The sequence below is a fragment of the Gavia stellata genome, chromosome 13 (assembly GCF_030936135.1).
Source record: "Gavia stellata isolate bGavSte3 chromosome 13, bGavSte3.hap2, whole genome shotgun sequence".
Classification (NCBI taxonomy): domain Eukaryota; kingdom Metazoa; phylum Chordata; class Aves; order Gaviiformes; family Gaviidae; genus Gavia; species Gavia stellata.
Window position 1 is genome coordinate 14,758,679 of NC_082606.1, and position 144,179 is coordinate 14,902,857.

Below are 144,179 nucleotides of genomic sequence, written 5' to 3' on the forward strand. Positions count from 1 at the left end.
GGCATGTTCTTCCACCAAAATTTCAAAGGTAATGCAACATTTTCTTCTTTAAGATGATGTGGGGCAGGGAAAAGTCTATAGTATATATGGCCCCTATTCTGCCCCATATTCATCATTTGCAGCAAGGGAGGTGACTTTTGTGTTGGCAGTTGACATTAAGCAACAAGTAGTGCTCTGGATAGCAGTGAGCCTCTCTCTCCAAGAAACATCTGCTGCATGGGGAAGGCATGCAGCAGAGAGTGTGTCATATGTGTGCTGCTTATATCCTGTGGGCTTAGTTAAAATAAATAGCGAGATAAGATTTCTTGCTTTGATTTCCAAGTCTGCTGTTACTTTGTTCCATCACCTTGGTCAATTCAGTTCAGTTTACCTAGTTGTAAAGTGTGTTCCATAATATTTACTTGATTTACTGTGATTAAATCTTCTGTTATTAGTTTAGGTCCCCTTTGTTCTAGTTATTGTATACATTTATAAGAAATCAAAGTCTCTGCTTCAGGGAAGGTATTACCTTCATAAATAATGTAGGTAGAGATAACAAGAAATTCTAGCATGAATTAGGGGAAGCTGAGCAGTTGGGAACACAGCTAAATAACATGGCCATTTTTGCAAAGAAAGTTGGGAGGTGTTGGGTGTTGAACCAACGTCTACTAATTCATGAATAAGTATGTTATCTGCTCTTTCTTCGAAAGGGGCTAACTTAAATTTTTTGACAATTTGTTAAAGGATTTTCTAAAATCTTTGAAAGCTTCCAAAAATAATTATATAAACCATGTATGTGGTTTATGTGAACTGTACAAAGCAAGCCATATAAAAACAATATCTGGCAGGAGTGGGCTTTTTTAAACGTGTATTTTATCAAATTGACAATTGGAGAACTTCGTATTTTTTAAATTAACAACGGCCAATTTGTCATGAATTTTGAGATAAACTAACTTTTGCACTTTCCTCCTTGCATGTCCTCACATAAATTCTGGAATTGGTTTTAGCAGCTACGTAGATTTATTTAAATGCTGTATCTGGAGTCAAATACTCCTTCTGATTTAGGTTTTAAGTTCATGTCATGTTCCTGACTCATACTCAAGCCAGCCTATAACAAAGCTTAGCTTTGTTGTTCAGTTCTTACAAGACAGCAGTGTAACAACGTTAGACATGGGTTGCTTGAAACTAACTACAAAAAGGTATGCTCTATAGAGCACTCTCCTGGATTTTTAAAAACTCGCTTAGTGTCCTGACACAGTGTCTCTTTGGTATAAACTGCTGCCAACAATAAATACAAATTAAGTGTGTCCCCAGCCTGTTTGTGAAATTATGGCACTATGTTTTGGAATTATGCCAGTTTAAGATACAAGCAAAAGTGCTGCTGGCTCTGGCTTGCTACTGTAAATGTAAAACGTTAAGATTAGGATTAATGAGAAATGGATGGAATTCAATCCTGCCCAGGAAATTCAAAGACCTAACAGGGGAAGGAGGCAGAAATACGTATCATGGCCCTGAGGACTGATTTGTTTTCTTGAAACTTGATTCTCCTCTGCCTGAAACCTGCTAGAAATTATGGAAGATCAATAGCATCTGATTGTGTGCTCTAGGAAGGAAGGGATTGCTCTAGGTGGTGCTAACAAGTGGTAATTTGTTTTTGGCGCTGTTTTTTCCTCCCTCTCTTTTCCAAATTCACATTACTTTGGCACTGTTTGGTCTGTGACCTTTTTATCTAACTTGCTTCTGGGGTTTGTTAGTTATTTTCCTTCATTACCCTCATCATCTAACCTGAGTGCTTGCCACTGCTTACACATCCTTCTCCAAAGGTAGGGATCATCATCCAAATCCAGGAGAAAATGCTTGGCCAGCATTAAAAGCTAAACATCAGCTAGTGGGTTAAAAGTTAGTAGACTGAAGAGTTGGTCAACACCAGCTTTTTTCCTGGTTTTGAACATGGTTAAGTGGCAGCTTGAAAAGCCCTCATATCACAGGGAGACATGAGAGAAAAGAAGGAAGAGAAGCCTGTTGAGAGTTCCACTTTACTGTCTGAAAAACGGTGCTTACTCTTACTCTTTCCTTGTATCATTCATGCTTCTTCCAAATGTTTCTGTTGTCGCCTCTCACCTTCCTCAGTTGTGGAACAGCACGTCCGCCTAGCTCACTCAGGTGAGTGATTCATATTTTCAAATTCCATTCAACACATAAAGTACAAGATATTATTACTTATCTGTTGTTACTTACCTATTATTATCCCAGCAAGATTCCACTCTAGGCATTCATTTTAATTGCTCAATATATTTATTCTTCAGAAATTCTCTCTCCCTTGTAGTTTGGAAATGCAGATAGATCTGAATGACATACAAGCAAAACTGGATATACTGATATTGACTTGGGATATACTGATATGGATAGAAGATATATTGGTATGTTCCTTTAATGTTATATTTATATGACAGGTGAAGTCAAGAGAAGAGAACAGTTACGTCACTTATGCAGAAGACTTAAAAAAAAAAAAAAAGTCTTCACCGACACTGCTAGAAATACCCACCACTTCATTCTGATTACTTTTAGGTAATTTAATAGTTCTGTAGCTGGTACTTTTTGTTTTGTGATTGTGTTATAGTTGTGCAACAAATTTAAAAAGAAAGAAGTAATATGCTTGGGGTGAATTTCACGTCATTAAGTTGAAGTGTATCATTTCCTTAAAAAAGTTACCATGGCAAGAGATTTAAAATGTCTGTTAATTAATAGATACAAATTACTGTAATCACATTGAGATATAAATTACTGTAATCATGTCCGCTTAAATCTTTCAGTGTTGATAACGCCATTGTTTCAGTGTCATGTTTCTAACGATATTAATTTCTTGTTGCAAGTATTTTTTGAATTGGTATAACTGCGTATCTTAAAGCCCGTTGCTCTTGGCGAAGACAAATATCACTTTCAGTGGCAAAAAAGATTCGTAAAGGCAAGAGAAGTTACTTTAGGTGGATGTGCAAATCAGATAACTGGGAGCCCATATTGACCTAACTACTGTAGTGCCATGCCATCGCTACCCCTTTTTTGAAAACAGTTGTGGTGATTGCACAGGGAAACTAGAATCCAAGGAGGCATCCAACGCTAACATTGGCTTCTTCCAACTTAAATGAAAAGGGGTAGGGGGAAGCGAACTTTTCAGAAGAGGAGATCTGACATGTATAATACATAGAGAGTCCTGAGGCAGTGTGATTCTAAGGGTTTTAAATCACCATTTTCTCCGCTGCGGTATGAGAGTCCTGGAATTTACCAGGGCACTGCACACACCCAACACAGAAGCCCTCTGCAGAGAAACACATGCCCATACTGTTGTGGATATCTAGAGTGACTTGAGAAAACTTCTATGACAGTGAAAAGGGCTGATATTTTCTACAAATTTAAGGGTGAACTGTTACACTATTTAGCTCCTACTTTCATCAAAATTAATGTGGACTTTTGTAAGCCAAAACAAGGGAGAGGAGGCTGGTTTGTAACATTTTTCTGAGTGTCACTTTTCCCAGTGTGGGTAAGGGAGAAGGAATTGTTTTGCACTGGAGGCTCCTGCACTGTAGTCAAAGGAGGGCGTTCACAAGTTACAGATGTTTATTGTGTCAGGGATTTTTTTTTCCCTCTCTCTTTTGGGGAGTTGTTTGTTTTTTTTTTTTTTTAAGTGCTTCCTAAGTCTAAACTGATCTCCAAACTTCTGATTTGCTTTTAGTCAACTCCATGCTTGATAGCATCTTTGACCATCTATAATTTAAATAATTGTACTTTTGAGAAATGTATTGTCCAGTGAAATCTTCTCCTTAGTTCCTCTAAATGACTGGCCCTGTTCATTGAGAAGAAATATGTAAATAATGTTATTACCAGGGACAAAAGCTAATAGCCTTTAATGGCTTAAATTCTGTGAACAACCATGCCCACAAGGAACTCATTGCACGAATAGTCTTGGTAAACTCAACAGGACTCTTCATGTCGCAAAACTACTCATATAAGTGAGAGCAAAATGTCAGTGATCCTCTCCCACATTCCTCCTGTTCCTCCATGAAAGAAAGCCAGCACATGAACATCAGAACGCATTTTTAGTCTACTATGCCCCAAATAAGGATTTATTCTAGACTATACAACTGTTTTAAATGTTTGCTGTAACTATTAATTATTGAAAATATTTTGAATTTTTCTATTAATTTCCTAGCTTTTAGTTCTTGATTTAAATCATCAGTAGTGTTCCTATTTAGTCTGTTCGTTTGGTATTTAACATTTATAATATCTGTTTATTACAATTTAATAATCTCTACAGTTATCTGCATTTTACTTAAAGTGAATTTATTACTCTAAAAAGGTTCTGGAATGAGTGATTTATCAAAGAGCCAAAAATAGCTCAAATTTGTGTCCTGCTAACAAGGCACTGCATATTTGTTTAATTGTAAATACATATTCAAAGCATATACAATAAGCTGTAGTATACTTATCAAAGGCATACTGTCTGTAAAAAGCTGTCTTTTTTGTCTGACGTGAGGTTACTTCAAAAGCCGCAACTTCCCCTGAAGGTACTGAAGTTATCCAATTACACTTCTTATTTATTTATTACAGTTTGTGCATTCTCGGTACAGCTGTTTCATGGATACATGTTTTAATTAATTGATGAAACAGCTATTTTTCTGAACCAGTTAGTAGAACTGATCACAATAGACCTGTGAGTTTTTGGAAGCAAGTATGCCAAATTTCCCATAGTATTTTTTGGGGGTTGGGTGGTTTAGTTTTTTTGGTCTACTGTGTTATCCTTGATCCTAATGGCAAAATAAAAACTAACAGCATTTAATTTAGGTTGTTTGTCAGTCAACTCTGTATCTGATCTACAGCGGCTGAGAAAGTTAGGTCTCTGCAGCACCTCCCTCCCATAAATGGGCAGACGGATTCCTGGTTGTTTTCCTGTGGTCACCAATGCAACCGAGGGACTCATCTGAGTGACAGGTACTTACATTCATTTGGAATTTTTAATCATGGCTTAACACTTGTCAGCTTCAAAGTATGCACCGTTGGGAAATTAGTGTCACATCATGTGATACAGCGGTTGTAAGTCTGCAAAGAAAACAGATTGTCTGATTTCTTTTTTTTTTTTCCCCTTCCATAGCTAAGGTTAACTGTCTGGACAGCTGTGAGTCAAGCCTTCAAGACACGCTGCTTTATCTGATTGGTCTCAGCCTTGATCTGGCACATGAAAGGAAATGTGAGGAAGTTTCAAGCAAAGATCATTTTCCAAGTCCAAAGATGAGGGTAAGGTCAAGTTCGCTTGCATTTTCACAGTATCTCATTACAAACATAAAACGAAGTGCCATGCAGACAATATGAGGTTTAAAGTAGCAATGGTTTCCACCTTCAGGAGATTTACATTGCTGGAGTATTTTTCATGTTCTGTTTACCAGCATCAAAGAAAAATACCACAGTAAAGAAAGAGCAGTTAATTTTTTTTAAAGGTGACTCTTCTGTTTAGGGAACAAGCATATGGTGACTTTATCTAAGTTTTGATGTTTAACTTGCACAGGTGTTGCCAACATCTCATGGGGCTGCAGGGTAATGTTAGCATTTAGTTGAGGAGTAGGTTGGCATTATTCATGTTACATTAATTTAGCCCATAATGTTACTGTAACTGCTTTCCTCCTGTAGGAAACTGCCACTTCTTCCATGCATTCAGAAATGTGGAGGTTACTGCAGGACTCTATGGGGTGGGAGAAGACAGCTTTTTTTTTTTTTTGCCCTTTTTTTTTTTAACAGTGTCTTTTTTGGTTATTGTAAGCTGCATGTAAAACTTAAGAATTTTAGCCCACAGGGTGGAAGGAGCTGTCTCTACCACATGAGGCTCACCAAAAACATTTCCTGAGCTATGGATGAGCATTGCCTTACAAAGCCAATCCTACCTACCGCCTTCCCTCTGGAGAAACTCTTCCAAACTCAGGGCTGGCTCCTCAGTTTGTAAAAATTATCTTAATTCCACCAAGGTCTTGGTGAGATTCCTAATTACTTATTTTTCTGAAATTTTTTAGATCTTAAATGTAAGCATTGTTATGCTGCCATGTTTTATGGCTTTATGTAATCAGTTTTTCTTATGGGAGAATTGTTGGTTAGCTGTACATTTCAGTAAACCCACAATTTACAATTTTGTTTGCTGTTGTAACATGCAGTAAATTCTGTGGTTAAAGGAAGAAGCATATTGAGCAAGACTGTGCATTCTTCAGTTCAATCGTGTAAAATGCTATTTTGTGTATGCTGTGCATGAGGAACAGGTCTGCGCACTTGCGACTGTTGCAGTGTAAATGTTATGTTTCTCAACATCTACCACAGAGAAGCAGAAGTTGGGAGGGTTTTTCTCTCCCAAAATACAAAAGCAGACGAGATAAGAACAGATGCTGTCACATCTGAGCAACTCCCATAGGGTCGCTGGGTATCAGCATTTTCGTACTTTGCACGTTCAGCTACGCATGGAGGTCTTATGCATGCAGCCATGGTAGATGCTTAATGTGACACACACACCCAGGGAAAGCACTTTGTTTCGTTAACCATTTTCACATTTCAAGCTTTTATGTACAGCTCCATTAAATGTTGGAATATAGATGATGCAGCTGTATGATGAAGAATCTTTTTTGAGGTCTTCAGGTGTCTTCATCTGAGGTTTTAAAAAGTAATGTCATCACTCCCCAAACTAAAAATCCATGTAATGAAATCAGTCAGCCTTCTTTCATGAAGATGTTCATTATAAATGCTATGAAAAGATAAGATTATAAACTGGCTGTAGAGTATCTTAATAGCTGGCATGCAAATTATTCTACCACTCTAATCACGTAAATAGCCACAATAACGGACAACTTTCTGAATTTTTTTGGGATCTCTGTTCAGAGAGGTAATTACAGTGGTGCAAACTATAATGTAATAGTAAAATTAAAGTGAAGTGAATGATGTGTTGCTAGGCAAAACTTGAAAAGACAGAGCACTGATCTGTTAGAAATTAGCTATGGTTTTATTTTATTGTAAACTTGTACATTCTCCAAGGTTTTAGTCTGTTTTGTATTTGGGGATGGGTGGGTGGTGGTGGTTCTTTTGTCTTCAGAAAAACATCTTTTATAATCAAAAGGGCACAGTCCTGGGATGCTCTGGTCACTTGCATGGTCATTAGGGAGAGCTGTGCACAAGCTGGAACTAAACTGAACCCTCAGTGCAAATCCCCACTGTGCTCTGAGAGGAGGATAATACAAAAATGAGCATGACATGTCCTCATGTCTCCTTTGCTTGCCTTAGTAAGAGCTGGGAGGATTTCACAGGGAATAAGAATATGTGCATGCTCAGCTACCCCACAGCAATCAGTATAGAAGTGCCCTCCCATTAGATGGCAGAGTATGCTTGAAAGGCTCAATGTTAGGTGTTAAGGCAATTCCCGCATACATTTTAGCATTTCCTTTAAAAGTCCCTTTGCTTACAAATTCTGAGTGTCTCAAAGTATTTTTCTGCTTTTCTGTGCTGTTTTCATCATTATTTCATAATACCATGAAACCACGTTTAGCTTCATGTAGCGCTTTCTTCCAAGGAGAGTTGATCTCCATACAAATTTATCCTGATCAATCTGTGTCCAATTTGTTACTGGTTTGATCAGATAGAAATGGATGATATCAGTGAAGCCGATGTATTGCTCCTAACACTTACTGATGGTATATTCAATACTTGAAAATACTAAAGGTCTAAATTTAAAGGAAGATCTGTAAAATCATTGTTCCCTTTCCAAGAGAAAGGGGCAATTCTTATAATATATATCTCATCTCTCTAAAAGTCCTAGTTTGAAGCACTTTTTGCTGTTGTTTGGTCTTTATTCCCATTTAACTTCTAGGGTGTGCTATATTCCCCCCAAATACACCCCTAGCTTTCAACTTTCCCTCATTATTTTTCAGGTTTTTATAAATAAAAGTAATGAGTGTTTGCCTTTAAGGGGACCTGGTTTTCCTTTTCAAGGCAGTGTCTTTCATTATTAACTTTCAAAGAGCAAATCAATCCCACTAAGCTGCCACGCTTTTTATCCTAATTATTTTTCCATTTGCTGTGAGTGTTTCTTTTTCCACAACTGCATTAATATAACTTTGGTCTTCTTCCTTTTTAAAATAATATTAATACTCATTTATGTCCCTTTACTTTCCAGCTTTATTAAGGCTTTATTGACTCTCACCTTCGTGCATGTTTGCCCTTGAAGTTTTTAAAGTTTGTGATAAACATATTCTTTTTCTGCTATTGTTAGCTGGCATTAGCCATAAATTAACTACTTCAGCTCAAATTCAGCTCCCAGTTGTCCTAAGGTACCATGAAGAATCTTTCTCTCCTAGCCAGCCTTACACCAGAGGAGCAGGGAGACCAATTTCAACATTTTAGGAGCTGCACTTTAGTATAATCTTGTTTATAGTCAAGAATATCTCCTCCTTAAGTATTTTCTTACTCTTTCTTGGCTAATGGAAATCCTTTGGATATTTCTGATAGTGTATGCCCCCTGCACCATCTGTGCTAAAACATCCAGACAGTCCAAGACAAAGGTGGCATGATCCTGAATCGTAACTGCAGTAAATTTTTGTGGGTGTTGCTGTCTTTTTAGTTCTTTGTGGCAGATCCATGCAATCAGACTCTCCTCTGTTGTCATGTCTGTGACTGTGCATGAAAAGAGTAGCTGCCCAGTAACATAATACATTTCAGTGGTGTATACTTGTGACTTTGCTAATTTTGAGGTGTGATTACTGACTACAAGAAGAGTCTGGCAAGATACAGGTTCTTATTTTGGTCCTTAGATAAAAATGGCATGCCTTCCACAAGCATGTGATGGTCTATATGAAAGATAATATTGTTTGTGTTTGTCTGATAATCTGCATTTTTAGCTTATTCAGTCAACTATTTGAGTTTGAAAAGCAAAGACAAACCCAAAAGGAGAGAGTTTTGGAGAGCAATGATAGCTAATCTGTGATATTAGTCAAGAAAACTTCAGCAGTGTCATGAGCCAATTGTATGGAGTTAAAAAAATTTTGACAAGGTCTTTCCTGTTAACAAAGTTTCTATTTTAGGAATTCTGTATATTCTGTTGTTGATTTGTAATTGATATTATACACACACACATTTTTACCAGGTGAACAACGTAGGTTGGTTAGGTCTCCTGGCAAAGGCCATTTGTACGGCAGATACAAGAGCTTTACCTCACTGTAATTGAGCCTTTTCATTCCTTTCCTCTCAAGTTCACATGGATTCCTTGTGTGCTGATATTTGTGCTAATGATGTGTATCTTTTTCTAAGGTTTTAGAAGACTAGTATTAACATCTTCTCACTGGAACAGAGGAGATATCTGTCTGGGTAACAACAAGTTGGGAACATGATCTAAAAGCTGCAGAATAAGATTTAAAAGTCTTGGTCCAAGGGAGAGGCTAGAGTAGTATCAAGTCATCCCAGAAGATTTGAATTCTGCTACAAAAAGACATGCTAGACGCAAATACATTGGAAAACTGCTTATTAATAAGCTTTTATAGGATCAGTCTGTGGGGAGGTGCTGTATTGTATAGCGTGGTAGAGTCTCTCTCTGAACACAGGCTGCCTCAGAAACCCACACGTTTTGTTCCCTGATTTTTAATTATTTTTTTTTTTTGCATTCTATCCAATGTATTAATTCCTTTGCTAAAGTTACTCCCCAATTTACACAAAAATGCGCCTGTCCCCTTCTGTTCCTGTCTATCTTGAAGCAGCATGAGAAATTCAGTTTTTCCCTGCTTTCTTTTCAGTAGAACACAATAATAATTACTTTTTAAGTAGAAAATAAACTCATGCTAGCGATCTTGTGTTTTGACAGGCAACATTTGAAAAACTAAAGACTGATGGCCTCTGGTACCACAAATTCCTTGTTATAAAATGCAATTTGAATTACTCTCAGTTGGTTTGGAACATCTTTTTTCTAGGCATAAGCCAAATTTTTTCCCCTCTAGCTTACAGAGAAATATACACTAGATAATATAATACTTGATGTGCAATTTTTTGCTCTCTGTGAAATGCCTCTTAAATATACACATTATATACATGTACACATACAATCTATACTGGACAGTCATGTAGATTATTCAGGTTATTTTAGTGTATAGAATCAAACAACAATTTTACAATTAAAAATTGACAGAAAAAGTTCTTAGGAGGCAACTTTCCTAGCAAATGCATCCTCCAGTATTTCAATATATGCTACAGTTAATGCCATTAGGAAGGGTACAACGTAGTACACGCATTATCCTACACTGATTGTAGGATAGCTGATGTCTGTGGTGTGAAAGCTGCTACACATACATATCTATACTGCTGGTTTTACAAATAGTGTTTCCCAACATTAGTGCTGTACCTGACTTTTCCATTTTAATAAGATGCAAATGTATTTTTAAACCGTGATTGCATCTGAGATGCTTCTTTAAAGGGTTTTCTCTTCTCTTAAAGGGCTTTCTGGCCTCTGATTTCTCCAAGTTCTGGAAATTTAAAGCTAAATGCTTCCATTAGGCTGGTTTAGGTGAATGTGGACTTTCAGGAGGGATATTCACATGTGTTTCATAGTCAGCAGTACGGAATGGACATAATGAGTAGAGAGGTGTTATCGACAAAATGCTTAGCCTATACCTCTAAGCCAGTTGTAGCCAGTAGGTACTTCTTTAGCAGCCTTGCATAGGACTGACTTCTATGTGGGGTAAGGATGAATCTTGGGGCTGGTCTTCGGTGACAACATGAATGAATGTCAGGAAAATTAATTTACTGCATGGTCTTCTAGGTCTTTGTTTCATCTCTGGAGGAAGATGGAGGAAATCCATGCAGGAAGAATCCACTAAGGTATATTTAACAAAAAGACAACATCTGACTTGAAGTCTCTAAGCCAGAAATTGCTGGAAGCTGAGAGAGGACACCTGGGAAAGTATCGCTTACTCTCCTATTACAGTCTTCTGCATTTACCTTCTATCACACAAGATAATTTGACTTAACCTAGTACAGCTGTTCTTATGTCTTGCACTCGGGTTTATGTGGATTCATTGATACACAGTGGATATTTACATGTCCATTTTAGCTAGTATGTGGTATAGTTCTTCCTAAATCCCCTGTAGAGCCCATGGGGAGCAAAATATTCCTGCGGAAGGTGTTTCAGAGAAAAAGCCTAGCTTGGGTTCTCTTTCTGCAGGTAATCCTCTACCCATGGATAGCAGAGGGAGATAAAACAGCTGAGCTGGCTGATACAAGCTGCATAGTGTTGAGCAGTTTCTCCTGACCGCAGCCTGTCCATCACTACTGAATGTACCCCCTAAACACAGAACATGCACCATCTGTGGCAAGTCCTGTGTAACAAAAATTTGTGTTGTGCTGTATCAAAATACCACAACGGATTTAACAGAGAATAACAATCATAATGCAATTACTCTATTTCATAGCTACAAGGAGAACAAGACACAATGGGGCTTTTTGTTGGGTGCATGTGGCTTTTTATCACTATTAAGCTGCAGCGTAAAATTCAGTGTATCTCTCAAGGCCCCAAGGGACATCTCTTGACCCTTCTGACTGCTTCTCAGCATGGTGGATTGGGCAGCCCAGCGTCTCTCTGAACAGCTGTCATTCTTGTGGCGTACTTGTTTGCTGCCAGCACGGTCACAAGCAGAGAGCCCAACAGAGAAACAACGTGCAAAGATTTGCCCATGCAGGGTGGGACAGAGGGGGGAGGACTGTGGTGGGTGGGGTGAGGTTACCGCAGTTTGGGGGCACTGGTGTAAATGTTGGTGACTGAACATGCCCCTTGAGCTGTGCTGGGGCCACCACAGCACCTGGTCCCAGGGGCCTCCAGCCCTGCCTGTGTTTTCTCACTTTATATGAGAGAACCAGCAGAATAACAAAAGACTATTTCTAATATATTTCACTGGGGTTTTTTTCCCCCTCTTTGTCTGGGATTATTCTGAACATAGCTTAAACCCTAGTGCCCTCTTCTGATCTTGAAATAGGTGTCAGCTCTGGGCACGCCTGTCCCTGCAGCCCCAGCCCAGCAGACAGTGGCAGCCAATTGTTTGAAGGTAGGCAAGCATCTGGGGACACAGATATTTTAATTTGTAATCAGCTTTAAAGCCCTCAGCATTTACTCTGATCAGAAGCAGGAGCTTAGGCAGAAATTAGTCTTTCCTATTTATAAAAAACATTTATTTTTTTCCCCTGGCAGGAGCTGTAGGCTTGATCTGACGTCCACAGAAGTAAAGGGATAAACGCTTATCAGCTCTGGCCCAGCCCTTAACACAGCAAGTTCTTCTGCCAGTAGAGTCACTTAGGCTGAAAAAGGCATACTATTACAAGATCTTCAAGGGACAAATACTAATTAAGGATAATCTTGTAGAAAATGTTACTTTTTTGGACATGTTTAACATGGGAATACTTGGGAAGTGATAACTCTACAATTCCTTACTTTTGGGAGGCTTTTCAATGCTACTAAACCAAATTTAGTTTATGTGTACATCTATCTAGACAGATGTATGTAATGCATGTTAGGTATATCTCTTACACTCCGATAGCTACAGACTGTATGAATAAGTTCATTCATCATTTATAGGCTGCCACCTCTGGGATGGAAGGCAGCAGCTCTCAAGGAGCACACAGCAGTGCTGCACAGCAGTCTCAAGGCATATTCAGAAACTGCATCCAGTTTGCATCGTAGGGTCATTCCACACAAGGGGTAGTAGAAACCTCTTCTTTAAAAAGAATGTATGTTTGTTTTCTAAAATCATCTTAAAATCATATTTTTTACCGATCACCATTTAAAAAAATTCTAATAAAATGTTTGCCCTTAAGGCACTTGATATGTCCAAAGTATGCTAAATGTTGCTAAATCTTCTAACACTAAATTTAGTGCAAAACAAGGTTATGAATTAATTTTCACAGTACTGGCTTTTCTAGACTGTGGCTGTTTGCTTATGTTTTAAGCAGCTAATATTCTGCAAACTGAGGGTTGTGCAACTGCAAATAAACATTCTCTACTGACAAAACTATTTGTTGATAATTTTAGATGGGAATTGCTGAGAGACTGATGGGCAGATTAACACTAGAGGCCTCTCTAGCAAGAGGTTTATCAACACATTAAGCAACAAAAGGGATATTTATAGTACTTTCCTGGAATATGCTTTTTTCCAGCTCTCTATTGCCATCTTGAGTCTCTTGCCACCTTCAACAGAAAATCCAAGTTGGGGTGTAACACATAAAGAGACAAAGGGAAAACAGATTTCCAGTCCTGATGACTGGAGCCCTCTCCAGTCATCAGTTGTAAGTCATCAAGTATAAGAGAAACAATATTATTTAGTCTAATTAAAATTATATACATTGTGACAAACTATAGCGAGAGTTGAAGTGGAATGCTGGGGCAGTGTGATGTTAGTGGAAATTTGCTGTAAGGGATGGCAGAAGAAGGTTTTTGGAAAGCAGCTGAGCTCAGGCCTAGTGTGGAATTCTTGGATACGTGCATCACGCAGACACCGCTGGCAGTGGCTGTCAGAGGGGCTAATAAGAGTTTAGACTATATTTGCAGGGGGATAGAGAAACACTGAAAGCACTATCCTGCCTGTTATGCAGATGTTTCGATACCATTCTTTGTCCTATAATTGCCCTTCACAAATTTTTCACCATCCTCTGAAAATCATTAAGATAGGACAGATCAGGCATTGTGGGTTCCTATGATCCTAACTACATACTAAAGAAAATCTAAGGATTTCAAAGTCCCTTGGGATAGAAGGCATAAAAAGTAGAAGCCTGGGGCCTTCCTATGTGGGCATTTCTCCAACACCTCTTGCTTTCTACTTTGTAATGTTCAGACTTCTAAAAGTTATAAACCTATAAAAAGAAGTCTTTTTCTTATTATTCCCCATTCTCTCCCATTGTCTTATTTCACACTTGGTGACAGCATTTTCAGCCAGTATTCAGAACTCAGTATTTTATGAGTAATCAGTGTCCTAGGCAGCAGGAATATGACTGTGAGATCATTGTTACTAATTGAATACTTGGTGGGGGACCTCTTCCCCTCCACTGAGTGCTTGACATGTACTAAAAATAAGTTGCTAAAATTTGATTCTTATAAAATCTGCTGTCCATAGCCCGTTTTAGAGTCTTGAGTGTATTTGGGCATAATATTAGCAATCCCAAGTACTTTCCTTTTCTAACAGAGGATACTGTTTTAAGGCACCATTTACAGTCCTTTCTAATAAATCTCATAGTAGTAGCTGACACTAACGCAGTTTAAACTGTGCTAGCACAGGGTTAAATTAAACCCTGATGAAAACAGCCTGAGTTGGATTTTCCACCCTGCTTTCCGCTGCTGCTGTACTGCAGCAAATATTGGTCCTCTCTCTTAGCTTGTTGACTTGGGAGTTTCTGCAGTGTGTGCCAAGCTGGTACAACCAGCTTCTAGACCCTCCTGACTGGTGCAGAGGATACGCTGCGGTGAGATACAGAGGTGTCATTCATTAACGCCCAAATGCACGTAAAACTTTGAAGGTGTTAGGCCTCAAGACCATTACTCTATAGAACAAGTGGCACAAAGGAAAAATGTATGTTTTGTGTCTGCTGCAGCTGAATAAATAGGTGTCTCCCCAGTCCTCTGGAAACATAAATTCACTACTTTTTCATGGTTGTGTACTCATTTCAGCACTTGTGTTGCCTTCCTAGGATCTGGGTGGTTCTTCAGATACTGGTTATGTATCAACCTTAGCATTTCTTCAAAAGAATGGCCTATTTTATTGGATTCTGCCTTCTGTAATCTGACTGCTGGCAATGGTCTTCCAGAGAGGTACTCGGGTACATGTTAGGCATGCCTATCTTAGGCTCTCAGAATTCATAGAGCTGATTATTTTTAATAACGTTCTTGGGAATAATCTTTGGATGATGTGTATTTGCATTTGTACTGATGTCACCGCACTGCTGTAGCGCTGCCTTCAATGCTCCCTTTTTATGTACTTCCTGCAAGTGCCACATTAAATGATCATGGGATTCTTGGAAAAACAACAGGAAATTATATAATGGTGCCCACAAGTTCTGTGTATTGACTTTTCCACAGACTTGCTAGTCTCTGAGCCTAAAAATTGTTGGTAGCACAAAGATATTTCATCTTATTCTCAGTTCTTGATTCTTGATTGTGTGCTAGAAGCCCTGACCTTTTGCTGTTTTATTATGGGGAGGGGGAAAAAAAGGAAAAAGAGAAAAAGAGCTAATTATAGAGATTATCGTGGTTTTGATTACAGGGATAGTTGTTTAATTTAGTTGCTTTACATTCCTAAGTAACTATTAGCAGGAATTCATATGGATGCACTCTGTTATCTGCAAGTAAGTTACAGCTTGCATTGAGATGCAGCAGAAATGTCTGTATGATAGAATCGTAGCTCTGGTATAAAATTTGTAGGACATGAAATAAGTAACTGCCTTTTAAATCTACCTCAGTACATTCAAGCCATAAAGGATAACCTATAAAAATGGAGGAAAGCTACAGGGAAAACTGTTGTCTGTGGCATTGTTTTTCAGTAGCCATACAGGGGTGATGAGCTGTGGAGGACAAGACAAAGATTTCAGTGGAAAATTATAGAAAATCATGCGATGACAACGTCACAGAAACAGGAATAGCTGGAAGGTCTGTGCCTTTGGCCATATCTAAGGGGATCTCAAAGTGCTTCTTGGAAGATTTTGAATATTTATAGCTGAGAATTCAAAATCCTTCTCTCTTCGTTGGCCTGAAAATAGCTTTGCTTTTGAAGATATGATGACTCTTCCCAGTTTATTGTGGTGAATTTACCAAATAACTTTCTCCTCTTATGGGTTTATTTTCCGTCTGAGGGATAATTTGTCCCCTAGATGCTAGCAATAAACAAGACCTATTACATTGTTTAGAGCCTTCCAGCATCATTTGGACAATTCCTTCAGTAAATTCCCTCCTCATCTGGGATGATTCCTCAACAAATTCCCCAGGCCAATTTGGGTTTTCACCACATTGCTTTAAAGTCTCATCACTGGATGAGTCCCAGTAGATGTCTTAGTCTAGCAAAATGTTGAGGTGGTGAAACTGTGTATCCTTGCCTGCCAGGCAAAGTGCTGTCTCTTCACTTGTGCCGTGCTGTTGACAGTGGCTTGCTGGGAGCCTTCGGTGATGCTCCTACCTTGTGCATTCCCCATATATGTTACTCTAGAAGGTATGAATACAGTTTTAAACTGATAGTCACAAACCCAAGGAAATGAAAAGACCGGTCTGCCTTCTCTGAAACCTGCAATGAAGTCCTTCACTGTGTTAAAATAACTCTGGTACCAGGAACAGTCTAATCTTACCAGGATGAGGTCAAAAGGTGCTATTATACCCTAAAGCAGGATATTTTACTCAAGCAGTAGATGAAATGAATCTGTCCTGACCTCTCCATTGCGACTGCTGGATGGTTTCCAAGACTCAAGCAGGCCTGTGGAGCGTTAGCTCGAGTACTTCAGGATTCCTGTGGTCTGAAAAAAAATATATCCTGTAAATGCTGCTTTAGTTCTTCATTCATGGTGCTGGCAGCTCTGTAATGAGGCAGAGGACAGAACGCGGCGGCAGACCTCAGCAGTTGCATTTTCTGAGCCTTTCAGAAGGACTCAAACCAAGTGCAGTTGCCCTGGTTATAGCTCATTGGTCACAGACTTTACCCTCTCTGGAGCAGAGGCACTGACAGTTGTCCTAAATCATTAAGCACTTTCATGATGATCTAAAAAAAACCAACCAACCAACACCAAAAAATCCAACAACAAAAAGTGACCAAAAAAACCCGCAAAAAAAACACTTGGGATGTGACTACTGTGCTTTGCTTTCACTTTCCTATAAAGGATGCAAGCCCTGGCCTACAAATATTAACAATTTTTTTCCCTTTGAAAAATCTGAGCTTGCTCCCCCCCCCCCCCACCCCTTGAGAATTGTCCTATTGATGTGACTAACTGATTATGTAAAGGTCATCCTGGATTACTGGTGTTTTGCACATAACATAGTAACAGTAACAGTGGGGTCACAATTCACTGCAGAATTTATCCCCACTTTTTTTTATATTTTCAGTTGTAGGGGGTTGTTTTGTTCATGTATTTTATTTTGAGGGGACACTGATGTCAATCAGATAGTTTAGCTACTTAATTACCATCACTGGTATGTTATATCATTTCCTTCTTAGGCTGATTTTTGTCATGTTGAAATGATAAAAATTAAAAGCATCTTGGGTTTTTTGAGAACATTTTAACTCTGCAGGCATGAGATTCTCAGACCCACTGCGATTCCTGAGTTTCCTACTTCACAATTAATTGAAATGGGATATGGATTTGTATTTTCTTAATGAGAAAAGCCCCTCTTCAGCATTTATTTTGTTAAGATAGACAACATTCAACATAAATTCTGAATAAAACTGCCATCAGCTCAATGTAGTAATATATTGAACCGAAAGCTTACTGAAAAATCTTTAATTTTTCCCCCTCCAGCACAAAACCACTGTATTACTGTGCTACATAAGTTACTTGCTTTCTACTGCTTAGGAGTTCAGACTGTTTGGAAAGTCTCCAAATGAAAACAAAAACTATTGGAAACTTTGGTTTCACTCTTGTTTAGTTGGTCACTTAAATCTTTTTGCCACAGGAAATCTGCGTAGCCATGTTACATTACTATCAAAAAGATTTGATTCAACGGCGGAGGTAAATGAGACGAGTGTGTTTTGTCATGGTTGAGAATGAAGAAAAAAATAAGCCTCCTTCCATTGTAATTACTTACCCATTGGGTAGTGCAAAAATTTGCTTTGGGTAAGTGTTTACAGTGGAAACACTGTCCATTCTTTAAGTAGTCATAATGTTTTGAATGTTGTTGCTAAAACTTAGTTACTCTTTCTTCTCTGTTTTCTGATAGACTGTACAAAATGTCAGGTAATACACTTTCAGAGCACGAACCATCATGCCACTTTATTGTTTTAATCTGTGTGAAAGGAATTATTTCATTCACTACCCAATCACATTTCTGAGTATGCTGATTTTAATAGGCTGAGTATTTTCCTACTGTATCTGCTAATCATTAGGAACACATTTGGCCTTGGTTCAGAGACTCTTGTGTCCTAAGTTTCAAGCTGGGATTAACACAGTACTAAGAAATCCAAAACGAGTCTATGTAATGGAATTAGAGCATTTTGCACACAGTCAGGTGAGAACAAGTAGGGCTGATTGTTTGTATGCTCGGGGTTGTGGGTACACATCTACACCTGCACCCATAAGGGTCAGGATTTTCACTGGTTAAGGCTACTTCCTCAGCAGGGTTTGACTACCAGAAAAAAAAGTGCATGCAATGACAGAAAAGCCAGTTTATATTGTAATTAAATTCATCTTGCACTGTTTTAAAGAGATGGTTTTGGGCTAGGTGAATAATTGTATGTACATTCATAGTAGTGACTGTACATGGTTTTCTGAAAACTTACCACCTGGCAAGAGTCAGGAAAGGTGAGATTAACTTCTAGAACTATCAAAAATTTGTTCAGCAAAAATCTGCAATTTTTATCTATAAATCAAGGATTAGTTTTGTTAGGATCCCTTCCCCGCACCAAATTAAATCCCTGAAAAACATTGCTTATATTTGTTATATAACAGAAAATAATCCTTATTATTTATTTATGCAAATTATTGATATTATTGATTTCTATAGCATTATCTGTATAACTAAAAGTTTATTAGAAATAAGCCTGAGCAATTAAATCAAGTGGTTTATTTTTAGATGTCTAAAATTTGGTCATGTTTTAATTTGGACCTGCCATGAAGACAGTACCAAGAAAGAGGTTTCTAATAAGTCTCAGAGCACACTGCTAAATAAGAACTAGTCTCAAAACTAATCTGTTTTAAAATATGATTAGGTGCTTTCATAAAACCTTGAGTCTTAGTTTCACTACAAATGGCAGTGCTTGGACAAGATATAACGTTCTGTTTCCTGTTGGGCTATTCTTAGACCTAGAAAACCAAGCTTCCCAGACCTCCCCAGAAATAGGCTTATTCCCAAAAAGAAAAGCTGACAACAAGAATTATTAATGTCCCCAAAAGCTAACTCCTACTCTGCAAGATAAATAGAAATAGTTCAACCATCTGCAATAGCGTCAGTAGAGTTAGCTAACTTATATAATATCTGGAGTCAAGAAGAAAAGATAAGGAAATAATTAAAAGTCATCCTATAGGCAATATGATACTTTCTGACAGTTACAATGTTTAAGAAAGTACATATAGACTAAACATAGTTTTGATATCACTCCAGGACACCTACAAGAGAAATTATATAATTTTAACAGAACTCCTTTAACTGTGATGAAATGTCTGGTTTGATCCCCTCTTGGAGAACCACGTCTTTATGTTCCAGGATGATGTACTTGTTGCTTAGCTCTTTTTTGTTTATGTAGTGAGAGTTGACTGACAAACAGCAAATGTCATATGCCTCCTCCTCAACCTGTAACCAGAAGGTTGGGGTTAAAAGTGGGAGGGAAGAACAGGAGAGGAATAAATGAGAGCACAAGAAATTTGGCAGCATCAGAAAACTGTATGTACAGTGAAGTGCTGAATGACGCATTAAGGCGAACCACCTTAATTACAAATTACATGTGGTAAATTACAAGATAAAAGTATTTTAGAAACTAAATCCATCCCATATTGGTATGTTGCATTATCCTGAAGTGACCCTGGGCAGCCAAATGTTCTTGCAGTCTGTCCTTGGCTCCTTTTGCATTATACAGGTTCCTAAGCCAAATTTGCTAAGTTAAACATCTGAGCTGTAAATGAAGATCCCCAAATCCTACTGTGCTTTCCTTGTTCTAAGAGTCCCTTCACAGTATGGCCCCAATTCAACAAAGTACTTAATATGTACTTAAATCCCACTTAAATCAATGGGATTTAAACATTTGTTTAAATGCTTTGCTAAATCATGGCCTATTAAACTGTCTATGTTGGAGATCAAATTGTAATTTATATTGCTGTGATTTCTTTTTCTGGTGTTATACATGAGACCCCAAACTACATTTCACTGTAGTCGTGCTCGAACCAAAGCTGGAACTGTTTAGAGGGAATGTGTGCAAGACCTGCATTCACCATGGGCAAGAAACAGGTTTTAGTTATTTTGAGCATCAGCTATTGTAAACTTGTGCTCCTGATAAAGTGAAGTCAAATAAGCTCTATTAAGAGACTGAATGTTTTTCAAGCACCAGCATTTTGAAGGTTAGTAACATGAAGTTTTCCTTTTTCAGTAATGATTGCAACCCCTGGTAAATGTGGGAACATACAGTGTTTATAGAATGTAGATACATGAAAATATTTGAGGAGGAAAAGAGTTAGAAGTTTTTTCTTCTTTGGCTGATTTGTTGGCAATCTTGTCTTGGCTATTTTTTTCACAAATGCAGCTAGGATTGACAAGGAAAACAGCCTTTTGTAGCAGAGGAGGCGGCAAGATAAGAAGTTGCCAAAGGGGCCATCAAGAATCCCCAAGTAATTTGATGTGTAGGGAAAAATATGAAAAAATATTGCAACTGTATATACCATAAATTTTTTTAGAAGTCATAAGTCCTGCAATGCCTGGGATGCCCAAAGAGATTATTCTGGCTTTATCACTGTTTTTTGGAAAAGAATGAGGATGGATGGTGGGAAAGTGAGGACTCTTCTTGATTTCTCCTATAATGCAAGCTGTCTGCTTGTAGTGGAAATCAGCCAAAAGACAGCTCATATGCCAAGAAAGCCCAAGTTTAAGAGATGAGTGGAAAATACCAGATGCTTAAATTGGTCTTGGATATTCTCAAAGCTGCTAATACTGGTTTTCTGCTTAATTAGCCAAATAAGGGATGGACTGTGCTTCTCTTTCATGTACAGGTATTTCTTGAACCATGTAAGAATGAGTTAGCCACCTCTAGGGCACTGATGTCTATGTAAGAGGAAGAGCTGGGTGTTGGTTTCTTAAACAACATTAACAGGAGATAATCCCATACTCCTCACCCATAACACAGCTACCCTACCAGAATTGCCCCAAGATTGGGATTCCTGAGACAGCTTGTTGCCTGGAAGTTAGTTTAGGTTTCTATTAGTTTAGGTTACTCTCCATGGGTACATTTTCATGACTAAACAAGATTTATTTCCAGTCAAAGTGTTGTGCCTTTTGTTCACCACTTCGTTTTCTTTTAAGCAGCTAGGCTTTTCCCAAGAGATCTCAGTATTTTCTCTATAACCTCAGGGGTATAGATGGACAAATACATCTATCTTTTGGACGTGAAGCGACCTTTCTGTAAGGGATGTTTTTCATGGGCATCTGTAAGCATTCTTCAGCATTTTTGTGGCTCCTGAAAGGTGAGAAAAAATCAAAACATGCATTGAGGTTGTTTAAACGTGCAGAATCATACGACCATACAGAAGGGCATTTGAAATAAAGAAAAGGTGAGCCCCTCAACTGAGAAAAACTGTATGGTATTGATCAACTGTAGGATCAGCAGAGTAAAAAAGCAAACAGGTTCTGGAGAGGAGTAGGTGGGATCAACAAAACCATCAATATTTTATATCATAAAACAATTTAAAGTATACTTGTTCTTTGTGTCACTTGTTTTGCTACATAATTACAAAGCCTACAGCACTTGATTAGTCTACAGAATATATCTGATATGGTCTTTTCAGACAGCAGATGTAAGTGGTCTGAATACATATAATTTCATAGTATTTTTAATATTCCATAATTTTGTAAGATATACATATATATTCATCTGTATGTATCACTTACAGAAAAATGAAATAAATGCAGGATAGGTTGTAATTTAAAACAAATGGATATAAAGGTAATGTTTATATTCAGAATATAGTTTAGTAATAATTTAATACTAACATTTTTTCCAAATGATAATGCATGAATTTTAATCCTACTTTAGAATGCAAAACATTCAAAAAATTTGAGTTCATCTCTGACTGACAATGCTTGTTGTGTATTAATTGATATATATCATAAAAGTTTTTCTTACCAGGATTTTTCACTTACCAAGATTTTTTTAACATCTCGAAAGAGCCATTACAGGACTCTGTGAAAGGGGGAAAACAGTAATTTGTTGAGCAGGGAAAGTAACTCTCTTCTCATACTTCACCTGGTGATACATTTTCTTCACCTTTGCGTGTTCATTGAGGAATCTCTTTTGCAACTTCCTTTGTTCCCAAGCCTGGATAAAAATTATCACTTCTTTTAAAAATCTTCGAATATTGCAGTGCACTTTGTTTCACATCAAAGGCTGATTTATTAATTGTACATGAAAGCATTCCATGTTTTCATGTTGTTTTTTGAAGATTTAAAGTTTCCCCAAATATTTACTACCAGCCACTCTTTTCTCACAACTATGAAGTTTAGATATAAAAATACCATTTTCACATTCTTTACCACATATTGAATTCAATTAGAAGGGAAAATGGAAAAGAAATTAAATTTCAATTATATTACTTTCTTCAAATAATCATCATTTGATTTCATTTCAAATAAAATATTAATAAAGTATTAATTTTTCTTGGTGGGAAATGCCATTAATGGAACATTTTCCCAGGGAAACAGAAACAAAGTGATTAACTGTCCTTTCTGCTTTAGTAATGAGATATCTCTAAAATGAATAGTTTTGCCTGGTTTAGCATTTGTCTCCTACATATTTATGCACAGGTCTAAGACCTCAACCTATACATGGTATGTTCTGGACCTTCGTTTGGGGTGTCTTAACTCTCTCTTAATTCTCACACTTTTTAGAGGTTGTAAATTGCAAGCAGGCTACAAGAGGATCTCCTTCAGATTCTCTAATAAGAAATAGGGAAAAAGTTATACACATCTAATTTCAGTGACACAATGACTGAAAGTATTTTTAAAACACAAATGAGAAATATGTCCAAATGCAAATTCTCATGAAAAAGGTTTAGGGTTTTAAAATTAGATAATTTTAATGTACATTTATGGGGGTTTTTTCAGTTAGAAAATTAAACTCCAGAAATGTCCCCCTAGCTAAATGAGGTTTCTGCAATGTTGAAATTAATCAATCAACTCTTCCATAAGAGCCAAGCCTCAAATCCACAAGCATGAAACAACAGCTAGTAACGGCTATATAAATTGATTTCAGAAGGTTAAATGTGCACATTCAGGGCTTAGAGAACAAAGTCTTTATGGCCTTATCCAAATGGATATCTGTGTGACTCACATTACTTTGCATACACTGTAATCATGAAAATTAAGGGACTGGGTTTAGATGAGGCCATGAAGTTTGATTCATGTTGGAAAGTTGGATCAGGGGTTTTTATTCTGATGAACGAGGTCCACAAAGTCTGACACTGAATCATTTTGTTCACTCCTGGGACAGGAAGAGGGATATAAAAAAACCAAAGGTACTAAGTATGTGTGCGAGGGTAGATTTTTTTTTGGCTGATGGTTGGGCACATTTAAAGGATAAAAATAGGGTTTCTCATTAGACCTAGATGAAAATCAAAGTCGGCAACAGTAGCTGGCTTCCATGCTAAGGTTGTGGCTGAGGTTGGTATCAATACTTCAACTAAATTTTAAAAGAATCAATCTGAAAAATGGGTTCATGGTAAGAAGGGGATGTAAATCTGTAAGTAATCATGCCTAAAGCCTGACTGGGTAGAAATAGGTAGGCTTTGGTTTACTGTTTAGCCAAAAGTTTGCTCCAATATAGGCGTATCAAAGGTATTTGAGTAAGTGTGAGAGTTCTGAATGGCAGAGAAACCTGTTGAGAGCTAGATTTCAACCAAGAGAGGGATAAAGATGTATTTTGGAGAAGTCTTCTGTAGGTTTTCTCTGTGGGACTTTCCAAACTAGGGCTGTAATTAGATACAGGCTAAAAAAGGGATCCTGGGCTGTGTTGACATTTAATATCTGTTACAGTAGAGGCTTCCAAGCTAAAATCAATGTTTTGTCCTTCAGACCTCATAAAATTACAATTAGGGTAAGGGCATGTAGATCTCCCTGGACTAAAGTTTTTTACGTTACCCATGTTAAAACTGTTTCAGGCAGGATGAGGTAGAATTTGGATTGCAGCTGTTCACAGTAAGACAGAGTGAGTAGGAGTCCTTGGCTTAGATTTCTGTTTAGGTGGTGTTGATCATCTTTGTCAGGGCAAGGTTTCCAGGGCTAGGTGACTGGCCAAGCTTTTCATACTCAAGCTTATGTTTGGATTTATGCATATGTTCCTTGGCTAAATTAGAGCTTAAGACCCACAGCCAGTATCAAGCTAGGGCATGGAATGGCCAATTAGCAAAATGAAAGGGGGTAGGTGGTATAGTGACCAGGCACCATGAACAGTAATAAAAACAGCTGAATGACAGTCAAACGCAGGAAAGATGAAAAGTTTGACAATCAGTGTAATCAAAACAAAAAGCCTCGTTGTAGAAGACAGAAATGTAGTGGCTTCAAAAGATCTTCCAAAAAACGTTTCTTTCAAAAAAGCTGAAAGAAAAAATAATCTGATGCTGATGATTTGAATCATGTGCAGCATATAACCAAAAACTGAATGAGAAGAACAAAATGAAAAGCAGGAAGGAAAAAAACACCTCAAAAAAAGAGAATTTTTTAGGGTTGGGGTGTTTTTTTTCATCCCTTTTAATGAGGTTTTGACAAATCTCACAAGGATTTGCATTTTTGAGAGAAGCAACTTTTTGGAGTGCCCTTGTGCATTTGAAATACTTTGAGCCCTTTGACTGAGACCCCGCACCTTCAGCTGTAATGCCGCAGTCTCTGCAGCCATCTCGCGGGGAGTCTGTGCATGTTCACCGAGGCAGAGCCGGAGAGGGACACTCAGGTAGTAAGCAGCAGGTAGCCTTGCTGGTAAAGTCTAAACTCTAAGCTTTACTTCCTTGTGACAATGAATTCTTACAGGGTCAGAGTGAGCAGAGTCCTGCGGCATATGTCAGTGAATAGTGACTGTAGATAGTGGTAGACAATTTATCCTTTACATTTAAATCCTGGTTTTCCCCCCCTCATCACCATAGACTTACTATAAGAGTAAGCATGCAGAGTTTGGGGCACTGGCTGCAGAGCAGCTGAAGGTTGCTTTCATGCTGAAGCTAAATCTATCGTGTTAGGGCACAGCAATCATCAGAGTTGCTGTTGACTTCCCTAAGGAGCCTCGGAAGGGTTAGCTGTGTTTGACAGCAGTGTACCGATAGGCTGAACAGTCCATTTCTGTTTCCTCCTTCTGTCAACTTAGATGCCTTCTGTTTTCCCGTTCTCTCTAATTATATCCTTACTGTTCCCATCTTGCCAACTCAACCAGCCAAATTCGACTTGGGGACGGTATTTCCTTTCTTTTCATGACTGCTTTACTGTCTTCCCCTCTACGTCACCTTGGCAGTTTTTTGCTCTGCAAACAGTGAAACAAAGGATGCTCGCTTCACTAGAAATAGCAATCATTTTACTGAGGGTTTTGCAGATTCAGCTTACAGGAAGGCAGGGACCAAGCAAGCTTCCTTCAGAAACACATTTGTCCTGAAAGGATCAAGAGGCAGAGGTACAGGCCACTCAGTTCATGAATTCTTCTCTAAGGACTCTTAACGCCTTTTGACTATGCGTATCCCTGTGTCCTGCTGCCTTTCTGCTGCCAGCAGTCAGCCTTTTGCCACAGCATGTGCTGTTATGTATTCCAGTCGAAGTTTTCGTTTCTGCTTCTAGTGCTTCTTTGGCAGTTCGGGTCAGAAAGGTAGTCAGAGGCTGTTAACCCAGCCAGGTAGAAATATGTTCATAACACTGAATGTCATTTTTCTTTAAATTCCTTAGGGGAACTTCCTGAAGACCTCTAGCAAGCTGGTCTACCAGCACCATCCCCTCCCCATGTCAGCGGGCCTTGTTTAACCACCCACTTGCCAATAGGAGGATTCTAGTCCTCAGGTTTGTCTCCTAGTGACCTTGTTTCCTTGATATGGTGGGCACTGTGGAAATGGTTCTTTGGTGGTGGCTCGTGCCTTTGTTCTAAATATATACCTGGTTTATCATGGGTAAATTTCTGAACTGGAAACCAAGATTATCTGTGCACAGTTTTGGGAGGCCATGGCAAAAGGCTGCCACGAGAAGCTCATGTCCAAAGCTCTGTGAAGAGCTGAGTAGTTGGAGAGGCTGTGGCCTCTGCTTCCTCCTAAGGTTCCTCTGGCTTTGGTCCACCACTGAAGGTAGCTCTGTCAACTGTGCTTCAGAAATACGTACACAGAAAAGGATTAAAAAAAAAAAATAATTTTTCTTGCTGTTTGATCAGGGAATCGCAGTTTATTGTAGCACTCATTTAAATGCTCAGAGACTATTATCCCCAACAGATGATCTTGCAGTGACAAGGATTAAACAGCCGAACCACCTACATTTGGGTAAAAAAGCAACATAAATCCATTAAGCAGTTGTCAACCAGATCTGAGATGTGGGATGAGATGTGAGAGCTAAATCAAAGTGTAATTACCAACAGTGTAATAATTACTGACATGGCTATCCAGGTTTTGAAAGATGTTTGTTACTAAAAAAGAATCTTCAGACATCTCAACGGTTCCCCTGTAACTTCTGTTCCTACGAATTTCTCAAGTATTTGTCCTAACCTGATAATTCATATTCATCTGTCACTCATATTATTTGCTGAAACATGGACGATTCATGAACTATCAGTGAAACTCATTGCTAATTCTTTCAGATATTCTGAGATCTGAACTTGGTGGCACATTTAGAAATGACAATATGCTGTTTATCATACCAGTCTCAAAGAGGAATTCCTTTCAGACTGGTTTGGATATGGTATGAGTCACAGCATCCTGAACAACTGAGCTCCAGCATCAGGTCTGATGCAACCTGTTCCCCTCCAATTCTTCCTGTTGTTGTCTGGTAGCTGATGCATTGGTACATTTCCCACTTCTATAAAATTGTATCTTGCAGACACTTCCTCTAATCAGGAGACAAATGCTTTAGGAATTGCTTTTATGCTTTTTCTTTCCATTACAGAATTTCCTGCTAGATACTGTACTGGCCAGAGTGAGAATATTACCATCAGGAATGGGTGCACGAGAATTTTCATCTTATAAATGGAGATTTGTGATCCAGTGACTTGAACCTTTCCCTTTCAGGTATTCTTGGTTCCTGACTGATCTATAGCAAAACACATTAATGTTAAATGTTCCAGGAAATTAGTGCATGTCATCTCAAATGATAGAATCTTGTTTAGCTACATTCATCTCGGATTCCGGTTGTTTTGTCTCTGTGTATGTCTGTGGATTTATTCTGTTGGCTTTTTTTCCCCTCAGAGAAGTGCAGGTTCCTAATCTCACTGATCTGGTTACTTCCTATTAGGTCATGTTACAAATTCCAAATCCGATTACAACAAAATCATATTAGTTTCTTGTTCTTAAACAGAACAGGGTAAATGTCTGGACCCTGGTACTTAAAAAATTGTATTTTACAGAATTTATCTATTTTGGGTGTGCAGGAGGGGCAGAGCAGTCAGTATTGGATGCATCACCCCCTTGATTTTATTTCAGGGAGACTTTCTGTAGTAAGTAAACAGTGGATTAAACTAATAGCCTAAAAAAGTAGTTTTCAGAAGAATGCTCTGGCAGTTGAAATGTCGCTGCTGTTCCCACAGTAAGTTTCATTTACCTTCTTCAAAAACTCCTATGAACACAACTTATCGTGTGGTCTGCACTCCAAGCTTGTTTTATGATCTGGCACTTACAATATATTGATTTCATTATTCACCATTATGAGAAGAAATTTGTTCTATGACTGTTAGACAATGGAGTCACATTTCTAGGAAACACACTACTCATCTGAATCAGACGTGTCTCTTTGGTATCAAAAATACCTACTTACTTACGAGAGCTTCCCGTTTCAGCAGATGATGCTGTTTCTATAAATGTATGAGTTTGTTCTAGGTCAGAAGGTGTGGGACCAGACTTCGAAGAAAGCTGTATTGCATTCCCACATTTTCAGCTGCTCAATGATGGGCAATTAATTGAAGGTGGAGTCCTCATCCTCTAGAAACAATATTTTCAAGGTCTTTGTGGTTGGAATCCTCAGTCCCACTAGAGCATTTTCAAAGCCCTTAGAAAGCACTGGAAAAACTACTGAAAACCTTCAGTAGGCTTTGAATCGGAGCCTAAATATCCCTTCATTTAGGTTTCCTGTTAATAAATGTTAGTTACAGTAATACTCATTTCTCTAGTCATCTGCAGATATTAAGCATTTAATGCGGCATTGAATATTTACGCTATACTGAAGAAGTAGTGCTTAAAAAGTTCACTAAAGACTTAAGCAAAAAGGATAGAGTAAAAAATATTCTATTCTTAATGTTTCTGATATTAAAAGTAAAGAAAAAAACCAACCCTAGATGGAAAAGTGATGCAACCTTGGAGAGGAAGAAAGAAAGATAATAAAAGTATCTTACGTGTTGCATAGGTTCTCTTTTTTGTTCCTAATTAATTGCTCACTATTTTTTATTAACGAATCCGAAGAATGGTCTTTGAGTTTTAAATGCTGATCTGGATCTCAAATGGGGATTTAATTGTTTCTAGACTTTCACATCAGTTTCCTGTGACTTCAGTATTCTTGGGCTCATCTCAGCTTCCCTTCCATCTCAGCACATCTTATGCTGTGCAATTAAGCTAAATATACACAACTGTATCTGGAGTTGGTTTTCAGCTAGAAGTGTCCTGTCACAAGTGTACTGCAAGTAAGTTAGTGGAAAAGAACAAGAAGGGGGAATAATAAATTATAAAAAAAAAAAGGTATGAGTCAAGGTTATTGCTGTTTGAACGGACTGTACATCTGAAGTCCCAAATTGTAACAATTACTAGTTCAAGAACTGTAACTGCGGTAGAGTTGCTAGTCAAATGGCCAAGGAAAACATTTCAAGTCTTCCAAATGAAATTGTGATAGTTGAAAAGAAATATTCAGGTCAGAATATGTCCTAATAAACTATCCACATTTTTTTCTTGTTTAGCTGAGAATACCTTCTTTTGAATGTTTTGTTTGCTTTCCCAAGAGCTAATCTAAATTTTACTAAGGATAAAACACGTTTACCAAAGGAACCCGAGATCTCGCTAGCAAGCAGTACCCAAGGAGGCAGCCTGGCCACGCGGTGGAGCTTTCAGCTCTCTCTGCAGGAAAAAGTGGTCAAAAGAGCTGGCTGACTCTGCCAGAATACTCCAGCAAAGAGGGAGATGTGAAAGTCCTCCAAGTTCTAGAAATACCGTTCGTTATGGTGATTTATGCGTATATGTGTAATGAGAGGTGTGAATGGCTTTTCCCAGCGTCCCCCACCCCCACCCCCCCAGGTCTGGAAACTGCATCTAATGGTGAAATTAATTACCAGGGCATTTAATTCAGACCAGCAAATTCCAGTTTACTTCCAGCATTATGGTTGCACTCTTAGCCTACTGTCACATGCAGATGAAGGGGTCCTCAGCCTATTCTTATCCCTAGATGCATAAAGTTCATCATACATATGCATTTATTTTACAAATAAAAGCAGTATACTATCCTCACCCTGTTTCCTCACTGGCCTTCTGCCTACAAGAAGCTCATTATATGCTTTGACTTCCTCCAGGCTCATCTTGTACAGTACTTGACTTGGATCACACTGAAGGGAAAGGCTAAGGAACAGCAGCAGATGCAGGAACATAACATTAATAAATTGCTAATCCATCCTCATTAACTAAGAAGTCCTTCCAGAGTGGATATTAAGACAAAGAGCTTTTGGCATTTGTGCAGACTTAAGGGAACATCTGTGTTTGTGATGGCAGAAGATTCGTTGTGTGATAATAGAAATGAAGCCTCAAAGGAAAATCCTTTTGCTGATAAAAGTAAGACTTTTCTAAGAACTAACTTTCACTAATGTTCTTTTTTTTTTCCTTTCTTCCCCCCCCCCCCCCAATTTATTTATTTTCATCATGTTTTCTTACCTATTGGTAGATATGGCATCCCTTTAGAAATGAGTGCTCATCTTGAAAGAACTCATTAGATCATACACCAATACTTTCAGTGGTTCTGTTCTCTCACTCACTTTTGTGTGCTTTGAATTAGAATACAAATTTAAAGGGCTGTCTATATGTACAAATTGTACAGGCTGAACTAAATAACTTCCTAACTTGGAGCTGGTTCAGTTTAATTCTTTAGGCTTTTAAACCAGTTACCCAATTAAATGAATCAGTATTAGTTACAACTGATTTACCAGTATACAAAGAGATTGCACTCATTTAATTAAACCTGCAAAAAATTGATATAATTCCATTGATATAATTTTTGTATTCAGGTTTCACCTTGGAAACATTTTTAAATTGTGAAAAGAACTGCATGTCTTAAAACCTTGAGAAGAACATCGGCTTCTTAAAAAAAGTGTGAAAATTAAATTTTGTGACTAGAAAAGAACTTCACGATCACACTGTAAGCAGGGAAAGACAAGAAAGGGGAGCAAAACATGAGGCTGATCAGTTTAATTTTGTTGTGCAACATTAATGAAAAGCTAAATATTAATGATAGGTTGTGATCCACAATCCTATTATCAAGGCTTAAACTGCTTTGCATGAGCTGAGCCTTTAGAGGCTGTCCCTATGTATCTTCGTAGCACATATCAAATCTTAGATGAGTTAATTCAGCTAAGCCCATGCTGCCTATTATAGGGCTTTCTCAAAGCATTCCACCTACGAAGCATATAAAAATACCATGAAACCAGTGAACACAATAGACAAACTTATGAAAACCAGCATGTGTTTAATGAGTGCTGGCAGGAAGGGGACAATCATTACCACAGTATCTGAGAAAGTCTCTACACTGCTTATATAGTTTGAGGTTTTTCTTCTAACTTTTGGGGCTCAACCACCCCATCTCCATAACCTCAATAATAACTTTTAATTCTGCATCAGAGTAAGGCTTACCTCTTTGCATCATGAGGTCCTTGGAAAAAGGACTGTTTGAAATACAGAGATATTGCAATTTTGTTAGTATTTCCTTAGTGTTTGTAAACCATATTTTGCATTTTTTGCATTGTTTTTATAATCCTTTTGCACTGAGGATAGCACACACAAAAGCCCCCCGCTATCCACTGAAGTCAGGGGCAAAAATGTTATTTTATTCATCATTGTAGTGTTCTGTTCAGCTGAATGGCATCAATTTAGAATACTCAAAAGCGCTATAGCTGTATCTTCCTTTTGAGACTAAAAAGCTATTATGAGAAAATTTGTTATGTTGAAAAAGTGAGGGTGCTAATGGATTATTAAATGTCTGGATTAACCTTACTAGAGATGTTTTCATTGGGATAACTCAATTTAATACAGTATAATAGAATTTTCTAGTATACGTTAAAGTCCAAATGGTAATGTGTGAAAGCAAAAAATGAAAGTCCCTTTGAGAAATCTGCTTGAAAGCCGATTATTTGAAATTGCTGTAACTTTATAACTCCTTATTCCTGTGATAAGATAATGATATAATTTAGAAGCAGGTGGCTTAGTGATATATGTTTCATTGAGATTCTTCCTAATAGGTGACATTTATTGAAAGCTGACTCTTGAACTGTGTTCCATGCCTTGTGCTATCTATCTGCCTTGGAGCTGTTGGACACTGTAATTACATTTTGCTTCATTTCCTGTATAATTTATGTGAAAATCCTTCCATGGTAGGAAAGTACAAAGTCCAGATAATGAGAACATGACAATGTGTAAGATTTAAGATGGTTGTTTAGATTGCAGCTGGAACTGCCCGTGGCTCAAGCACTTTCAAGGTCATCCAATACGTAGTGAGCTCAGGCAGCGCAGCGCTTTTGAGACTGTATAAAATAAAAATATTTTGCTACTTTTAATAAATATCAATCTTAACATCATTATTCCTAGAAACTAAGGTGTGTCTTATGGGTAGAGTAAGAAGAAATGACAGCTCTTATTGTGTTGAGTTACTGTGGTATTTAGCCACTAGCACGCTGTCTTTGTGTGAAGAATATTAAGAATAGTTTTGTGCCAGGGCATAATGTCTTGAGGTCTCTAAAGCTTTGCTATTTTGTTTTATTATGCTTTCAAAGTTTTCCCTTTGGCAGTTTCTTGATGGTGCTAGATGTATTTTTTTAACTAATGTGTTTCTTAATGCCAATTTTTTTTATCCTTTAGAAAACTCTTGTAGCTAAATCATGCTGCTGCCAGTTCCTCTCATCACCAGCCTGGTCTACATTACATCTAGAGACAATCAGCTGAATTTGTTCTCCAGGCTAAGGATATTGTATATCTTCATTATGCACTGTTGATTCTGAGGATTTGTGGACTTTGTCTAGGTAGAATTTCTGAATCCTGTTTTAATACTGCAAACTCTGTATATGCTTGGCTGTCTTTCATTGCATTCTGACCATATATTTCATGTGCTAAGAAACAGAAACGGGCCACAAGACAATGCCGATGAGCACGTTGGCCACTGAAAGCAACGTTTGATTCGCTTTGCCTCCTTGGTCTAAAGAAAGAGAAAGTTTGCTCCAAATTCCCTGTAGTAAAACTACAGGGAGCAGCTTCCCCTCGAGAATAAAGTGATGGATTTTAGTGAAGCCTTAGAGTCTGGTCATGGGAAGACAAAGGAGTTTTGGGACCGAATAAGGAAATGAGGAGACAAGTTTAAGAGAGCAGGGGATTGTCAGAAGTATTATGCAGAGGTGCTGAATTCAAGTGATCATGTAACCACAACCTGGTACACCTGGCTTTCCCAAGGACTGTGGTGATGCGATATCCTGGAAAGCAAGTGGAACAAGCGCATCTCTTTGCAGGCAGTAATTTGAATAGCTGTGTTTGGGGGTTTTCCTTGGACAAATGATGATTGTTGTTTGCTAATGGGTTAACTGTTGTGTATCTAAACAACCTCCTTGGTGATGCAGTAACAGAATTAATAACATTCATTATGCAATGAACTAAGCTGATCTGGATTTCCTCTCCCATTTTTTGTGAACATCTAGTTTGTGAAGAGGTTAGACAATAAATGCAGGTAAATTAATCTTACTATTTCAATGCCAACGGCCTTCTAAAATTGGGGTGCAACTTTAAGCTGTAAAATTGAGTGGAAGTTACAAAAAGCAAGGAAACTAGAACATAGATTTTTATGGATGTCTGCTTCAGCAATACCCCACCTCTCCCAGGCTTTTGACTTGTAAGACTTTTCTAAGTATCATCACTCCAGAAATTCTTAGTCAATCAGAACTGTTTCTTGCATTTAATACACTTTACATTAAGTGACACTGGCACTTCTTTCTTCTCACTCTTTACCTTTAACTAGTTGATATAGCCTAAGCATTATTCTCGAAGGGGAAAAGTATGATTGTCTGAATCCCTTTAGTTGAGCCACAGACAGAATTCAGGTCTTGTACTTCCTCAGTGCGTGCTTTCAACATTAGAATACTGGACAAAATTATCATAATCTTTTTTTATATTCCTTTAAATGAAGGTGGTTGTGGTAACTCGGTGTATGGAGCTCAATCATGTTGTTCCATGCTAGGCAGGTGGGATAAAACTTTGTGGGGACTTAGGCATGGCATAAACATGTAGCACCTCAAACCTCCCAGATGGTAGAAGATCTGGGGAAAAATGAGGAGTGCCTAAAGAACTTGACCAGTGCAAAATCAAGCTCTGAGAGCTCAGGAGGAAGTTTAAAGGCTTGACTATTGGTGCTCAGAAGCTGAAAAAAACTACTGACTGTTTCAGCTGTCTTTAGCTGAAGAGCTTCATCATACGCATTTCAAAGTGACGCTAAGCTCTGACTGAAGGTGTGGTTTTGGTGAATATCAGAAATGGTGCAAAGTAACATTCTTATGTTTGGAGGACAATGGAAACCAACTTGGATGGAACCAGACCCAAACTTTCTGCGATTCAAACGTTAACAGTTCTTTGCTTCCTCACCTTGGGCCAAAATTGAGACAAACTTATGGAAGAATGTGGTCCCAAAACACCCTTAAAAGCAGTTGTGCAAATTCAAGGTTTTCATCTTGGTCAAAAATGCAAAATCAACCCCAAGCCCTGACTATTCAGTTACTTTCTGCCATTGTCAATTCCTTGAACTTTTCCTCTTTTCTTCTAAAATGTGAAATTTTTTTCTATTTATTTATTTATTTGTTTGTTTTTAAATGTTCTAAAATTATCTTCTTCTTTTTCACTGACTCCTAGGTCTGGCTTGTAACGACTCACATAAGTCTGGAAAATAATTTGGTTACAGTGCTTTCAAAAAGGTCTCTGGTGAAATGAATATGTCTGTAGGATGCACGTCATACTGCTGGATAGACAAAGCTGCACAAAATACAGATTTCCTCATAGCAGAAGTAGCTACAGCCTATGACACTTGAAAAATAAGTCTTCTTACGGTGCCTAATTACTTTCTTGCCACCCAAAAGTAGAGAGCTGTCAGTCACGAGGGCAGTGTCATGCAAACCAGGGCAGTGCTGCAAGCTGTGTGCATCAGTTGAACTGGCTGTAAAAGCTGGTGGGGCTTGCTCTGCCCCACCGTGGGTGCTTGGCTCGGTATGTGGCTGCTTCTGTTTGTCCTCAGCCGCTCTCTGCTCCCCTTCTCTTTGCCCTTAGCCACTGTAGAGCATTAGGCTTTAAAACACTCTTGACAATTTTCTGAATTCGATGTATTCCGTTGTGGATTGTACTGTCACAGAAATGTATATTTTAATAGTCGTGATACTCATCTAATGAATAAAAATAGTCATTTTATGATGATGTAAGGTCAGTTAGCTGCACAGGAGGAGCTTTTTAAATGGAATATTTTTTAATGTGGGATGTGAATTCACAAAAAAATTGGAACCACAATGGGAATATTCTCCTTGATCCAACTCTGATAAATGTCAGCAAGAGTTATGAACATGCTGAAATTGAAGAGTGAAATCTACTGTATGCAATTAAACTGTCCAAACAATCTTATGGGGAGACGATGATTTAACAGAGTTCAGTAGATCAATTTTACTCTCAGTAAGTGAAGATGATGGCTTTGGCATTGTTATCCTGGAAATCCCATAACTGCTTTTTTGTCCAGCTGCACAGCTATAATATCTTTTGGGGGCTGAACAGGTGAACTGAGATTGTAAATTGAGAATGGAGCATCCTTCTTTGAAGTCCAACTGGGCTGTCTTTTGATCTTAGTTCTTTCAGCTCTAAAAGTAAAGTTCCTCAAACTAAAAGGAGTTTCAGTATTTTCTCACAAATCTGGATGCTGTACAGCAGCATTACCTATCACTGATTTCTATGGGGTTGAATGTTTTTAAGCACTGTTGACAATTACTTCACTTAGAGATGCGCAAGTCTCCTTTTTCAGTGTTTCCAAATACATTTTTTTTTCCCCACCTGTTTTATGTAGTTAAGGATCTGGAAGGACAATATTCTCTTTTTACAGAGGTGACTGGAAAACTCAGTCCTTTCTGTATTTTCACCTTGGCGTTGGGATCAGCAGTGTTGTGAACCTCCCAAGCAGGGAGATCTTGAAAAGGTCCAAGAGTTTAACTGCAGTGCTGGAAAGATGGCTAAAATTTAAATTGAAACTCCATGGGAATGGACAAGCATGGAGAACATAGCCCACTGTTTGCCTGAATTTGCAGTATGTAGAGCTCACCAGCCTGACTTTTTCCTGGATAAGTGTTTGAAAATGCAAAATGATCCTACGGATCAAATGTGAGGCTTCCTATTACACATAGAGAGCTGTGACTGTAAGTTTTGCAGTAAAAGGTTAATGTCCTGGTTTACATCCAGTTAACAGCAATTGAAATCAAATCTATAACCCCTGTAGTATTCATTCAGAGTAAAACAAACCCCAGCAGGTTTCTGGCTTCAATAGAGCATATTGAAATGGGCAGCTGGGTGTTCTGGCTGCTAAACTGCTTGCTGAGTTGAAAAGCAAAACCAAACCCCCCTTTGTGATCTGAGTTAACGCTTGAGTTCTTTAAGGAGACCGTTGCAGGGGTCATGGGAGATGGAGGATGCCACCAACTTCAGGGATAAGCTCTTGAAGGCTGCTTTCTATTTTCTTTTAAAAAGCCCCCTGCATCCTCCTGTCAGATGGGCTCTGAATTCATGAGTCTCTTGCTGCTCATTGTGCTTTTAGTGTTTAGTAGTAACTTCAGATTACGTATGTGATTCCAGCACTGGCAGTATTAGAGCTATATAAATGTGAGGCTTAAATCGTCCCTTTGTTTTTTAGACTTTAGGCTTTCTTCTAACAAATGGAAACAAAATTAATCTTCCTTGTTGACATGTTAAGATATACTAGCTAATTAAATCTGTGTAAATCATTAATCTTAATGATTAATTTTTTGGTAATGCTTTACCACCATCATATTAAAGGATACTGCTTGATCTGTGAAATGTAGTAATCTCTGGGAACTACCAATGATGTTAAGTCTTAACCTCTCCAGTGTGGTTCCTTCAAATGAAAATTAGGGCATCCGAAAGCTCAGGGAAAAGCGGGACGTAGGAACAGTAATACAGAGGGAGAAGCAGCTGAGTTTCTCTCCTGTAGTTTTTGGAGACCTAGCTTGTGTTCTCTGAGGGATTCAGGATGTTACTGTGTCAAAACCTACTTTCTGGGTGTACAGGAATTTTCCTTAGTGAGATGTCTATCTGCAACGTGATTTTAACATTTCTGCACGTAACTGGAACAAGCAGGAAACTAACGGACTTTAGTAGATTGGCCTGGCTAGAGAGGCACATATTCTCATGAGCTAAGGCAGCAGAATCTGGCCCCCAGTGCCATACCATTGGCCAAGATGCAAAGGAATAACTACAACCAAGGAAATATATTTGAACTGACATATTATTGCTTTTAAATTATAAAATGGAAAGCATATCTTGAGGCAGGTCAAAAAAAGTGTTGATGTGGGTGTGTTTGCAGTACACTCTGAGCATGAAAGCTTTAAAGGGCGTTTCTGGCATTCAGAATAGTTCCTCTGTTTGTTTTTCCAGCTGGAAAGAGGTGATGAGCATTATAGTGGAGACGTGTTTCTGGGCTGATACCAGTTCCTTTTGGCTGTTTGCTTTCGCTTGATGAATGGTCTGACACCCAGAGAGGATAGTAGGATGCTCCTTCTGTCCTGTGATCTAGAAGCCAAACAGGAAAGCCATTCCAAGGCTGGTGGATTTAAGTATGGTACAGATAGTTTGATATGTCAAAGCTCTAACAGCCTCTATTTTACAGAATTCACTACGAAAAGTAATGCAGCACAGAAAAAGTAAAACTATTACAGTCCATCCTTCTTGGGAAGCTGGAAATTGGAGCCCACACCCTTTAGTCTCTATTGTGGCTAAAGGAGGTGCGTACAAGAGATGCTCAGAATGGAGTTGGGACTAGAGAGTCCAGTTCACAGAAAAACCCGTGTAGTAAGTAGAACATGACTAAGTGGTGTTTCCACCAATGCTTTTTACTAGGTTTAAAAGTCATGCATATGTGACAAAAGGGGGAGTGAAAGGGGTGGTGCAGAATACAGCTGCCTGATTTTACTGCACTCTGAAGAGGGGCGAGGCATTTCTTTTAATATTTTGGTGGTCTTGTACTAATGGAACTGCCAGATTTCTGGGGAAGCTTCAAGGAAGATACACCTGGGGCTCTGGGCTTTACTATTGATTACATTTTGGAAATGCAGAGTTGTCTTTCTTTAAACTGGGCCTTCCTTGTCATCTAAAAATTGTCGAGTGAATTACAGCAAATGGACTTACTCTTTCAAAACTGTAAATCCACGCAAGTAACTCTCAGAGTAAAAATAATGAGGCTTGTGACTACTTAGCCCTTTAGTTATTTAACTAAAGAAGTATAGTACAACGGACAGAACCATGATCATGGAAAAGTAAAATTTCTCAGCAAGTGGCAATATTTTAGATTAACTCTGGGAGGAGGGAAAAAGCAGCCTGTGCTATTCTCTACAGGAAATTTAGCAGAGAGAACTTAATGTTCTTTCTTGTCAGAGGCTGCAAATAAAAGTTAACTACAACAGACCATTGATTTATGTAACTGAAGCCCTTGCTGCACTATGCACAGAGCTATTAAGGAGAGAAAATACCAAGTTAGGAACAAGTGAAAACTCTCTGTAAACTCTTCCTTTCTCTCCCATGTTCTGAGCATCAAATTACGGCCATAGAAACTATTCATATCAAGTTTTCTTGGTCCGTTTTGCTTTTTTTAAAATAATGTGACCCAGAATAGCTGCAACTTCTACGACGAAGAAAGGCACTGGAAATTCACTTGACCATGTGTCAAGTTCTTCAGCTGCCATGGTCCCAGCAAAGCTTGGCGCGGTCTGTGTTGTCCTGACAACCCAACACCAGTATCACAGAGGTGCTGACTATAAGAACGGTGTCAGGGGACACTCCACCATGAAAATGCGACTGCTGGCAAGTACAGTATGTCAGTTGCCCAGTAGTTAATCTTGGATTAAATGGATGGATTATTTTTTGAGTAGATGTAAACCGAATCAAAGTTATTGCTACTGTATTTTGGTTGAGACATTCGAAATGGAAAACTGGTGTTTTGCTATCAGTTTTACCATGCACATGAATACTTTGAATGAATTAGGAAGTTCATGTCCATATGATGCTAGTTAATGATGTAATAATATGTAAGCATCATATGATAGGCACTGAATGCCTCATTCCTGTGAAATGCAGAAATGCTATCCTTATTTAAGGATGGAAAATGAGGCATAAAAGTGCAAGAATTTGCCCCAGGACATACAAACAGTGAAAGAGAGAATAGTTATTTAATACCGGCTCCTCAAGCTCACAGCACCAGTCCAACTGTTGTCTTTTAAAGTGATTCTCTGTGTTGAATATACTTTTAGTATCTATTAAATTAATTTTGGAATAAGTAGAGCTGAAGAAATGGGAAATTAGCATCAGATGGTAATGTTTTCCCATGTTTTAGCTCTAGGAACAACCATTATTATTATCAATAATTTAGTCAATGCTTATTGTAAATGGTAAAGATGATACAGTAATTAATGGAATTGAGCCTAATTAAGCTATTACAACTATCAAGAAAAAGTGAATTTCTTGTTAACCTGTCTGAATAGCAGGTATTTTGATCACGTCCAAGAAAAAAGCCATAATTTTAAGTAAAATGAATGGAGGTCAAGCAGTGAGGTTGGGGCCAGGGCCCAGGAAAGCAGCAACCACACGTTCTGTCAGGGCTATCCTCCGGGAGAGGATCTAGAACTTCTGCAGGAGAATGATGTCGCATTTTTCTCTGCTAGTCAAGGCCAAAATGCAAACTGTCTTGCTTTGCTCGAGCAATAACGTTCTCTCAAGCACGTGAAGCAAAGATGTCAACAGTATGTCCAGTGCATTCCTTGGACACAGAGCAGGCCAGCTTGATGCAGTGGGATGGCACTTTGAAGGAATACCTCATCCATGACAAGGCAAACTTGGGTCTGAATTAAGGACTGCAGCTGGCCCACCCTTGGACTCTGCTCCCTGCCTCGCTTTTGGGCATCTCGCTCAGAGGCACCCTGGCAGGGGCTGCCGTGCACTGCCGCTTTAAGGCAGGCAGGCACTGCCAGGCAGCAGGTCCTCTCCACTGCTGGAGCACCAGGCGCAGGCAGCAATCCTCTGCTCCGCAGGGCTCACAGTCGCTCGCTGCTCTCTACTTAATAACATTTGGCTGCTTATGAGACATCTGACCGGTGAGTTAAAGGCTTTCTTCTAGCACGGCAGAGTTTCACCTGGTGCGGGCAGCAGCTGCCACCATGGCAGCAGCAACGGGCTCTGCTGCAGCAAAATCTGCCAAGTCCTGCAAAAAGTATCGAACGGTGAAGCGACACGCCGGCATCTACACCTACCAGGAGCCGCCCCACAGGTAAGAGACCCCCCTCTCTCCTGAAGTGCAAACCTGCCTTATCTAGCACGAAAGCGGGATTTGTCTTTTCACTTTCGTTTAGACAGAGTGTGGTAACATGGAAAGGAGTGTGAGAAAAATCACTCTTCTCTCTTTATTTAGATGTAGTTCCAACCTCTTTGCTTCTTTATTTTTACAAAAGTGATGTTTCATACTGCAGCATAAACACCATACATAAAACAGTGTAACTCCAATGCGTTCAGGGTATAGTAGGGTAAGAAATCTCTCTATACTTTTCCTGGGTAATTATACATTTCCCTGGAATGTCCCCTGTGACTGAGGGGACAGGACTGTGGACTGATGGATCAGTGGTCTGATGAAGTATGTCCTCTGAATGTTATTACAAGGCATGGTTTAGGTTATGGTTTATTTCTAAGTGATTAAAAGGTGTTGCTTTTTCAGCAGAATTGCAGAGAACTTTCCCAGCAAGTACATAGCAATACAATTAGAAAATTTCCTAGCTGGTGGTGGTTGTAATAGTTCAGATCTCATCATTTCATTCAGGGGGAAACAGTTGCCACAGGTTTTTAGACCTAAGCCTCTGCAAGAATAAATATTGCTGCTGTTTCATATACAATACCTTGTTTCAAACAGAGAACTGAGAGAGCTGTAGCTTAGCAAATGTGGTGACAGCATCAGAAAAGGTGATTTAATAATCATCCACAGAAATCTGCATCGAAGCACGTGAATCTTTTTACAGGGACAAGTAATTCCTAGTGTGCAGGGTCCCACGCTCCCATCCCCCTCTGCAGGGAACCGGGAACGAAGGGCGACCGTGTTCTAAGCATCTCTTTCCCCCATTCTAACAAGAAAATATTTTATCGTTATTACAATCAAAATAAAAGGCCAGCACCACGTGGTGAATAAATGAATGTTAAGTGCTTTTGCTGGAAATGTTTAGACAGCACTTTGTTCCAGAAAAATATACAGAGTGTCTTGCTAGCATGATGTACAAGCTGTATGGTTGGAAATGCTTGGAGAGGAAAGACTGGGATTCATGGTGGGGAGCGGGGATAATTTATGACAGAGCAGCAAGCAGTGGGGAGGAAAAGAGGCACATCCTGGAGATGGGGAAATCATCCAAATTATTCATCAACTTTAAAACAATAAGGTTATGCAAGTTCCCTAGCTCACTGCTGTTACATTGCTCTAATAGGTTGGATCCTGCGCAAATCAACAGTTTGCTGGGGATCTGAATGGGAATAATTTGTCTTGTTTTTCCTGTCATGGGGTGTGTGCTGGGCTGCCAGCAACTCGGACGATGATATCGGTGAAGAAAAGGCTGACAGCCACGACCCAGAGCAGGTCTTTCAGAACATCCAGTACCAGAAGGAGATTATGGCCAACATCCGCTGCCGGCCGTGGCCGATGAGGCAGAAGCTGAGGGCGCTCAGGTAATGGTGTTTGCGCAAAAGCTTTCAGGCTTACTGGCTGTGACAGTGCTTCCAGCCTCAGAAGTTTTTCAGCGTAAGCTGGAAGGGATTGCGCACAGAAATGATTACGTGCTGCTAGGAAAGCACGCTGTGAGGATGCTCTGACGAGGTCTGAGAGCTGGCTGAAGGCAGCAGCCTCGGGGTGGAAAGTCTGCAGGTGAAGTTGTCTCCTGTGCACGCCTGTGGCTCCCTTTAGACAGTCGCTGTACAGAAGAGTGAGCAAGAAATCACGCTTTGGCTATCAACTACTAAAACAGTGTGTCAGCTATTCAGCGGTCTAAGGAAAGGCTCTTGGTAACGTTCAGTATTAATACATTTTAAAGCTAAATTGTTTCACTCTGTCCCAAAAAGGAAAAACAGCCTGCCATTTTCAAGGTGATTGCATGGTATGAGAACAGAAGCTGGTCATAATCTTCAGGTAATATATTGTAAATGGTAGTAAACACTGGACACTTGCAGGTTTAAAAGGTACGTTCAGCATAATAATAACATGTTTCACAGCTTAAGATTGCAATTGTTGTATTAATCATTCTAAATTTACAATGAAAGTGTGGGTACCTAACTCTTTGGGCCACCTGTCTAAATTGTGTCAGGTCTTTCACAGCGTGCTGTTTGGGGCTTGCTTACTTTTCCTTTTCACCTGGCATCTTTCTCTGAAAACCCTGTATGATGCTAGGTTGGCATTTTAGTCATGAGGAATCCCTACCAGCAGTAGAGCCCTTGTGTAATCATGGAAGCAGAGAGATTTTTCTCTCTTAGGCAGAGTCTGTGACTTGCTGCCTTCCTGCTCCTGTTGATGAGATTTTGGTGGTCCCCATTCACCTTCTGCTGAGGTCAAAGACTGCGTATGACCAGATGAATATGCGCCTCTTTGCATCTTACAAGAGCGCTACACCATATTTGCAGAAGCGGTGTTAGTATCCACATGAGATTAACTAGACTGCAATGGAGAGCTTTTTATTTTACTCGTTTGGATTGCACCATTTTAAAAGAAAGACTTTGAATCAAAAGGACAGAGAAAAAAAAATTGAGGAATAGAAACTCTCCCTGCAGTCAAAGTTTTGAATACTCAAGTTTTCTCAGACAAAATTCTCAGTGGTTTTGAATTGTCAGTAAAAACCGCAACAGGAAAAGAACAAAGCTTTGCCTGGATAAGGATTTTATGATGAGACAGTCCACAGTTTTATTTCAGAGCATTTGACAACTTTTCTAGTCACTGCTTGTGCAGAATAAGGGGCTCCGAGTAACGGGATCAATGTAGAATGAACTTCCACCTTCTCATGCAGGCAGGCGAAGGAGATCGTGCTGAAGTATGAAGGGAGACTCACGAGAACGAGAGGTTACCAAGCTGCTGGTGCAGAGGTACAGCTGCTTTTCCTTAAATTACAGCTCTTTTCTATACCAATAGTCATCTGCAGTTTTCATTCACAGAAGTGTATGTTTGCTATGCAGTCCTGATCTCCAACTCAGAACTCTGCAGAGGGAGGAAAAAGCAGTTAAAAGCTTCTTTTCTTTTTTTTTTTCTATTGTGAATTTAGTAATTACATTTTTGCAGACTAATTTGATGTGTTGAGGGATGAATGTCCTTCTATTAACGCAGTATAAGTTTCCTTCTCAAATAATCTACAAATATTGATGCGTGCTAGAGGGGGCAATTGGGAATGGGATACCAACAACACGATGTCAGTATTCTCTGAAGAGCTATTTCACCAGACTGTGGGGCCACAGTTCAATAGTTTAGAATGAAAAATGTGTCTAGCTTTTAGTTGGAAAGACAATCCTACAATAGCTTATGATAAATACATTGTTAAAGAAGGTTTTTGCTTGCATAATACTCAAAGAATTTGAATCTAATCTTAGCAAATCTATTTACACCACTGAAAATAGACCTTGGTCCTAGTTGCTGGAAATTAATAACATGTAGAAAATTGTCCCTAATATGCAACCAACGAAGAAGAGATCTTTAGTCATCTAAGCAGTTAAAAATATTTTTGGCATCATAATGAGTAGACTTTCAATGATGAAACTTATCTTAATTCAAAAAGGCAGGGTTGTAACAGTAAAATGGAACACCATGCGTTTTATTCACGTGAACAACGGAAAGGTCACATATGTATCTGTTGTTCTGTTACGTCGGTCCACAGCAAAGGTTAAAAGTACTACTTTCCATGGTAGGAAGGAGTAATTTTTCCTTATTCTGCCTTTGTGTGTGTGGCAAATGCAGTGGAAGTAGGATGCTGTTAAAATAAATACTGGGTTTTGCCCTTGACTTGAGTAGAACTAGGACGTTATCTAGAAAGAAAAGTGCTAAGGGTCTGCAATACATGTCAGTAAATCTGAGATTGGGCTCATTACTTGTTCATATCCCCCTTCCTATAAAAAATGGAGGCTGTAAGTGTGTAAGTTTTTAAATAAGTTTTTAAAACTGGCAAAATACACATTGTTCATAATTGGCCAATACAATCATGCTATTATTTATGAAAATTAAAGTTAAAATACCTTTTACTCTTTTGCCACTGAAAGCATTTTTCCTTTTCAGTTCAATTATTTTATATTTGCTTTCTATTTTTTTACATTTGCGATTAATGCCAGATACCCATACTCTGGATTCTAAGAGCATAAATTATCTGTTCACGTACGTGGCAGGCAGGAAAAGAGGTGATAGCTATCTAATTATAATTTTAACAAATACTACTCCCCCACAGTCACCTTTGTATACTTTATAAATCTGCAGTACAACTGGCACAAGCTGTTTGATTCCTTTCTCAGCCTTGTGAACTCTGTTTTCAAATGCAAGTAGCAACTCCCATGCAATTCACAGCATGTACAATTTCTTTGTTTAATTAAAATACTTCCCGATCATGCAATAAAATACTCCTACCACCATACAATGTAATTAACCTTGGCCAAAGAGACTGATGATATATTCAGTCATTAAAATGTTATTTACTTCTCTTTGGTTTTAGGAGATTAGATTTCACGATATAATATTGACACTGTTGCGGACTAAAATATAGGTGTGTTTTAACACCTAGCTGTACTAAAAATACTTTCTAATGGATGATATACAAATATTATTTTTCTGTTGATACTAAAAAGTAATAGCTCTAACTCAAAAAATCAAAAACTGCACTTAGTTTTGCACATGCAGATTTTGTGTCTCCTCCCACACGCGCATGCGCACCCCGCTGTGCGCAGGAAGATGCTTTTCTCTGACCATGCCAAAAAAAAAAATCAGTTGAATAAAGACTCTACAAAATATAACCAAAGGTTTTCTGCAGGTGTCAGCTGCAATACACAGAGCTGAGAATATAGCAGCTGAATTTGTTGCTGTTGAATACGAAAGCTTAGTTTTCCTCTAAGAAAAACTAGCATTGCTCTTCTCTTAAATTTGAAGTTAGTTGTCTGTTGATTTGTTTGCCCTAGAAATCAAAATTATTACGTGTAGCGCAGCAGGATTCGCTCATAAATTACTCAAGGCTAGGCGTCCCAGCAATACCCTACTTGGATGACTTCTGCTGCCTGGAGCCGCTGCCTGGCCCTGCTCTGCAGTTCCTCCCCTCTGCAGCCCCCAACCATGGGGAAGGCACTAGGGAACGGCGCCCGCTGCCTTCCTTCTGTTGGTTCCGCATGGTCTTTATGTGTAAAAGATGTAGATTGGTGGCTCCTGACTGTACCCTCAGAGGTGTATAAAGGGTGCTCTGTCTCATCTTTATTGGCATTTGGCTGGTAAGCAGAGTCAAGGACTCTGCCCCCCACGTTTTGCGAGTTTCTAAAACCCACCATGGTTTGCTTTACTCACCTTCCCCACAGACATGCTCGAAGATTATAGTAATTACTGTTTGTAATATTTCTTGTGATACAGGATGAAAGAGACATGAGTGCAATGGTCTACATTTCTATTTTTGGTTTTTTTACAGGCAGCAGTGTCGTATTTCTAATTTCTCTGCTTTTTTCTCAGCTTTGGAGGAAGTTTATTCGACTTGCATACAATTTTGTGGTAATCTTTATTCCTTGGGAAATGAGAATAAAGAAAATAGAGAGTAAGTATAAAGATTTAATGGTATTGAACAGTAAAGCACTTGCTAAAATGCTGGGTCTTAGGGTTTATTTTTGAATTTACTGCATTAAATAATATTTGGGAAAGAGTTAAATGCAAACTTTCAACAGTGACATTTTCATTGAAAACTTTGCTTTTTCTTCTTTTCCTGGTGCCTTAGACACTGCACAGTTCTCATTTATGGTCTTAGTGGGGGGTAACTTTTTAAAAGTCCTATTTGTGCCATTGTGGTTCTGAAAATGCAGGAAGATTTGGTTATAGTTTATCACAGTCCATGGGGCAGCATCCTTGGGCCAACATCCCCCCATCTGCCCACGGTTAAGTGTGGTTGTAACCTGCGTCACCGGCCCTTGAGCCTTTGAATTGAATTAAAGCAGCCCTTAACATTACATCAGCAGTCAGGTCATACCTCTGTGCTTCAGGGGCAAAGGAAAATGGATGCATGACATCATCCAACATAGCAGCTTCTTGTGTAAATACTGCTGGTAATCGTGAGGCTTCCCCAACAGAGTTTCTGTTGGAATTATATTTTCCTCATGGACATGTTAAAATTTTCTCTACATTGTTGTATGCCCTGTGTGAATAAGAAAGGTTTTTCTTTTGTTTTAGTATTCAAATAATATTTCATTAATAAATGATATGAGCTTTTACAGACTCTGTATCTCAGATACTATTTTCTGTGGTTTAAGGTCATTTTGGGTCCGGAGTTGCCTCTTATTTCATCTTCTTGAGGTGGCTATTTGGAATCAATATTGTACTTACGATAATGACAGGAGCATTTGTAGTCTTACCAGAGGTAAGGACATGTTAATATTTACAGAAAAATGCTTACTGTTGCACTTTCCTTTCTGAATTAAACAAATGCCACTCTTAAAGGCATACATCAATTTGAAACGTACAATTGAAAATGAATTATTTAAAATAAATTCCACTATTAAGAGTTTTTTCTGCCAAAGGATAAGAGATTTTTGCTATTAGTGTTAGAGGTGATATTTTGTAAACATGGTACTAATGCTTTTACAGGATATGTTTGTATCCGATTACTAAAATGGAGAACCAAATCCTAAAAGCTGTAGTTGGTCTTGAGTAGGCTCAGGTCCTGCTAGTGTCATTTACAGGCAGAAAAACATAACATCCCTCTCCAGACTCTGGATTATTGTCCATTAGAAATCATTTTCTAGAAGTTCTGAACAGACACAACTTTGGTTAGTTCTTGCATGCAAGTAAGGCTATTTGTTAACTTTGTTAAATTATTCATAAATACTGTTTTGCCTCACCTAACCTGTGCTTTAATAATGTTATCAGAAAACATAGGAATATCTGATTTTTCTTCTCATTGGCTAAACTAAAAAAAAAAGTACCCCCAAACAAACAAAAAAGTAAATGGAAATAAAAAAGGTATTCACTTTCTTTTTTTTTTTAAGAAAAAGATTTAATCTTGAAATACCTTTTTGAGATCAAACACAGTCATATTTAATTTAAAAATGCTTAAATTAAAACAAACATAACTTTTAAAGCTATTTTGTTAATGGTTTCAGTTGTTCTCTCTTTTCATTTCTCAGCCATTTTGAAGATGTCTACATAACACTAAATTTCCTCATAGGCAGACCACAGATAGCAAAAAAAACCCCATCTGGTTTAGTGGAAAATGAATGCAGGATTTCTCATGGAGTTTCTAGTTTAGGATGAGGAATGACCCACTACTCGCTATCCTGACGGTATCATCTGTGCAGGCAGCTCCTGGTGGGTTCTGCTGTGCAGCCCCAGGTCAGACGGGCTCACGCAGCTTCTGAGACCTTCTCTCTCTTTCCCAGCTACTGGCCGGAGCACCGTTCGGCAGCACAGTCAGCAAGACCATTCCCAAGGAGCGTATTGCATCTGCTCAAGACCTGGACACCATCTGGTCACTAGGGGCAAGACTAAAACCACTCTTTGTTGTCTCGCTATTGCTGGTCTGTTGTAATCGTTAGTTATTGCTCTTACTTACAGGCTCTGGTCTTTGCAGGGCTACCTCCAGTACTCTGTTTTGTTTTATGGCTACTACGGTCATGACAGGAAGATTGGGAAAGCTGGATACCGGCTGCCTCTTGCCTACTTCCTTGTTGGAATGGCAGTGTTTGCTTACAGCTTCATCATTCTCTTAAAAAAGTAAGACTTCCCATTTATTGCTGTTCATAGGCTTGTGTGTTCAGGCAATCGTTAATGGTATATTTATCCCATTTCCTCTGTATTTATTCTGCATAGTTCTATTAATCTGTTCAAGTCTGCTAATATCAGGGAGGCAGACTGAGTTTAGTTCTAGCTTGCTCTTTATCTTGCTATCATTTATCTTTGTTCTCTCTTCAGTTTCCCAGTCTATAAAAGAAGGGCAGCACAGAAGATGATCTGTGTACTTTGTGTTTGTATAGCGTAAGGTCCGACACTCATGGAAGTCCTTTCTGGTTTCCTCTTTTCTGGTATAAATATTGCTACGACAGAAATTTATATTTTAAGTGTAATGCTTTCAGCATTATTAGTCCCATCTGCTGAAATACAAATATAAAAATTCCACCCTAGATGTAGTATCATTTGCATTGTTTCAGCCAGCATGTGGCATCCCATTCAAATGTAAGTTTACTTTCCTTGCTGTTGAGGGGCCAGGAGCAAGAGTTACTTAGCAGAGAGAGGAAGATTGCTGGCGCTGACCATAAATCCAGGAATGTGCAATGCTTGGAGAGGGGCAAGGTCACTCTATCCTCTCCTGATTTGCTTTCCCTTCCCTTCTGGATACCTATTCATCCAGTACAGTGCAGTCCAGGGACATTTTTAGCGCTGCCTGTAATAACTCTCAGTTTTGAAGCCAAACCTTCCCTTTTCATTTATTTTTATTCTACCTGCTGGTTTGTGCCAAGGGTCACTGATATGTTTGACACTGATCTACGCATCTGCAGTTTCTGGATATGATTAGCTCTTCTCCTTCTGACTTAGCTCACTGACTGTTTAGCTGCTTACAGTTAGTTCCCCTTTTAACATTGTCCTTTTGGATGCCCTTTCTTTCGTATGCTATTAATCTTCATTTCATTTCTTACACTTTGCAATATTCTGCCATCTTGCCTATCTGAGATGAGTAGGTGGGTTTTTCTTTCTTTTTTCCAAGGTCTGTAAGATTGTACTGGGTTTCTATTTGACAATAATTTATATTTTGAGGGTAAAAACAAACAGAACTTGTGCATGATCATTAGTTTTGCCAAACTAGCTTGTAATCACAGTAATAGTGTTCTTAGTGACAGTACCTTCCACCTGGATCCTACCTGGAGATTGTAAAACTGAAATATGTTTAAGTCCACGGCTCTACTGAGATTTACTTGCTTTACCTGTCAGCTATAAAGAATGTAAATATCAAAATGCCCTTCCACAGTGAGTCACTTCTGCACTAGAACAAAAGTGAAATTCATGCTCTGAACCTCACCCTGTTTTATTTTCTTCAGAAAGCTGCCAACAACGACACTGATTGCTGCAAACTTTTGGCAGTTCTAAAGGCATAGACATCTGAAAACTATGGACCAAACCAGTGGTTTCCTTCATATTCATCTTCACACATTAACAACTGTTGAATGTTTGTTATTTTTTTTACAGAATGGCAAAGAACTCAAGAATGAGTTTAGCAAGTGCCTCTGATGAAAATTACACTTTCTGTTGGAGACTGTTCTGTGCTTGGGACTATTTAATAGGAAACCCAGAGGCTGCAGAGAGCAAAGCTGCTGCCATAGTTAATAGCATTAGGGTGAGCAACTGACCTTCAAATTATTTAGAGTTAATTAGTTTGTTAATCTGTGAGCTATATAAGTCTTTCCTCTCATTCCCTTGCATTTCCTATTGTTTTTTTGGTATTCATTTACAGATCTGTTTGCCTAGGGGAGGACTGGTATCACACCTATGTGTGGCATTGCAGTCACATTATACTTGCTGACACTGGCATTCTGTCCCAGCAAGGCCATTGTGCTCTTCTTCAGAAGAGTTTTACTTAATGCCACTGTATGTGTGACAAGAAGTTAGACATCTAGAAATAAATTTGCTTGTGATGCAATTTCATTGAGTAATAGAATCAAATTCATGTTAAAAATGTGAAAACACTCATTTATTTCATCTCTCCATAACAAATGGTCCAGGGACATCTTACAGTTTTCTCAATATTAGAAAATTGCTTTAAATACAGATGTTTTCCATTTAGAATTTAAGAACAGATGTGGTTTTCATCAAAAGTAATTTATTTCCCAAATTTGGTGTATTCTTATTAAGTCATTGAACAAAATTACTTCAAATTGTGTTAAGGATAAGTTAATAAGCTATGATATTTAGTTATTTCAGTGACTGAGGATGACTTTTGACGGTTCTGTATTAAATTACTGACACATGGATTCTATAAGCACATTCTGCAAAAAGATCTGGTAGTGTAAACCTCTGGTTGTACCCCATTGACCATGTGTGACTGAAAGTGCACAAGTATTTCATTACTGTGTGTTTGTTTCTCAGAAATCTCCCTCACTATTTAAGCACATTTACCACTCCTAAAAAGCTATGCAGGACAGAGAGGTATTTATCCACTTGTACTTCCAGGATGTGAAGTTTTTTATTAGTATACTTGATTCCTTCTGTGAAAGATATGTGCACCATTTTTGCTGAACACTATTAAAATGATAATGCTGTGTTTCTTTCAAGGAAGCTATATTGGAAGAGCAGGAAAAGAAGAAAAGCAAAAACTTGTATGTATATAAGATCAGAGATACTTTTCAAAGCACTGTTTCAGTGCAAATAGCAGTGCTAATCTGCTTGTCTTGTACTTCTAAAAGCCATGTTAGAAAAGACCCCTGGTGTCATAAGACAACCTATTGTATTGGCTGTATCTTTTTTTTCCCGCAGGGCAGTGACTATAAGCTTAAGAATTATTGCAAACATTCTTGTGCTTCTCTCGCTTGCTGGAAGTATTTACATCATATACTTCGTTGTGGATCGATCCCAAAGGTTAGAGCGCACCAAAAAGGAATTGACTCTTTGGGAAAAAAATGAGGTACACTGTCTTTACACTACCTTTGTGTTAGAAGCAGGATTATTGTCTCAGGTGTAAATCGCAAGAGATAAGCCAGGAGAAATGAGGAATGAGAGGGCAGAGTGGCGGTTACCTGAGTGGCGGTTACCTGCCTATCTCTTTGCACGTTTGCTCCCTCTGCCCTGCAGCAAGGTGTCAGCAGAGCTGAAGTGGGCAGGGGGATGCTGCAGGTCCTCATTTCACAAAAACTGCAGTTCTAGCTGGCCCCTATTTTGTAAGGACAAAGCATAAACTCTCCTGTCACTTGCAAGTCTACTTTTGCGCCCATGATTGAGCTGAGTGAAGCTGGGCTACCAGACTAGAAAGGAATCAGCTTTGACAATAGCTATTGATTTCAGCTGGGGGTTACTGAATGTTTTGAGAGTATTTCCATTCAGAGGAATGAGTGGATACTGAGAGTAGGAAGTGAGTAAGTATGGAGAAGCTACTCATCCATTTCAGAAGAAGATGCTGGCTTCATATTTCCCACACTAGGTTTTTATTTTAATTAATACAGTAGTAACTTTGAAGCTACCGTGTCTTGTGTAAAGATTCCTGAGTGGTATTCCAGATCTATAATTTTGGACCATAACTCCTGTTATTACTAAAGTCAATAACTTTTTGAAGTATCTCCTCCAAGAAAAGCAATCACCAAAGCATGTGCACCAGCAGTAGTTCGATCAGCACTCAAGGTACCACAGAAAACCTACATGAAAAGCTACAAAAATGCTGCGTCTTTCTGTTTCGTAGGTAAGCGTAGTTGTGTCACTGATTACAATGATTGCACCCTCTGCTTTTGAACTTGTGGCAGCTCTGGAAATGTATCACCCAAGGACGACTCTTCGCTTCCAGCTTGCCAGGTATGGGCATTATGCAGTGTAGAAAATACATGGGGAGAAAGGGAGGAAGAGGAGATGTGTTCTGGTTGCATGTTTTAGTCCAGCCAAACAAGAGAATGTATGAGAAGACAACAGGATAACAATGCCGATAACCCGTATCTTGTTCTCCTTGTTTTCAGGGTTCTTGTTCTATACCTGGGAAACCTCTACAGTTTAATCATTGCTCTCCTGGATAAAGTGGACAGTATGAGTGTCACTGTAAGTTTAATTTGATGTTTTCTGATATGTAAAGCTAGTAGACTTTACAGACAGAATTACGTTTATTGTGACATATATGAAGTCAGATGAAAATTTGTTTGAAATTGATTAAAACATATTACAGTTTGATAGGATTGTAAAGTTAAGTTTAGTTTGTAATGTTCATTTACAACTACTTGTAGTTTTTTATAATATATATTTTTATGATAAATATATTCCTGTGCATTGCTTAACTATTTAAAAAAAAAAAAAGCCCTTACTTTAGGCCAAATATTTCCAGCTGCCTAAAATCAGCTTTCAGTAGTCCTTACAAGTTCCAGTTGACTCTGTACATTTACAGCTACTTAACAGTCACCTAACTGCTACTTGAAAATAGATGAAGAAATGCCTCAATGTATTTACATTGTAGAAGGTACAGACATCTGCATGTATCTACAGTTGAAAAAGTAGCTTTTGGGACATATATTATTTCAGGACTCTGACATCAACAACAATGCAAGTAACTCTACCAACTTCTTAGCAACCAAAACTTTTTCTAAAGAAGACAATTTATCTACAACCATTCCTGATGTCCAAATTAAGAGAAATGGCATTGTCACATTGGAAGAGAGTCGCACTCAAGGCTTGACGGTCTCTGACTCACTGGTTAACAAAACAGTTTCCTTTAACTATAACACCCAGAACCCACAGGATCAGTGCTGGGAGACGTATGTTGGTCAAGTATGTAATTGTTTTATTATGTCATCAACTTATTCCTAATCCACATTTGACAAAAAATTAAAATCATGTTGTGCTGTGTTCAATTTTAGACCTTTCCTTTGTATAAATTCCAGAATTTAGCTATGGATTGTGTAGAAAGAGTAAAGACTACACAAAGTGCTATGGCCACAGATACAAGCTTTGTTTTTTGTTCAGTATCTACAATGTGTTTAGTGTTGTACAAATGTTGTTTTGCCAGGCTTCGGTCTCTATCTTCAGCTCTGCGCAGGCAGATCTCTACAGATGTGTGATACAGATGCGTGATACAGATTCTATTTTAATAGGATACATCCTATTAAACTCATACAGAGAAACATGGCTATAAAAATATATAAGCAGTAACACACGCCCTGTGCAGATTCAGACTGCTGCCTGGATAGATGGGGATGCAGAACTGAGCTAAGCATGAGATCATGCTCTTGGTCATTTGTACAATATCGCTGAAGTCTCTATTCATTCGGCCTTGGTAAATCACTAGAGGATGAAGTGTTCTTCACTTCTTCAGAGAGAAAGAGGACAACAACAGAAAGTTTCCAAACACTGTCAGTTCGTAAGAGCCAGCTGGGTGGCAGTGCCATGTATGCGTGCTCCTGCAGTTAAGTTGCAGAAAATCTGCAGACTTAATACGACACTTTTTGCTTCCCTACGTGTGAAGCATACATCATTTGTGGCCTTTACTTTGAGTGACTAGCAGTGGCACTAACACATACAGAGAGATATTTTAACCACAAAAAAATTCAAAATATGTCATTCGATCCCAACGTACTTTGGTCTCTGTCAGTGTTACACTTATGTCTAGGCCACCAGACTAAGAAAGATGCTAGCGTGCTTCTGACTTGCTGAGCTTCTTGTTCCAGAGTGATCAATATTAAAGGTCTTGTTTGATCATCTGGACCAAAAGACCCCTCCTAGGTTTATTAGCCTGACTTCTATTCTTGTATGCCCCTCTCCCTATTGCACAGTCATCAGGAAATTTTTAGAATCAGTGTTCATGGGGTTTTTTGGTGTTTTTTTGTTTTTTTCCCCAGAATGGGCTAGAGTTCTTTTGAATTGAATTTTTTCTATTTAATTGTACGTTTTTAAAGCTCAATTAAATATAGGATAACACCATTCATTTGTAAGCACTAAACAGGTGTCTCTTATAGCTTGATGATCCTACTGCCATTGGGTTTTGGGTTTGTATGAATAATAAGCATTTCTCATTGTGAAGCACTTAGCAAGTATGTATTACAACAGTCAGTATAATAAAGGATTGGGTACAATAGAAAAACCAACCCATTTCAGTTTATCTAGATAAATTTTCAGAACAGTCATTAAAAAGAAAGCTTGAAGCCATCATGACCAGAGTTTTATTGCTGCATGCAATAGAAGGCACACTGGAAACTTGATTATATTTGTTCTCTTTGCTAGAATGAAGACAAGTAAGGGAAAAGTCAAACAGGAAAAGCTTAAAAGGAAATAATTTATATATTCAAACCATATTTTATCAGGACACTAAGCTTGAGCCAAAATACAAGTACAAATGCAAAAGAGCCATATGCAATCCATTTGCTTCCAGAATGACTCAGTATATGTGAACAATATGTATTTCAGGAGATGCTAAAGCTTTCAATTATCGACATGATTTTCACAGTCGCAAGCATCCTGCTAATTGATTTTTTCCGTGGACTGTGTGTCCGATATTTAAGTGATTGCTGGTGCTGGGATCTCGAAAGCAAGTTTGTAAGTACAGTCTTTATTTTATGAAACTAAGAAGCTGAAGATGGGTAGGCTCCTTCCCTTAGTACTGAACACCCTTAAAGCCTTTCAACAGAAAAATAATTTCTTGGTAGACCACATCTATAAAAGCACAGCTCACACGGGGTTTAAATTGGAGGGCACAGGGTAAATGCTGAGATTGGATGTTCTTCTCAAGCCTAGTCCCATGGCCATGGTGCAAAAATCTTTGTGTTTCCCAAAATGAGATTGCGGTGCAGTCCCAGAGTCAAAGATGAGACAGAGGTCGTGGAGTTGCTCCCCACATCCTCTTTTCTGTAGCTGTAATTTCTATCTATAATGTAGATAGTGGTCCACGAAACAATAACCAAAAGCACTTCAAGAAAATTATGGTGAGTAATAATTGGTTAGCAAGAAGCTGTTGGCATGAAAGGCTGAGGACTGTTCTTTTGTCTTTAACTAGAAAAGTGAAGTAAACTAGAGAGGAATTAGTTTATTTAATCCCCTGCTGCAGAGTAGGTTTTACTGTGTTCCCACTGCCTGCCAAAAGTTGGTATTTGAACTGGATGTTTCAGGCTATGTGCTGTCTGCAAACTGTTTCAGTCAAACGCTTCTGATAAATTATCTGAAAAAAAGATTAAGACAAGGTATTCATCCTACACTGTGTTTCTTGTAGCCAGAATATGGAGAATTCAAAATTGCAGAGAATGTATTGCATTTGGTCTACAACCAAGGAATGATCTGGTATGTAGTCCATAAACGATTTTTCTTGTCCTTTGCTGGCTGATTACTGAGTCAATCTGACGATTTCCAATGAAACCTATTCAAGTAGGATATTGGCAAAGCAGTCTTTTGTACTTTATTATATAAGAGATTGTCTGTTGATAGTGAGCTGTTGTTTACCTGTTTTTTTTCATACATTCTTTTTCTGTGAACATTGCCTCTGGCAACACTGAGCACTGACGTGACATTATTTTTCCAGGATGGGAGCTTTCTTTTCACCTTGCTTACCAGCATTCAACGTTCTCAAGTTGATTGGACTCATGTACCTGAGGAGCTGGGCTGTGTTAACATGTAATGTACCACATCAGCAGGTTTTCAGAGCATCTCGGTTAGTCAAAATAAGAACAAAACATAAAGAATAAATCAAATGCAGACAATGGAAATGTCTTGTGTGCATAGGAACAAAATGACAGGAGATTTTAGCTCTGAAAGTTGACAATCAAATTTGACAGTAATGCTGATAACAAAGGTCTGTGAAAAAAACATAGTTGCTGAGAAACTGGAGGGTTTGTAAAGCGGGTGGTTAAACATTTGCAAGAACTGAAAAATATGTCAGGGAATATTCCTAGACCAGTATATGTGGCCTAACATAAATGCTTTATTTCCATACAAATCCGATTGAGCACAATAACCTACATGTGTTAACTGTTGCAAGTCCTATTTCTTGATGTTTCTTTCTTTGAAAGCTATGAAGTATCTGCTTTTGTCTGTTGCATCGCGCAACAGATTTCCCCATTTTTCTTCTATCATGATGAGTATCTTAATTGTTTACTCAATATGGAAATAATTTAGGGCATCTTAAATTCTTAAGAATCAATTATTTCTAACATGTTTTGAACATGAATCAACTTCTGCCACTGTTCTTTTTGTCCCCCAACCCAACTGGGCAGTAAGGTCAGTTTTTATAGAAGGGTGCTATAAACTGTTCTCTGGCTGCAGCAGTGGTATCTGGAAAGCAGTGCAAATAGGATTTTGATCATTAAAAGTCTGTTTAAACTGGCTCTGTTCAGACTGTTTAATCATAGCAGAATGATTTTGATCTTTCAGAAATGTAGATCTTGAACTTGTTAGGTAGATACAGACTTGCAGCTTTTATGTTGCCTCTGTTTTTCTCTCTGATTAGTATAATCTGAAACATGTTACGCCTTCTTGCAGATCCAATAATTTCTACTTGGCCATGTTGCTGTTCATGTTGTTCTTATGCATGTTACCAACAATTTTTGCTATTGCCCGATATAAGCCATCTTTAAGCTGTGGTCCCTTCAGGTAAGTTATAATGGACTAATGAAAATTGCAAAGATTTTATTTCACCCTCTCACAATAAATTCATCAGGTTTAATAATATCCAAATTAGCAAATTTAAAAAAAAGTTGATAGGACAATGTTTTTCTGCTGTCAATGCTTTCTAGATTAAGATTTAATCAGGTGAATATGGCAACATTCTGAGTGAGGCTTGACATTTTGCTTTATAAACATGGTTGTTATTTTATGTTTACATAATGTAAAGTGCCACCGAGCAATCTAGCACACCTCACCATCTTGTGTCTCAATTCAAGCACCCTCCAAACCTGGCCAATGCTTTTGTGCTTTGGAAAAATTGTTAAAAAGCAAATAATGATCAAGCTGCTTTTATCATTATTTTTTTTCTTTCACTATACTATTTCAAAGTAGTTTTGGATGAAAATCCTTGTTTATTCAGTGCAACACTGCTTAACAAATCGATGCATTGAGGATTTCTTACAGCTTAATTTTACCTTCTTTTTTTTTTCCCTCCTTGTAGTGGACAAGAAAAAATATATGATATTGTTTCTGAAACAATTCAAAATGACTTTCCCACATGGTTCAACACAGTGATTACTTACATCAGCAGTCCTGTGGTTGTCCTCCCTGCACTACTACTTTTATTGTAAGTACTTTGGTTTTCACAGGCAGGTTAAATTGATCATATTAATACAGGCCTGATCTCTGGAGAGTCAAATGTCGATACTGAGGAACAAACACTGCATTTTTGTAATTTTATTAATATCTGAAAAAACACCCGACCTTATTGAATTTATGGTATATGGATCAGACAGGAATGAGAGCACGTTAAAAAGGCTGTCATCACATTTTCAAAAGGAATTTCTTGTTCTGAGATACTGTGTTAGAGCAAGTTCGCTATATTATGTCAAAGCTTGCAGTGCTGTTGGTTCCAGGAAGTTTTAAGATCCTTCTTCACTCTCAAGAGCTCCTCAGAAATTAATTTTCCGTTTCCTCATGGTCATTAGTTCAGTTTATGACTGAACAGGGCTCAGTCTACCATTTAAAGAAGCTACCCAGTCATCCTGATTTCTGACAGGATAAATCAATTATGAAGGTCTGCTCTTAAGTGTTAATGTAATATAACTTGCTGCAGACTTTCCAGTGGAAGTCCTTTCTTACTCTAGTTTCTAAATAATTGTTCATAGCTGGGAATTAATATCTACTTTGAGCTCTTTGAAATTAGCTTTGCTTTTATGAAGTATCATTTTTCTTGTATGTACCTTAACATCATTTTTTTCCCTGTAAACTACAGACAAATGCAGAGTTTGTCCCACCAGTGGGCTTTTCAGACAAATCAAAAAGACCGAAGCAATACTTTCTATTTGTAACTTTTTCCTCTAAGGTCCCAGCCATGTAAATATGAACATATTTACAAATTTAAGTAGATCTATTGACTGCTTCAAACTGATGGCTAAGCACATATGTAAGTGTTTGTGGTATGTAGTCTAGCTATAAGACTTTACTTCCTCTGAAAGCCAGTGTAATCCATTATGTGAGGCCAGATCTGATCTCTGGTGTGCCAGTGTAAACAAGGTGTTATTCCAGTCAGTCAACAAAATTACATTGGTATGATTGTGCAAACTCAGCTGTAATTCTGGTGTCTCTGTTCTGTAACCTTGGACTGGAAAAAAAAGATGAGAAAATATTTATCGAAATTTTCACTTTGAGCATGTCCAGAATTTAAACAACAACAACAAAAAAAGCTAGAAATGTGCCCAGGGTTACATGGACAATGAAAAGACCTGCAAAAAACACAGGCACAATTAGAACTGCTGTTAAATCTGTTTTAGGTGTCACTTCTTTCCTTCTTTCATGTATGTTTGCCTGAAAGAATTCTAATGATCCATTATCATGGTATAAAGGAAATGCTACAAAGCAGTAACTGAACCTGTACATCATTTTGCTGACCTATAAACCCTCAAAGAGAAAACTGTCAAGAATGTTTGTTGTGACTCATAATCACCTCTTTCACTTCTAGCATGCTAATCTATTACCTACAAAGTATTGCAAGATCATTAAAATTCACCAACAATCAACTGAGAATGAAGATCCAAACAGTAAGTACAGTTCAAAGCACTTTTACATGCAATTTGGTGGGTCTTCAGGAAAGTACTAGCCTAATTAAATCTCTGAAGTCACTTCCAGTGTTTCACAATGTAAAACCAATCTTGTATTTATCATCCTTGCGCAGCAGGGAGTTCACTCTCTAATCCATAATAATCAACTGCTTCACATTCTTTTGAATGTTTTTTAGGAAAGAACTGAAGATAAGAAAAAGGTGGTTCAGATGGCAGTAGGTAAGTTGGTGAGCTTTAGAAATGCCACTATTAGTAAAGCATTTAGATGCAAAACCATTTTGATTTCTCATACATATAGGGAAGTTCAACGAAATTTAAAAAAACTGTATTTCCTGTAGAGTCCTCCTTTTAGATGGTTTTTGAGCTCAGCTTGACTTAATCTTGGCAGCACTGAAAGACAAGATGTGTAGTTTATACCTAAACTCTGCTGGGATCTTTGGACTGTGCATTTTCCTGCTTTTACTACCAACAGGGCAGAACCTGGGGAGGCATCTCTGGTGATTCAAATCCCATCAGACCTTGCTCAAAATTCAGGGGGTAGTAGGCAGAAGAGGGGGAAGGGAATGGCTCCTGTTCTTTGACCTGAGCGGGTTGAACCTTTCATAGGCAATGAAAAGATTTCAGACTTATCTACTGTACCTGAGAGAATTTGAACCTGCACCTTCCACTTCTCAGATTTTTAGCAATGAGAAACCACAGAAAGGATGACATCCTTGTAATACCTCCCAGTGAAATGAAGGACTAAAAATTTGCCAAGCCAAAGAGAAGACATGATTCGGTAGCATTATGGCTAGATCTTAATGCTACTGTGACCCCCTTATAGCTCTCCAGCACACACTTAAATGGTGAAATACCTGATGTATAGCAATATAGTGATCAGGAGTGACTATTAAGGGCAATGAGGTATGTGTCCTAGTTGGATTTCCTTTGTTACAGAAACCAAATGCAGCTTTTGGCTGTGACCAGTGCAGTCACTGGAGCCAGTTTGCTGAATTCGGCCACCTTCATATTGGAAGTGGTGCACATTGTGAACTAAAACAGAGCTCTTGAAGAGACGTTGGTTTGCTGCCCATTTTGGAGTCCTACAGTGCAATGTCCAACAATGTCTATGTTCCCCACTACTACATCTGCCACGTACCGTAGTATGCAAATCCACCCCTTTACCACCATGTCTCCCAGTGTGACACCAGTTTCTCTTTTTTGAACGCAGTGGGGTTCTGTTAGCATTGAATCCCCTGACTGAAGGGTGAATTTGAGCCACTGCATTTACACAGCAGCTTCTAAATTTAGAGACCTGGACAGTTCCTGTAATAATTTCTGTTTTCTAGCCAGAATCCAAAATCTGGATGGGAATGACAAGAGACCTGAGCAAGAAAGTGATATTATCAGCCAGGAGTCTTCTGTTCGGACCTCAACTCCCCGAAAGAATGGCAGTGTCTTGAACTTTGAATCTCCTGTGAGCAAAGGCACCAGAATACAAACCATCTCCCAGTCTGTGCCCCAAACTGTGCCCTCGACTGATGTTGCAAGACCTGTCAGTGCAACTCCCACAACTTCAATCTCTTTAACTCCAGCTCCCTCAGTGTCAAGTGTACAGAAAACAAGAAACAATCATATCACAAACAGGCAAGAGTGCTTTGGTTTTGAAATGGCATTTCTTCCAGCAGTTCCATGACATACCTGTGTTTATTTACAAAATAGCTGTGTATTCAGACTGTCTGGAGCAGTAAAACAGCTGAGGGTTTTTTTAAAAGCAGATTCATTCATGGGTGCTATTCAGATTGTTCCTTAACTCTCCCTTAATTGAGATGGGATTATAAAACTTTTGAAATTTTGTAGTTGATGGAGTTTACACACACCTCAAGCACAGGTAAATACTAAGCTTCCCCTCAGGTGTATAACTAAAATAGTTTGTGCAGGATACTGCTTCCATGAACAAGACAAACACAGTAAGAGTAAAGGAACTCTGTACAGAATGCCTGTGCAGGTCTAGCTGTAGGACAACCAGTTTTGGACATCAGCAGACTAATGCTTTAAGCTACCTGTTGTTTGTTTTTTTTTCAAATGATCAGATAAAGAGCATTTTTAAACAGTTCTCAGAATAATAAGAAAACAGAATGGGGAATATAACTTGAGAGGTCTGTTGTCTGCTGCCTTTTCCCAGGGAAGAACAAATCTATCTCCTTATTACTAGGGTATGTTTCTCAAACTGGTCCTAAAAAGATGGAATAATGGAGATTCTATAATCTCCAACTTTACAATCTAGTGTTTGGCTTCCAGAGCAATGAAATTTTTTGTATGTTTTAATTACATTAATAGGTAAGTATCTCAACAATTCCTTTGGTTTTTTTCCTTCCTAAAGGTACCCAAGTGTTGTGCATGGGAGTGCAAGCGAGCTCTGTAAAACAAAGCCCTACACACCAGTGACTTTCAAAAAGCACACTGAAGATGTTCATTCTGAGCCTCTTTTCAGAAAAAGCATTCGGCAGGTAAATCTGGATGCTCTTGGGGCAGAGGCTCCAGTTTTTGTGGGACGTAGACCATACGCTACCAGGTATTTTCTTGTTAATGAAAATGAGTCCCGCAAAAAATCACTTCGTTCTACCTCCCGACTTCAAAGGCACTTCAGAAAGGATGAAACAGGAGACATTATTGAGTTGTATCCACGTGATGTCAGAAGATACGTGGTTCGAACACCACACCAGATGTATTCCCCTCGTCCCAGTGAAGATGAGGAGGATGAAGAGGGACTTGGGAGAGAATTCACGAACAGATCCCATCGCCCTCGCTCACTGTCTGATCTTCGCCCAGCACCACGATTTTACATTGGGGAACGTGCTGATGGCCACATTCTTATGAGCAAGGATCTAGCCAGAGTGCATTACAAATCCTGGGATGATGGCTTTGAGCTAGACCTGGACAGGCCTCCATATGCTTACAAGAAAGTGCACCTGAACTATCTTGAGCCCCATGTGAAACCAAAATCAAAGCAAAAACTGGAGCAATCTCTAACAGAATCTGACACCATTTCCATTGAGTCCAGCAGTGATCCACAGAACAGCAGCAATGACCAGTACATCCAGGTCATACATAGCAAGGAAAAGTATCCAAAACCTGGGACAAAACTCAACAAAAAGAAATCAAAAAACAGTGTTGATCTAAATATGTCTGAGCCTAATGAACTGATATGCTCAAATGTCTGAGAAAGTGCCCCAACCTTCTGTATTTTGAACAGGTGTACATGCATTTGTTGTACTTGCTGTTTGAGGTCTATCGGAATAACTATGAAATAGTCTTTGCAACAACAGTGTATGCAGCCATTAGAGGTGGGAAACACATAGTTAGCCTTGTGTTTTACCGTTAACTGTACCTTGCTTTAGTATCACCACTGATACTTGCAAAATTTGGAAGAGAAAATTATTCCAATTTATTACTTAGTGTTATGCTGTTAAAAAACAAAAACCTCACCTACTGGAAAATCAAAAGCTATTTACTTGGGGCACTTTAATTAAACCAGTACAAAAATATGCCAGACAAGGCTCTCTCTGACCCAGTCGCAGCTAAAGATGCTCCCACTGAATAAATTCAGCAGGTAATCAGCTTCCTACAAATGGAGTTACTATTTACAGTATAATTTATGACATCTTGATGGGCTTAGTTTGAATATGGTGTAGCTCAAACAAATCAGCAATAGGTAAATTACAGAGAATAGTGAGTTTCTTTAGAGTGTACTGCATAGGCAGTGGAGTTAGTTGATCGTAGCAATGCATGCCAGCCTTCTAGATGAAATCCTAGATCTTCTATTAATTTTCTGGTGAGACTCCCCAGCCCAGCCTTATAAGCTTCGCTGTGGAAAACTTTCTATCCATGGCCTTTAAAAAACTTGCTTCATTTGCTCCTAATTCAATTCTATCCTGTTTTTCACACACCATTGCAATTTTACACCTTCTTTAGATGCTGAAGATTGTTTTGGGGTTTTTTTTCCCATGTCATTTGGATTACACCGGGATAAAAGAACTGCTGGCCTTCAGCCAGAACTGGGCTATCTCCTTCCAGTCGGTTCCACCAAGCCGTGCTGTGCCATGTCGCCAAAGGTTGGACGGAGGACGGGCGTCCCTCGCGGTGTCTCACCCGCCGCCCCGCAGCCCCAGGCCTTGCAGGGGTGTGTGTGACCGGCCGGCATGGCTGCACCGCAGTACGGGGGTGAGCGGGGTGGCCCCATCTTTAGGCAAAAGAACAGCAAAGCCTCGCCCTGGCTCCCCGCCGTCTTTGAAGGCCGGAGGCGACCCGAGTAACGTTTCCTCGCTGCTGCCTGTCGCCTGGTGGCTCCTTTCCCCTCAGGCTGCTGCCCGGAGGCTGCCGGAGGGGAGGCCCGCCATTACCAGCCGCCCGGGAGAGCCAGGCCACGGCCACCGCGACCCCGGGCTGGCCTGGGTGGCCGACCCCAGCCCCGCAGCCGCCCTCTCCCCCACCGTGAGGTGAGGTGAGGCGAGGCAGGCCACCTCCTGCGCGGTGGCAGCCCGGCCCGGCCGGCGGGAGGCCGCGGCCCCTCAGGTGAGGGGGCGGCGCCGCCATCGGCCCACAGGGGCGGTGCGGCGCAGCGCCCTCGTAGGCGGCGGCCGAGCCGCAGCTCCGCCCGGCCCGGCCATGGACTACACGGGGCTCGCCGAGGCGGCGGCCGAGAAGATGGGGCTTTACCGGCGGGACCCCGGCGGCTGGCGGGCCTGCCGGCGCACGGTGAGCGGGGGCTGCGGCGGGGGAGGGCGGCTGACGAGGGGTGGGGGGGCTGGCCCGGCGTGGCGGCTGAAAGCTTCCCCTCCCCTCAGAGCGAGGTTTCGGTTTGTTGGAGACCGTCCGCGGAGTTTGCTGGCAACGTGTGAGTACGCCCGGCGCCCCGCCTTCATTTCCCGAGATGCCGGGGTGCGGGATCGCCCCCCGCGGTGCTGCCGTGGGGTGTTCGGGGCCAGGCAGGGTAGAGCAGCGGGTTTTGGTTTCGTTTCGCCCCGCCGCAGGTACAGAGGAGAGGGGATCCTGCCCGCCAGCCCTCAGGATGTCTGGGAATGCATAAAGCCGGTGGCCGGTGGGCCCCGGACCAAGTGGGACCAAAACGTGAAGGACTTCGAGGTCGTCGAAGCCATCAGCGATGTAAGTTCCTTAAAAACTGTTCCGATGTGATTAATGCAGCGTTGTGTTCGGAAGCATCGGGCTCTGCACGGACCTTCCTGTTGTGCCTCGTGAGACAGCCTGTGTTACGTGTGGGGAGGTAAAAAAGGCTCAAGGAGTTGTACTGATCTGTCTGGATCAGTCTGACAACATGGGGATTGGGGATTTTTTTCTTTTTTTTTTATTTTTTTCTTTTCTTTTCTGTAAACTGCATATATTGTCTTAACGGTTTATCCTTCTGAAAGGAACTACTAATACATTCTTGGCTAAATACTGCATACTGAAATTACCTAAATGTATAACATCAAAGATTTCTGCACTATATTGTTGTTAATGCTGTGAATCAAGCTAAGCATGATTATTTTTAACAAGCTATTTGTGAGGGAAGAGGAGGCTTAGAGAATGCATAGACTTAGCTGAGCAGTGAAGTGTTCATGTCATCAGCTGTTAATTCAGGCCCCGTCTTTCACCATGGCAGCACAGGACACTCAGCACTGCGTGTGTCCTGCTCTGCCTTTAACTGGCTGACTGACCTTGGGACCCAGCGCGTTGCCTGTGTCTCTATCGTTACAGTAGAGATGCTGCACTTGGAGCACTGCAGATGAAAAGGGCTATGTATAAGCAGCAGGTTCTGCTGCTGTGGTTATACAGTCTACTTTTCTTTTCTTTTCTTTTCTTTTCTTTTCTTTTCTTTTCTTTTCTTTTCTTTTCTTTTCTTTTCTTTTCTTTTCTTTTCGTTTTTTGTTTTTAAGCGTGTCAGAACCTTAAAAGTGCATTAGATTTAGATCTCCAAATTTGAAGTGGATGTAGGTGCTTGGAGGCAGCCAGGGTGTGAACACAACCAGTCCCAGGAATGGTCATGGAAGTCCTGGGAAGATTATTTTTCCTGGGGGAACCTTACAGGCATTTAGTATTAATTATAAACTTAAACTTTAGGAATGCTGCAACCTGCTACTTGAAATTCATAGACTTTATCAGACTTGCCAGAACTTATCAGTGTGGTAGAAACCTCTGTTTTGGGGAGCCTGTTACCACAGAGCCTCCGTAGAAGGGGGTGATAGTGTTAAGGTTTCTGCAATGTAATAAATCTGGGTATCAAGTTGTATCTGATGTGATATGGTACTTCCTGAAAAGGAGAAGCATTTTAACTGTCCTGTGAGCATAGATGTGCTAGATATGCTTTTCAGCATCTGTTGTGGTATCTGTCCTTAAACAACCTGGAAGCAACGTCTTACCACTCTGTTTTTCTCAATTAAACTGTCCTTCATGAACACACTGTAGTGCCTTTTGACTGTGCTGATTTGCATTTTGTTCAACAAAGGGTGTAATAGAATTCCTTGATACAGTTTAGGAAGCGTGAATGAAAGAGTACCAGAAAGTACAGGGATTTTTCTGCTGTACTTTTGAAAGCATCAGCTGATATAACTCTGTTTTGTGATTTCCAGACTGTCTCTGTATGCAGAACCACAACTCCTTCAGCTTTCATGAGAATTATTTCACCAAGAGAATTTGTGGATGTGGTACTAATGAAGCGATATGAAGATGGGACAATGCTATCTGCTGGTAAGATACTTGTGTTCTCAACATCTTCACATTATGTTAGGAGATAACCAGCAGCTACCAGAAATACATATAAAATAAAACATAAGTAACATGCTGTTTAGTAGTTGTTGATCTGACCTTGATCACAAGATAAAATATTAGTGGTCCCTTTACATCGTTGTCCTCAGAAGTATGTAAGTCATGTTAACATTCATATAATGATGATATTGTTGGCCTGTGGTTTCTTCTCCTGCTATGCTTTTGAAATTGAGTAGGTATTTCATATACTGTTAAGTTATGGGGTTTTTGTGTGCATGCTTTTATTGTTGATTTTTTAAGAATTTACAGAACTTTCTGAAAGGACTCCTGTTCAGGCTAAATCCTCTTTTAATATTTTCTGCAATGCCTCTAGATTTTGGTGAAGCCATTTAATAAATGTGCCACTCCTGTATGCGGAAATAATTGTTCTTGTGAAACCAAATAGTGCTGATTTTTAAGGGGCTGCCACTGCGTGGAAGGATGTTTCTTTGTTTTTTCACTTTCATCCTGTTGTTTACCTGTTACAAGTCAGTGCTTTTATTGCCCCACTGTTTAGCTGTCCCATTTTCCCATCCTGTTCAGGAATGCCTTGCCAGGAATTTATGTACTTGCTAGTTCCATGAAACTCCCTCAAAGTGTCTTGATGCTTATTTCAGAGCTCAGTAACAACTGCTAAATTCAACACTACTTTGATTTCCTCACTCTGTGGCCAGAGTGGTTCCTTTTAATGGTCTTTTCTGACTGCTTGTACCGACCAGCCCCACACTGAAAAGGTTATACTGCTATTCTTCTTAAATATATTCTCTTTTAGTGAGTTTGCTTCTCAGCTGGTGCTCTTTGTACCAAGAACTATTTCCCATCTCCTGTGAAAATGATTTTTTTCTTGAACACTTTTTCTTACAGCCACCAATGTGGAACACCCACTATGTCCTCCTCAACCAAATTTCGTGAGAGGTTTTAATTATCCCTGTGGCTGTTTCTGTATACCTCTTCCAGGGTAAGAAGAGATCTATTTGAATGTTATGTATTCTAAAGCCCTTCTTATCCATTGTGCGGTGTGTTTATGTGGATATGGCCATATGTGATCTGTAGCCTCTTGGCAATAACATGTTTCTGGCTTCCTTTGACTGCTAATCGTTATGCCTGAGTGCCCTTTTTGTTCTCTTTTTTTGTGCCATGAATTAGTTTCTCTTTATTTCCCAGTGGGAAGTCTTTAATGTTACAGGAACCATCATCATGGTAGGATTCTCGCAGACCTCTTAAGCAGAGATTCAGCAGAACATACAAGTATGGTCTTAATTTTTGGTAAATGTGTATCCGGTTGTTTATTACATTGCCATAATTCATAAACAGAGTGACGTACCTAATTAGGGCCTAGTTTAACTGTAATTTGACTTGTGGGGATAGCCACATTCATTGAAATTTGGAATTAATGTCTGTTGTTTGTTTAAAAAAGAAAGTACTTATACGTATTGTCTGATGACAGATATTTCCAAGAGTCGTTGTAAAGTTCTTAATGCTTTTAAACCACTGCCTATAAAATCACTTGCATTGTCTTTGCAGGGAGCCAGACAGGACTCAACTCCTCAGTTTCTTTCAGACTGACCTTGGAGGCTATCTTCCCCAGACGGTGGTGGATTCCTTCTTTCCAGCTAGCATAGCTGGATTTTACAGCAACCTGACCAAAGCTGTTAAGACATTAAAAGTGTGACAAGACCAATTGCTGACATCACCAGCTGTGAGGGTAGGAGAAAACCTGGCAGCTTGAGGGTAGAAATGAGAAGTTGGCCTACAGGACTTTTCTGCCAGCAAAGATACTTAAGAAAGGTGAAAGGGGTACAATGGATTGAGTAAAGTAATTTTTTGAAACAGTGTTTTCTACTTGTCTCTATTCAAAGCAATGCATTCTTTTTTAATACGGTATCCTTCATTTTCATAATTAGACAAATACCACACCAGAGGCTGGAAGAATCTGGGAGGCAGCACTGGTGGCTGTCTGCGGGGGGAGGATGCACGTACTAGATCGGTTCTTGGCCACGTTTTGTCAGTGTCTATGAGGAGGAGCATTGCTAAAATCAACTTGGCACTACAGCATTAGCCAGGTGCAGGCCAGCCCTGTTTTGTCTCTGAAGCTTCCTGTAGACTCCTGTGGAACAATATTCCTTCCCCAAAAGAAGAGGTAGGTCTTTTACTGCCACCACTCGTAGAGCTGCCTAGATGCTTCAGTGGGTCCAGACCAGCAAATGGTAAAAGCCAGAACAAATGGGATTGTGTGGTGGATTCCACTTGTTTGTTCCAGAAGACTTCGGTACTAATGGTAAATATGCCTTAAGTGGTTTTTTTCTAAATCGAGGTCTAGCGGTGCAAATCAATTCATAGGCCTGTGAGCTGGCAAATAGACACTCTTCCTTTTTCCCCTCTGTACCAAAACCAGTGATTTCCACAATGTCGTGAAACAAACTGCACTGACATAGTGGCAATAGCTAAAGAGGATTAAGCACTTTACTTGCCATTTTTTAAACTGCACTTGAAATGATCATTTTTAACTGCACTTGAATGGGTTTTGGTCTCTTGTGGTGAGAGGTTTTAATGGGTAAATAATCTTTTCTGTAGCTTAGTCTTGACAGGTCATAAGGACATTGCTTTTTCTCTGACTGGTTTGTCTCACAGCACTATCTTGGGAAATCAGCTTCTGATCTTGTGTGCGGTGATGTGTCCAGCTTTACAAAATATTTATGGTGCTGGTTACATTAGGAATGCCAGACATGGCTATGGATTACATAAACTTACAAAAGGAAAACTAATTGCTGAATTAGGAATTTAAATGCAGGTTGTGATTTTAATGCTGTAACTCGATTATTTAACAAGGTTAATATGCTCTGCTTTCTGTCACTGTATTTGTTTTATATTTAGTATAGGGCATGGACTTGCACATAAAGTTTCCCACTGTAAACCCCCCTCTATGAAATAGACTTTTCAAGGAATCAGTTTTTAATCTAGTCTCCTGTGTGTACAAAGATGTAAAAACTTGTATGAGTGTGATGAAATAAATATTTTTCTGCTACATCTTTCTTTTTTCCCTGGATCATCCTTTACAATGCTTCCTCATGCACCTGCTTTGCTATCAAGGAAACATAAGAGCCACTTGGACGTCCAGCATCTCTCTAAATTCAAGGCAATGAGGCAGGGAAAAGCCTTCATTCCCATTTGCACTCCTCACTGAGTGGGGATAAAGGTGTTTTGGTGAGACCGCTCACCCTCCCAACTTCGTTGCCCTTCGCTGGTCCTTATTTCCAAGTCAGATTGCTGCTTTCTGTACTTAAGAAGAGTAACAAATTCACTGAGGAGACAGTTGAGCCCTGATACTACAGAGGCTTATACATATTTAGGTAAATGTGCTAAAGTTGTTAGGCGTAAAGTTCAATAGCTCGGCAAGTCTTTGCAGGATTAGGATTAATTTAATTAGCAAAAAGTTCAAGGAGCAGAGCTCAGGTCACCACTTGTGGTTCCTGCAAATAAACATTTTGTGGGGCTTTTTATTAGCTATTTATTTTTTATATATATATATATTTTTTTTTATTGCTCTGAGCAATAAAGGTGGTAGGTGAGGCTCTTTTTGGAATAAATTAAGGATCCCTTTTTTGAGTGCTCAACACATTCTATCCAGAAGGAATTAAGAGCCCTTAACATTCAGCCTTCTGCCCTGCCAAATTGGAGATGGAAATGTCTTGGCAAAGATCATCTTGTAAGACCTCGGAGAGCTCTCCAGTGAGACATGCTGCCCGTCACACAGGATGTTTTGACTTCTTTTGATCATGGCAGATGCCAGGAAATGCAGAGGCATGCAAAAACTGAAAAACTTTGGAAGTGAAGTGAGAAGAGCACCTCCAGAAAAAAACGAGATCAAACCTGTCTTGGTGGTTCTGTGTCAGTTCTTAAATTGGTGAAAATAAATACCTGTTTCAGCTGAGGACACCTTCAGCAGATGGCATTGAAGTAATTAAGGCATTCTGTGCCATGGCTGTAGCTAGTTCAGTCTCTGTTGTTAAAGTTAGGAAGCTGACCAAAAAGCGTGATCTGTCTTTTACAGGAAATAGCTTTAACAGTGCTAGAGAGTTCAGGCCTGCTTTTCTGTATGGATATCATTCAAGTTTTTCCTATATTGGTGGTATGGGCAAGTGGTTGAAAAATCTTCGAATCTTTTATATGCACCAGGCATTTACTTAGACTTTGTTAAGCCTAAGCCAATAATGCAGATTAAGTTAAGTACAAGAAATTCTACCAAAAAAAATGAAAAATTCAGAGAGTTTCAGGTTGGTACCAGTTAAAAAAATGTACAAAAAGATTCCCTCACACATTTTTCTTCTATTTTGGTTGCTACCCAATTTGTAGAAGACTTGTTGTGAGGATTGGTTGGTTGGTTTTTGGAAAAGACAACTCAATTGGGAAGGTCTTTGGAAGTGTGGGGAAGATGGCTTGTCAAGAATGTTCTTTCAAGGATTCACATAGAGTCGACTTGTGAGGACAGGCCAAAGCAATTTATGTGCCTGGATTCAATTAATACCTTCTGTTGTCTGTCTACTTCCCTTTCTCTCAACTGCTGTTTCTGTGACATTGTGTTAAGCGCATGGAGAATGGCTTCTGAACTCCTGCAGTTTATGGTTTGGTGAAATTAAGTAACCGAAGAAGGGTGTGGCAAATTCCCAACTATGGGAAGGTGAACAGCCAAGGACAATAACTAGTGCAGCCATCTGGCTTTCAACTGGCAAGTCACTACTTCCATCCTGATGTTGCATCTCTCGCTTTAGTGAAGCAGGGAAGACTAAATGGGAGCACAAGACCATCTTGCCATAGATGCACACGCTGCTGCTTGTAGAATTCCTTACAGTGCTTAGAGAGCACTGCCAAAATGCCGATAGCAGCATTTGAAGCATAGATATATCTCCAAGTTATTTAGTGTTTCCAGAATAAACATTTGGATTCAGAACTTTTAATTCGCAAATTCTCTCACTGGTACTTTCCCTTACAAAATTAACAGAAAGACATTTCAAAAAATATGTGTGGTTAGAAAGTAAGAGTGGGTTATAAATGGCCTTGTCACTCTCCTGCTGTAGTTCTCTGAGGCCTCTGGCCAGAGGAAGGTTAGAAAAACCTCCGCTGTATTACCCTCTGCTTCCTGCCTCACCTCCGCTGTATTACCCTCTGCTTCCTGCCTCACCCTTGCAATACCGTGAGACTCTCCGCGCCACCCCCCCGGCCCCATGTTTGTCTGCTGGAGTTGGGATGGCTCTGACATCTGCTAGCAGAAAGTTACCCTAGACAGGTTTTTGACTGTTCTGGCTGTTCTATGGTTTGTAAAGAAAAGCTGGAGTATTCCAGGGCACACTGTCATTTTGACACACAAAGTTGCAGCCCCCTTTCTCTGCCCTTTACACATTCTCTAAGACTTTCCCTTTGCTGCAGTGTTTAGTTGTAGGCTTGTAGACACATTCCTTCCTCCTGGGAAGGTAAGGCAGGGAGCAAGACTTGTAGAGTAGGACTGAAAACACAGAATGTGCTTCTGACGTTTCTTAAGTTAATGGCTTAAAATAGGAGAGTACTATAGCTGTCACATATTTTATTACAACCAGTATATTATTAATAAAATCATTATTTTATAATTCTACACTTTGTAACATCTGTTTCTGAATGTTGAAATAAGAATCATGCACATTTTGTGCACATCTTATTTTATCCCAGACAGCTTGCTCTGTAACTGGCAGTAAGATCATGTGTACTTTTCATATGCACTTTCTGAGTATCTTGCTGTGCTAGCCAAATGGCTGCAAGTAATAAAATCCTTTTTTGTTTGTAATATTGGCAGTAGTCTAATTCCCTCTCTTACAAAGTTTCAGATGACTTCATGGTAACAGAGCTTGGATTCTTCCTCTTGATGATAGCTGTGATGGGCCCATCAGGTAATGCCTTGATTATATTCCATGCTTCAAAACGAGTGAGTCCTTGCATGGCAGTTGTGTGCACTTGTAATAGCTCATCACCGGGCTGAACAGGGCTGCTTTGTTCTAATGCAGTCCCTGGAGAAAGAAAATGAATTTCCTTTAATTCTTTGTGTGGAGGAGTCTTTAACATATCTTTCACTTATTAAGGATCACCAGCATGTTTGGTATAAACCACCTGGTCTCAGCAGGCAACAAATTACTGGCACTGCACAAGATAATGCTGCATTTACAAAAATACCATTTTCATGGGTATAAATCAGCAATCAGTTATGACCTCCACAAGTTTGCATCAGCTAAGAACCTGCAGTGTATGCATTTAAGTGCGTTTACCTTTAAATATCCTGTTGATGGTGATGGGTTTATCTCCATGAAGAGAGCCCTTCCCTCCTTCCAGACTGAATCCTAAACCAGCAGGTGTTTTTTCTAGAGTTACACTGCAGATTGTATCTTCAGCTGCTGGAAACAAATGGAAAGTTAGCAGATGGGCACCATGTAGTCTGAAAAGCTAAAACATCTGTTACAAAAAATGAACTTCTTTTTTTGTTTGCAAAGGCACCATAAACCGCTAAAAGAAACACAAAACTATAACTTTTAATTCCTCTTTTTGTCATTGTAAGGCCCTCTGGGAAGCTAGGGAGAGAAAGTTGTGTTTGAATTCATGGCAGAATGGAAAAATAAAAATGAAAGCTGGTGACGTTTACTAGAACTAGAAAAATCTGTTCGATGTACAAAATCTAAGGTAAACATATTTGATGTTAGTTATGAAATTGTTATCAACTACAAAGCTGCTGAAGTTTATTTGCAGTATGTAAATAAAGCTACAGATCTCCAGATTATGCTTTAGGAAAAAACCCGACAAAAATATCTTAAGAATGTGAAAGTTTCTGCAAAAATCTGACCTTGCTATGTTTCAGATGTAGCCACCTGCTATATCAAACAATAACACATTGTTTGTTCAAACCAAAATTCTCCTTCACAGAGAAAAAGTCTTGTAAACTAAAATCTAATAATATTAGAATAAAGAATCACTGTCTGCTGAGTTGTCATTATACCTTCAATTACATGCGTTACTACAATAATAATCTTTATATGTCTACAGAAATTCGTACAGAGGATCACACTTGGTTTTTTTTCAGAGGGTTCCTTTATTTTACAAACCCATTAATTCTTTCCCTTTCTAACAAAGTTATTCCAAATGTCTGTTTCAGGAATGTTTTATTAACCATTCGCTCTCTAATCATGGTTCTCAGGTTTACACAGTCAGTGCTGAGCTGCTTTATGAACACCCAGGATTTCAGGTGATGAGTAAACACTTGGTGGGTGGGGCTGCAAGGTAATGCCACTGCATTTACTCACCAGACTCTTGTGAGGCATCACTTGCTACTGAAGATGTACTAGAGTTGATTGAAATGTTGAGATTTTTTTCTCCATCTTTAGGTTTTCTAGTGACAACAACAGCTTGTCTGGGTTGTCGAGCCTGTCGCATGATTGCTGAGGCATCGTTGTGAGTCGCACCTTTAAGAGACTTTCCATTAATGGATAGTACTTCATCTCCTTTCTGAATAGTTCCTTCCTGAGATGCTAGTCCGTTGGGAAACACTTTGTGAACCTATTGAAGAGCCCAGTCACCACACACACACAAGGAAACAGGGAAAAAAGGACAAATCACTAAATCACTCACTTAACACTTTTTACCATGTACATTTTCCATCTTTGCCAGCAACAAGTTGCTTCTAGCATGTTTCAGAACTGAAGGCTGAATAAATTTGTGCAGAGAAGTTCTCCTGGGCACAGCCCTCCTCAAGCAGCTAGGCAATCTGTTTAGCCCCAGTATCAGATGGCCAAAGCCTTGCTGCCCATGGTATGTACCTCACCTATGCTACTTCCTGACCCTCTCGCTGTTCTGGTAGTGGGAGGAAGAAGGCGTGAAGCTAGTCTCCAGCTTCCAGACCCCTTACATGTCTACGCACTCACCTCATTCCTCCTGACCACCCTGCATGGTCTTCCATAAGCATGTGAGTAAGGTGTTGGTTACTTCCTGCTGAGTGAGGGCTGTGTGCTCTGCCTTGGCTTTCAGAGCTGTTGGGGCGCATGGTGCCCCAGGTAACAGGACACCACTGCCAATCACCTGGAGAGGGCAGCTCTGTGCAGGAGGATGCTGTTTTTACCCGTTAAGACTATGATTCTTCTGACCCTAGTGTACAGCTGCCTACTTTGATTATGCCAAAAGCCAACCTCTGTAGTAGAAAACCAGGAAGTTTATATATTTTTAGATAGAGTAGTTGGGTTTGGAGTATTTTTTAAGAAAGATGCTACTTACGGTTATCACTTTGTTTTCTAGATCAATTCCCCCTGCCAGGCTGAATCCAAGCCCACTATCATCATCTTTATGCAAAATTGTAACATGAATATCATCAAATTCCTAGGCAGAGAAAGAAATAATGTCAAGAACTTCCCAATAGATGTATGTCAAGGTGATTGGAAAATCAGCATGTTTTCTTTTTGTCCATTGTGCGTTTTATAACGAGACTTAAGTGGCATATATGTAATACATGTTTAGTATTTGGTTTTGATCAAATTTACCTACCAATTACCTATTTTACAAAATGCTATTCTGTGTCTAAAATTGTTCTGATTTGGTAAACAGGTTATCAGTTGGATCTGGACCATAAATTGACTTCTATTAAAGAGTATAGATATGTACTGTAGAAACAGAAAATATTGCTGAATCATGTTAGAGGGCCTTTTCATTGAAAAAGTGGAAAAATAATTTGGCATACAACTTACATGGACATAAGTGTCACAGCTTACAAAATTGTTTCTCAGTCTTATTTTTATTTTTTAACAATATTCTAGTAACAGACAGAGTAAGCTGTCTCTGACTGTGTTATCCCAAAGATGAGTTTGTATAAGGTAACAACCTAGTTTCTTAAGGAAACATGGCTTTCTTGACCACAATTTCACAATCATTTTCAGTATGTGCGCAATTGTAGTTGCATCTTTTGGTATTGTGTCTTGTTTCTTTCCACAATTGAATCCACTGGCCAGCTGCAACCAGGCAGAGGGTATGTGCTGCTCAGAGATTCTCCTGAAAATTCCATGAAAACAGTTGACTTGATACGAGAGAGGCTAATGTCCCATTGAGGTCAACACTGCAACACAGCTTTTACTGCTAATCAGACTAAAAATATCAACATGGGATGTTGACAAGAAACACAAATCGATACAAAACCTGGCTTTCATAAATTCTGCTTGTCAGACCGCTTTTTGATTGCAACACACTAGCAAAGTTTGATGTAGTCAGTAAGAATTTGTCTGACATGAGATTGTGTCTATCTATCTAGTATTCTGATAGGCAGACATGAACTCTCTACCTGTGCTCCAAGCAGTGCAGTCACAAACTAGGACTAACCTGGGAGACATGCCACTGCAGTTAGCTAAGAGGCAAAAATTATATTAGCTTAGGCTCGTTGGTGCGTCATTGCAGTTACATTGCTTTTGCACAGGTTGGAGCATCTTAACACAGAGAGCATGTAGCTGCCAGCAGAAGCTGAACTGTTTTCAATGTAGAGCTCTGGATGTTATCTGCTTTTTCTTTGAGTGTGAGCAGTCTTTAAAAGTCTTTACTGTTCTGGAATGCACACATTTAACCTTGATTTTGACTTATTCTGAGTTTTATTGCAATCCTAGATGAATCCAGTAAGACTGAAGGTTGCTCAGTATCCTAAAAATGAGGCATTGGGCATCTCAGACTGGCAACCCAAATAAAAAGAAAGGCCTCCAAAATATCAGTGCCTACTTCTGCATACCTACGCCTTACCTGCTGAATAACTGTAATCCCATTGGTTAAATGGGTATTACTCTTGCTTAGTTATCTTTGAAGACTTCAAGATTTTTGATCAAAAGAGCTAAACGTTACTACTGGTACATATTCAGATGACTGTTTTATCTGTTATAATGTCAAGTTGCAAAGATTAACCAGGCGCATCCACTCCACAGCTTTCTGAAAATCATGCACAAAAAGAAAAAGCAGATTTACCTTTAAGGTTGCTTCATCTAGCGATTTGACTTCCTCTATGAGCTTTGCTAACTCTTCAGGGGAAAGCAGAGAGATGACAGACTGCCCTGACGCACCAGATGCTTGAGGTGAGCCGTGTTCCTGTTTCTCTTCCTCTTTCTCATTGTCTGTTAGGCTTACAGTATATTCTCTCAACTCGGAGAGGCTGTCCCATTGTGACCAGAGTGAAAAAGAAACACTGAGTTATGAAAGAACATACCCACAAAAGCATAGCACAGATGATTTTGGAGCAGTTGTCTTTTGATCTTTCTAGCATTTAATTGGGGTGGTAGCTCCTATAATGAGTATTATAAATACATACAAATATAAATTAATCATGTTAGCCTAACAGAAGTAGGGTCTACCACATAAAAGAATAGGAATAATCTCTTGGCCCCAGGCAAAAAACAAACTTAAATCTCCTTTATCATGGAGATGCTAGAAATAGTCCTCCTTAAGTAGGAGGAAGTTTGAAATATACATGCACTTATATAATACAAATTAAAAACAAGTGTAACAGTCATGTGAGTCATTCAACCTTTGAGTTCCAAGTTCTTAACTTCGTCTGTGCTTTACTGTTGTGTGCTACTACCTTACAATGTTAACCTGTCAGTGGATCAGCACAGATGCTCACCAATGCTATTCTGCAAATCTGATTTTTAAATATGGTATCTTACTTTAGCGAAAACCCAGCGTCCAGGTGATGATTCTCACTGGCAGGTGACAGAGAAGTCCCGTCCTCCTCCACAGAGGACTGAGACAATGTGTCCAGAGTTTCCCATGCACTGTTGCCAGAAAAGGCTGGAGACTGAGGAAGGCAAAGCAAAGATTTCATTAAAGCAGATGACACCTGGTTACTGATGGAATAGATTTTGCTATACTTCTCATCATATAGCTTCATCATCTCACAAGACTGGGTAGCAGTAAGTGGGAAGCTTCGTGATCTCAGGCTGTGTGCTTTTGCTACCGATACAAGATGGGAAGTTGCAATGGCTTCTGTAGTTATGAGGCCCGAGGAATTTTCAGTGTTGTCATTGTTGCTTTTTTCTGAGCTAGCCACAAGGACCTCCCTGGGAGAGGAAGGTCTATCCAGGCTCTTTGTACCCATGACCACTGGTGACTTTGACTGTTGTTGGCTAGTTTCACCATGTTGGGGAAAGTCTTGGTTTAAATGAGCTGGAGCTGCTTCTGACCCTGTTGAAATGGGAGAGTGTTCTTTCTGGACTGATGGTTTCAGGCTAAACCTTCGGTGTGTTTTTTCAGGTGACTGTGGAGCACTCAAGGATTCAAATGAGCTTATTCGTTGTTTTATTGATGATCCCCTAGGAGAGACACGGGATAAACTGGATTGCAGTTCTTTGCTGGAAATACTCTCAAGGTCAGGAGGACTTTGATCTGCCTGTGTTTTTAGATCTGAATTTGCTTTCCTCAGTCCTTTCAGACTTTGGCGAAACCAGGCTGGCTTAGGCGCAACAGGAGGACCCTTTTTCACACTGTCATTTTCGTCTGATTTTAGCACTTTTGAACCGACTCTTTCTGATTCTGATTTCTTCATAACTGTCTCTGAGCTGCTTCGATTTTTATTCTCTTTCTTTGTGTCAATGCCAGGTTGCAAATCTAAGTGGACATTGTCTTCACTCATGGTAGGATTAAATAAGCTTTTTATGCAGTCGGAAATTTTAACCCAAGGGTCTTCTGTTGTTGTATCAAGACTATAATCTACCCGTGCTTGTCTTCTAAGTATAGGCCTTTGTATTGATGAAAGTGAATTCCCTGTATTAGAGAAACATTGATTATAAACCAGCCTCCTTCTACTTCTCCTTCTGCATCCCTTATCTATGCATTGCTATTAATTCATTAAATTTGAATTTCATTCCAGCCTCCAACAGGTATTTTTTAAAGTTTCTAAAAAGTTTAAACTTTTTTTAAAATTCACAACTCTCGATCTACAAGTTCCGATTCCTGACACTGAAATTAACTGAAAAAAAAAAGGCTCCTCCATGCTTATATACTAGATCCCTTTTCTAAAGGGCCTGCAACTTCTAAAGGTAACCTGAAATTCTGGGGTGTTGAAGTCATGATATAGGCTATAACAGTTAAAATAGAAGGCTAAAATTGCAGTGTTTGCTGCCTGGTGAAAAAGCTGCTGTTACAGTAAATTATTTAAAAAATTCTTTTTTTCTTTCCTACCTTTATAACTATATCACGCTCGAAAGGGAATCTCCCATGAAAATCTTTGATTAATGTTTATGCTTCCTTAGATTTATGCAGACATTTCCAGTTACATTTTTCTAGTAAGAAAAAATTAAATTCTAATGTAGGAATATTTTTTATATCACAGACTGATTAAGCATTTTAATGTTAGACATGGTAGAGCTGAATGGCAGCAAATCTTTGTGCAGTTGCAGTTACTGTTATCTGCTTCAGTGTAAAGATTTATTTTTTTTTTAAGGCACCATTATTTTTTTTAATGATCTGAGCCAGAAGTTACAGAATTACATAAGGGTTTAGGTTGTAAGAGACCTTTTGAGATTGTCTAGTTCCCTTAAAACTAAGTTTCCTTAATTTTAACTAGCACAACAAGACACTAACTTCTTAGCAGTTTGTACCCTTGCAATACTTGAGCCTTGAAACTATGCATAAAAGTGTCCTTTAGAAATGCTAAAACTAACCTTTAATATCAAATTTTCAATATAAATAAGCAGTTTCATCTGAAGAAATACAGCAGTAGTATACCTATCCATTTTTTATAATTTTTATAATAATTTTTTTATAATAAATCATCTGTTATGCTTCTTTTGATATAGTTTCCACTTTTTTTCAAAGATTAATCAATAATTTGAAATTTCAGCTGTTCACCCCCAAAATTTACAAATATGGATTGAAGTCCACATTTAAAGAGAAAGCTGAAGCCAGCTTCATACCCATTTTGGAATCCAAAATAAATGCTAGGTTCAGCTGCAAAAAAAAGTTCATGGAATCAAACATACCTAAGTTTGCTTTTCTTTCTTGATCTCTGCCTACTGGAACAGCAGTTATGTGTTCAGTGTCATATGCTGCAGGAGAAGTGGTAAAGATACTGTGGGTTACATCAGTTTGATGTCCCTCTAGCATTGGTTCTCCAACTTCCTGCTGAACAAACAGGAAATAGAAATGTGTCAGAATGTAATGACACAAACCACACTATATATGAATCTCAAAAAAAAAAGTCTTTTCATTTGTTTTTAATCTGAAAAGAAATATTGAACAGAAATCAAGCTTTCACTTCTGCTTGGGATGTAACCCTCATAGGACTTAATTTATTCTATATTTCAAGAGTGCTGGCATGATATTTTATGGTTACACTTGTAAACAGGCTGTGAAAAAATGTAATTAACATCTCAAAAATTTAGTAATGAACTTTATAATAAATTAAAAGACTGCCTACTATAATTTAAAATTTTTGCAAAATGAACCATTCAGCAGACTTTTGCAAACCAGTCAAGCAATTTTCCTCTAACTTCATATTAAACTCTGTTTTCTGTTGAAGCCTGTTGCCCTTAAGCACAAGCTAGACAAGCTAAATCATTACTGCAGCTTCAGAGCTCTCCCTTTCTTGTTTTTGGCTGGAAACACTGGGTGAAAGGACTAGTCTGAGGTTGCAGTAAATGCCACCCTCAACATCATTAACACATGCTCTGGAATTCCTTGATTTCTTTGTAACCAATGATACCAAGTTACCATCCGCTCTGCTGTGACACTGGAAGCGTGCTCTGCTCCAGGATTGCTAATAGGAGCCAAAACCAAACAGGACAGAGGGTGAAGGTCTAGAAACAAACAAGATTTTCCTGAAAAAATCGGTAATTGAACAATTTCTTAGCTTTTCTGTAATGAGGTGGTGTTTGTTATGCAACTTTCTTATTCTAAGAAAACCTTTCTCCATCCCCTGTTTACTTAGGGTCCTTCTTGAAAGTTGCATTTGTGTTCTGTTGCTGTTAGATGTGGACATCAGACATTCAGTAAGTGAAGTAGCCGATTTGGAAGTTCTATGAACAGGCAGATTGATATTACTCTTTACTGATGGCAGTTATACCTACCTTTTTATTGATGCAGTTTAAAGCACAGTTGAAAATATTAATTAAGCATTCTTGGTAATGAAAAAGCAACCTCACAGTCTGCAGAACCCCCACATAAAACTGTGGTATGCAGGCCTCAAACTGACTAATACAAAATGTTTGGGGAATAAAGGTTAAAAAAAAAAAAAAAAAGGCAGTAATAAAGCCTTCTCTTAATGATCTGAAATACATTCTGACAAGAAACTCTCTCTCCTGGGGACTTAAAGGAGCTATTGCCCTGAGATACAGAGTGTCTTACTAGAGGAAGTTATCTTCATTAACAGAGCTTGACTTCTCATAGACTTTATTGATTTATTTTTTTCTCCATACCATTTAGCATAACTGAGTACTGAAGAATAATAAGTTGTATGCAGTGATAAGTTCAGCAAGTACTTACTTCCCTGGATTTTACTTCTGAAAGGTTATTTTCTAGTAGCTGTTGATGAATATGTTTCTACTGCTCCCTTCTTAGGGGATGGTAAAAGAGTGACCTTACATGACGTGCTGAATTGAAACTTTCTTGGATATTAACCTTATGCGTGGACTTCAGTCTGAGCGGTATCATTTTATTTTGATCTCTGCAGCTTGGGGACTGTGGGGGGGTTTGTTTGCATTGCATTGAGATCTGCTCATTTCTGCTGGCATATTACTAAACCCAGGGGAAAGGGGTTTCATTTTTAAACAAACCACAACTTTGTTTGAACATGCAGATCTCACAGTCCCTCACACTCATGCAAATGTGAAACTGTCTTTCTGTTCTACCTTAGATAAGAGAGGGAACTAAAATTTAAGTAACGTACAAATACATACTCAGTTTTCAAATACTGTAGCTCATCAACAAATTTAAATTGCCTCACAATTTAAATGAGTTTATTTAGTACCTCCTGGTCTCAATAAATCTATATGAGCCCAAGACTACCTGCTGTACGTAATGTTAGTGCTTTCTTCCAGTAGAAGCAAGGGAACTACTGAAACAAAGAAATTGTTTCACAACTTCTCCACTTCATAAGTGATTTGACTCTGTAATTGTCAAGGTTAGGATCAACCATACCAAGCTGACATCAGAGGCTGTGCAAATCCTTCAGTCCCAGCCCAGAGTACATCGCTGTTCCAGTCGCACTGGAACCAGAGCGTGTCCGATACCGCCAGTGGCGCATGTTCATGAGGAATGACAGTGAGGGACTCAAATTCATTATTGCTGCTGCTCTCGCTGGGATTTTAACTCTGATTCCTTGATAAGGAAGAAAATTTCCTTCAGGCACTTCTTACCTTAGTTTGAACATCACGTTTTGACCGAAAGTGGCTTCACTAAGATACATACGTTATTTTCAAAACAGAAGGAGCCTCATCCCCTTCCCCCAGTCTTCCAATATTTATGCACTCTTTCTCTTTCTTCCCTGCCTTTCTTCCTGCCACCACATAAAGTCACTTTGCCTTCCTCCTTCCCCTGCCTCACAAATATGCAAACACAAGAAAAATTTTACTTTACCTGAATGCTTGCAGAAGGTGATACAGCCACTTCCGATAGAAGCTTTTCTTTTCTGTCTGCGTTACACTGGTCACTACATGTACAGTCTTGCTTAAAATATTTCCTTGGTGGAGGTTTGGGCTTTGATGATTTAGGTTTTCTAACGAGGATCTCTGATGATTTCTTAGTGTTTTGCAAGGGTTGACCTCCCTCACTACAAGTAGGAGGGGAATTTCTCTCTGAATTATTACCAGACAACGAGTACAGCAGGCCAGGCTGTCTGGTAATTGGTACATCAATGCTATGTACTCTTGCTTTCAAGTCAATCAGTTGGTATGCAGCACCATTACTACATGAGGACCTAGGGTTGTAGCTGCTGTCACTGCTGGAGCGGGTCATTAGCTTCTGTGTCCTGCGGTTGCCATGAGCAGCATTCCTTTCAATATGTTTTTCACATGGGTGTCTTCCATGCCAGCTCGTTTCTAGTTTTTTAACACCTGTATCAGGAACATGTTCAAAATGTCTATTCAAATACATGCAAAGTGCTTACTTCTAAGATTCAGCTGATTAAATTTGCAGCTAAATACCATCATAGTTTGATGCAAAGGTATGATTTATGTATTAAAGGCTTGTAGATCAAAGAGTCAACAGTTACATTCTTGGACAGCAAAATAATGTTACGTTTTCCTTATAAATATATACACATATATATATGTCAGCAGTATCATTTACTGATGATGATTCTGTTACCTTTGATCCTTTAGAAGTAATGAAGACACTAAAAGGAGTATCATTGCAATATGTTACTGTTGGAGGATGTCATAGCTCAACTGGGCAAATAGCTCTAACCATGACTGCATATGTCTTTCCTCACAAGGGGATTAACCAGGTGTTTGTTCCCAGGACATCACCAGCATTGTGCAGTTCCTTGCTACCATAAGTCCTGTCACTTACTGACAGTTGTTTGAAAAGCTTTAAGCACAGGTTATGAATTGGAAAGGATGAGCAAGAGCGAGTGGAAGTTTGCGCAAAAATTTTTGCTGGTGATCAGACAGATGTGGTCTTTCCTCATCACTTTGGTAATGTATCTGAGGAGGCACGTTAGGAGCGCTGTCCTGTGAGGTTTCCTCCTCTTCCTTTCTGTTCTGGGTTACTTGACTGTTACCAAGCATTCAAATACAGCATGTACTCATCCTATATAACATTTAAGTCAAAATTACCACGTCTCAATGAATGCATTTATTCCCTTACCTTCAGTACTCCATTGGTGTCTCTCCTTTCCAAATCTGTTGTTTTCCACAGCTTGTGCAACAGCTTCTTTTAGCTGTTGCTCAGACACCTAGGAAATATCATGCCGTTATACTCCTATGAGATTGCTGTGGGGTGAGTAACATTTAAACGTTTATTCCTTTCACAAAGATTTCCAAGTCCTGCAAGTGTTCTAATGGAAATGAATAGACCTAGTTATATCACACATCAGTTAATTTTAAAGCTAAGTAAGTGCATACTTATTATATTTGTATATATTCCAGTATAGCCGAAGTATATCTATGGATATGCTGTTTATATTGGGTTTTTAGATAAAATGATCTAGATCTTTCAAAGATAAATGTTTGTTTGCATATTTCAGTAGAAGTGGAGTTCTGCATTTACCAGTATAAGATAATTTAATACTATGTTTTGATGATAAATTATGCAACAATTTAAACTTGATAATCATTTATATGGTATTTGGTGTTAGGAAGCATTTTGTAGAAAAATTTTGCAAGAATATTTTACTTTAATATTAATTTAATTATACATATTGGCTGGGCAAGACCTAAATTCTAATTACTGAAAGATGGGTGTATAAACATTTCTTTCTTTTTGGGGGGTATATTCCCTCTTTCAAATTATTTTCCTATTATTGGGAGTTCTTTCTCAAATAAGAAATATATTTTGGTTTATTCCTTGAATGTTATTTCTGTATTTTCCTTATTCACAGCACAGAAACGCATGCAAGACTGTCTTCAGTGATCTTCAAATCTTACATGATTATATTTAAGACATATCTCAGGTTTGTTTGTGTGCAGCGATGCTTATAAAGAGATCAGCATCTTTGTTATCAACATTTTTCCACCTGTTTTAGATTAGCACCTGCTTCCTCACCTAGTCTTAGTTCTCAATATGTGCTTTATTGAAAGTCAGAAAGAATACAGAGTGTGCTACCTGTGGTTCAGGGTGTCTGCTAATAATAATCTGAACTGCACCAGGATCACAATGGCTCAGCACAGCATAAACTTCATTAAGAGTTGTATTTTGTACTGAAGCTTCGTTAATTTCAATAATTTCATCTCCGCACCTACAGAGATATTAAAAAAAGAGAGAAGATGTAAACAAAACAGGTCGTCTTTTTCTCCCAACCTTGTCTCACCTATGTGAAAATACACAAAAAGCAAATTCATGTGGTTGACCTCTAATTTGATTACAGATTAAGTCATTATGTCTGTCTGTTTCTGTTAAAGAAAATGGAATGGGAATGAGTTGGACGTCTAAGATTTTTTGATCTAACTGCCTTGTTGCATGCAACCTTTGAGCTTTCTTCATGTTCAGCTATGCACACTTTGTGTCTGTGATCTTTCTGCTGTATGCAGCTCAGCTGCTGCTTTCACCTACATCTTCCTTCCTTCCTTTCAAGTTAACACTTCACTTTTCACGTCTTTATGGTCTGCTAGTATTATTTAAGGTCAGAAAGGATGTTGTGTTTCTGCTACATATGAATAACTTGTTAATAGAAAAATTCTAGTGACGAACTATTGTAATCCTGCTGACTGCTGGACTGAATATTTCTAGATGAAGTCCAAATTTGTCCCACGTGGAAACTGAGACTGCCCTTCTCTGCTGTACTGCAAATACCCACATACATTAAGAGGCTGACTGAAGGCACTGATTCATATAATACAAACTTTCAAAAAGTGTAAGAACACAGTTCTTTCAGCTAAAGCCTTAGGCATGTAGAGAGGAGGGATACAGAGCCCCTAAAGTTAAATCAAAAAGCCTTCACTGAAAATGCTGTGTTCTGTTCAATTCTAAGTATGTTCAACACCACTAATTGGTCATAAATCTTACAAAGTGAATTTCTACACTCCCACTAAAGCTCATTTCAGCAAATCTGTATGTCTGTGGGGCAAGAAGGGGTAGAATTTGAGGAGCTTGTGTCAGGAAAAACTGGTGCTCAAACAAGCCACAATATGCTGTATGTTTGGGTTTTTCCAGATACTTTCTCTTTTGGAAATCTCCTCCAGGAAGCACACTATATGCTTGTCTAAGACCCCCAAAGCTAGCCCAGACTGGACAAGAGACAATAATTTCACTGGGTTGCTATATATCTGGAAATCCCCCATATCCTAAATACGCATGCTCAAACCCTCAGAATAGCACATGTGCTTTACACCCAAAACTCCCAGAAAGCACTAGAATTCCTGCCCAAACAGGTCAAAAATAAACCCTAAAACAGAGCAATGAAAAACTTGTGGCATAAGACAGACACTCTTTCTCATCCTACCTGAGTCTCCCATCCATATGTGCCACTGAGCCTGGTGAGAGGGTGTGAATAAAAATCCCTGAAATACACTGGAAATAGGGAATGCTACATAATCCGATTCCAAGGCCAACACCTGGCTCTGAAAGAATTAATAATAATAAAAGAAGACATAAGAAGCAGTCAAAACAAGCCATTGGAGAGACCTTTTTTAAAACTGTCTTCAATTTAACATTTTTTTTTCTATACAAACCAGCAGAACCTAAGCCTTGTGTTTGATATTAGCTGCTGCTCCTACTGCTTTTTTTTGTTGTTGTTTTCTGGGTTTTTTTCCCCCCTCATGATTAAAGTTAGTGCACACCAATATTGCTTGTGGGGTTCCAAGATTTTGTTTTGCAATTCATTACTGGTGTGTCACAGACACAATGCAATGCAGGTTTATTTTGCAAGATATCTGTCATTACAGAAGAATTCAAATGACTTTACAAGGAAACAGAATAGAAAAAAAAAAACCCAAAAATTAAGGAAGAAAAAAAACACGAACAAAAATTAAGGATGTATGGTTATTGTTTGCTATATTGCCTCAATCCCGTTTCTGTTTTATATAATACAGCTTAAGATTTTTGTGAATTTACTGTCTTTGCTCTGGACAATCACTCTGACGTCAGATCCCATACTGTGTGTTCGGTAAGTCATACTGTTACCTCATAAAGACTTTGCTTTGTTTGTTGCTTTGATGTTCCCATATCTAAATGTTAATTTCATTCTGCCAGTGGTTGTTTATAAATAGAAGATTATGACAGTTGGAGAGGAGGTTAAAGAACTACAAGAAGATATAGATATGTATTTTATTTGTTTTTAAGCCTTTTCAAGAATTAAATTAACTGCTTGCATAATTATGGGTGCTTTGCATAATCTGCTTAATAATTGGTAGTTGTTGCCCAGAGGTTTACTTTTTCCCATGAAGGATATGAATGTGACTCTAATGCTGGAGTGAAAAAAAAAAGGATGAATGATTGGCTCTTGAGGACAGATGCTGTTCAAAATCCTGCTGTTGATAGGAAGTTGTTAGCACTGACAGGCACCAAGACTTAGTTCAGGAAAAGAATCAGGTTAGTGAGGAAAGACATTCAGAGAGCAAACAAACAGTGTTTTGTCAATCAGTGCCCTGTTTGTCAGTGCTCTGTTAATTTTATCACTTACCTTTGTTTAGGGTAACTTCCATTATGACCCTGTCATTGGGCTTTGTAGCATTTAATGAGAATGCTGCACTTTCTGAACTGAAAGAGCTGTTTTCTTTGGTTATGCATGTGCTAGAGCTCAGTGACTGACACAAGTGGGGTGACAGACAGCTGGAAGCAGAATGAGGCGTACTGAAACTTGTCCTGACTGTAAGTGTCAGAAGACCCTTTTTGGCCTGCTAGAAAGAAAAGGTAATGAATGAATGGGTTGAGTTCATATGCACATTGTGTAAAGACAGAAATTGTTCTGGAAGGAGAGTACGTAACCTTGAATTTTTGCAAAGCATCATAATGTGTTAATCCATGCATGGATTCTCCGTTCAGTTCCAGAATTTCATCACCTGTTTTTAAGGAGAAAAAATGTACTATGTTACTATTACTGTATTGTACAGTAAGTTACATGATACATATATGTACATGAAAGGAGTCTTGCAAATGCAATAATGGATGCAGGTGTAAAAGTCACTTATGGCTTATTTCAGCTTCACTTTAATCTGCCTTTAGGTATCATTCTTTGGGAATCTGGAGTGGGAAAAGGGAGAGAAGAGGGATTTCCCACCTTCTTGTAGCCTTCCATCAGCAGCAGCAGCTCCACCAGGAAAGATGGTTTTGACATAGATGCCTATTGGTCCATAAATGCTGTCTTTCCCTCCAACAATACTGAAGCCCAAACCCTAATTTATGGAAGAAAAACAGTGTGTGAGTGCCCATGTTCAGTTCTCATACTCAGTTTTTTCTGCATTACCTACATGGGCAGTACTAGTCAATGGAGTAGTATAATCCATGACAAAATAGTCAATCACATGCCAGTAGTAAAAACAAAGGAAAATTTCAGTGGAACACCATCATGATTTTCTTTTTGTTCGTTGCAATCTATTAATTCACTGTTCTAAACACACAGGAAGGTATCTAAATCCTTCTTTTTTCCCTTGAATCCCTTGAGAGACTAATTTATCTGTTCTTCTCCTTAACTTCCTCTCCCATAAATGAGATTGATAAAAACACCATATAAGATCTTGATACTACTACTAATTTCAGACACACAGATGGAGATCTTGTGGAGATATCTCTCTCTTACCCTCTACCAAACAGAGTTAATGTGTGTTGTAAGTTTAAGCAACACCAGTAGACCTTCGTAGATAGATACTGCTCATCGACTTATTCTTTGTCCTTCCTCCCCTTTTATAAAAAGTCAAACAATACCTGCTACCCTTAGAAGGATGTTGCAAGACTAATTCACACTTCTGAAGTCATTTAATGTCGCTCAAATGAAAAGTAAAAGTACTACACTGATGACATCCTCACAGGCTCCCAAAATACAGACAGCAAATTATTATTTTGTAAATTATGATGATGACCATACTTCATAGAATGATTTCTGACAGTCATCTCACAGCTTAAGTAGTTATAAATAAAATATTAAATATTTTAACTGAAAAGGTTATTAATGAACAAATTCAGAATGTTATTCAATGAGTTCAAAAGCTACGTGTTTAAATTCATAGCTTCTGTATTCTCTTTTAAAACATCTTCAGTGACATTACTTTTGTAGGCACAACTATCTTCCATCTTTCTCCAGACTTTCCTGTGGTTTTTTGCAAATGTTTATTTTTATTGAGGTTCTGTGTGCTCCTGGTAGCTCTTGTTTTCCTTAACAGAACTGTCTTTATGGCTCAACTCTGATTTGAAGGAAGCTTTAAGGTTGCTGTGATAGTGCAACCTACATATGACACAGTGTCTATGATTTCAAGCCTACCTCTAGCTGCCAACAAAGGTAGTAGTGAATGTCAGTGTTGGTGTTGGATGCGTTATTAGAACCTGAAGACTGTGTTTCAGCAGAGATACTTTAGAAGGTTAAGAAGTGAATGATAACTAATCACTCCTAACAAAGTCTGGATATGAATTGGTAACACAGAAGTAGCAACCTTAATACCTGGAGTAACTTCCCTGCACTTTGCAGCTTACATTTGTGAAATGAACTAAAACTCTATGGTAAATCAACAGAGCCAATCTTACCTTCCCTTGTCCTTTCATCAATACAATGTTTGAGATTACTGAAGCCTGTGAGCCACAAGACGTGTGCACAAGCTGTGCTGTACTTAGTGATCTAGATGGCCTCGAAATTGCCTGTGAACATAAAAAAAAAAAAATCATTTTAATGGAGAACCAGAAATTCTTGGACATACATTAGGACAACTTGTTTATTTCAAATTTTTCTCCTTATAGCTGATGGTACTAAAGACTTTTTTAAAAAGAAAATCAATTATCTTTAATTTTCAGAAGCCCTTGTTACTCAGACAATCGTTGCTCACTGAAATTTTCCCACAGTGACTAAACTAGAGTGAAACTAGAATGTTGGCCCTTGAAGTGGTACGATGGTGTAGAAAGATACATTTGTGCTCTCAGTTGATTCTCCATGCCAAAATCCCATTTGTGGCCATTAGGGGTCCTAAACAAGTATTATCGTATTTGCCTCTAAGAACTGAACTAAGAAACAAGAAATTCTAACTCCTTCCCTCCTCTTGCCATTAAATAACTTTATCCTGAGACAAATAGAACCTGTTTTCACCATTTCCCCCAAAATATGAATTAATGCTCACAAAAGTTCTTCAGACTCTATGTTGTGTCTGTTAAGCCACCACATAGGCTTCTTTCTACAGAGGTGAAGCACATCCTTTTTGCTTGATAACTGAGGTAAGCAATTTCTCAGTGCTGTTCCTCCCTTCATTTCACAGATAGCAGATTTGTCAACTCCAGCCCCTGAGTTTTGACCCATTTCAATAAACCTTTAATGAAATATTTAATGAAAACCTATTTGAACATGGAATTGGGTTTTACAAACTCATTTAAGCACTGACAAAAGTCATTACCTAAAGCTAACTATGCATGAAGTTCAGCGGGGCCAGAGTTAATTGCACTCATTACAAGTCCAAGAGAGTTCAACACTTTTTTTTAATGCAGCAAAGTGAAACTAACAGGTGTTGAAGTGTGTGGAACATCAGCCAAAATTTCAGCTTCTGCATATGTGAGAAAATAAGTCTCAATTTTGACATGAAAACAAGATTATTTATCCAACATGGGATTGGGAACACGATTAAGACGGAAATGTCTGTGCAATACCAAAAACATACTCTCCAAAAAGTATATCTCTGCCAGATCAGGGTGATTGCTTATTCCATTGTGGGTCTTCTGAATCTGAAATTGGAAGTTTTGAAATTTATTTTGCTTCTGTGTTGAGGGGGTGTATTTTGTGTTTTTGTGTGTGGTGGGTAATGATACCTGAAACCAGGACACTGCCAAAGAGCCTCTGCCAACGGGCAGCATCTGCCCACACAGGACCTTCAAGCAGGAGGAAGCCCAGCAAATCCCTGAGGGTCTGTCTGTCAGCACAGGTGTTGTCTGGTTGGGGTTTGTGCTTCAGTTTGCCACCTCCTCACCCCCCTTAAAGCCCTAGGTCAGGCTGTGGTGCCCCCAGGGTGAGGGTCTGGCCAGGAAAAGGTGGAGGAGCAGTGGCAAGTCCCCCAGCCAGTCTTCAGGCAGGGCGGGAGGTGGCAGCTGAGTGTGAGGAGCTTCACCACCACCTCCCCGCTCCAGGCTTGAGCCATACCCACACCCTTTCTACCTTGCCCAGGCTCCGCTCTCCCAGCCTGCGCTGAATCGCATGGCATCCATCTGGAGAGCAAGAGACTGTCAGCCTCTGGCCTGCGTTAACGGGGTTGTTTAAGTATGTCTGATTCGCTGTGGGGCAGAAAAAGGGACGCCTCACGCAGCCAGCACAGCTGGGAGCGGTGACTACCAGCTGCAAGGTGAGTCCGTACCTGCTTGTGGCCGTGGCTGGGCCAACGGAGGTGACTCGGGAGGCTCGCAGCGGCGGGGCCCAGAGCTCAGGCCGGGGTTTTATCAGCCCCGCGCACAGAGCACCTCCAGGGCCAGCGGCGGGGAGACGCCCAGGAAGGGCGTCTTCAGCGGTGAGCTCTGAGGCAGCCCCGGGTGGCTACCAAGGTGATGTGAGCCACAGAGGGGGATTTACACACACTGTAGCACCTGCTGGGGCAACGGGAGGGAGAAGCTGCTGAAGAAATGGGGTTTTGCTGGCACAGAGCCTTTCCCGCCCTCCTACTCCTCGCAGAGGGAGGGGTGGGGTTAAAAAGCGGAGGAAGCAGAGTGCGCCATCTTCCCTGACGGGGCCTGCGAGGGAGTTGGGTTTTGGTGGGAAAGTGACTGCCAAGGTCATTGAGAGAGTCTTACTGGAGACAGTTTTGTCTGTTTTTCAGGTGGTTTCCTGTAGCACTTACTGGGGTTCTCCCTCCGGAGCAGTCCAGCTGTTGGGAAAGAGACTTGCAGCTGGTGTGGAGAGCGTGGGGCTGCCGCTCTCTGAAGGGAACGGCTTTCCGGGGCGCGGCGCAGCCCATCTCCCCTATCCAGTACGGGTTTACACCTGTCAGATGTGGGGAGAGAGGCGGAGTTATTTCTCAAGCGTTGGACATTTCTGCACACTAATTTTATCAGGTAAATGTTACTTAGAAATGTTTTTCCTCTTGTAAATCTCTCCGTGAAGGGAGTGATCTTTCCAATCCTCACTGTGGGGATAGCCATTAATGTTCAATATAGTAAGAAGTAGCCATTCCCTACCAAAAGAGCATTAGCCTATTTAGAATACACCTTAAAAACATAAAATGGAATACTTATGCACAAAACCTCTGACTGTACAATATTGTGATTATAAAAGCTGATGCTTTTATGCATCAGCAATTCTTAGCTGAGGATCCCAGAATAAATTTGGACAATAGCTGCAGTTTCTTTCAACACTGCAGTACCATCACACAATGAAGTGCTGTGCTGTGCAATCCCTGAATGTTACAAGAGAAAAGATTATTACTTTGCAACTTACTGGTTGAGTTACTGCGAGTCCGTTGACAAGCAGGTTTACTGTGCAGAAAACCATTTTGTATTTCCAAAGGCCTTTCCTTACAGGTTGGCGTTTCCTTAAAAAAAAAAAAAAAAAAAGACTATTGCTATGTTGCTATGCAAGAAATTCTCAAAAGTGATCTAAACTTCAAAAATAAAATTTGTCCTAATTTGGCTTGCACAGATTTCTGCCTGAATCAACAAACATGGAGCAAAATTAATTGTTTAAAATAAATAGGATGATAAAGGAGAATGCAGCTCAAAACAAGTAGTGAGATAGAAACAGATGCTGGTCTTTAGTCAAAATGGACAGAAAATTAAATGGACACTCCCAGTTGGTTCAGACAGACTAATATTTTGAGGTGTGGGTAAACTGTAGCCATGCTTGTCTAATTTCTGGAGATAACTGGTGCTTTTGGGTACTCAGTTTCCGTCACCTTAGAAGGGTGTTATTTTCAAAGGGAAAATTCTTAGGCCCAGCTTTGCAATGGGTGTCTAACTTCTGCTGATTTCAGAGGGATATTTTTTAGTCAAAATACGAGCCGGGTGTTTAAAAACCTTTGAGGACTAGGCTTGAGTGTTTTCCAAAAATTCAGCCCCTTTTACTTGGAAACTCTTAGTTACTTTTGAAAATGGGGTTACTAATTCTAGCATTTAAAAACTTGTAGATAAACCATTCAGGTTTCTAGAACAGTTTGAAAATAAATAAATTATCACATCGGAATAACAGTTGATGTTAGGAATAATTTCTGGATGTGTATGATTCCTGAAAGTCCTGCTTCTGTGTGACATGGGGAATGCCATTGATCCTGAGGGAATCGTAAAGGAAGAATATCGCTAAATACAGACAACATATGGAAACTCCAAATATAAACCTCCAAATATAAAAGGGGTTTGCTCAGCGATATTCTGCAGGGGCTAAGAAGACCACAAGAGCAGCAGGATCTGTATGTTCTAATCTGTCTGGAGCCAACCAAGACAAACGCTTTCTTTCAGAAGCGTGACTTTAGTGTTGTGCTGTTTGGAGATACCTCAAGAACTAATGAATGATCATTTTCCTCTTCGACAGCAGGTGGAGGCATTGCCAAGTAGCAAAATCCTACTAGGGCTTTCCAGTCCCATTCCTCTAGGGATCTCTTCAGAATAAGAAATGCAGACAAGATCCTTAAAAAGGCATTTTGACAATTATTTTACAGTGTTTCTCTTACCAAGCTAGGTAACTTGAAAAGCCTTTGCTATTAACCCTTAATTAATTTGGTGCAGGCTTGTCTTTAAATGCACAGTTCACCTGGCTGCCTCTTGGGTGGTTCTATGCTACAAAAGTTTAATATAGTTCATCTCTGGACACTTAGGCATTTAAAGGAGAGAAAATAAACAAAAATCTTGGCAGAATCCAGAAGATGTTTGGGTGAGACAATTCACTGCTGTCCTAGAAAGAGGCACACTCAGACCTTGACAGCAGCTCCAGCCAGGGGTGTTTTCTCAGTCTAGGATTATATCCGAGTTGTCTGTGTGACCCATTTGCAGATAACAAGCAGAAAGTGCCTTTTTTTAATGAATATCAAGATCTGAAGCCTGCAACAAATCTCTGGCTGAACTCTATTGTCTTCAGAGTGGTAAATGTGTGGTAGGGGACTAACTCTGTCCAGTCATCATCCCTGAGTTTCCTCCAGAATTTGCAAGTGAAAAGCCTTTGGTGCCATCTAGTTTGGGGTGGGGATGAGAGGACAAGAAGCCTGAAATGAAATGTGTCTAATCCAATGAAATGGACTCTGTGAAAGAAAGATCAAAAGGGTTTTCAGCTGAAAGATTTGGTGATAAGCCGGGGTTGCTGACCTGTTAATGCTGCCTCCTGTTCCCCTCTCTCTGCAGCAGACTCCAGTAACAATCACCATGGAAATTTTCTAGTTATAGATCCTAGATCCACAAAACTAATTCAGTACAAGGCCTGCTCTCTGGCTTCATGGATCTTCCCCTAAATCCACCTCTGCCTTGCTCAACTTCCAAATGGAAAATTAACATCGGCAAGCTATGTATTTCTAAAAGGAGGGTTGTACAGCCCTTGCTAGAATTTCCCAGGGCCTTGGCCTCCCCATAGCCTCTGTTTATCTGGGAAAAAGCTATGCTGAAAGTCACCAGAGTCTGACCACAAGAGGTCTGGGAGTTTGTCAGGAAGAGCAAAACCATGTTCTTCAAATATCTGATGCACAAATTCCCTTTCTCTCCCAAGTAAATATCAAATCACCCCACAGTTGTGGGAGGGGACCACAACTTCCACACTTACTTTGCTAGCCATCATGATGTTCACCAGGCATGTTGTTGGGTGAATGAGAGATTCAGCCTCCTTGCCGGACAGATCTTTAAGTGATTGTCCGTTTAGTGTTAACAGTTCATCCCTTCGGCTCGGACAACCATTCCTTAAAAAAAGAAAAAAAGGAACATGCTTGCATATCGTTTTACAAAGAACAGTATGGCACTATTGTGCTACGTGTCTCACTAACTGAGGAGTCTGCTGCAATCCTCCCTTCGCCTTGAACAGAGCTACCATGAGATGTCTTCATGTGTGGTACACCCCATCCCCTGCTAGGATTTTTCCCTGTTGCTGCTCTCTTCTGCTCAGTCCTGGTGATCAGTGGCTGCCTTTCCACATATAGCTTACATCCAGGCTAAGGTGACAGCATAGAATAGCCCAAGCTAGGCAAAATACTCCTCCTCTCTCACCGTCTTGCATTTGCAAGTTGATCAGAGACTATGCACTTTACTCCCTTTCAGGAACTTTGGCTCACATTGCTTTGCAGTGGCCTTGCTGGGCTGGTGACATGCAACATTGTCCTTTAAAACACTGTTTGAAAACTTAATGTTATGTACAATCTTTCATTCTTCCAGGTTTTATTTCTTAGTATAATTGAGAAGCATTAGATCCCTGAATGGTCACAGTTTTATTTTTCTAGAATCTTGACTTGTCTCTCCAAACGGAAGCATGGTAAGAAATGATTCCCAGACTGCCTTTCTCTGAAACTGAGCTTCAAGGCATAGCTTGTCACAGAAAGCTGGTCATGCAAAATCCATGCAAATGGCTTCCTAATAAGCTTGCTGACTTCACATGTACTGTACCTGTGTGCCGTGCCTCCAGCAGGCACGTGGCTGCCTGTGAACCCTTTCCAGAGAAGTGCACAGTTCGGACTCCTAGAGAACTTGATTCCTGAGTTGCTGTTCCCTGTGGTTGTACACAGCCTGCAGATGCAGCTGTCCTGGTTCGGAAGATGAAAGGTTGTGTGAAAGAAAATGTACCAAGGATGTTAAAAGTTACTTACAGTTATCTTGAGCCTTTTTAAGAAATGCAGAAAATGTTCTTAAAACCAGACTGCCTCCAAGTAGAACAAGAACAGGCCTTTAACACTGTGCAGTTGTGAAAGAATAATTGTGTTATAGAGTCAGTGTTTAAAAGAAGTTGTCTTCCTTAGGACTTCAGTGGCTTCTGGCTACAAAAGGGAAGTATTAGAATAGAGTCCCTCTTTCCATAGAGGGCAAGAGAACAGATAATAGACTTTTCATAGAAACTGGATAAATTTTGCCTATGCTAACTATTATAAGAAAAGACAGGGAGGAAAATAAACATATGCCAGAAAAGGAAATACTCTGGAAAACAGAAGAGGTCTGAATGGAAAATAAGTGTATACAAAACACTAGAAGCTCCACCCCTGCTGCTGACTTGTTAAGTGGAGGCAGGGGAGCAGAGAGGACTGCAACAGTGGAAGGTTCTGTGTCTATTCCAGACTGGTTGAGGTTGCTGTAGTCTGTGTGTTGCATCTGGAGGACTAATTATAAGCACATTTTTAACCCAGTTATGAATCATTAACGTATGGCCATACAGAAAGAGAAATAGTGTCTTAAGTCATATGAGTCAGTAAAGCAAAGAATGGAATGACTAAGCACATGAAGATGCATTTGTCTAGGAAATATACTCCTGCAGCACAAATGCATGAACACTTAGAAATTCTAAAGAGACAAGGAAAGCTGGAAAGTTAGCACACAATTTCTTTTCCATTTGCTTAGTAAATCTCCTAATTCACATATTCACTCGTTCTTCTCCCAGCTGAACCCACCTCCTCTGCCCTCGCCAGCCTCTCCATACTCCACAAAGTGAAGAGGGCTTTCAGTGTATCCTGGATCCAGGCTTGTTCCCAAGAGATTTGTGTGACTGAGGTATAGATTTCTGAAGGGGAGGCAAATTTCATATGTTAGGACAGGCCACAAAATATGGCAGTGGTCAACTGTCTGTATTGCTCGGGGGTCCCCTGGTCAGAGTGGCATGAACTATTTCCAGTAATCTGTAGTCCTCTGACAGCACAAGGAAAGCTGTGTAACCACTTTCTTCACTATCAGTAGGACTTCATTTCTGCCCTAAGCAGAGTTCATCCAGCCCTGAGGGTTAGAATCATTATGCCCTTTCACCACAAATCAATAGGGATCACATCATACCTCACTGACAGCAAACACAAACTTCAAATTTACAGCAATGTCAATAAAGGTCATTATCTTCCAGGCTGACTGCTGAAGCCTGGCTCCCATTCTGAAACCTGCCAGAGTAAATCCAAGGCTGTGAATGAATGGAGTATTTAACTTTGAGCCCAAGGCTCACTGCAGGCTGAATTCAGTAGGTAATGGATAAGGGCTATACTTGTACTGACTGACTTGTTAACTCTGTGGCTTTGCTTGCATTCCAGATTGTCTGCCATTAATGAAGAGCGTCTGAATTTTACGAAGCCTCTTTTGTTAATGGAGAGTGCTTCTAGTGAGAAACAGGTAAATGTATAAGCATGGACAGAATCCTTTTTTAAACTAGTTTGTTTGAACTCCAGTATTAGTTTTGGACCTTCTATATTTAGTTTTCACCCAAGGTAAATAGCTTGGGAAATACATACTTGAAATCAGGACTACATTATGTTCTTTTTTATCTTATGGAAGTGTTTTGAAGTCTTTGGCATGGTAACAAAACAAAGATTAGAATTCTGACATCTTAAAATTTCAGATTTTGAGTATCAAAAAAATGTGAGCTACCTTTTCTGTTTGTTTGCATTAGTCCTTTGTTTTAGGGATCTGTAAGAAATTACAGGCCAGATTATGCACACATGAAGCATCCGTTAAACTCACAGCGTTTTCAGTAGGGTAGTGTGCTTGTTCTAAAACATGAGAAAAGTAAGATAGATATTAAAGATAGGAAATTATTCTGCCGGTTGGCTAAGTATTTTAAGACATCAGCTGATCATGGATTGGGGCTGTTGTGAGGCAATGATTGTATTACAGAGTCAGTGTTTAAAAAAAGTTGTTTTCCTTTTTTTCTGTAGTCAGAATTCAAGTTTGGACTTGCTAACTTCTCTTCTTAGGAGTCCTTACTCTTGTGTCCTGCTCCCTTGAAATATCTATATATCCTCTCACAGATACTGGTCAGACACACACAGAGAAATTTGCATAGCTGTTCTCATTTTGTTCTTGATTTGAACTTAATGGTGGGCCTTTTCAGACTGTCCCCAACTCATCTCTGTTCAGAGCACAGTCATGCTTGTGCCCTTCTAATAACTTGTTCACAGTGTACGGCTGCTGTGTTCATGGTGTTCATAAAAATCTTCATAACTAATTGTCCAAAAGTTATTTGGCTCTCATCAGTTTCACAGGACATCACAGAGCGCAGTGGGTTTGGCTGTGAGGTTTTTCATTGCAGCACCATGTAAGTCCTTTGGGGAAGACATTGTATGGGACACATGCAGGCTGGAAATTGTGGATTGTATTGGGACATACAAGTGAAATGACACCAAATAAAAACTGATATGAATATTCTTTCCAAAAGCAATAAGTTGCATGCACTTAGTCAGAAGGAAAATAGAAGTTAAATCCATTGTACACTGCAGAAAAGCCTTGGGAAGAGTTTTTATTTAAATCTGTAGTCATCTTACCAAGTTGGGCTACATTTCAAATAAGCTGTCTGTGTCAATCATTTTCACAATTCATTTATGTGAATTACTTAAAAAAAAAAAAAAAAGTTTTCATTGGCCTGTAGGGACATGTGGCAAATATCCATATGTTGTCAGCATCTGCACTTTTTTGGGTCCTGGATATAGATCACTATATTCACATCCAAGTTATTGCAACATGACAGAAAATTAATAAAAGCTGTTCTTTAGAAAAGTAAACATTTGACCAATTCATGTGCCAGCAGTCAGCTTGCTTTGGGTTTTGTTCTTTGGTATCTTTTATTTCCAGTCTCAGTTATTTTTTTATGCATATAAATACTGCTGATGGTTCCAAGAGTAAAGACAGTATTTATTTTGCATCCTTCTCCTTTTAAAGTGTCTTGCTCATTTTGAAAGGTGGTTTATAGCTCTGAATGTAGTGAAAGCTGAAAACTTGCTAAAATAAGGTTGGCACATTTGCTTTGTGGGCAGGTGGATTCTAGGTCAACATTGCCTACTCATTATTAGAACATATGTTTAAATGCATATTTGCTGCCAGTGAATAAAATTTCTCTGCTTATAAGGGGCTTTGCCAGCGAGCACTTCAAGACTCTGGGGAAACTTGTATCTGCATTATAATATCCACTCATCACTGTGAAAACAAAATTAAGAAAGTCTGTGGGAGTGCATTATAAGCAAAATTTGTCTTTAAACTGAATCTGCTTGGCTGAAAGATAAAAATCAAAGGTGGTGTTCAAGAGCCTTCTTGAATGCATTTTTGCCACAGGTGAGAGTAGATTAATTTTTCATGTGTTTAGTTCTGGAAAAGCAATTTGCACGTCCAGGCCAACTCTCTCTTCCTGCTCCCCTTTTTTTGTCATGTGAAATGCAAAGCTCTGAGGATGTTTTTCTATCTGCTATTTAAAAGATTTCTTTTTCCTTCATGCTCTCATTAGACATTTCTAGCCCAGAGTCCCATCTCAAAACATCTAATTCCAGATGTTGTTTAGAAATAAGGGTAACCATGGCATCTGTGGAAAACTGAAAAACTTTTGTGCACTCTTAAGACACAGTAGTTAGATTGTCTGAAATGAAGTAAAGTGTTATACAAGGCTAGTTCAAGTAAGGTCTTTGACTCAGTTAACCAAGCGTATGACAATGAGCTGATTGACTATTGTTTTAAAAGAAGAAAAAAAATAAAACAAAAAAAAGCCTAACAACAGTACAATAATGAATTTGAATATTTAGCTCTTCTGGCCTCCTGACTGTGAAATGGCTGGGATTTCCAAGTGGAAGATTAAGAAATTACAGTCTTTGGGGATTTTCTTCAAGAAGCATTTTTTTCTGCACCAGTTCTAACAAAAAAAGGGCCAGAGTCCCTCTGGCATGAACTGATGTGACTCCACCGATTCTTACGTACACTAGCCGATGCCTTAGTCTTTTCAAAATATTTACAGTAGATGTGATTCATTTTCCCAGCAGCATATTCCCTTTGCAATTAATAAAATGGCAGAAGCTAGAAAGCCTTTGGATGATGCAAGAAGCAGGGCATGGGATTCAGGTTCTGCCCTAGCTAGATGATTCAGCACATCAGATGTTATAGATGGACCTTTCCACCCATCATCTGGCCTTTGGTATGTTTTTCTGGGAGCCTTTGCCCTGGCCCGCATTTCGCAGCACACACAGTCTTAATATAACAACTTCTTTCCCAACACTTGCTCTGGGGATAACATGGCCCTGATGTCACAAAAGCAAGAAAGCTGGGAAGACAGAAAGAGAGAACAAGTAGGAAAAGGGAGGAGAACACACAAATGTCTAAATAAATGCAGTCTCCTCTCCTGGCTTTGTTTTTCTATCCTGCCCATAGACTCATGTTTGAGACATTACACTCTGTTGCCATAACACTTGTCCTGGTACCAAAGGGCCAGCTAACGGGTGTTTGCCTAAAGGCGAGTTAATAAAAATATGTTGTGGTGATGACAAAGGGAGAAAAATGACCTTTTGCTTTTTTCATTTGCTTTTCAAGCAGAAGGTCAGGGACCAAAGGAAGCAAGGATAGAGAAGTTTCTAGAACTGAGTGGAGCCATGCAGTCAGATCAGCTTGGATCCAATGTTTGCATAAAGAGCCAGCCCTTCCCTGTTACAGTTTATTCAAGACGGTATTTCAACCCCGCTACCAGCCCCTCTGGCTGGTGACTCTCGGTGCTTCTCAGGGTGCTGGTGGTGCAGGGAAGAGCTAATGGAATGCTTCTTGAAGCAGCTCTCAAGCCCAGCAGAGAGAGCTGATCTCTGAAGAACAGGAGTTGATATTGTCTAGTGCCGTCCGTTCTCCCCACAGCTGGCATAGTCTCAGACTTTGTAACGACATGAGCAGGGAAGGCCATCTTCAACAGTGTTTGCTGTGTCAGTGCACAAGGTATCAGACACTGCTTGCAATTTTTTGGTTTTCTTTTCCTTTCAGGTTACCTGAAAATCATTGATTTTGTGAGAAGCAAACTACAAAGGAGATCTACTTTTTTATACACTGACAAGTTGGCTTTTCAGCTCTGTCCATACCAGACTAAGCGCACCTCATCTTGGAAGATAAATGGTCTGGGAGCTGGCTGAACAGATGACATCTGGGTAATCCTGGGTGCTCTAGACACAATGAGCAAGTCAATGTGAGTGACTATTGGAACACAGAAACCAAATTAATTAAAAGACTGTTCATCTGCTCTCATCGTTGCTGACAGTATATTAGAGAAGAAAAAAAAAGTCTTTGCTATTTGGAATATATAATGAAAGGAGATACTTTGAAGAGGGCGTTTAGGTTAATGGATCAGACTGAGATATTTTTTCCCAGGTACTATCTCACAAAGCATAAGTTGTTATGTGCTATAAGATTTTGATACAGCTTTTCTTTCCCTGGGTGTGCACAGTGATGTATTATTTGCTTCTACTGCTTTCCTGTACAATCAGCCAGGCAGAAGGAAAGAGATGGCTGGGAAGTTATGAAGTGATAGTCCTTAGTAGGAACACCTCTACTTGCCTTTCTGATGAGCAACATGTAGATGAATGAAGCTGCTGTTGCAATGCACAAAATGTGCTGAGGACACAGAGAGGAAAAGAAGGAAGAATGTGGCATTTGATAGGTAATGGGGAGTAGTTAGGTGTGATGCACTTTGCTGCGGATGTGATTCCTTCCCTGTTCCTGACTGTTGCTTTCTCCACCCCTCACTTCACTGCCTTAAAGTATTCTGTGGTCAATTGTTTCCTCTTTTCCTGTTTTTGTAATTCCACACTCTCTCTTCCCTCTCCATTTCCCTTTTCCCTTGTCTCCTGTCTTCTTCCATTTTCTGTATGTCATGGCAGAAGTTTTTCTGTGACAAAAAAGAGTGGAAATAGGCCTCCAGCAGGGAAGTGAGATATCTGTGGCAGTAGAGTAGGCTGAGGTCAAAGAAAGACACTACCACTAAGGACAGTTACACAGGGCCCTGTGCGACATATAGTGGCCATGTCTTGGCAGGATGTGAATGACCATCTGGTCATCCAAATGTCTGAGGTAACTGCACAGTTCACACGGATGTAGCACTGACTTGAGGTTTTTGCCCTGAATGTAACGAACCACTGAATAGTTGTTGATGAGCTCCTATTTAAGTCTTGTATCAACCTTATTTCCTTCCACCTGTTATAACTTTATACAGATGAAAGGTCAATCCCTGCAGCTTTACCTGTTGAGTGTGCCACCATGCCCCATGCTGTTGGAAAGCAGTGGCCTAGAAGATGCAGTTATGAACCAAAACCCCTATCATCTGGTGCTGCCCACATATCATCACAGTAAAAGTGGTCGGCAGCATCGCAGTTAAATAATGCCCATGCTCCACTCTTTTTGGTGCACTAGTGGTGTAAATGCAGACTATGGATGCTTCGGTTAAAACCAAAAATACCTGCACATGTACAAGTCAGTTTTTTGCATCTGGGGCCAACCTTTGCAATACTCTTCACAAGAGCCAAATTTACCCAAGATACAAGGTCGCGGTCCCTTCACACACACGTTCTAGCACTGTGCTATGAGTCAGATGACAGAGGAGCAGTGACATCAATTTGCAGTCTCACCTTAATCAGTGTAGTACTATTGGCACCAGAACATATTTTGTTGAAAAGAAGAATGAACAAAACCTGGTATCATCACAATTTCAGCCTTCTGAAAATCTCTGGTGTATAAGATCTGAGTTCCAGCTCAAAGTCTTTTCTACAGGTAGTGCAATAAGAAAAAAGTGTTTCTGTGGGGATTCTCTGCAGTCTAATATAGGTTGTGCTCATGCTGCAGTGCTTCCCTCAATGGCTACAGCAACATTTTCTATTGAAGACTGAAGTGAAGGGAATTGATGCCATGATGCATAGATGCCCCCTCTTCAAAAATTCTCCTGTTACCTCTCACTTCCTTGTTCTAAGTAGCACCTAGTTTCTGAGACTGTTAGTAATGGGATATAGGACTATTTGCGATCCTAAAGATTTTGGAATCAGGAAAACATGCCTCTAATACATATGTGGAAGCCCTGAAACACTGTTTGATTTGCTCATGATTTATGCAATGGTGAATCCCATGCAATTGGCAGAATATGGCCCAGGGAGATACTTAAGTTTTTGAACAGAAGAGAGGAACTAGTATTTTGAATACTGATGTTCCAGGTTCCCCCTTAGCTCTGGAGAAGAAATGCACAAGTAGCATTAAATCATGCAGCACTTTTAAACATTCTTCTCTCCTTCCAACGTGGCAGCAAAAATTAAATTGTTCAGTTCTGTGGGAGTTATTAGCACCTTCAGAGTCATGCTTAGGGCTGCAGGCGCTGGAAAGCAGAAGAATGGTGGAATATTCTCAGCAACACCACAGAAAGAATGGAATCAATTTTCTTCAACAAAGACAAGGACCCTTCAGCTCTGAGTCACACATCGTGAAATTCTGAAGTGTCGCATGGAGACTGAGAGAGTGAGTGTTAGGCTGGGACTTGAAAAATTCTTATTGACTCCTTTCTTAAAGAGAGATGTTTTAAGTTTAAGCTCTCTAAGACACATGGTACAGGAAGATTGTTCTGACAGGCTTGTGCTATATGGAAGATAGAGATCACTGCTTTCATAATATAGGGCAAAGCCTCAGCAACAGTAGTACAGGATAAGGTCAGTGTAGCTGTTACCAAAGTTCATCCTATTTAGCATGCTGTGATAGGACTTTTTAGAATCACTCACTGATCCATGACTCTGAAATGTATGGAAGATTAGCAAGTAGCATCTGAAGAGGCTTATATTGCTATGAGAGTGCTGGAGATGGAATTTAATGTACTCATTGTCTACAACGGCACTAAGCAACCCAAATGCTGGTGTAAGGGACTGGGTTGCTGACTAATTTATGTCACCATCCATCCAGGCTCCTGACCCATCCTGTTCAGTGACAATAACACTCCAGCCTAAGAGTAGATTTGTACCCTCAGCGGTTATATTTTATCTGTGCAATGGCATTAGTTGTGAGACTTACTCTGTTCCCCAGATCCCAATTTGAGCTGCTTGCCAGCTATAAAAGCAAATGATCTAAACTTACAGTCTGCAATAAGATACTGAGTAGTTTCACATGGGTATGGATCACAGCAGTTATTGAAGCCCTGCATATTTTGGAGGTATGCAAGGAAGTAGACTGTGGCAGCTGACGCACACTTAAGAAAGTGCTTCAGTTTTGTTAAAAGAGAAGAGGGGGGAGTCCACAGAGACCATCTCCTTCTTCACTCGCAGAAGGAAATCAGCAGAGTGCATATGGACTGTTTCCAAAAGGGAGGAGGTGGTAAGGTTTTGCAGGTGACTGAGCGTATTGTGGGACTTGGGTCAATGTCACCTATTTATGTTTTCTGTCTGAATGTAATAGAAAGTTGTCTTGTTTTTGTCCTCATGCTGGGACTTTGCCAGGGGCTGAAACACCTCACATCCAGAACTCTGTCCTGCTGCAGCCTTTGCAATATTGAGCTGCATGCTGTGATCATTAGCAAGAAACTCAAGGAGTAAGGGGACATTCTGATTTTCAGTGCCACTGTGCCACTGTGTGTTTAGACATAGAGGTCTAGTTTTAGCCAATTTCTGTTGAAGGTATGTAAAATAAAATAAAATATATAAGAAAGAAATACTGTAGGGTGAAAGAATCAGTTCTTTCACATAAGCCACAATTTGCACAGGTAAAAGTCATGTAATAAGAAAGGAGCCAGGAGGACACAAACTGTATTAAAAGACGTGTCATACTTGCAGTGAGGTCCCTTTTACACACCACACCATCAGGTAGAAAGAAAGTAGAAAAATTACGATATGTCACTGAAAAGGAACTTTCTAAAAGCACCTAAAATATATAGCTCAGAGTGAAAAATTGTTCAGATCATTAGGGTTAACATAGTTACTTCTTGATTGAAGAATAGCGTTATAATATGAGGCTGTTAAGAGTTTTACAGCTCTAGGAAAAAATGACATCTCTGGTGGTTTTAGACCCATCACTACCTCCTTCCTGAACCAGAGAGAAAGAACATCTGCCTGCTGAATGTCCTGTGTCTTTCATAGTATTAATATAATTCATACTTGCATAGCTTGTGAGATCTCATTGTATCCCACTTTATAAATACACTTCACTATAGTGACAGTTTTATATTTCAGGCTGAATACTATATTGCAGGTAGAAAGCACCAGCTGTGCTAGTCTGAATACACTGAGAGTGGCCCAGCAGTCACTGATTTCAGCAGAACGTCAATCAGCAGAGCGCAACAGCACAGCAGGGAAGCTAATACATTTTCATGCTGTTTATACAGAGCAGGAACACTGCAGGCTCATAGGCTCTGAAAAAGCCGAGTAGAATCCTGTGTTCCTGAGAAATATGAATTAATCCATTTAGGAACTACTGCAGTGGGAAACATTACAATATACTGCACCGAGTTGCCTACCTTGGTGAGCAACTTTCTTCTCATGCTATTGCAGTTCTCATTTGCTTTGGACTGGACCATGCTGGTGATCACACGCGGAGCATCAGGTGGGCTGTCTTCTGTATCTGATGTGCATGGCAGCTGTGTTCTAGGACAGCAGTCAAAATCCTCTTGACCCCAATTGCTAGAGATCTCAAAGGGATCAGGGCATTTCTCATCAGGACTTGATCCATCGTCACTGTTTTTGGCATTGCAAAGTATAAGTGATCTTGAAATGGAGCGAAACTTTCTTGACTTCCTGTTCCCAGCATTGCTCTTTCGATCCATCTTCAGAGAGCTGGTGGTGCTGCTCTTTTTCCTATCATTCTCCCATTTATGCGGCATGATACTTTCAATAACTTTGTCCGCTTCTCTGATGCTAAATATCCTCCAGGAAAGGAAATATAAAAAGTAAGTTGTAATATACCCCACTTTCTCCCACTTAATAACCTACACTACTGAAAAGCCCTAATGAATAAATCGAATCAACAGAGCCTTTCAGTCTGCTAACAGCCACGTGATACCTCATGACTTGCTAATTCTGTTCCTGTGCAGTGCTCTACTAAATTCTCCTTCACCTTTTCATTCTCTTCCCATGCTCCCCAAGCACAATGGAGTGCTTTTAATAAATGTTTTTGATGCTTCCATTGTGCTGCTTCCTTTGGGCTTCTGCTGAACTTGCATGTTGAAATCCCAAATTGAAAAGGAAGATACTTTAAAAGCATTACTCTATCCTCCTAACATTATTTGGAAAGAGGAAGCTCCTTCTGAAGTTCAACTCGTGAAACCACTGTGATTCAAAGAAGATTAATCAAATTGTTGAGGTTAAGTTCTCCGCCTGGCACATCTGATTTGTAAGTGGTTTAGCAAAAGTAGATCTTAGCCATGAGAGAGTAAGGAATGTCAGGCTGCTATAAAACTCCTACCTTTGCAGACCAGAATTCACTTAAGACCGTGTGTTTAACAGTAAGAGAGAGATCCAGTGAAGCACTTAAGACGTGAATATCTGATTAGGAATTGAACTCTATAAAGGAATACAGCTCTAATACATCAATCAAAAAGTGTCCCATTACAGAAATGGTTTGATTCAGCATACAAATCTAAGAGAAAATGGAAGAAATGCTATACAATCAAGATGTGGCAAAAGTTGGAGCTTTTGTAAAATGAGTAAAGTAATGAGCATGTTACCATAACAAAGGGGAGCTTTGTTAAACTGTTTCCTTTTTCTCTCAGAAAAAGATTTCTAAAAATATTTTGGTAGGTATGCGTCAGTGCTGAAAATTCAACAAGAGGAAGTCTAAATTAATTACTTTGACTTTCTCACTTAATTTTTATTATCATATTCATTACACAAACTTTTCTATTCTCTTCACAGTGCCTAATTGATACTGTATGCTGCCATTCTAGGGAAAATACCTATTGAAAGGATTTGCATAAATCAAAGATGCTATAGGTGTTATACACAAAATTGAAAATCAATGTAATTTGAAAAGCATTTCTCAAGTATGCTTGAGAGCTATTGAGAGAAAAAGTTTGTACATTGTGCTCCAAACTGGCTCGTTGTGTTTGTTTTGTTGGTTCATTTCCATGCTTCTATGCAGAAATAGGTAGGTATGTATGCACTTTGTACCTGAAATGCCACTGGTGATGTAGAAATAGAAGAAGGCAGATTTTCTAAAGGCCCCTTACAGTCACAACAATAAACACAGGCCTGCAAGTCCTGACCAAGCCAGATTCATATAATAAATCCAAGCCAGCCTTATAATAAATCTGAAGCATCATTTTTCTTTTTTTTTTTTCACTCTCATACAAATAATCATGAAAAACTAAAACAGATGATAAACACTGCACCATTGAGTACCTGTCTAAAGGAACTACATGGCATTGCTGGAGAAATATACAATTCAGCATGAATCGGAATTTGTTTGGATTTGTAAAAGAAAAAAAATTTGCACATAGATTTTTCAGGAGCATCAAAGACATCCCTTCATCTCCCAAGGAGAAGGATGTTTATTTGTGCAGTCCTTTCTGGCATTTTTGATAGGTAATGCTCCTACAGCCTTCCATCATAACCTATTTTCCATCATACCAGTCCTAATATTGCTCTGCTTCCTTATGTCTCTTTTCCAAAACAAAATCTCTAACCCTACACAAACTTGTGCCCTGAGTATTGGAACTCATCAGATTTCCTAGCAGGACACTATTCCAGGGCAAAGTTTAAGTTTGAAAGTATCCAGAAAACATGTCAAGTTCCACACTGCTGGTGTGTTCTGACCCTCTCCTGTGTGTCATTGGGATCCTCTCTGCTCCTGTGGGAAAGTCTGACCCCACTGGATAGGAACATTAGAACCGAAGTCACTGGGTTCCCAGCCTCCCCCACACTGCCATGAGGGAAGCTTTCAGGGTCAAACTGAACTAGCATATTCTCCATTCCCTTCAGTACAAAGAATGATTTATTTTTTTTATTTTTTCAGAGTAGCCTCTCTTCCTACAGATAACAAGATTTGCAGCCATGGCTGAATGCAGCAACGGTATGGATGGAGGACTTCCCAACAGCACAGCCACGCTCCCTTCCTGTGACGCAGAGCACGTGCTGAATAGAAGGATATCTAATCATATGCATAAGGTTACAGAGGCCAGAGGGAATGAGGAAAGGTATGACATAGATGGAGCTCAGCTTTAACACATAGGCTTTGTGGTTGACATGGGGTCTTACTTCTCTAGGATTAATCTCTTTTCCTGCACTATTGAGAGAAGCTACTTTTCAGAACCTCTATGCGGTAATTTATTTTGAACTACGGAGATGAAAAGTGCTATGAATGTTATTAGAACAATAATTCTGAGAACTGAAATAAGTAGTTGTTGGTGGTGTAATTCAGCATCATAAGTTTGCAATTTTTGTATGCTTTTTCATTGATTACATTAGTTAAAAGCTGACTGACACTTATCCCTACTAATATGTAAAGACTTTCAAGGTTTGGAGATTTTGTTTGTTTGTTTTAAAAAAGATGCTTTTTACTGTTTTGCTAAGCCTAAAGCTTTAGTCTACCATAATACATATAATGCAATACCTAATTGCAATTTTTTAGTTAGGAAATCCCTGTTAGCGTTCCCTGGAAATTAATCTTGTAAAACTTGATGTTGCTTTTTCTGTATGCCTGAAGGTAGGTAAAAATGCAATCTGACCCATTAGACCAGAATGTGGAGTTGAAAAAGCAATAGGATGGCTAGGATGAGGGGAACTTCCCCAAGTACTTCCCCTCAGGGCAGGAAGCAACAGAGCTAACTTGCTGAAGGTGTGTGGAATGCACATCTCTTGAAAGTCTGCAACAGGGATTGTTGCTCTTCTGTGACTCTGGCAATCGCTATTAGACAGTAGCAATAAGAATGTCAGAAATGAGCCCGAGTTGCACATTCGGACCTAAACAATCTTGCCTATGGGGGAAAATTAGAAGAAATAGCACTTTTCATTCAAGGATTTCAGTGTTGTACAAAGGTTAACTGCACTCTTACTTCCCCAAAGAGAAAGAATTAAAAAAGAGCTATTAAGCACATGGGTAAGCAGAGGACCTGATAGCTTAATAGTCAAAGTACAGCTCTCTGGAGACTGGCATGCTAGAATGAAGGATGGAGAAATGCAGGAGCCCTTTCTCACTTTGCCTGAAGCTGCTGAGCTTAAGAGGGAGCACTGCCATCAGTACTAAATGCTCCAAGAGGTGCCTCTCTGACTGTGCTAAGCATCTGGGATGCAGGGAACACACAGAAGCACCTGTTGAAACAGTGAAGGAAACATTGTTTTAAGTGCATTCTGCCATCCCACCCCCCTGCAATGCTCCTGAGGAATTTTACCTTATGCAGAGAGAACATCCCTTTTGCCCTGCTGCATCAGCTATTTCCTCCTCCCCCACACCCCCACCAGAGCTCCATTGGCTCAAAGACCAAGTTTAACCCTGAGTGACTTACCTAGTATCTCAAAGCAAGCCAGTGGCCGAGGTGAAAATAAACCCAGTAGACCTGAAGACCTCCAGTTAAATACTTGCTCTTGCTCTAAGTATTAGATCACAGCCCAAGTCTTAACTAAGACAACATCTTTTCCAGAGCTGCTGATTCAGGGTTGCAGAAGTGACAGAAATATAGGAGGTACTAAAAACATAGTCTACAAGTTTTCCAATAAAAATATCCAGAAATGTTATTTTACACAGAAAACAATATCACAAGTGCCGGAGGAGCTTTATGATTCATTGCTGTCTTCCACCAAATTTAATTCAAGGTATTGGTGGCATGGACAATTACTTCAAAGTCAATTCTCCAAACCATTCATCTTTTCCTCCAGTGCACTCTACTGCTTGTCATTTTCTCTTGCCATTCTTATACCTCCAGCACGCCTGATGGAAGTTGTCTGTGGTTTGTAATGCAAACCAAATGTTCCTTCTCTGTTTCTTTTTTTTTTTTCCCCCAAGCTTTATTTTTCCAGCTTTAAGTCTAAAAAGCCCTAACTCTGTCTTCTGCAAACAAAATACACGATTTGAGCTGTGCCCATTTGGTTCAAATTTTTGGTTGGATATTAAACCAAGCATTTACAAGAAGCAAATAATTTGGTGTAGCTCCCAGATTGAATGCAAATGCTCTGCTGTTAACCAGACAGCAGGAAAGATAGAACTTTTCTGTACTAGCAAGAACAAGATGAGTTTTACATTACCAAGTGCTAGCAGCATGATATCTTGCATCCCATTTTAATCTAGATCTTCTGATCTTTGTCAGATTCATTACTGAGCAGCACTATTAGCACTGAACTATTGCAGATGTCTAGGATTTGCAGGCAGTAGGAAGAGCTAGAGATTTGGGAGTTTTCTAATAAAGAGTAAGAAACTCTTGGAGAGTTGAATTTACTGTTAAAAAATTCAAAAAATTAAAAGATCCCTAACTGTAAAATAAAAATTCAAAAGGAGGAACTTACAACAGCGAGGCAGACAAACCTGACTCCTGCAGAAGGCTGTTCCTCTTCATAGGCCTGGCAAAAAAAGACAGAGTGAATAATTGAAAACACACTCTCATGGTGTCACGTGACTCGGTTTCAGTAATTCTGCTCAGTACATTGGAACGGAGCTATTGTTTCCTAATTGAAGAAAATGTCAGCAAGGATAGATAAACAAAAGCAATGGGATGCAGTATTGGGGAAGCAGTTTCCAGCAGGCTCCCAGCTACTCGGAGAAGGCAAGACCATTTAAGGGGTTTGTGTCATTTGTTTTTACCCATCGCTCGCTGGTCCTAGGATTGATGGGGTTCAGGCATGTTAAACCTTCTTGGGGGGAGGCGAAGGGGGCCAGCCAGAATCCGTGCTAATCAAGTGCAGAATTTCCTGCTGGAGGCTGAGATGGCAAGCATGTTTCTCGTAATTTTTAGCAGATATGTTAAACGTTAAGCTGGTAAGAATTTCGTAGGCCACTTGTGCTCCAGGAGCAAAACATGATAGGAGCCACTTTTGAATGCCAAGCCCCTGTATTGTGCACCATGAAGTGGCATGGTCCCTTTAACCTTCTAATTCTTAAATACTCTCCCCTTCATAGGCTAGACTGCAACTTTGTGATCTAACCTGATCAAGGACTCGGAAAATTGTTGCTTTTTCCATAGAGCATCCGGGAAATGAGAACTATGCCATGGATTCCAAATTACCTCAGTTACACCTTTCATTTGCTGCAAAGTAAATGGTTCACAGTCTATTCTGCTATTGTGGTAACTCCCCCCAATGAAACACTGCTTGAGTTGCATCTATCATCAATTGTGGGAGCAGGCAGCCCCCTTTCTGCCATGTCCCTAGGCACACTTAGCTGTTTTTCATCAATCACACAGATCAATGTGTCAGTCCCCACTTGTCAATCCTCAGTTCTGCTCATGCTGACAAATAACAGTCTTCCTGCAGAAACCCACTTTCTCTCGATGAATTTGTATGATAAGATACATAGGGAGTTTGTAAATTAAAAAAAAAGTTCCATAACAGAAAGAATTGTCTCTGAAACAGTTGATGTTAGTTTACTGAAACAGTGAGGCCTCTTTGGAATGTTCTCACAAACTATAAATCCTATACTTTTCAGGAAAATGTAAACAGAAACCTGAATTTTACACCTGGCCCTGTCTGGTCATGGAAACGGTCAACAAGAGAGTGCTTAGACACCTGCTGCCCTCTGTGTTCTGTGGCTTGAAGGTTCTGGTTTTATCAGTCCATCACTAAACTTGCAAAAGAGAGACAGAAATTATAAAATAGGTTTAAAATATTGCACGGATATGGTCACATGTTTAGTGGTCCTGTGACTTCTAGATAAAACATGGACTGTGAAGACAAGCATCTGCCCCATGAAAATGATGTACATACTGGGAGAAAAAGTGAAGATGAAATCTCTGCTCCGTACAGTGTCTACAGGAGCCCCAAAACACTCTGTCCCTGATAATACAATTGTGGCTAATTTGTATTTTAAGTGTTAATAAAAAGAAAAGTATTTGACATTATTTTCCCAACAATTAAGTTTTCAGGATATTAGTTCCCTGAGGGAAATCTCTGGTAAAGCAAATGGTTTTAACCTAGATCATTGGATGACAATAAACATGGAACATTACCTAACTCTTTGAAATTATAATCCTGTAGAAGAACCATGATTCGATACTGAGTAGTGAACAACAGTTATCAAGTAGCTTTCCTGGAAAGGAGGAGAAATAGGGAGCTGATTTTGTGTTTTGGGAAACAGTTCCTCACTGTATTTGAATAGAGAGGACCCCGTGGCCTTGTACATAAAATGGGGTTTTATAGTGCTAGTACTGTAAAAATGAAATATCAGTGAGGAAGCAAAGCCATATACTGTTTACCACTTAACTGTCTTATACTGTAACACACAGATGTTTTTGTTTGGCAATGGAGAACTCATTCACACAAAATCTCAACAGTCCCTGAGTTTTGATCCAAACTGATTGAGCTGGAAGCTCAAAAGCATTGGAAAGCTTTTTTTATTTCTTCCCATTGTCACATGCTATTGCATTTCCTGACTATGGGCTGAATACTGTAGTCCCTAAGCCACTGGGAGTTTTGTTCTTTCAGAATCTGGACTTCTGCCAGGGCCAGCAGCAGAAACATAAATATCACAAGGAGGGGCTGTTTTTTCATGTTGTTTCACTCTAACCTTTTGCATTTTTTTCCATCTTCTCTGTACAGTAATTGTTCAGTGCCCAGTGCTGAACAGAAAAGCACATTTTTAGAAGCCATAAGGAAAAGGGGAGAGAGAGAGAGAACCTCTGCTGCGCCTGCCATGTTGCACTAATGGTATGCTTTGATATTGGATACTGTGGTCAATCTTCATTAGTTAGCTCAGAGGTATTGTACCAGGAAGGGCAATGAACACTGATCAAGGGCTGGAATTTTGTATTAAAAGATTGAAATTATGTGGAATATCCTTTACAGAAAGGAGCTGCATTGATGAAGGTTTATGAGATAATAGGTACTATAAGGAAAATCAGCTGGGTTTCTTTACTGCCTTCTCATGTGAGGGACAGGAAAAGAAGAATGCAGTAAAATGAAGAGAGTTCAAACAAATAAAAGGAAATACTTGAAACCTAAAGCATAATTAATGTGTGGAACAAGAACACAGCAGAACTCATGAGCACTTTGAAGTTAGCTGTTTTGCCTTTGATTTCCGTGGGACAGAGATTTCACCCCAAGAGGTGAGTTGATGAAAATAATATCTGCAGTTAAAGGGAATAGCATGCAGAAGGGGCAGCAACTCTTACTTCGGAATAAAAGTCAAACAGTACCATTCACAGGTAGAGTCATACTTCTGCCCTGGGATAGGGTCCTAGTTACCATAAAATGGAGGAACTGTTCTGACGTTGGGAGTTAGCGTCTATTGGAGGCGGGAAAAGGACATAGAGGAGCCATTGAATCTATTTTTTATGACAGTTCTTCTCTTTTGCCTGACAAAAATCAGGACGTGTCTGGAACCATAGCAGATACAGGAGATGATGCCTCTTTTCCCCAGATTATTTTCCATATCCAAAGCTTTGGATTCTAGAGGACAAATATGCAGACTATTCAGTACTAAATATTTTGCCTGTTGCTACTGGAGATAACCTTTTCCAAAAAGGAGCATATAAATTTAAACAGAACATTAGTGCTGGGCAAAGCAAATCTAGGTAATGATGGAACTTAGCCTCAGCCCTGATCTCTACCTAACTCCAAATACTGCTTGTGTTAATAGGAAAGAAAGCCAGCAGTTTGGAGTGTTCTAGTTTTTGTCCTGTCCTTACCTTGCTCAGCAAACTGATGAATTACTTTTGCCTTAAACAGAGGCACAATTTTCACATTTTGCCATATTCCAGACAACAGTTACATCGCACAGGACAATCCATCCCCTCATTGCTGCTAAGCCGGGACTGGATTAGTCATCTCTGTCTTGGGTTTTGCAGCTTTCACTCTGCCCTTCCATCCGTCACAACATAGCAACATGGTACGTTGAGTCACCCTGTAAGCACACTTAATCCAGTATCCTTCTCCAGCAATGGTTAATAGCAATTGCTTCAAAGGGATTACCTTGTTAAAAAAAAAAAAAAAAAAAAAAAAAAATATCAAGAGAGAGCTTGCTTTCAGGAAGAGTTTCTTCTGAGTACCTTATTGGTAAGAGTAGGCTGGCACTCTGAGGTTTTGTATGTATTCCAAAATTGTTGAAGCTTTGTACATTATGATTGGACAGTCTTGTTTTAGCAGAAGCTACAGCTGCCCCGTAATGGATAAGTATTGCATTATGTCAAATTAGGTAAATCTCTCTCTAATTCCTTTCGTCACTTAGTACCTAACTTTTGCCAGGAAGCACAAAGAATTTGTTTTTCTTCTACAGATGAAATGAAACCTGTGTAATGTAACTATAATTTATCCATTTCTGGCTCCCATTAAGCTTTTGATTTCAAGAGTATCCAGAGGCAATGAGTTTCATGTGTTACATAAAAATGTACTTCCTTATAATTGTTTTAAATTCACTGCCTCTAAGATTTGTTTAGTTCTTGTACTAGGAAAAATATCCTGATCCTCAAGTCTCCATAGAATCCTTTTCTCACTGATCTCTGTACTGATGTCATCCTCTATTTTCTACACACTTTTATCTGCTCTTCTTCTGCCCCTCCTTTCTCTCAGCTTCATGCTGCTTTCATATGTTTGGATCTCCTCCTTTTTCTTCAGATCTTTTTTTAAAAATCCACTTCCTTTTGTGACCCTTATTACCTGACTCTTTCATAATGGTATCCAGCTCTGCAGCCTCCTAGACTGTTTTCCAGTGAATTGCCTTTCTGTGAGTTAATGAAAGTTCCTAGACCTTGTCTTTCCAAATACGTTTGTGTTGCATGACAGGCACTCACACTCTGCATGATTACTAACCTTATTGTGGTGTCCTTACTTGTTGCAGTGCCTTAGAGATAAGCTGTAAAATATTGCTTGTATAGTTCCATGGAAGAGGGTCTAATACTAAGTGTACACCCATCAAAAAGTATTTTTACCTCACCTTGAGAACATATCCTGGAACTCTATAAAGAATATGTTACTGTATATATACAATGCTTTGTTTACAGAAGAAGTAGCCCATGTGATCAACATAAGTATTGTATTAAGAGCGTGTGATTGAAAATTTACAGCGCTGTCAGTGTAAAGAGCATTGACTGTAGCCATGGTGTGGTACATGAGGCATAGCAAGAATGGTACCCTTTTAACAAAGTGTTGTGGGTTGTGTTTGTTATTTTAATATTTTTGGACTGGGTATATAGACTATGTGTAAGTGATTATGTTGGGCTTAGAGAAACACTACAGAGTATTTGTGTCAGCTATGAAGTTGCTAAATATCTGGTACTGAAGAAAAGGTCCATCAATTTTTTTTAAAGCCATTGACCAATACACAGTTTATAACTTATTGCAGCACCGGAGTAGCAAAAACATTATGTGAGCTCTCCTGTATGGTGTCATTCTAATTTAAAACAAATATTTTAAAAAGTTATGACTTTACCTCTTCTTTCCACATTTCCAGTCACATAATGTTCCTTTTTCATCTGACTTTGCATTCCTTTTGATTTATATTCCCCTGAACTGTAGGCTGACATAAGGGGCCCTTTAGGTTGAATGAAAGGAGAATTATCGATTGCCAAAACTATGATTTATCAGGAAAAAAAGTAAAGGGTAAAAGAAAAATGAACTTACTCCACATACAAAAATCATATGAAAATTTTCTCTGTATCTTTCATGAGTTCAGTATAAAAGGTGTATTTAGACCTGTCTGGTTTTACATTTTATTGTGAGTCCATGTTGGATACTGTCATATTTGTTGCTACTGCCTTCTCCCTTACACCCTAAAGAGCCAGATATGAATGAATGGACGTAGTGAAAAGGTGAATATATTTAGTCCATCTGAGGACCACTGGCAGAATTTGCTCCGTATTTTACACTCTGGCACAGGCACCACTTTCTACAGCAGCCTGATGTCAGTCTCACGGAAGTCAGGGGCTGCTTATCCTTTAGCATTTCACAGATAGCGTGCGTGGTCCTGTCTTGGTTGCTGGGTTTGTTGGTTTGGGTTTTGGGTTTGTTTTTTTGAGGGGGTGTTGCAGAGTTTTTTGGTTTGGGGTTTTTTTTGGTTTTGTCTTTTTTTTTTTTTTTTAATTAGCATTTTCAGTCATTGATGAGGAATTATGCAATATCTTCTCTTGGATATCTATGCCTGAATAAGATGACTTTACCACATTTATAAATGCAGTTGTCATTTCAACTGCAAGGCTTTAAGAGTAACTGCTTCTGAGTATTTGTCATTCCCAGTGCCTGGCAGAGGCAAAGCTACTTAATACAAGCTGCTGCTTAACTCTGCGCTAAACAAGTCTTGAAGACCCTTCACATTTCTGCTGCTTTACCTTATCTCTAAGGCTGTGACAATCAGAATGAAGCTGAGCAGATGGTTTTTATTTGTCGTGTTGAAGACAACAGTATAAATCTCCAGTGGCAGCTCTCTTGCTCATAACTTCTGCAATACTGTAGCTTTTAACACTGACTTTAGTCGTAATGCACACCATGTATGTTACTCACTAGCATTATCGTTGACAGCAAGATGAGACTAGATTATTTTACAGGTTTCTCATGGGTGAAACAGTATAATCTGTCACATAAATAGCTCCCTCTAAGACACAAAACACAGTGCTACTGGTGCTTCATGAGGTCTGATGACACCCTGCTCATAGGTGTGATAGATGGTACCGGAGTCAGCTGTAGCATCATAAACAGTCTAGGATCTAGTGTCTTTGGGAGATTACTTTTCTTCCATGTTTTGAAATCAGCCTGCACCTTCAGAGTAGTATCTAACGTTAAATAGCTTGGAGCCAGCGACTGAAAGATCTCAGCTGAGGATTCCTGATCTTGGATTTTGTTTTTCCCACAGAATCCCAGGGTTTGAGACCAGAAGAAGTTGTTCTAATTAGCTAGTCTAATTGACCTGTCAAAGAGAAAAATTTAACCTGTAATTCCTGTACTGATAGCAATAACTTCTGCTCCAGGTAAAGCATATCTTTTAAAATAAGAACCAAATCTGAATGTAAAGACATTATTCCACCAACCTTGAAAACTTGCTGTATCCTCAGATAGATTGTTACACTGGTTAGTTACCATTTCTTTTACATTGCTGTGTCCTGATACTCATTTGCTTTTATTTCTGTATTTGTCTAAAAGAACTTGACTATTACTGTTATGGCACAGTAAAGGCCCAGGATCACTTCCCCAGCATTTTTTGTGAAGATCAGTAAGGGGGACTATGGGGTGGGAGGTGTCATGAAACTTTATTGCATGACCTAATATTTGATTGCTTTGGGGGTTTTGTGATAACCTCACTTTAAACACTGGAAAAATAACTGTTAGATCCACAGCGTCTGTAGTCCTGGGCTACCAGATAGTAAGCTCTATAGCATTAAGGAGTGGATGGAATACTTTAATCCATAAGAAATTGGTATAACTTAGATTACAGGTACTATATTTATTTTGCAGCTGATGGAGGGGACAAGAGCAGCTATACGATTGGATAGTGTGACAGGTTGTCTGCCTCCTGACCACATGGCTGTCTTGTGAACAGACTATCTGGAAAGGCTGTCTGGATATGTACAAAAAGCCAGTATGGCTGTGAATGTGTAGAACAGCATGTTGAAGCTCACACAATGCCATGTACCACAGAAGGCTTGGTCCTGGGGGCAGCCACTGAATGACCCTGACACTGGAGCAGAGATGTGCTCAAGGAGGTCAAATTTTCCAGTGTCCTTTCCTCATGAATGCTTATTTTTGATCTAGAGAATATCTAATCATCTCTCTAGAAGAATTAATACTATATCCTTTGTCTCAGTTTGGATTTCCCAAAAGAAACAGCCTCTTGTGGAATTTAAGTCCCAAGTAATTGTCCAAAATCAGGTTCAAAGGTAATCATACAACCACCAACATAACCCAGGATTTCCATTCTGTTTCTTTCCTTTTTCCTCAACATCTTTTAAACTGATTATAAATTTTGTCTTTTAACTCATGGAGTGAATCTTAAAAGGCTTGACTCAAATATAACATTTAAGAGGTAAGAATACCCAGACCTTGGGGGTTGCATACAAGAACAGGAGTTTTAAAGTTGGTTTTTTCCTATTTCTGGCTAAAACAAAGGACCCTAAATGCATAAAATGGGTAGGGTAAAAATGTTCAGATCTTGACAATATCAATTTAGGCTCAGCATTAATCTTGGGCAAAGGCGTAAACTACCTATAACTGAACCTTACCAACCACATCTAATACACACTGCTCACTATAAAGCAGTAACAATCTGCCCCAGCTCATTTTTTGACAGAACACTGTATTGAGTATGGAGATCTCCTTCCAGCTCTGATAGTGACCTGCTGTTTTGACTTTAGATAGGTTTACTTTCTCTCACTTCTGAATCCTTGTCCTCATCAATAAAAATGGGTTGTGGCTGTCACCTTCTTTCTTGGATGTGTGGGGTAGGGATTTCTCTGACGAAAAGTAATATAAGATAGTTAAATGGTATTTTTTTTAGTGGGACAAAGAACAAGATGTTTAACAACTACTCGTAGGAAACAATAAGAATTTGCTGGTGTCAAGTAATGATATCCTATACCAACCCATCTCATATTATGCAGAATCTATCACATACAAAGTTTATTCCATATGATAAAGCACGCAAGTTATTTTACAGCATATAGTATGTGTCATACTGTAATATAGACAGCATAAATATTATGTTTTAACTGCCCTAGGCAAATAAAAGCAGCAGATCACATCACTGGTGCTCTCTAATAGCAAAGAGCTGTAAAAGTGATAAAGAGGCCATCATCTGTTGGGTCAGTCCTTCTGCATAAATTGAAGCAATGTGACAGCCCCACAGCTTTATGTCATCCGCTCACAGCCACAGGCTGGTGCAGTGGGGGAAGAGGGGAGTGTTCTGGCCCCACCTCCACCCTGACAGCAATCTCCCTGCAGAGGAGCAGCAAGGGGTGCTCCAGAAGCCTCTGCGCGGACTGCGTCTCCCAAGGGCTGCTCGCCACGAGGTGTGCGCTCGGCTCAGAGCATACCAGCTCCATAACGAATGAGGTTACACTGGCAGTATGGATAATACATCATCAATATGTATGTGCTATACTAGCCTGCATGTTTTTTCTATAGGCTCATACTGTATGAGTCAGTTACTAATAAGGCTCATAATAAAGGGTACTATTAAGTGAACACTGCATTAATAATGCTGGCAAGGTTTCAAGTCTACAGATGTTATTTATAGTATATGACTAAACAAATACGTATCCCCTTTGAGGCTGAGACTCTGGAGCAATTTACTGATTTCCTGTATAGGCTAGTTCATACAGAGACTCAAGTAAATAGTGCATTTGGATGTCTTGCTTGGAACTATGCTCTTGAAACTGTAGTAGGTAATCATATTAAAGTTTAATTTTAAAATGGTTTGGAAATGTGGATGTGTTTTCAGAGGATTAGATACTGTGCCTATGCAGTTCTCATGGAGAAATGCATTTTTCCGCATTGCTTCTTTAAAGAAAAATAAAATATTTAAAGAACATAGTCTACAGTTACACAGCAGAGTTGACATGAGTAGAAAGGTTAGAAACAATTCTGGAAAAAAGTGGACTTATCAAAAACTTAAAAAAAAAATCCCATATCCTCTCCTTTCCATTTCATTTTGAAATTAATTAATTTCTCTTATTTTTGAAGATTAATTGCTAGTGAGAGAGATTTGGTAGATTTAAAGTGCTTTTGAGTAATGAATCATTTGTTTTGTGATTTTGTTTCTTTTCTGCCTCTTATAATATTGCAGGTTTAGAGAGGCCTTCAAAACTGAAGAAAGCTATTAACTCAGAAAAGTCTCTGGTCCACTCTGCTGGCTTTTATATGTGCCAGGAGAAATGGGAGAAATATTCTACAGCAAACTAAAAGTGTCCAAAATTAAGGTACTTCCATGTAGAGCATCTCTGTTTTAAGTCATAATTCTTATAATTGAAAACAATTATTTACTTCCGATTTCTCATATAATTTGGAAAAAAAACAGAAATGACAGTGAATAGACAGACAAAAACATAGTTTGTGAAACACCTCTGGATTTACCTTTTATCTGTTTACTCTTCTCTTTTAAATTCTCAAATTAAAACAGTGGAAAATTATACATACTGACATTTAAAAACAGCTGACTGTATGATGCCTAAATAATTTGCTATAAAAATATCACTTACCATTGCCAAGTATCTTCTTATTTAAGTCCACTATTATCATGCCTTCTTGGAAGTGAAATGTGCAGCAGAGTCAATTCCCAGTGTGTAAATACTTGACAAAATAATAAATGCAGTGTAACTCCACAGTGTTTGGATATTTGACTGTAACTCCTAAGCATTCAAAGTGACTACTCAGTATAACAACTTTTCCTCTGCAGAAAATGCCTTGCTATTTGCCAGCAAATCTTTAATGCTTTAGATTGGGTATTTCCAACTACCGCCCTACTTGCTAGGCAGATGTGTATAAAAGAGATGTTATTTCACTGAATCAACCACTGAGATCGTAACCCTTTTCCTGTACCACAAACAGAAATGTAAAACCTCAGACTTTCCTTTTGGACTTTTACTGACTTGTGTCTGTTGTAAGAAAGCAAAACACAACTAGTCCAAGGGCTAATATATGGAAAATGTGTTAAAATGTTTTAGATCATCTCATTGCTTCTCATTCCTGCAATTCATTGGTTAACTGGCTCCTTCTGTGTTTATGTAGTTGCATGGTACAAATACAACACCTAAATTTCTTGCCCAAAGTTGAAGTGATTCATTTATTACTTGTTACCCCCCCACCACCACCCAAAAAAAAGAAGAAAGAAAACACACAGTGCTCATTTAACCCAAGTGAGTGAAAACGCCTTTCATAAGGTCTGCAAGGGCTTTGGGAGGTTTTACTTCGGTGAATAAAGTCTGTGTAGTGGAGGGAAGAGTTTTGTCTGAGGATGGCAGAAATCAAGCTAAAGCAAACAGACACAAACTAGGATCCTTTTGCTGTGTAAAAGTAAGATAATAGTAAAGGAGGTGCAAATGTTATATTAGATCACTTGAGAGGGATTCATTGTTTTGGGGAATGAGTGGAGGCAGGAGGGAGGAGGTATTTTTATGAGGGTTTGTAAGACCCTGCTAGTGCTTTGCTCTCTGAAATTACATCATTGGTCAACATTTATTTATGTCTTTTTGTGAGGTAATTACTCACCCTAAATAGATAATATGTAGGCTTTCCTGGGTACTTATAAATATTAGTTAATTAAACGTTATAGCCATAGTGGAGAAAGCACAAGAGAAATCATGAGTGAGTGCCATACCAAGAAGTGGAAAACAGGAGTGAGTAAAGACGTTTCCTCTGCTCCTTTTTCTCTACTGGAGAGAACAGGGCTCCATGTTAGGTCACTGTTCCATAGGATGTACCACCCTGATTTCTGATACTGGCTGTGGATCCAGTCACTGTCGAAAGAGGGGATTACAATGGGCAACCCTTGTTCTCCTGCCTGCATCCCAGCCATAATATAAGTACCTCTAGCACAACTCTGATGGGACGGTGTTATTCTGCCTTCGTTCATCATCTTCTTCAAATGGGTATTAAACTTAATCAAATTCTAGCCCTAACAGCTTGTTTCAGGACCACAGCTGGAATCAGCATGTCTAGACTAGCACTGATTTATTCCTGGCTCTCAGACCTATGTGCATGCTACTATTCCATATGCTTCCTGTTAGAGAGGTAATAATGCCATTTCACAGCATAACTTTAATTTTTCTTTTTTCCTACCCTTTTTATCATAATTAGGATTTATTTTGCTTATGTGGGAAAGTGTCCTGCCCCTGCTCTGGACAAGACTACTGCCAGTTCTGCTGGAACAGAGCAGACTTCCAGACAAGCAAAATAAAGTTCACAAAGGAAACAGTTAAATTTTCTGACTGCCTTCACTGTCACAGAAAATGCTAAACACATTTGTAAGTTATATAAAACTGCATCAGTTCATATTTTCCCCTCCTGGTTTCACAGCCCAGAACAGCAAAAAGGACCTCGTGACATCTCCAGGTTCTCAAGAATTTAGTAATAAAAATAAAAATCCTCAGCAGAAAACAACACTCCACACCCTCCTACTGCTGGGTAAATGAGTTTGCCATTTTCCTCACTGATCCTCACACTGAACGATGTTAAATTTACAAATCTGAGCTATATTTATAGCAAGCCCTCTGCCCTAGGAACCACAGAGGTTGGTGTGTATCATTGTCTATAATCCACAGGACAGCTGTCAACCTGGCATGTCAAGTAATTAGGAGAGAAACCTCCTGCCTTAATTAATATCTAAGCAATGTATGCACTGAGGCACGGTATAGCCCTAAGCTGAGTGGTGTGCGTTTGTGGGGGGGGCGTTCCTCTGCTGTAAATTAACCTCTGATTTTAGTTTTTCTCATTTACCATTCGTAGTAATTGATAATGTCAACAGCATCCGGCACTTCTGACAGCAGTCTGCAGAATACGGGGAAGAGGCCTGCTGGGTAGGTGCTGCAGGGGAGGCGAATTAATGGATGTCCAACAGCGCTGATAATCCTGACAGCAGACGCTGAAGGAACCGAGCTGGTGAGCTGCGCCTGCTGAGAGGGGAAAGGGGCCTAAAATCCATGTGGGGATCAGTGGCGTAACTGATGTGAGACTGTGGAAGCAGCAAAGGGTCGTTCAGGTATGTAAGTGCGGGGCATGAGGGGAAGGAAGGGATTAAAGGAAGAAAGGTCTCCAATTAGGGTGCTAGGCGGGATTTGAGGAAGTGGGTAAAGATTGAATAGAAGGTGCTGGGTATAGGCATCAGCTGAGCCTAAGCTGGATAAGGTGGTGCTGGATTGGGCCCTGCAGACTGGGCTCAGGGGAGAGCAGAGAAAGAGATTCCGTGTGGAACTGACCCTTTCCCTTTTTCTCTGGAGCAGCAGGGAAAGGACATTCAGGCCTTGTGCTGGAAAGCAGCTCATCCCCAGTCTGTATACCGCTTTTCGTCCATTCGTCTCAGCAGATAGGACAAAGGTCAGCGGCTCCTGCTATCCTTGTTTACAAACTGATGAACTGAGGAGCAGGGAAGTTGTTTAGAGAAAAAAACCTTAATTTGAAGGATGTCACGATTCTGACACCCTTTAAAAATCTTTCACTTTATTGAAGTTTATCTATGCCCCTAAATCCCTTTCAATTCCCTTTTCCAGGTGATTTCTTTTCAGATAATGAAAGCAAAATAAGCTAATCTTAAAATCAAGAATACTTTATTGATGTATTTGATGGTATTGTTATCATTTCCAGTATTATCCTCCAACCCATCTTTAATACAGCCTGACATCTTGTTTGCTTTTTTGACCACTGCTGTGCACTGAGTAGCAGTTTCCATTAAGCTGTCCACAGCAACGCCTAGATCTTTTTCTCGAGTGATTTTTGTAAACCATCAGTGTATAAGAATAGTTCAAATCCTTCCTTTCAATATGCATTACCTCACACTTACCTACACTAAATTTCAGCTGCCATCTTGTCCGGTCCCTTCCTTCAGGGTTGTTTGGCATTTTTTTTAGAAGTTGAGGCTTTTCTAAACAATCACATATTATTTCCCAATTATGCTGTCTCTGCTATTGAATGCTTGCTTTTCAGATGAGTAGTAAATATATTACATTAACCCCAGTTTTCGTGTAGGTCTTGGGATCTCCCCTTGTTAATATCCTTTCCAGCTGAAAATAACCATTAACCTGTGTTTTTTATTTGGTCTTCATGACACTCTGAGTCATAATATTTTTCTTAGTCCTCAGATATTCTTTACCCTTAAACACTTTATGCTATTTAAAATATACAACTAGGTTATACCTCTAAAATTATAATTTTATGCATTATTCTAGTGTCTTTATTAAAGAATGTAATGGCAATTGGCTGTTAAAACTCTGTATGGACAAGTACAGCCAGAGTAGCTATAGGCAAAGCTAGCATTTACCTAGAGCAGCAGAATGGCAGGAGAGAGAAAATCATAATCTCAATGTGCAAGAGCCCCTTCCAGTCTCCCAAGAGCAGTGTGGAGGAATTCACTAACAGCTAAATTCAGTAAAGCAGGTCCCAGGTGTTCTCAGCGTAACTACTTGAGCCCAAGCACATTCTTTTGTGCATCCAATCTCACTTCTCCATCTTCCCCTCCCTGCTTCCTTGACTCTGGGGGAACAGCTTGTCCTGGTCTCAGATTGCTCAAGCAAAGAGGAATAAGAATAGGAGGGGGGTCGGAGGATGCAACTCTCTTCTCCAGCTAGCCCCAGGCCACCCACCCTCACTGTGGCCTTGGATGCAGCCTTGAAAATGGATGCATGTGCCAGAAAGCATCAAGGAGGAACAGCATCCTTACTACCGAATAAAGCATTAAACGAGCCACTTTATGTCCAATTCTGGCATCCACTGTTTTTAGTACAGATGTTAACAAGGTGGGAACAGTTCAGAAAACAATTACAAGAAGGCTGAGGAGCATGTTTTGCAGTAAGAGACTAAAGAATTTGTTTTATTTTCTTCCAGCAGGTTGTTGCAATGGGATTTCTTTGCTGTCTGTGTACATACCTTCATGAGATAGAATTCAGAGGACTGGGATGTAAAGGCAGATGCATTTGAATCAGAAATATTATTAAATGAAAGTTCATCATTAAGGTAAATAGAAATTCCTGGAATGTTTATTCTGCTCTGTGCAATTTACCACAGCAGCGATGTACTGTTTTGGGCATAGTGGCTAATCTCATTTCAACAGTTAATGCTCTCATAATCAATTTTGGGAGCTACATTTCTGATTAGTTTTTTTTTTCAAAAGCCTGCCCAGCCATTCATATTTTGCATTAACGTTGTTCTGGATTGGAGGATTGTAATGCAGTAATTGGCAAAATCTGGTAAAGTACATTCACCTCACTAATGGTTTGTTTTCTTTATCTAAGTGAAGCTATTAATTACAACTTCTTAGGTGTTTCCCTGATTGTACTCAACATGCAAACGTTACATAGATTAATGAATTTTGAGATGTAAACCCAATACACTTTTTGTTCTATAACCAGTGGCTTTATCATACCAGGATCTTTTTGTAGTAACACAAACTATATGAGGCAAACCATTTTTAACTGTGGCAAAGATATTTTTTGTTTATCTCTAAAACACTCTTTCAAGAGAACTTTTTTAACTTTGATCAACAATGGAGAAAAGTATTAACACAAAACTTCATAGACTGTTATTGAAGAATATAACTATGGCTATATTTGACTACTAAATTGTAAAGATGACCATTGTTTATTTCTGTGGGGAAAATAACCTATGTTCACCTGCAGAAGCTTAATATCATATTGGATTCTCCCCAGGGACAGATAGCTCTGCAAGTTTAAATATATTTTGAACAGCTTTAGTTTGTGTTCTTCTTTTTCCTCTGTAATTTTGTTTTCATGGATGTGTTTTCTGAACTCTTTAAGAACTCCTTTCATTGCCTATCACTTCATTTTCAACTTCATTGTCTCACCCTCAGGAAGCCTGTCTTAGCCAACAATGCTGTTATGTTGCAGGCACAAGAACTCTAGGTGATGAATATTCTCTTCATGACAGTTACACAGGAGGATTGTGCTCTCACTGTTCATTTGGAAAAACTGCTGCCCTACCCCAGCATGTTAATAAGTTCTCTTTCATAAAATAGCTTCAAATATGTTTGAAAAATCATTATTGTGCACTCATACCAATTCTGACAACATCTTTCTTTACAATACGAACTTTGCGTTATTGCAGAAAACCTAAAATTGCTATAGGTTACATGGGCTAACCAAAAAACCTTCACTACTTGTTGGCTTATATGTAACGCTTAACTTCTAAAACCAAACAGCTAATGGTTGTGTCATGTAACAGGCCAAATATGTGGTATAAATTGACTTTGCCTCAATTCTTTCTGTGATGAATGAATGTTCTGTTTTCAGAAATAATTGCTTAGATTAAAAGGTTGTACACATTAACCATGTAGTACAAACGGTTACTCCCCAAATCCTTGTTAAGCTAATTTCATAGGAAGCAGGAATTTGTGTTGGTGTTTCTGAATGTTGTATAAAGCCTAATGTTCAGCAGAAACCATTCACTAGTCCCAAAGTGGGATACTGTTTGAAATCAGTTAGCACTTAAGGACAAAATTCCATAACCGCCTAACATGGCACAATCAGTCGATATATAGTTAGATATTAATCAGCATGGGGCAGAGGAAAATGTTGAATTAAAAGTACTTCTGGAAGCATCAAAATTTTCAATGAGCAGTGAGAACACTAAGCTATGTTGAATCAAAGGTCATACATTGTCATTATTGAGATAGCTACATGGATCCCTTTTAAACAAATTGTCATTTGTGTCTGAAAAAGGAATGTGGGGAAAAGAGAATAGATCCAGAGAATTTTTGTCTGGATAAATTGATAACTTAATCAAAAGTGATAATTTTATTAATTCACCCTGTGAAATTTGGTGCCATTTGAGACCAAATATATGCAGACAAATTTTATGGTAAATTTTAGAATGCCAAGACCCTTAAGAACTATAATAGCATTTTCTTTGTAATATTTCTATGTTGTTCTTATGAGCACCTTATAAACATCCACAAAATACTTCTTACTATCTTCGTTTAGGAAAGAGTTATGCCCGTATAACAGGGAGGGATGCTGATGCACAGATATGTTAAATGAGGGATGAAAAGGCACATGATAGCTGTATGACAGTGCAGAATTATCATTACCATTATCTGTATTAGCCACGGAAATGAAAGGAGTTTTGTCTTTGTTTGAAACAGTGAACAGAGATACAAAGCTCAAACATAGGGGATTTTTGGCCTGGGTAGTCTCTTTGCTCTTTACCTTTATCTACTAGGATCACCAATCTACAATGGTGCCATAAAAACAGAAGACAGAGTTAGTTACTGCCCTTCACCTAAGCTGCATCAATTTACCATGTACATAAGAAATTAGTCCACCCCCCATTTTTATAATTATGATCTAGTATACATTTTATTTCACAATAGGGGTAACATGAATTTGTAATGCCATGCAGCTGTATGACCACCTAATCACTGGGTGACTGCCTCTTCCTCTGATGCTTGTCTCAGTGCTTACTATAGCTGACCACTTTCTTCAGGAATGTGCTAGGCCAGAGTTAACTGCACGAAGTCTATAAGTTTTGCAGTTTCATACTCAAACCTTCTCCTTTATCCTGGCTGGCTTCCCCTCTCTAGGCAGTAAGGCGGGAGGCACTCTTTAGTTACCTTTCAAGCTGCCCATTCTGTTAAAGGGTTTGAATGCTGATGGATTCAGCTATGCCTGGTTGGGACTCCCAAAAAACGTTTTACCAATACCACAGCAACCTGCTCAAATTACTAACATTTGTTCGATTTAAGGTCTAAAAATGTTTTATTGGTCATAAATATTTCTGGACAATATGGTGACTTCTGCCAGAATTCCTGGTTTGATCCAAAGCTGGTGTTTCAATAAAAAAGTTTTGAAGAGCAAATTTCAACTGCCCTTTTGGCAGCAAATTCAGAAAACACAGTAAAATAAATTAGGACCTTATCACAGAACTTATGCCACCAAGGTTAAAAGTTGCTTTTGTTGTAATTATGAATTATAGACCACACGGTAAAGTGATCTAGGTCCTCTACTCAATGTGTTATAGAAAGAATTATCACACTGACTGGGTTAGGAGGAACAAAGCACAGCTCGTAAATTGGCCCATCTCTAGGCACAGTTTAGTTTCTCTGTGAGACTATGAGTAGAACATTAGGTCAGCTGGATTTGAGGACACAACTGTCCAGCAAGCAGAAAGGGGAATGATAATGAATAAGAAAAAAGGGAGCATGGTGAAGCAGTAAGTGTAGCTAGAGTGTTATTCTGGATTACCATGGAATGCCTTGGAGCCATTTATAAGCAGATCTGAATATGTCCCCGACCACTTAAGATTACACTGAAAGAACTAATTAGTTCAGGTAGTTTCAAAAGAAATCAATTAATAATTTTAGGTGATGAAAGATTGTTCTCCTGCATGCACTGAACTACACTTTATTTCTGTGTCAGCATTAAAGTATCTAGTGTGTGTATGTGTATATAGTGCTAACTCATTTTTATTTCTATATATATATGTATATACATACATATATATGTATATTTATATGGCAAAATATGCCTCTTTTCATGGTCAGTTAAATTCACTGATTATTTGTGAGACTATAATACATCTTGGGTGTTCTGGCTAAACTAATGCTGCCAAAATTGTCAGCAAAAAGACCGGAAAAGCTGATGAACCTTAAACTTTTCCCCAAACAACTGCTCTGTTGTTTCTTCAGGATATAGAAGAGGCAGAAAGCCCAAGTAAGAGGAGTGGTAGGAAACCAGGGAGGAAGGATAGAAATTGGTATCTGATATGGATTTCACAAACTGCTGTGTTTAATCTTTTAGAGAACCTATAAAAATAATCTATGCTAATTAGCATTTTAGGAGCTTTAAGAGGTTTTGCCCATAAAGGAAAGATAACTCATACTTTAATTCAGTGCTTTGCTTATTCACTAGTTTCTTGCTTTCATTTTGCTTAGGGATTTAATGTTTCTGTAAGTTCTACAGGTAACACTTTCAGAAACAGCTAAATGCCATTTCTGAAAGTGATTTTCTTAGTCAGACTAAGATGTCCAAAGGTATGTGCAACCTAATTCCTAACAGTTTTAACGTGAACAAGCTGCAGAAACAGCTCTTCAATTTCTCAGGACTGGTGTCACTTTTGCAAAGGGGGCTTATGCTAACAGTTGGTTAGGTATTTTTAACTAGTATGCCATATAATTAAATAGATATACAAAAATTAATATAATAGATATACAAAAATTAATACTGCCATGTCTAATTCTTATTCCCTTCTGTGGGTTTGTCAGACCCCCAGGGACAGCACTGTGGTTTGTGGGCTCTTCTCCTAGCTACTCCTATAAATGTCAGAATTACCTGGGCAGCTGCATCTTCATACCCCACACTAAGAGTTCACTATTTGGCACTGGTTTATGTGTAGATTTCATATGCCTGTATCTCTGGTTATTTGCACCAGGTCTACCTCAATTTCTTGTCACCTTACAACCACTTTTAATAACAGCTTTATGCTATTACTTACTGAACTTCTCTGCTGTAGTTGTTTGTAGTTGGAAAAAAAGATGATATGGTCCCTGCCCCAAGGAGCCTATAATTAAAACAAGACCAGCATTATAGAAACATATATACTAGCTGGCCTGTAAACAGACTGGATGGTCTGTTTAGTTTTGTTTTGACATACTGTATGAAGCAGCACTTAACAGATGTTGGGAAATTAGCCCTCTGAGCTTCTTACATAAACATACAGCAGAGATGCCTGTGCATGGATTAATTTCATCATTGAATGTGGGTATTAATGTCATCAGGCATTTTTAATGTTTGTGCCTATTCTACTGCACTCTGTGTCCTCCTTGCCAAAAATATAGAAATTTCTCGAGAGAAAGCTAAGTGACTCTGTTGTAGCAATACTTTCTAGTGCAGTACTGATGATTCTGTTCTCTTGCATAAAAGACAGTGCCTTGTACAAGCCCACCAGTGAAAAAAATGAAAAGCGTCAATTGTTTCATTACATACTCCCTATACACAGTGTTGACAAAAAAAACCAAAACCAAACAAACCAAAATGGGCGTGTCTCCCTTGATCTTTATGGCAAGTTGTCCGTCTCTTTATAAGTAATGTTAACCTATCATGCAAATCATGTAGTCGACATTATTATGGCTGCTCATATCCCTGCTTGAAATAGCACACATCCAGCAAGGTGGCAGTTCTTTCCACTCCTTCTCTTACCCAGGGGAATGCAGTATTGAGGATCAGGTTCCCTTTTATGTCTTCCAGGATGCTGTCAAACGAGCATGAAAAGGGGAGCTAGCAAACTGTGTCTTGCCCCTCTCCATACTGTATACAGGCAGGGAAATAAGGCAGGTCAGGGAGAGAATGGAGGGATGACCTGGACAAAGCCTAAAACAGAACAGAATTAGAAGAGAGGTGCAGCTGACAAAATGACATAGAGATTTCCTAATTTCCACTTGTATTTAATGTATTTTGCATTTCACATCTGTATTTTTATTTTGTGGCCCCCTTGGTTTAATTTTCATGCATTAAAAAGTCTTAAGTGTTTCTAAAGCAACAACTATAGTTTTAAAAGAACATTCCCCCCCTCCCATTACAACAGACGTGCAATATTAATTTAGGGTGAGTGGGCACAGATGTTATCAAAATCACCCTCTTACCTGCCAACTCCACCAAATTTTCCAGTGCTTGCATATTTTCTTCCACTGCTGTGTTGAATTTCTTGTAATGTTCTCTGTGCTTTCTTTTTTCCTTTTTTTTTCCCCTCAAATGTTTTATCCAGTTACTAAACCTGCATATGGCCACCTTCTCTGATCAACTGTCTGAGCTAAAACAATATTTCATGACAATCACTGAAAAGTAACCTCTGAAGGTACTGTTGTGATTGGGGTGAGGGGCCAGGATCTGTGCTGAGTGCTAGAAGAGCACTTCATAACCATGGCAAATCAGTAAGTTTGGGCTAGATGACATGGCAGAGGAGAAGGGATGTGATGTGAAATATGAGTTGGGGAAGCATGCAAAAGAGAGGGAAAGTGAAAAGGCAGATTTAAAACTGGATTTTCATTTTCCACTGTTACCAATGTGTGAGTTTACTAGGAGGATGATGCTTTTCTTTGCTGACTCTTTGAATTCTCTGTACATCTTTACTTCAATATTGTGCTGCTAACACACCTCTGCAAAGTAAAACATGTGCAGATGTGAGTTTTCTCTGTGCCTCAGGCCAATGAAAAGCTATATTAGCACAGCACTAAATCTGAACTAATGCACCCTGTCCCTCAGCAAGGACTAATAGCTCAGGATCAGCTTCATGCTAACAGCTTTTGAGCTGCCTGGAATGGAGGCAAAGTGAGTTTTATCTTCCCACAACGTACTTTGTAGAGCTATCCATATCGGGTCTAATTTGGAAGAAGCATTAAAAGCTTTCTTAATACATGATTTTGCTTTTCATTGGTATATGTCAAAGTGCTCTGCAAACGAGGCAAGCATCACTGTCCATATTTCATGATATGCAACATTAGGACAAGCGAAATACAGTGCCTGCCCTTAGCTACACAATGGTCAGGTCTGGAACATGGTTCAGATCTCCATTACCCTATCCACTAGACCGTATTGTGTCTCTAACTGGCAGTTGCAGGATTGTTCAGATTCTGCACTAATATTTAATCCCATAATTCTTTACATTAAATCCTGTGTTTATCAATAAATGTCCACAATGGGCAAGTTAGAAACATTGCAGTGCATTCTATGCAGCCTAAGTTTTTCTAGTTTAATACCTACAAAATCAAAGCAGAATTATGTCACTCTATTGTGAAAATATGCAGAATATTTTAATCTCTATAAATTGCAGTAAGTAATAACAGTGCCTTTACAAAAACATGCATCAGTTGTCAAATACCATGTTTCATATCTTTACATAGATAGTGAAAGAAAAAGTTCCTAAAGATAATTTCCTCTAAGTATGTTTTGGTTACAAATTATTTAATATTCCAGTTAGCTTTAAGAAGTTGATTGTATGCAACACATAATGTTCTACATTCTTCTATCTACCTTTGTTGCCTAACTTTATTTTCCAAAAACATCATAAAACACTAATGACATCTTCTAGCCCAGAATTCAAGCCTGATTTAACTTGGTTAGCTTTTGTGGCATTGTATCAGGGACTCAGTTGGATTTAAATATTTCAGATTGTTTTACATATGTAGCAATTATTGTGCTGTTTAGAAAAATGTGGTGCCATCATGTGGACAATACTAAGAAGTGTAAAAAAAAGTTTTTAAAAGAAAAACTAGGTAACAGATAAATATCCGTATTCGATATCATGAATCAGCTGAATTACAAATATCTGTTATATTAGAAGCTATGCACAAATCTGTGGTTTTAAAAATGTATTAAGTAAGTAGAAAAACTGATCATGGAATCAGGAATTGTTGATTCAATCCTGTTTATTTTCTAAGAGACTGATCAAAACACAGACAAGAGTCTCCAAGCCCCTTTTAATCAGCACCTAATTCCAACATTACCTACTTCTGTACTCATTTCTGTATCTGTTTATCTCTTTGGTTTTCCTCTAAGACTTACAAAACGGTTTTGTACAGCCTGCATTGCTTCTCTCCCACACAAATGCACACACACTTACACAAACACTCCTATCCATAACATTAGCCAGCCAAGGCACTCTGCCCACACAGTTCTCATTCCTGCATGAGTTCACATGAAGCTTTGTTTCAGCAATGGTTTTGGTTTAAGTTTCTTACATTTAACCAAGTGGAAAGAGACTTTGCCAGATTCAAAATAGCTATCCTTAATACCAATAAATGTCCACAATGGTCAAATTAGAAACACTGCAGTGCACTCATGCAGCCTAAGTTTTTCTAGTTTAATACCTACAAAATCAAAGCAGAATTATGTTAATCTATTGTAAAAATGTGCAGAATTTTAATCTCTGTAAATTGGAGTAATAATAGTGCCTCTGTAAAAACCAGCATCATTTACTACATGTCAGGTTTCATATCTTTACATAGAAAGTGAAAGAAAAAGTGAAATAAAAAGTTCCTATAGATAATTTCATCTATAATAACCCGTCTATAACAGACCTGTGAAGCTTTGCACACCAGGAGTGTAATTCAAAAACTGTCCTCTGTGATACACTCCCCCAAAGCAAACCTGCATGTCACAGAACCGTAATCTGTCTGCTGCTCTGAGACCCTGTACGCCAAGTGCTAGTTAGCCTATTCTACAGACTGCTGATTTAATTTATATTGAATAACTCAAGAACTTTTAAAGCCTTGCCAGGGGGTTTGAAACAGATAGTCTATCTGCGATAGAGCTTGAAGACCTAACATGTTTGGATTGGTCCCTTCTTCTGTGAAAGTTTACTGGTTTTGTTTTGGTAAAACTTTAAAAGTTTTATTTGGCCTTTATGAACATTGAAGATATTTGGAATCCTTTTTGGTAATGGAGATTTATGTAGTATTTTACTCAGAAATTCACTTTGTGCAGAAAGAGCTCACTCTTGTGGTACAGTAAGAAATAGAATACGTATGTGTGTAGCTTTACTAAAAGGATATAATGAAATGTCATACATTAAGGAGGTTCTCTGTGGTGCAGTTTCAGCTTTCATATAAAGACAGGTAACTCTATGAAGTAATGACATCTGTTTTCCATGTCTTTGCATCTTATGCTTGGTTGATTTTGTTGTATACGGAAATGTGAGTTCCAGCTGAAATTTTTACCATTCTTGTGCCATTTTTTTCATGTGGATTCTCTGGTGTCTAATTAGGTATGAACATAGACTACAACCTTTTTCTTATTGGATAAACTTAGAGTGTCTCTTATTCTTTTTCTACTTTGGCATTTATTTTCATGAAACTTGTGGGGGCTTAATTTTCTTTGACAATTTGACCTTGCTCTCAAACTTTGTAGAAATGATTATGGATTGAAAAATTCTGAGGGTGGGAGGCAAATGGAACGTGGTGACGCATGAATAAGGCTGTCGGAAGTCTCTAGTCTGTATCACTGTGCTCAAGTTCTTGATTACTTGGTATTTAAATGTTTAGAATACATGGACAAAGGTAAAAAACTCAATTTATACCTTTTTTAATTAATTCCCATAAATCTGAAGCCAATCGCGGATAAAGAGACCTCACTTGTGATTTTTTTAATAATTGGCAACATTGTGCTAGACAGTGAGTGGAACAAGCTCAACCACCAACTTTCTTTCAGATGAACTTTAAAAGTCAAAGTATCCCATGATAGCTTGCATGAGTTTGGTTTTCAGTGTTTTGGAAACTGTACACTCATCCCTTTAAAAAGTGTGACACTGGTTTGATTTTGGAAGAATTGGTTAAATATACTCTGAAGGCCAGTAGTGAAAATATATTAGATTTCCTGGATTCTAACATTTTTTGCCATCAGTGAATGGGAAAATGGGAAAATGAACCTTTCCTAATTCATGAATTTTTGATGTTGTGCTTGGTTCATCAAATTCTATTACTTTTTGCCCACTGTATAATCTTGATGAGTTAATGAGATTATGCAATATTACTAATGGTAGACTTTAATTTCCATTTTTGAAAAAAAAATCTCTAAAACTAAAATCTGAACAGAAAAAACAAGAATCAGAATCTCATCAACCTCTGTCAGCTGTAGTCTGGGATTTTTATATTCTATGTCTCTTCATGAAACTCATTCTTCCTGATCCCGCCTGGGTGAGGGTTGGGTCTATCAATCATTGTACCATCCTCATTGCTGGGATCTCCTGTAACTATTACCCAGTAATTCTTATCTTCTTCAGCTTTATGGGAGTCCAGATAAGTGTGACAAATTACTTCATATTCTCTTCCAAAATAAGACCTGCAAAGTCAAAGAAAAGAGGATGGGCAGGGGGAATTAATATATACACAAATTCAGCAAGTCTGCATTATCTGTAAATTGTTCAAGGTTTTCTCATGTTTCTCTTGGCTTATTCAGAATTATCACCATGCACTTTCAAATATCAGACCCTTACAAGAAACACAATAGCCCACTTTGTTTCTTATGAATAATTTAGCAATTTGAAATCAAAAGGAAATGCCACCTTTCTAGCTTCAGAGCTAAAGCAGCCCCATCAGTATAAGGCACTGATACACCGACTCAGTATGTACAAGCTGGTTAGGTTCTCATCACCATTTCTCTCTGACTGAGGAAGACTCTGGCTACTTAACACCTGTTTCAGACTCAAACTTTCAGACTTTCTTTCATCCTCAAAAACCTGATACAAATCCTGATACAGATCTTGCTCAGAATTTAATGGGAAAAAATTAGTATACTCCTTAACAATGCTTAATCAATATTAATTTAATGCATGCATATTAACTTGAATTGTTGGATTAACTTCAACTTGTTGAGACATTGATTCATATGGACATAAGCAATATACAGTTTTATGCAGTGTGTTTTTATTTAGTTATCTTACTCCTTACATTTCTTAGTATACCTTATTTTTCTTTAAAAAACCCCAAACAACTGTAATTGCTCAAGATATTCAAAGCGAGACCCACCAAGAAACTACAGAAAGCTAGAAACATGAGATTATATGAATTAGAAAGAAAAAAACCCCAACAAAATACAAATAAGACTGAGCTGATTGTCTGCAGCATCACAACAGCACACATTACAGCCCAGAAATAAAATAAGGGAAAGGAGAATGGGCATTCTGCATTCTTTTCCATTTCCTCAGTGCATTCCTAAAGCAACTATCTTGTTTCTTACAGTAATTCTTGATGTTGGCACATCATTACGGACATCCCTGCCAGTTATAAATTATTCTTACCTTGTCCAAAAGTTCCTTGGAACGGCTAAGCTCCGATTAGTATGGCAATGAGTAATAATCATTTTAGAGTTTGCCTAGGAAAAAAACAAGGGAAGACACTTCACAGACATTTTTACACTAATTTTAACTATTCTTATTCAAATTAAATGCTTTTATTTGCTGCTTAGTGTAAGCCCTCGTTGCTCTGTATCACTCTGAGACTGCTGTACATTGATAGCGAGATATTTTACACCCTATCAGTTCTCAACACAACTGTCTTAACAGCTCAGAGCAGCCAAATGCTTAGCCCTCAGGTCAGACATACTCTCCTGTCCAATACATTCCATCCCACTCCCTTGTGCTGGCCACTTGGGAAAAAAAAAAAAAAGTCAAGCAAGTCATGGAGAGTCATTCCAGTGGCCTGTGCCATCAGGATAATTCCGCTTACAATTTATATTTTCCATATGAGAGATCAAGACGGTTTGTGGACATAGCCTAGAAATGGACCTTTATACTACCAATTTGCAATTTTTTATGTAAAACAAAATTAATTTTTAGTCACCCTCATTTACCAATACTGGGAATAAAGAATGTTGTCTGTGACAATTACATAATTTTGACTGTGTTGATTAGCGAGCTGATTCATGTAAATGAGTCACAGTTCAAGGCTGTAGAAGAACAGTTATATTTGTGATATTTTGCTATACACCCAGCACTTCAGGAAGCCTAGCAGCTATGTGGAACAGGAAAACACTGCATCTGCTTAATGTATTTACAAAAGGTTAAAAACCGCATTTGGAAAAGCATCTACTTATTCAGATGCCTTGGGTTGTTTTGTTTTTAAAACGTTTTAAATTTCATGTACTGGAGTTCTTAATTAATCACGGCTCCTAATATTGGAAATGGAATTTAGTGCTCAGAAGTCCTGAAAAGCAGATTCCAAGTACTGCATCCTCACAACATGATAATGTCAACTTTTAAAAAATGCTGATGAGAGAAACTGAGCAAGTCAACCTCAAAATGAACAGCAGAACCTAATAGTTGTATATGCAGATTCCCTGGTTAAAGAGATTGTTCCTTCCCTCTCCCTCTTCCTAGAATTACAGGTCAGAACTTACATAAGGAAAATATGTGAGTAAAATGGACACAACTTTTTTCTAAGTACCCCATCTACTATTTCAATTAAATCTTCATAACATTTTCTACAGTTTCTTACAGGAACTGGAAATCCTTCGTATTCAAGACGTAGCTGTGGATCCAAGAAGGCAGCTTGCCAGCAAGTCAAATATGAAAGCTCATCTGTCAAAAATACTTGCTGAAGGTACGATTTTTTAGCAAATCGTAAAAATGATTTATGGTCACTTGCTAGATATAACTGTAAATAAAAATATATATTAAGGACAGTATAAAAGAAACAAGATACGTAATTTTAAAAAATATTTTTCAACACAAGAAATTTTCTCTCAGCTCCTGAAAAATCAGTCTGCCAAGCTAAAGCTACACATACAAAACCTGTAATGTAGATTCTATATTGTTGATAAATTCGTTAAGTAGCTATTCTATATGCAGACTGGTGAATACTAATTTAAAATTGAATTTACATTCCAAAGATTCTCTCTCACCAAATAGTTGTTGAGAGGGAAAATTTTTTAAAGTTCTGGTGATTTATTTTGAGTGCATATGTAACATGTAATGTCTTACTTGCTTTTCACTTGCAGAGGGAAACAACGTTAACATTTAATAGAAATCTGCTCCCTTAGAATGATAGAATAGCATGTTACTTCATATACCTACTATAGATTTTTCTTCACAAGAAATGAAATCTTCTTATTCTTAGTTCTTCTTATTACATTTAAAGAAAAAGAATCTTCCTCTAACGATGAATTCTTTTATGATTCACAAGCTAATTTTAATTTCCTTTTTTCTTTTTTAAAATCTCCTTTATCCAGTCTTTCTGGCTGACAGCCCCCTTGGCCTGCACACCTGATCTCAGGCAAGTTGCATAAACTTTCTAAATAGGTATTGCTTATCTTGATCTAGGTATTATTCTGAATCTGTTCTGTAAAGCTAAGATGTTAAACCGTGGTTCAGCTTCATACACATATATAGCAATTAAATGCACACTATAAGTATATGCTACCATTGCCATTTGCAGCTTTATTGCCTTACCATTTGGTCAGAAAACCCTCCTGTTGTCCCAAGACCAAAGTTTTGCCCAAATCTAATCGGTTCACCCACTGCACCTCCATCAACACTGTTAAAATTGTAAAAAGGAAGAAAGAGACATTCAAATAATCAGCTTTACTATTTTTTTTGTTGTTGTTTTGGTCTATAGTTAGGTCTTGTGGCAACACTTTGTATTAAATTTACCTTTAAAAATAGGTAAAATATCTTAACTGAAAAGACATTTCATACTTGACTTACTGGTTAAAATATTTAACAGAAGAGAAACAGACTGTATTGATTACTTTTTGTGATGTATTCATTAACATGCAGGGTGGAAAGATAACATCCAATGAAAAATCAGTGGGAATTCAGCAGTAAGGCCCCCTTTAAAATATACTTAATAAAAACAGCTGAAAAATCACAGACTAAAAGCAGAACAGTGTGTGTTTGCATTTGTCTGTAACTTAACATATTGCTAATAATATATGTAACTGACATTCAATAATTTGGTTCATTACATCAACATACATGCTGGTATATCCCTATTTCCAGAGTGATTTCTGCATTTTACATTAAAGAACCACTAAATTAAGTGCTAGGCTTTCCAAGTATATTCAGCATAAAAAACTTACGTAGCTGATGAACTTAGTAGTCAGTTAATGAGGGACTTGATAGCATTCAGTGCCAAAGATCCTAAGATCAGACAGCAGCTAAGCAAAAATATTTTGGCTGCAGTTCTAGAAGGCCTAAATTATGCTCTTGCCATCAAAATGCTTTCTTAGGTCTAACCCAAAGTGTTTCGCTCAATCGGGATTATATGGGTTAGTTTGTACTCTTATGCATTGTTATTATTGAGCCTTCCACTATTAAGCAGGACCCTGTTCTTCTGTTTCTTCTCCCACAAACAGCTGGAATTAAATATGTCTTTGAAAGAGAGAAAATATGTTGTTTGGTTATGGGGGTTTTTTAGGACAACAGAAACACTGTCCATTTCATGTACAGCAAAAGCATTGACACAATTTTTTGCTTCAGAGACCTTATTTGTAGGAGAACGAATAATAATACTAAGTGCTTTTTGGACATGTTTTGTATCGTACAGCTGAAATATAACCACATTAAAAACAGCTGCAGAGTTTACCAAAAGATACAGTGAACTCGATTCTGTTTTCACAACAGTTCTAAGCTGATTTAAACTTCCTTCAATTATTCACAGTAATATGGGGAACAAAATCAAGCTTAATGCATGACCCAAGTTAAAGACTGTTTCTTAAATAAATTAATCTTACCCAAATTCATTTGTATATTAACAAACTTCATTGCATGTTTCTCAAAACAAGATACTGGAAGCTATCGTAACAATTGAAAACATCTCAGAATAAAGTATCAAACCTTAAAATACAAAAAGTATTTCGACCCACAGGGTCCATGCTCTCGACTGTGCTAACTCCACAAGGGGCTTGCAATGATTCGGCCAAATATGTGGACATTTCACCCGGATTAATTGCCAAAGTCAGACTGCCGCACGCTCCAGGGTCATTCTCCACTGAGGATTTGTTGCCTGGGTTCAAAAGCATCACAGTGTCTCCAAAATGAACAAATCCATCCTTAGATACCGACAGCTGTATCTAAATTAAAATATACATAATTTTTTACAGAATTATCTGAGCCTAGTATCAGAAGTATTTTAGCATATAAAATGCTAATCCATAGCATTCTTAATGCATAGAGAACAGTAATAACCGCTATGCCATTCTATGTGGAGTCATAGAGGATTGACATAACCTTCTTAAAAATTACCTTCTTTAAAAGATTATCTTGAAGTTTGTTTATTTTCTGTATTAAAAGTTCTCCTCGTTCTCTTTTACGCATAAAATCCCTCAAGCGGTCCTGCTTGCAAAGGAGAGAGGGGGCAGACATGTTATCCAGCACTCACCACCTCAGGTTTAAACTGAATTTAAAGAATTAGGGGGAAACACCGCGAGGTGAAGAGGCAGGCGAGGCTCTCCGGGAGCCAGAGAGGAGAGAAGGGCCCGGGTCCACCACTACCTCCTCCAAACACGCGGCCTCGTTCCAGTTGCCGATGAGCACCCCGGGTCTGTAAGCGGCCATGGCTGCCGCCCAGGCCGCGCGGCGTTCACTGTCGCCATGGAGATCACTCTAGCTAGCGATTGGGCGCTGGAGAGGCAGAGCCCGCCAATGAGCGGGAAGGAGCGTGGCGGCGGGGGCGGACTCTTTCCGCCCGGCGGAGGCGCGGCCCAAAAACTGAGGGCGGGAGTGCGGAGGGCGGAGGCGTCTTCGGGGGGTCCTGAGGGGAAAAAAATGCAATAAATGTTAAAATCGGTTCAGTTAAGCGCACTGTCGCTCCTTGGGCATGCCCGGAGTGGGTGGAGTTAGTGCAAACGTCACACTGGCAGACAGGAGCAAGACTCTCGAATTCGTGCCCTCTTAGGAGCACCCGCCAGACCAAGATCTAGCAGGGAAAGGCCTTGACAAGGAAAAAAAAAAAAAAAAATTGGATTCCCTTGTGGTTTTGCCCAGTCTGACAGGAGCTGTGAAAGCAGGAGGCCTGCTTTCCCCCGGGGCGGTTCAGCTGAGCCCCTTGTCTTCCTGCAGGGATGTGCTGAGAGGGCAGTGATGCCGCTGGGCCCAAAGCAGCTCTGCATCTCCTCATGCCTGCCTGAGGGGTTTCTGAGCACCTGGCTTAATGCTTACCCCTTTTCAGGCATCATTTTACATGAAAGTACTTCTGTTCCTGGTTCAGGCGTGTGATGGTATAGTTGCACAAATAGCAGATGCTGAAATTCAAGAATTTGGGCCGAGCTATAGTCTTAGTGTGGGGCTTTATTTACAATCAAGTAGCCTTTTACACTCTGTATTGGTCAAGGAGGTGCATCAGATTAACGCAACAAACGAGTTGATGACACTAACGCTACAGTAGTGGTGAATATTGTGACTACATTAGGTGAATGTTTTGATTACAAATGTTTTTGTTTGTTATTATTCTAGTTTGGAAATCTACTATGGCAAGATAGGCTAAGTGGCTATGCTATGTGTTTACTTTCCAGATAGCTCAAGCTAATTATTTTTAATGATGGTGTAGATCCTTGCACAGGACATTTAATTCCTTTACAACTGTCATGGTTTTCTTGCAAGCTTACTGTTGTAAGGTTTCAATGCTGGACGACTTAAAAAGCTAAAAATAAAATGTTTTTTGTATGGACGACTGGGCTACATGTTATCATCAGCCAGTTTTGACAACAATTCACATAAAACCTCGCTCTGTTGTGGGTTGTTTTTTAAACCAAATGTTATTACACAAAAAGTTATTCAGCACATCCCAAACATTTTAAGGACGAAATAAAATCCATTTTTGTTCAAATAGCACCACTTTGTGGTCAGTTCTGGCAAGTGACATTTTCCTACACCTAGCCGGGTTAGAAGCAATGCTGAACTTGTTCTATTGAAATAGGGAGGAAACTTTGTTCATCTTGGCCGAATATAAAATTCTTTTGGAAGTATCAGGTGTGATTTGAAATCTGAAGTGTTTTCAGAAAAAGATATTTAATTAATTTCCCGTGTTGCTAGTCATTTCTACTTAGCACTTAAAATTACGTTCATGCTTTTCACAGAGCTAAGGTTTTGATTAGGGTGACTGGTTAATCATACTGGTATGCAAATGATAAAGTGGATTTACCACACTTTTGTTCAAAGCTGCATAATATGTTTGAATTTAAATTATTTACTTTTGCTTATCTCAATGTGCAATGTCGAAGAAGTTTAAAATCTTCTTGATTTTTTTGTTTCAGAATTAAGCCACTTTTAAATCAATATTCAGTAATATATCATTGTTATAAAACTATGCATTATACTCAGCAGTATTATTAAGAAGAACACATGCACTCTGTCTCACTGTGCGTGTAGCTAATATAGAGTCCACAGAAAACTTCCGTAGTTTTGTAGCCTTATGCACTGCCTGTACTTAGTTACTTACAGATTCTGATGCAAATATTACATAGAAAGAGGTATTTGTACTCAAAACGTAATCGTGTACAGAAATATCTCCATGTATCTCTTAGTAGGATTATGCTGTGACTATCCTTGTCACCTGGAAGACTAATTTCTGATTGCATAGTATTACATGAAAACAAACAAAAAGAGCTCTCTATAAATGTATTTGTAAGTTGAACATCTTTCCTGCAGGAAAGGTTACAGGTCTATTCAGATCATCTCAGTTTCCTTTTAAGCAGATAAAAATCTATGTTTACTCCTAACAGTTGTTTGCATTATTAAATGGTGTGAAGAAAAGCTGTACTTCTGAAAGAATTGGTCCGAGTTTTGTGTCTTAACTTATGCCAGCATACAAATTGACTAGACTTAAAGGTGTATTTGGTTTATTGGAAACATTAGTATCTCCCTTTTGTTCATTAAGTCTTTGTTAAATAAAATCATAGTTAGTGTACTTCAGAGACTCATCCCCTACTGTTCTAGAGTTACAGTTCTTTTCCCCTTTCTCTTTTTTCTTTTTCTTTTTTTTAATGAAAGAGAACTAGATGGTTGAGAAGACCCAAAAGAGCATATAGAGCTGTCTAAGCCATTAGTTTACACAAAAGGCTGGGCTGGTTAGGCTTTTAATTGCCTTAAGTTCGTCAGTAACGTGTGAGATAGAGCATGTTTTAAATACTTTAACATATAAATGCATTGATATGTATCAGTAGTAAAAATTATCGTCATTTAGTCAAATCTGACAAAAAGGGCAAGGTCTGAATGGATATGAACACAAATTAAGTCCAAGAAAGAGGTATGCCATCTTTATTTAGAGGAAGTGGCAGAGCATTAAGTTTTTCCATGAGCTCTTCCACTCATATACCTTATTTCATGGTGGCAAACACGATTTTTACTTATATCTGCTGTTTAGCAATTTATGAAATTCTAGTCATACTGAAAAAAATACTAAAATAATGTTTAATCATATGCAGGTCGGATGAGAATATTTTTAACACCTGCCTTTACTGTTTTTTCCTGTTTTCCTTTGTTTTTCCTTGTGAAAATTATGTATGTGGCAAATTTGGTTAACAATACAGATTAAATAATACTGCACAGGAGTAAAACATATGTTCTTCAGGATGATTTGTCTCCTTTCATTTTATTATTTTACACTAGCATTATTCTGACACATGCTATGAATCAGCACATAGCTATCATTTTTCATTGCTGTTATTAGGTTTCTGTCTATTAAAATGATTAATCTGCGTGTTAATAATATAATTTCAGTTTCTTATTCTAACCTATTCCCCGAACACTCATCTGTTCACAGCGCAAAAGGAATTAAGTAGTTTATGCAATAAGATTTAAGGATTGTTGTTTTGCCAGATGCTTGTGCTGATGTCTCCCATTTTGGCTGTGGATTTCAGTGTGGAGTTTTCCTGTAATGTTTGTTGCTGAGGAGCAATCAACCTGTTCATGGTATAGTAATTTCTGAAATGTAGTAATCCATTAAACAGGCCTCTCAGTCTACCTTTTACAAGAAAAGGCAGCAGGATGCTTGTGTGTTGTATTGGCAGCAAGTTTGCTGATGTAGGTACACAAGTGAAAAGTTTCCTAATATTAGATCTGGTTGAAGACATCCAGAATTGCTATGATTGCTCATTTGGTGGTTTATAACCATAAGATTCTGCTAGAGAGAGAGGGAAGGGTGAGGGAATCATCTGCAAGATGTCTAAGACCACCAGACACTTACCAGTCAAAGTTTGGATTGAGTTATCCACATCTCTACGGTATTTTCATTCTACTGGTCTCTAATTTAGACTTGTATGTAGCATGCAGTTTTGAGAAATTGTTATATAATGGAGTATTTTCTCTTCAAATTGAGCTGTTTCATCATGACTGATCATGCTAGCTATTTGAAGATTTTCTCCTCTGCCTGGCTGAGTCTTATTCAGGAGGTGGGCTTGAAAAAAACACTAGAGCTCTGAATCTCTCAGAAAAATGTCATTTCAGGAGCAGTAACTTATGAAAAGAATATAGAAATATTAAAGTAGGTCTCCAAGGAATAACCTTGTGTTTTGCAAAGAGATCCGTATTAACTCTGAAGAAGCTAGAATACTTTCATTGGCAAGAAATAGCTCAGCTGAGAACTACGGTGTTTATTGGCGCAAGCAGAAACACCATTAACAAAGCTACATTGCTTCTTATGTTTATCTCTTCACAGGACTGTGCTCTGTGTATGTCTATCCTCAGGCAATTTAAAAGTTCTTCTTTTTCAAGCTATGGAGTATTTGTCCAAGGTATTATGACCAGAACAATGAGACTGGCCATGTCATTGGCTAGGCGAAAGGTTTATATTTAATTTGCAGTATTTAATGTACATGATATGATCTCAGCTGACTTCTTTTAAGTACTACTTGCCAGGGACCTACTAGAAGAGACTTTTGTTAAGCGATGTTCTACCCTACTTCCAATATATTGAGTGCATTGCATTTACTGAACTACAAAGTTCTGTCACCACCCACAGGCACTGACACAAAATCATTGTGGGTGAGGCGTGGTCCTATTTATAACGGGTGGAAATCAGGTCATTGTCTCTCTTGTTTACTGATCTGTTTAAACTTTGGTTTCCATGAATACTCATGCTTGAGATTTTAAAATTTGCTTTTTGTTAGCAATTTTTGCATATAAAAAGCAATAGCATGGTGATCTGTAGGGAAAAAAAAAAAGCCCGGAAATCCATGACTTTAGCTGACTTTGACTGTGGGGGTTGTTCAACAGTGCAGTCCTGCCAATGTGAACCTACTGCTCCTGAAACTGAAAAGCAACATTTTTGCATGACCTCTTGTGAACCCAGATCATTCTGTTTCTTCCCACTTTAGGGCTAACTATAGACAGCTTAGGGTTGCCTTTGCTTCCCTGTTTGGCCTTGCCTGCGGCATGATCCTTATCTTCTATTGTGAATTGCCTACGTGCATCAATCATGGCCCAGTTATATCGCTTCTCTTCTTTTGGATTTTACTTCCCTGTGACGAGAGTGTTAAGACAGAAAATAGACTGTTCGCATAGTTTTCCGTAGTGGAAATACCTGCTTCAGTCTCTTGAAGCAAAGTAATGAGGTTTACAAACAACACTAGAGATGCGTGTCAGTCCATCTTCAAACCTTTGCTAAATTTGCTTTTTAGAAGCTGTATCCCACTGGGCCCACATCAGAAGTTTATTTGTGGTAGTCAAGGTTTAGAGATAAAGAAATGTTAGAGATCAGAATACTTCACTTTGGTTCAAGTGAATCTGTATGTTACATAAAATGAACTGTTAAGAAACAGGAACAGAAACTGACTTATGTATTTATACCACAAAACATGAATCAGTTAAATATTTCTGGCATAACAAAAAGGAACATGATGAGAATCTTTTGTCCTAAGGGGAAAAGAACATGTGTATTGTAGTTGTTTTTAACATTTTCTGCCACCATTCCACTATTTATGGTTTTGATTTGGATGACCTTACTCTGGCAGTGTATTTATGTCAGACATCACGGCCTACAGAAAATATTTTATACGTCTGAAGATGCTGGCAACTGTTCTAATTTCAGACTCTGGACATTTTGGTATTTCTTTTTCACTATTGGTTAGTAAATTAGCACTTCTTAGTTGGTAGCTTTTCTTTGAGCTGTGGGAGAGAAATGATATTTCAGTATAATGCTGAGGACTCAAGGAACAGACAGGCACAAATAATGTAATAAATAATACGATTACTAAAATGGTCATTGCAATGTACAGTGTATTTGCTAGTCCAAAATGAAAAGCTAGACCATTCATTCTTTGTACACCTCTTCTGGGCATAAATAACTTCCTTGCTGAAACAACTTTTAAGTATCAGTAAGCGTCCTCCTATTTGCTCTTTTCAGCATAATGGAATGATCCAGAATTGGCCATTTTTCTCCAAGTTTTGCGTGAATTCCCCTGACAAAAAAGGGGATTAGTGTAAAAGCGAGGGTTGGGGCTTTTTCGGAAGGAGGCAGAAATCTGTCCCCAGGAATAATATTTTGTGCTGTGAGATGAGAGCGCTGCTCTATGGGTGTATGTATTGCTGACATAGAACACTGGGCAGCTTCTACTTGGGGGTGTCTGTACTCCCTTCTTAGTAAAGGGAGGCCCTGAAAGCACCGCTGAATTGCATTTCCATCTCATTAGATATAGGGATCTCTTGACTAAGGTTCACTTCAGAGTAAAAGGTGTTTAAAACGTGTTATTTATGTTCACTGAGAAAAAAAAAAAAAGCTTTCCCTCCTCCTTCAACAATGTCTCTGATAGCAGAAAGCTATTTTCAATAATATATGCAGACCTAATTAGAATGTAAGGCTACATTATGAAGATCACCAGGCCGTATGCCTTGCCATTATTTAAACTTTCAGGAATCCGTCTAGGAGGGAGGAAGCAGATATACAAAAGAATGCACAGAGTCATCCTAATCCATACAATCTGTTCATATCTTACATAGTCCCTAAGAAAATTTGTTTAATCTTGGGAAGAATTACTGAGGAGTGAGTAAAAGCAAATAAATGCAGAAGTTTCAAGGCTATTTAACTTTTTAACTAGTGCTTTCACATGGAAAGTGAAACGCCAGTTATCTTTGAGCAACCTTAAGCAGTAGTAGCTATAGGGAACAAGAAATGAAAGAACAAAATTAGTGATATAAAAACTAATGGGCTATATTCAATAAGAGAAAAAGCTGATAGATTTTTCTTCTTGTTGCATGGTATACCACTGATGTAAATGGACTTACATTTGCATAAGATGATAATCAAAGAGGGAATACATTTGCGTTTAGCTCCATTTTACATAGTCTTTTGACATTAAAAACGGT

General features: G+C 39.0%; 4 protein-coding genes across 6 annotated transcripts; 2 read left to right on the top strand and 2 right to left on the bottom strand.

Annotated features, from left to right (window-relative positions):
• The first annotated feature begins 39,758 nt into the window (after positions 1-39,758).
• TMC3 (transmembrane channel like 3) lies at positions 39,759-61,403 on the top strand. The gene is made up of 22 exons (XM_009811871.2): positions 39,759-39,868; positions 41,158-41,301; positions 42,627-42,702; positions 45,302-45,383; positions 46,090-46,196; positions 47,215-47,313; positions 47,406-47,548; positions 49,016-49,163; positions 50,099-50,142; positions 50,300-50,447; positions 51,216-51,325; positions 51,484-51,562; positions 52,037-52,282; positions 53,915-54,043; positions 54,714-54,781; positions 55,020-55,148; positions 55,976-56,086; positions 56,601-56,726; positions 58,101-58,179; positions 58,377-58,419; positions 59,529-59,826; positions 60,563-61,403. Exons 1-22 carry the CDS (start codon positions 39,759-39,761, stop codon positions 61,401-61,403), a joined length of 3,360 nt encoding a protein of 1,119 aa, XP_009810173.2.
• A 1,444-nt stretch (positions 61,404-62,847) lies between these two features.
• On the top strand, positions 62,848-67,986 carry STARD5 (StAR related lipid transfer domain containing 5). Its single transcript, XM_059823978.1, has 6 exons — positions 62,848-62,937; positions 63,027-63,076; positions 63,213-63,345; positions 64,809-64,926; positions 65,848-65,941; positions 66,508-67,986. Exons 1-6 carry the CDS (start codon positions 62,848-62,850, stop codon positions 66,653-66,655), a joined length of 633 nt encoding a protein of 210 aa, XP_059679961.1. The 3' UTR covers positions 66,656-67,986.
• A 2,838-nt stretch (positions 67,987-70,824) lies between these two features.
• IL16 (interleukin 16) lies at positions 70,825-103,450 on the bottom strand. 3 transcript variants are annotated; one of them, XM_059824025.1, is made up of 20 exons: positions 103,130-103,450; positions 93,346-93,482; positions 92,540-92,648; positions 90,215-90,308; positions 89,619-89,761; positions 87,340-87,450; positions 85,883-85,997; positions 85,591-85,664; positions 85,286-85,499; positions 84,107-84,224; positions 82,771-82,903; positions 81,814-81,901; positions 80,584-81,059; positions 77,991-78,129; positions 75,678-76,773; positions 74,983-75,166; positions 73,264-73,365; positions 72,300-72,552; positions 71,274-71,399; positions 70,825-71,018 (listed from the first exon to the last, which is right to left on the bottom strand). In XM_059824025.1, exons 1-20 carry the CDS (start codon positions 103,433-103,435, stop codon positions 70,825-70,827), a joined length of 4,212 nt encoding a protein of 1,403 aa, XP_059680008.1. In that variant the 5' UTR covers positions 103,436-103,450. The 3 variants fall into 3 exon arrangements, with proteins under 3 accessions (XP_059680008.1, XP_059680009.1, XP_059680007.1); XM_059824026.1 differs by having other exon boundaries at positions 77,991-78,132; positions 92,516-92,648; XM_059824024.1 differs by having other exon boundaries at positions 77,991-78,132; positions 85,286-85,502; positions 92,516-92,648.
• Positions 103,451-132,036: 28,586 nt separating this feature from the next.
• Positions 132,037-137,435, bottom strand: CFAP161 (cilia and flagella associated protein 161). The gene is made up of 7 exons (XM_009819305.1): positions 137,373-137,435; positions 137,124-137,213; positions 136,716-136,951; positions 135,330-135,414; positions 134,377-134,535; positions 133,182-133,255; positions 132,037-132,223 (listed from the first exon to the last, which is right to left on the bottom strand). The coding sequence occupies exons 1-7, from the start codon at positions 137,433-137,435 to the stop codon at positions 132,037-132,039; spliced, it is 894 nt and encodes a 297-aa protein (XP_009817607.1).
• Positions 137,436-144,179: the final 6,744 nt, after the last annotated feature.

What these genes read in the sequence shown, in the direction of transcription:
- TMC3 (XM_009811871.2), top strand. Translation starts at nt 39,759, where the DNA reads ATGGCAGCAGCAACGGGCTCTGCTGCAGCAAAATCTGCCAAGTCCTGC. An exon ending in TTAAGCTGTGGTCCCTTCAG is followed by an intron (nt 56,087 to 56,600) that starts GTAAGTTATAAT and finishes CCCTCCTTGTAG; the next exon opens with TGGACAAGAAAAAATATATG. An exon ending in AACAATCATATCACAAACAG is followed by an intron (nt 59,827 to 60,562) that starts GCAAGAGTGCTT and finishes TCCTTCCTAAAG; the next exon opens with GTACCCAAGTGTTGTGCATG.
- STARD5 (XM_059823978.1), top strand. Translation starts at nt 62,848, where the DNA reads ATGGACTACACGGGGCTCGCCGAGGCGGCGGCCGAGAAGATGGGGCTT. An exon ending in TCGTCGAAGCCATCAGCGAT is followed by an intron (nt 63,346 to 64,808) that starts GTAAGTTCCTTA and finishes TGTGATTTCCAG; the next exon opens with ACTGTCTCTGTATGCAGAAC. An exon ending in TTCTGTATACCTCTTCCAGG is followed by an intron (nt 65,942 to 66,507) that starts GTAAGAAGAGAT and finishes TTGTCTTTGCAG; the next exon opens with GGAGCCAGACAGGACTCAAC.
- IL16 (XM_059824024.1), bottom strand. Translation starts at nt 103,435, where the DNA reads ATGGATCGAAAGAGCAATGCTGGGAACAGGAAGTCAAGAAAGTTTCGC. An exon ending in TGATGAAAGGACAAGGGAAG is followed by an intron (nt 85,998 to 87,339) that starts GTAAGATTGGCT and finishes TCCATAAATTAG; the next exon opens with GGTTTGGGCTTCAGTATTGT. An exon ending in CACCTTCTGCAAGCATTCAG is followed by an intron (nt 78,133 to 80,583) that starts GTAAAGTAAAAT and finishes CTGTTTGTTCAG; the next exon opens with CAGGAAGTTGGAGAACCAAT.
- CFAP161 (XM_009819305.1), bottom strand. Translation starts at nt 137,435, where the DNA reads ATGGCCGCTTACAGACCCGGGGTGCTCATCGGCAACTGGAACGAGGCC. An exon ending in AAGATAATCTTTTAAAGAAG is followed by an intron (nt 136,952 to 137,123) that starts GTAATTTTTAAG and finishes ATTTTAATTTAG; the next exon opens with ATACAGCTGTCGGTATCTAA. An exon ending in ACGAAGGATTTCCAGTTCCT is followed by an intron (nt 133,256 to 134,376) that starts GTAAGAAACTGT and finishes TTTTTTTCCTAG; the next exon opens with GCAAACTCTAAAATGATTAT.